General features: G+C 45.9%; 5 protein-coding genes across 13 annotated transcripts in view; 4 read left to right on the forward strand and 1 right to left on the reverse strand.

The window, feature by feature from the left end:
* Positions 1-1,007, reverse strand: part of FAM43A (family with sequence similarity 43 member A) — a 4,941-nt gene extending 3,934 nt beyond the window's left edge. The window contains exon 1 of the mRNA XM_036349076.1: positions 1-1,007. This exon is cut by the window's left edge and continues 3,934 nt beyond it. Within this exon, the coding sequence (XP_036204969.1) occupies positions 1-53 (53 nt within the window). The 5' untranslated portion in view covers positions 54-1,007.
* Positions 366-5,671, forward strand: LOC118675975 (zinc finger CCCH domain-containing protein 18-like). Of its 2 annotated transcripts, XM_036349078.1 has the most exons (3): positions 366-1,367; positions 2,126-2,835; positions 5,036-5,671. In XM_036349078.1, the coding sequence occupies exon 1, from the start codon at positions 390-392 to the stop codon at positions 1,293-1,295; it is 906 nt and encodes a 301-aa protein (XP_036204971.1). In that variant the 5' UTR covers positions 366-389; the 3' UTR covers positions 1,296-1,367; positions 2,126-2,835; positions 5,036-5,671. The 2 variants fall into 2 exon arrangements, with proteins under 2 accessions (XP_036204971.1, XP_036204970.1); XM_036349077.1 differs by having other exon boundaries at positions 2,126-5,671.
* A 13,893-nt stretch (positions 5,672-19,564) lies between these two features.
* On the forward strand, positions 19,565-48,203 carry LSG1 (large 60S subunit nuclear export GTPase 1). 5 transcript variants are annotated; one of them, XM_036349598.1, is made up of 15 exons: positions 19,592-19,733; positions 21,233-21,300; positions 21,467-21,593; positions 23,761-23,881; positions 24,059-24,145; positions 24,773-24,859; positions 29,098-29,158; positions 30,278-30,454; positions 34,301-34,714; positions 37,087-37,188; positions 37,341-37,484; positions 39,371-39,494; positions 42,499-42,578; positions 43,870-44,043; positions 47,694-48,203. In XM_036349598.1, exons 2-15 carry the CDS (start codon positions 21,280-21,282, stop codon positions 47,871-47,873), a joined length of 1,899 nt encoding a protein of 632 aa, XP_036205491.1. In that variant the 5' UTR covers positions 19,592-19,733; positions 21,233-21,279; the 3' UTR covers positions 47,874-48,203. The 5 variants fall into 5 exon arrangements, with proteins under 5 accessions (XP_036205493.1, XP_036205494.1, XP_036205492.1 ...); XM_036349597.1 differs by lacking the exon at positions 21,233-21,300 and having other exon boundaries at positions 19,567-19,733; XM_036349600.1 differs by lacking the exons at positions 21,233-21,300; positions 30,278-30,454 and having other exon boundaries at positions 19,565-19,733.
* A 5,023-nt stretch (positions 48,204-53,226) lies between these two features.
* LOC118677419 (ADP-ribosylation factor 3-like) lies at positions 53,227-54,248 on the forward strand. Its single transcript, XM_036352548.1, has one exon. The coding sequence runs from the start codon at positions 53,456-53,458 to the stop codon at positions 53,999-54,001; it is 546 nt and encodes a 181-aa protein (XP_036208441.1). The 5' UTR covers positions 53,227-53,455; the 3' UTR covers positions 54,002-54,248.
* Positions 54,249-59,249: 5,001 nt separating this feature from the next.
* On the forward strand, positions 59,250-89,452 carry TMEM44 (transmembrane protein 44). 4 transcript variants are annotated; one of them, XM_036352049.1, is made up of 11 exons: positions 59,250-59,696; positions 62,100-62,226; positions 64,194-64,287; positions 66,360-66,526; positions 66,702-66,788; positions 68,894-69,064; positions 70,582-70,773; positions 72,331-72,435; positions 77,934-78,092; positions 79,365-79,379; positions 89,092-89,452. In XM_036352049.1, exons 1-11 carry the CDS (start codon positions 59,530-59,532, stop codon positions 89,185-89,187), a joined length of 1,380 nt encoding a protein of 459 aa, XP_036207942.1. In that variant the 5' UTR covers positions 59,250-59,529; the 3' UTR covers positions 89,188-89,452. The 4 variants fall into 4 exon arrangements, with proteins under 4 accessions (XP_036207942.1, XP_036207941.1, XP_036207940.1 ...); XM_036352047.1 differs by lacking the exon at positions 79,365-79,379 and having other exon boundaries at positions 59,251-59,696; positions 89,079-89,452; XM_036352048.1 differs by lacking the exons at positions 77,934-78,092; positions 79,365-79,379 and having other exon boundaries at positions 89,079-89,452.
* Positions 89,453-142,576: the final 53,124 nt, after the last annotated feature.

A 142,576-nucleotide genomic window follows, 5' to 3' on the forward strand; every position in this document is an offset into this window, starting at 1 on the left:
CTTGGCGGCGCCTCGGCTAGCAGCTCGAACTTGTGTTTCTTCCACGGCAGCATCTCCGGAGGGCGCCCCCGCGCAGCTGGGCGGCGGCGGCCGAGCGCTGAGTGCGAGCCCAGCTGAGCCACCCGCCTAGGCCAGGCTCGGCCCCGGGCAAGACCGAAAATTAAAACTCTGCTGGGAGTGGTCCAGTGGTAGGGGTTGGGGGCGGGATAAGGGTGTAGTGCTAGAGAACCCTGCAGGGATCAGGGGCAGAATTTTTTTTTAAAGGAAGAAAATATTCAGTTGCGAGTGTGGAAAAACGCACACAGGATTTACCCTAGCTTGGGCAAAGACGGAGGCAGTCTTAGGCAAGCAAAGTGCGAAAAAGACCGAAAGAGAGTAAAACGGAAAATATGAGAGAGAGAGAGAGAGAGAGAGAGAGAGAGAGAGAGAGAGAGAGAGAGAGAGAGAGAGAGAGATGCGCGCCTGCAAATAGAGGGACCCCAAGCAAAAGCAGCCGAGATGGTGCGAGAATAAAGCAGGAACTCCTCGGCGAAGGTGGAAAGGGCCCCCTCTCACACACAGTTCCCAAGGCTGGGGCCAGACACCTCGGAAACTCAGCAGCGAGTAAGGCCAGGGGCCAGTGCTCCCCACCCCCACGGGGTGCTGGAGGCAGGCTGCCGCTCCGCGGGGCTGGTCCCAGAATCAGTTCCGTGCCCCAACGGCGGTCAGATGGAGGGTCCGGCTGGCCGCGGCGGGCCCGGCGCAGCAGTCCGGTCTTGGCTCACTGCATCTTGGCTCCAACCGGGCGCCGGGGGTTCAGGCTCGGCCGGCTCACCGTCCGGGCTGGCTCGGCCGGGGCAGCGCGGGGCTCCACAGGCGGGGCGCGCGCATGGTCGGCTCCGGGGACGGTCGCTACCTCATTTCTTCCCTCCGGGGGTGTCCAACTCCGCTCCCGGTGTCCCCTCTCGATCTGCTACCCGCCTCTGCAGCGCGACCCCTCGGGTTCTGGGAGCGCTGGCCGGCTCGCCAGCCTCACATCCTTGCCGTCCGAGAGGAAGACCTCGGGTAAATATAGGCCGGCGCAAACCATTTGCAGAGCGGGGACAGGGGAGGCGCAGGGAAGACTATCCGTTTCGGTCTCCGACGCCCTGCGGGTTCCCAGTCTCTTAAAGGGACCTGGTTGCAGTCACTGGTCGATGGAGTGGGGAGACCAGTCTAATCCAGCAATTACACCCCAAATTTACCATCATCTCTTTTATCGACAGGTAGCGCCAAGACCGGGGTTACCCCTCAGGAAAAAAACTCCGGATTTCTGACGCTCCACCCCCAGGATGAATTGCAACTCACTGAATAAATGTCTCCATCGAAACTTGAGGAGGTGGTAGAAGGTGGGATTTTATACTATAACCTACTATGCAGAAAGATTGGGGGAAATAGTGGTTCTTTCATTACATGGCAGCTGAGAATGACTGGGTGCTGTTTAATATTTTTTAAATATATTTTATTGATTTTTTTTTACAGAGAGGAAGGGAGAGGGATAGAGAGCTAAAAACATAAATGAGAGAGAAACATCGATCAGCTGCCTCCTGCACTCCCCCCACTGGGGATGTGCCGGCAACCAAGGTACATGCCCTTGACTGGAATCAGTCCGCAGGCTGACACTCTACCCACTGAGCAAAACCAGTCAGGGCTGTTTAATTTTTTTTTTTTTTTCAGAATTTTATTCTACTAAAGAAAATAGAGAGGGGCAAAGAAAACACCAAGACTCATTTTTCACTATCTTGGAGCCTTTCTCCACAGGTAATAGTGAGATGATTGGAGTGAACAATATACTATGTAAATATATAGTCTATAAATAAGGTGCTACCTGCTCCTAATCCCCAGCAGCGCCCCCTGCTGCTGTCCTGTTTCAGAGTATCTGTTTTCTGAGATATACACAGTTTCCAAGAAATGCTTACCTGTGATCAGAACTCAGTTTACTTTGACAAGCCAGTCATTCTATTTTATTACATCATTGACACAGTTTGGATGAGAATTCCCAGTAAAAATTCAAATGACGTTTTTATTTGAGTGTCGAATAATGCCAGGCCACCCTCCACTGGGAATGATAATCACATGAATCATGCTTTTCTTCTGTGCCAACTAGACAATGCAACTTTAATCTTCTGACCAGCTTGACCTTTGGCTAGTAACTCATTTCTGGGCCTTTGAAACAACCTGCTTGCCTCTATGGTCTTCTCAAGACAAAACAAAAAAAACTTCTGGCTGGAATGTGTGCTATATGCCCAGATGATCCTGCATCAAACTTCCAAATTCGTCCTAGAGGAGGACAGTGCGATCTCCACTCCATAGGCCCAGTCCACCAGGGGATTGTGGATGTCTCTGGCTTCTGTGCCAGATTTCAGAACCACATAGCCCTCCTGGAGAGTCCTGGCCTTCTACCTTTGCTAACGTCTAACCTTTTTTTAAACTCTAATTCAGTTTTCTCAGAGTCACTGGTGTTGAGTTTCAATTTAACTAACTGCTGAGTACCTTTTGGTGCCAGTCCCTGACCTAGTCCCTTGCAGACTCAATTCCTGTCTCCAAGAAGCTCCCAGTCCAATGAAGGATGTGAAGTCCACTCAACTCTGGGTTTGTAGGTTCTATGAGAGCACCCGGTATCCCCAGTGCCTGGTACCAATAGGCACTGCTTAATTGTTGAATTAATAAATGGGACATGCATGGAAATAAGAAGACAGAGTTGGGCCCTGAGAAAGACCCAAAACTGGAAGAAAAGGTTCATTACGACTAGGAGAGTCAGAGAAGGCTCCACAGAGGTGGTAACGTACGAAGGATGAAGAGCATTTCTTCATGCAGGTAAGAATTAAAGGGCTTTCGGGGTATAAATGACAGCAAAATTATAGAACATGAAAATGTATGTACATGTGCAGATCAGGATGGAGTTTAACTATTGTAACAATGAAAGAAGATGATTTCCTGATCAAAGAAGAAAGTTTCTTGATCATGCTTTTTGGGCCCTCCTTGTCTCTTCAGGAAGGAATGGCTGACTGGCCCCAGGCTATCATTAAACCAAAACTGTGACTTCTTACTGCTCAGTAGCACCGATGGGTTAATTGGAGGGGTACCAGGCATGATGTGGGCATGAGATAGTTAGGATTATAATAAGCCATTTAAGCCAAAATTAATTCATTCTTTGGCTCAAATTTCCAGAATATCTTGCAGTGGCAATGACATAGGCACTCCAAACAAAAACTTCCATTTAAAACACACCAAATTAACCTTTAACTGGTCCGTAATCTTGAAGTCTAACCCCTACACAAGTAGATGTCACATTCAAGCAGTTACCATTTCCAAACTGCTTAGAGGTCCAAGGGTCAGAAGGGTTTGGGGAGGAGGGTGTGGGGCAGGTGGTGGGAGCTAAGGTTGGCCTCGGCACCTGCGAGGGGTACCACCATGGGCTTCATGCAGTGGCAGGGAAGTTTCCACTGGAAGTCCAGGCTTTCCAGCAGCAGCCAGAGTGTCAGTCCCAGGCACCACAGAACTGCTCCTGTGGACTGGTCTCTGCCACACCTGGACTACCTTCCTTTTTTAATGTTTTTTTTAATGGGCCATAAATGACTCTCTTGACAAGAGTCATTTAATATTTTTATTGATTTAGAGAGAGAGAGAGGAAGAAGAGGGAGAGAGAGAAACATCAATCAGCTGCCTCCTACACCACCACCTCCCCACCAGGGGCTGAGCCCGCAACATGGGCTTGTGCCCTGACCAGGAATCGAACTGGCAACCTTTCGGTGCATGGGACAACGCCCAAGCAATGAGCCACACCAGTCAGGGCTGGACTACCTTCTTAATAAGCTTGTTTTCAACCTTGGGAGGACAGAAAGGCTCTAGAAGACAAATGGGAACACTCCTGTGTGTGAGTCATGCTCTGTGCCTGTGCTCAAAGACCCAGGAGGAGGACCAAGCTGTCTCCTCGGGGCCGGGGCCAGCCTCTGGGGCCCACCTCACCTTTTGGAGAAGCTGGCCGCCCTTCAGAAAGCACAAGTCACAACTGCGGCTGTATTTTGTTGGGAAAGCTAGTGGCGTCCCCTATGAGCCCACACCACAGATCTGAGACATAGGGCATTTCCAGAACAGAACTTCAGCAAAGTCAGTTGGGGAAGTGGTCGGACCCCACTGGAAGGCAGACTGCAGGTTTTTTTTGTTATGACACTGCCCCATCTACTGGTGCCAGGCAGAAGTACCACTTGGTGAGATGGTTTCTCATAGAACCGGATAAGCCAGTGGTTGAATCAACACACAGCCAAGTCACAGCTGGAAAGCCGCCCGGCTTCTACTTTGACATCTGAGAGTCAGCCTTTTAGCTTTCAGGCTGGCTTTCTCCCACCTCATATCTTGCATAATGCTCTTCCCTTCGGCCCCCTTGCCTAACATCCTACTGAATGAACATTGGCTTCAGAGACAACAAATGATGAATCTGGAATCTTCAAAGTCATTCAACAAATATTTGTTGAGAGTCTATTGAGGGTGTGACATAGTTGCTGGGGATATTGCATTAAAGAAGACAGACAGGGATTTGCCCTAATGAGATTTATAGCCTATGGGGAGGCAGATAATAAGCAAACAAATAACTAATAAGACATCAGATAGCAATAAGTCTCTGAAGAAAAGAAAGCAGTGTTAGGAATGGAAGGTGGCTGGTTTAGACAGCATGGCCAGGAAAGACATCTCTGGGTAGAGACCTGAATGAGATGGAGCCAGCCATGCAAAGATGGGGGAGGGGATGATGACATTCCACCCTGCACTGGCCAGTATGATAGCCACGTGAGGGTAATGAGCACTTGGAATGCAGTTGGTCCAAACTGAGATGTGAAGCAAGTATGAAATACACACTGAATTTTGAAGAATTAGTAAGACAAAAAATGATGTAAAAATAGCTCAACAATTTCATAGTAATTGTATATTGAATAATATTTTGGCTGTGTCAAGTTAAAGAGAATATGTTCTTAAAATTAATTTTGTCTGTTTCCTTGTACCTCTTTAATGTGGGAACTAGAAGATTGACAACTATATATGGGCAGCATTGTGCTAGGCAAAGGGCATAGCTAATATGAAGGCCTCAAGGTGGGAATAAGGTTAGCCAGTTCAAAACTGAGCTCCAGCTTCAAAAACCCCACTGTGTAATCCCAGCCTTTTACGCTGCCAGCCCTCTTAATTCCTGACTCCTATCACATGAGTTCTTCAACCTCAAGACCTCCGAGATCTACATCAACATTCCACAGAGTGGACTCACCCCCACCAGCTGCATCAGAATTTGCTGGCCCAATTCCTGGATCACACCCATAAATCAAAATCTCTGCTTAAACTCCTCCGGTGACTGAACATATACTATAGTTTGGGGAGACCTACCCTAACCCACTTTATTTCTCCTAGTATCAGTTCCTTTCCTACCTCTTTCCTTCTGCTCCTCCCCATCCGAGACCTTCCAGATGAGCACCGGGTCCACAGTTTCTGTACATCATTTCCACCCAGCAGAGCCCCAACCCTGGACCAATACCACAGTCCATATGCTCTGCTTCTGGAGCTGGACTGCTGAGTAGAATCTCTAAGATAGTCTACCCTTGACACATTGTGACCTCTCCTATAGTAAACAGAATAATCCCCGCCCCCTCCAAAAAAAAAAAAAAAAAAAGATGTATCTGTCCTAATCCCCAGAACCAGATGTATCTGTCCTAATCCCCAGAACCTGTGAGTATGGGGGAAGGGAAAGGAAGATTGTAGATGAAGTTAAGGTTGCTAACTAGCTGACCTTAAAATAGTGAGAGGACCCCCAATTATCCAGATGGGCCAATGAAATTACCAGTCTCCTTCAAAGTGGAAGTGCGAACCTCCAAAACATCAAGTGAAATGAAAGAAGCCAGACACAAAGGTCATGTATTGTGGTAGGCTATCTGTGTGAACTATCCACAGTAGGTGAATCCATAATGACAGAACCAAGATTGGTGGTTGCCAGGGGCTGGAGGGAGGGAAGAATGGGGGAAAACTACTTAATGAATGTGGTTTTCCTTTCAGAGTGATGAAAATGTTTTGGAGCTAGATGTAGTAATTGCACAACATTGTGAATATACTAAATATCAATTAATTGTTCACTTGAAATGATTAATATTATTTATGCATCTCATCGTGATTTTTTTATTGAAAGGAGGCAGGAGAGTGTCAGAGTGATGCAATATGAGAAGGTCTCCACCCTTCCTTCCTTGAAGATGGAGGGAGGGGGCAACAAGCCAAAGAATGCAGGCAGCCTCTAGATGCTGGGAAAGGCGAGGACTGATTCTCCCCTAGAACTTCCAGAAAGGATACCCTATGACACCTTGATGCTAGCCCAGCAAGACCCATGTTGGACTCCTAACCTGCAGAATTGTAGCTCTGTGTTGATTTAAGCCAAGTTTATGTTAATTTGTTACAGCAGCCACTTTCCTCTTATCCTGACTCCATTTCCTCTTCCACTCCCCTCAGTGAGTGCCCTGAATCCTCACCACTTTTCCAAAGCTTCCCACTCCCCATCAGAGCCAAGCAAGGGGCTTGGTGCTTCCTTAAGAAAACTGAGGCAGTAGAGTAATGTTAACTGTGTGCCAACCCCCTCAACCACATCCTCACCCATTCTCACCTCTCTGCCCCAGGCTCAAAAGCCTCTCTTCCTTTATATCCATTCCCTCAAATCTACGCTTCAAACCACAGATTTGACAGTATGCCTCTTTCTATTATGACAATTCAGTGGCTTCCCACCAATCACAGGTTATGGGCTCAACTTCTCATTATAACACATGAGAATTGTCAGGTCTGGCACCTGCCTACCTCTCCAGCCTCATTCACACTTCTCCCGGCCTTGGGATTTCTGCTCCAGTGAGGAAAAATGGCCCGTGCTTCTGATCATGCTCATGAGACTGTTTCTTGTCTTCTGGCCATTCTTATGTGGTTCTGTCTAACTGGAATGACCTTCTTCTGCCACTTCTCCAGGCTGAACCCTACTCATCTTTAAAGAGCCACCTCAGGTGCCAACTTCTCCAGAAAAGTGCCTGGCCTCCCTAACTTCTTCTCCACCCTCTCCTATGGGTATCTATACTTCTGCTCTTGTCTCACTGATATTATCCTTAACTGCCTGCCTCCCTCACTAAACTGTGAGCTCCTTTAGGAAAGTGACGGTATGTAATTCACCCTTCTGCCCCAGCTACTAGCACCAATGCCTCCCTAGTTAGTATGCCATAAATGTTTGTGGAATGAACAGTAGCCATGTGTTTATTTTCACAGCAATCAGACTATCATAAACACAGATTGTCAGAACTGAAGAAGGCCTTCCAGACAGCCGATCTCTTCAAACATCCCCTCCCCACAGGTTTTACGGATGAGGGACATGTCAAAACAAGAGTAGGACCCATGTAGCCTGAATCTAAATTCAGGGCATTTTTCTTCAGCAAAACATAAAGCCAGAGGCTTTTAAACACATAAATATGAAGAACAAACATTCTACACTCTCTCACCTTCTATGAAGGGCTATGTTTTGGGGGCTTCTGAGTTCATTGGGTGGACTGGACCAGAACAGCCCTCCTCAACCAAACATCCTTCTCCCTGTGATCTGACTGAGCTGTCGCTCTCTGGGACCTTAATCAAAAGTCCCCTTGTTGCTGGCTCTCACTGCCACCGAAGAGTTAGAGCAAGCATGTCAAACTTGCAGGCCGCATGCAGCCCACAACGAATATTTTTGCGGCCCAGCCAATATAATGTGAAGAAACGTTTTAATAAATGTTTTGTAACTTAATTTTTACAATATCCCGTTATACATAATTATTAATAACGAACTACAACGTTCACTAATGACTGATTACTATAATCGTGTTGCATTCATTTCCCTCACACGCCTTATGTGCAGGCGCACCATTTCTCTCCCTAATACTAGCAGCGAATATTCTCGCAGCCGATTGCCACGTCATTAGTTTTGTACTGACTTGTTTGGTGAAGCTTTTGGTTTTTTGCAGCCCACATGAACTTAAACCTTGTTTATTTGGCCTGTGTTAGCCTTTGAGTTTGACATGCTTGGGTGAGTCTAGCATGGCTGTCATGGTCATGCTCAGACTTTGGTTCCCCCTAGTGGTCAAGATATGCTCAGGTTCATGAGAGTCTGGTGGCCCATTGGGTTCCTCTGCTCTGCCCAGTGACCCTTGACCTCTCTGGGGTTTGCACTTCAAAAACAGTAAGAGTTGTAGCAGTTCTCATTTTTCAGGAAATAGTATAAAGAAGTACCAATGAAATTACATGTGCATGGTAAATACTTGGAGATTTTCAAATTGAGAGTAGAGAGGATGTTATGTAACCTATGTTTTAGTTTGTCTTTTTTTTTTTTTTAATTCTCCTGGGCATGTGGGCCTGGCACATCATTTAGGCAGGCTATGAAAATGAGCTGTTTTCAATCACAAATATTTACTATACTGGCCTCTCCCCACTGGGCACTGGGGTTATGCATATGGTCTCACCCTTAAGGAGGTTATAATCCAACTTGGGGCCCAGTGCACAAATTCGTGCACCTTGAAAGGAACTGTGGGCCGTGAGGCTGTGGTACAGGGGTGGGTCTCAGCCCATCCTCCATGCCCCCACCTGGCTGCTTCTGCCACAGCACCCCCCGCCCCATCCCCTGTCTGCTGGCAGCCCTGCTCCCACCGCCCCTGCTCCCACACATTGACGGCGCTGGCCCCGCTCCCCACCGCTGACAGCACAGAGTGATTGGGGCCAGCGCCATCAGCAGATGCAAGCAGCGGCTGCTGCCCCGATCACCCCTCAGGAGCAGGGGGAGGTAGAGAAACCCTCAGGGACGATCGGGGCCAGCAGCTGCAGCTTGCACCCACTGATGGTGCTGAGTGATTGGGCACTGGCAGCAGGTGTGAGCAGCGGCTCCAGCACACAGGAGCAAAGAATTTTCAGTAACCACCAGAGGCTCACCCTGATGACAACAACCGGTGCCCCACCTTGGTCTGGTGCCCCCGCTCACCTGCTCCACCATCCCACCATTGCCAACGTCTGCCATGTTCTGCGCATGACCCCTGGTGGCCAGCGCACATTATAGTGACTGGTTGTTCGGTTGTTTGGTTGTTCTGCAATTCGGTCTATTTGCATATTAGCCTTTTATTATATAGGATACTCACTGATTCAGAATGGACTCAAGGAGGTATGTTGGGTATGCTGCAGGGGATGAAACATAGGTGCAAAAAAGTTTGATGTGTGATAATGAAGTCTGAGTTATCACAGGTCACTCTGGGGGTTTAAAGGGAAAATAACTTCTAGTCAAACAGTGAAGAGATGAGGTTCTCATCAAGGAGGGAATGGGCTTCATGCATCATTGAGGGAGGAGCAGGTTGCTATGAACAGCGACAGAAGCAAGAAGACCAGCGGGAGAAAACAGCTCACAAAGGCAATGGCTAGTGCTGAACGTTTATGGTTATGGCAAAAGCAGGGAACTCAAGCATGCTGAGCACCTACTACGTGTCTGACACTGTGCTAAGTGCTTTGGACACAGCTGGATGTTTCATCCTCATAAGAGTCTTGTGAGGTCCATGATATTCTCTTCATTTTACAGAGGCAACAGACTGAGTTTGGGAGAGTTACAAAACTTGCCCAAGATCTCCAAAACCTAAGTTCTTTGTGTTGGACTCAGGTTGGGGCCTGACTCCCAAGGGCCTTGAATAGCAGGCGGAGGTGTCTCTTGAACTGTGATTAGTCACTGTAGGCATCTGAGCAGGGATGTGCCATGATCAGAACTAGAGCCCAGACACCCACATCCCAGCCTGACTCACTGAGAGTCTGAAAGCAAGATGCTGCCCCTCTCTGGGCCCTCACCTTCCGGTTTGTGGGCTGAGCAATTCCCTTTCAGTTCTAAGATCGTAGGAGGCTGTTTTGGTTTCCTAACAAATTACCATAAACAGGGTGGCTTAAAACAACAGAATTATTTTCTCTCACAATTCTGGAAGCTGGAAGAAAGAAGCATACTTCCTTGTCTCTTAGCTTCTGGTGGTTGCCTGCAATCCTTGACTTATAGGTGTATCACTCTAATCTCTGCCTCCATCCTCACATGGTGTTCCCCTCGTGCCTTCTTTGCATGTGTCCAAAATTGTATCTTCTTATAAGGATACCTATCATTGCATTTTGGCCCACTGCAATTCCGTCTGACCTCACCTTTACTTGGTTACATCGGCAAAGACTCAATTTCCAAATAAAGTTTCATCCGTGGGTACCTGAGGTTAGGACTGAAACCTATCTTTTTGAGAGACATGATACAACTCAAAACAGAGGCCATGACAAAAAACTGCATGAGTGAGAGAGGAACAATAGACAAGTCAAATGTCTACAAACTCCAGAGGTTACCATGTGGTACACGCCTTCAGAGATTTTCTCACTAGGACCCTTGCTTGCCATGAAGCCATGCGGTCCCTCCTTTCATGGGCTGCTTACTAGGAATGTTTACCACCTAAATAAGGCCCGGGCAGAAATGCAAAGGCATGAGTAGGAAGTCAAGAGTAGTGAAATCATGAGCTTTGCAAGTGAGCCTTTCTCATCAGTGCCACCAGAAGCAATGGCCAGTAAAGAAGGACCAGAGTGGCATGTCCCCTCTGAAGGTGGAAGGAGGAGAAATCACTGTCCCTGCATGGTTAGCTTTGATATAGAAACCTTGGATCATAACATTTCCATTTGTAATGACAGTATTGTAACTAATGATGATTCAATTTGCTAGATAGTAGTTCACAGTGCCCTCAACCCTCACATGACAAAGAGGGCAGGATGGGGTCTTCTCCCCAAGTTACATGATGAAGATATCGCCCTACTATTGCCAGTCCAGGCACCCTTTCTGAAACCATCATTGTTCCTGTTGTTTCAGATTTAGGGGAAGGAGTCTGATAACCACCTTAATGGTCCTCTAATCCAATACCCACTTTGAAGCATGAACTTGCTTTAGAACACACTGACACTTGGTTAACTAGCCATTGCTTTGAACACCTCTGGTGACAGGGAGCTCACTACCATACAAAGCTGTCTATTACATCTTTGAACCACTCTGACTACAAGTTGACATAGTAACACTTATTAATAAATTTGCTACAACCAATGACATATTTCACAGACCTAGAACGAACTCTCCAAAAATTCATCTGGAATAAAAAAGACCCCGAATAGCTGCAGCGATCTGGAGAAAGAAGAACAAAGTAGGAGGGATCTCAATACCAGATATCAAGCTGTATTACAAAGCCACTGTTCTCAAAACTGCCTGGTACTGGCACAAGAACAGACATATAGATCAATGGAATAGAATAGAGAACCCAGAAATCGACCCAAACCAATATGCTCAATTAATATTTGACAAAGGAGGCAAGAACATACAATGGAGTCAAGACAGTCTCTTCAATAAATGGTGCTAGGAAAATTGGACAGATACATGCAAAAAAATGAAACTAGACCAGCCGTGGGCAAACTACAGCCCGCGGGCCGGATCCGGCCCGTTTGAAATGAATAAAACTAAAAAAAAAAAAAAAAAGACCGTACCCTTTTATGTAATGATGTTTACTTTGAATTTATATTAGTTCACACAAACATTCCATCCATGCTTTTGTTCCGGCCCTCCGGTCCAGTTTAAGAACCCATTGTGGCCCTCGAGTCAAAAAGTTTGCCCACCCCTGAACTAGACCACCAACATACACCATATACAAAAATAAACTCAAAATGGATAAAGGACTTCAATGTAAGACGGGAAACCATAAAAATATTAGAGGAATCCAAAGGTAACAAAATCTCAGCCATATGCCAAAGCACATTTCTTCACCGATACATCTCCTAGGGCATTGGAAACTAAAGAGAAAATAAACAAATGGGACTACATCAAAATAAAAAGCTTCTGCACAGCAAAAGAAACCATCAACAAAACAACAAGAAAGCCCACTGCATGGGAGAATATATTTGCCAATGTTATCACCGATAAGGGTTTAATCTACAACATTTATAGGGAACTCATACAACTTAACAAAAGGAAGATAAACAATCCAATCAAAAAAATGGACAAAGCACCTAAATAGACACTTTTCAAAAGAGGACATTCAGAAAGCCAAGAGACATATGAAACCATGCTCCAAGTCACTAATCAGCCTAGAGATGCAAATCAAAACAACAATGAGGTACCATCTCATACCTGTCAGAATGGCTATCATCAACAAATCAACAAACAACAAGTGCTGGAGAGGATGCAGAGAAAAAGGAACACTCGTGCACTGCTGGTGGGAATGCAGACTGGTGCAGCCACTATGGAAGACAGTATGGAGTTTCCTCAAAAAGTTAAAAATGGAACTCCCATTTGACCCATTGATCCCACTTCTAGGACTATATCCCAAGAAACCAGAAACACCAATCAGAAAGGATATATGTACCCCTATGTTCATAGCAGCACAATTTATAATAGCTAAGATTTGGAAACAACCTAAGTGCCCATCAGCAGATGAGTGGATTAGAAAACCGTGGTACATCTACACGATGGAATACTATGCTGCTGTTTAAAAGAAGGAATTCTTACCGTTTGCAACAGCATGGATGGAACTGGAGAGCATTATGCTAAGTGAAATAAGCCAGTCAGTGAAAGAAAAATACCACATGATCTTACTCATTTATGGATAATAAAGACCATTATAAACTGATGAACAAAAATAGATACAGAGGCCGAGCAGCATCGAACAGACTGTCAAACTACAGCAGGAAGGCTGGGAAGGGTTGCGGGGGTAAGAGATCAACCAAAGGACTTGTATGCATGCATATAAGCATAACCAATGGACACAAGACACTGGGGGGTGGGTGAGGCTGGGGGAAGGTCAAGGGGGGGAAAAAAGGAGACAAATGTACTACTTGTTGTAATATTTTAAGCAATAAAAAATAAATAAATTTGCTACAGTAATTTAAGTGGAGGGGTCACATTTAGAGACAAAAATATAAAATCCCAGTGGTCAGAAGGCCTTTCTGGTGGAGTAGGGGCTAATTGGTGTATAGTTCATGGATCCATCACTGACCTGAGTACTTAACCTTGGAGGAGTCCCTCTGTTGGCAAATGACTGCTAAACTGTGAGCTCTTAGTGGGTAGGTGGGTGGGGGAAGCAGAGAGATTGCCCGATACTGACCCCTAGAACTTAGTGATAAATCAGTAAAAGAATGAATGAATGAAAGAAACCTGGTGTTTTCTATTTGCAGATTTTAGAGTTGGTGATTATTAATTCTACTTCTAGCCTTCTTTATTTTGTTTTACTTTGCTTAACTTTATTGGGTCTCAAAATTTACAACTAAAAGTTTAGAACAATAATAGTGCCCTCTCCTACTTGACTGCTGTGAGGGGGAAAATAATTGCAAAATCATCTCTGAATAAAAGACCCTAGATATTCCACATATAACTACACGAATTGGGGGGTGGGGGGGGTCATAGGTTCAAATATAGTGTGCACAGGATCTTGTAGCCAGCATCACCAAAGCAAGAGGTCCTTTACACTTTACATTGCACACACAATGACGGCACAAGCAGGCAATCAATGTTTGATTGAAGTGACTCAATGATTCATAATAACCATAAATAAAGGGCTGCTGAATGATTGAAACTCACTCATGTGTGAGAATCCACTCATTTCCACAAGGGATAAATGGAGAATGACAGATAACCAAAGGGACTTTCCTTACTGATTCAGTGGCTCTGCAGAGACTGCCAGACTTCTATTTTCACAACTCTCAGCCTTATGCAAACTGCTTTAACGTCCTTTGGAAGAGAGTGGGCGAAGGGAGGGGTAGGGCTGCAACCTTGCCTTGGAACGATTTGTCTGCCACTGACACATTTTTGGCTAAGGGGTGAAAAGAAAAAAACAAAAACCCCACCCATTGTATAGAGCCCAGAGGCACAACAGTGTGGAGTTGGAGCAGAATGTTACTTCCAGGTGTGTTCTCGTGTGGGTTTCAGGGCTTGTAACTATGTTTGTTTAGCCACAGTAGATCAAGCATTATGCAACATCACAAATGAGGAACCCTCTCTGTGCTGCTGTTTGGAAGCTGGTAGGAGGCTTCCAGTCCTGAGACCAATGCAACCGCCGTCAGGGGTCAGCTGGTTAGAGAATTCTGGCTTCAGCAAGAGGGCTCAGCTCTGTGGGGATGGGGAGGATCTTCCAGACACAAGCCAGGTGGATGAGCATTCCCATTGTCATGACAGAGTGAGGAGGGGAGCTTAGCTCGGTTGTGTTGTTTTTTGAGTGCGTAGGTGGAATGACTTCTACAGCTGGAAGGCAGGGACCTAGGCTGACTCATCTTTGCGACTCCCTCCCTTGGGCAGCAGCCAGCACCTTGCTCCACCCTTCACCATCACCATTATCACTCCCCCCTCATTCTCACTTGGTTCTGTTGAACATGGATCCCATGATCTTATCTCATCAGCACCTCAATTATCTTCCTCCTTGCTCTTCTCAATGAACTGGCATCATAATCCCTCAACATGGGTCAATTATACATCTGGATTCTCACCTGCATCATCTGGTTGTTGGGGAAAATTTTGCTCAGCTGTGAAAATTTGGTACCCCCACAAGCTACTAACCAATGACCTGGCAGCATTATCTCATCGGCTTCCCCTGCAGGACAGGAACTGTTTCCCCCATTAACCAGGTAAGGTAACAGGCTCAGTTTGTTTTTTTTTTCAATGGCAGACTTGGGGAACATCTTGGGGAAAATATTAAAATTATTTATGCCTTACTTATTTGTCAGTTAAGCATAGTTGCAGCTACCCTAGCCAGTTTTGCTCAGTGGTTATAGTGTTGGCCCACAAACTGAAGGGTCCGGGGTTCGATTCCAGTCAGGGGCACACACATACCTCGGTTGCTAGCTCTATCCCTGGGCCCCAGGGAGCATGCAGGAGGCAACCAATTGATGTGTCTCTCTCACATTGATGCATGTGTCTCTTTTCCCCTCTCCCTTCCATACTCTCTACAACAGGGGTCCTCAAACTTTTTAAACAGGGGGCCAGTTCACTGTCCCTCAGACCGTTGGAGGGCCGGACTATAGTTTAAAAAAAAAAACTATGAACAAATTCCTATGCACACTGCACATATCTTATTTTGAAGTAAAAAAACAAAATGGGAACAAATACAATATTTGTATTTGCATGTAGCCGGTGGGCCGTAGTTTGAGGACCCCTGCTCTACAATCAATGGAAAAAATAATCTCAGGTGAGGGTGGAAAAAAAAATAGTTGCTGCTATCTTTTTAAAATATGTTTTTACTGATTTCGGAGAGAGGAAGGGAGAGGGAGAAAGATAGAAACATCAATAATGAAATGCCTCCTTCACGCCCCAAACTGGGGATCAAGCCTGCAACTGAGAATCAAACCATGACCTCCAGATTCAAAGACTGATGGTCAACCACTGAGCCATGCTACCAGCAGGACAATTGTTGCTATTTTAATCTTACAATGTCAGTGTCGGAGAAACCAAGATGGCGGCATAGGTTAACGCTGGAGATTGCTGCCTCGAACAACCACTTCAAAAACAACTAAAATACGGAACGGACATCATCCAGAACCACAGGAAGGCTGGCTGAGTGGAAATTCTACAACTAGGAGGAAAGAGAATATCAAACCCAGACTCAGAGGAGGCGCAGAGCTGAAGTGAAATACAAAGGTGCGGAGTGCACGCGGAGCGGGCTGGCGGCGGAGGGCGCGGTTGTTGTTTTCAATCGGGAGGGAGTTTCAGATTCTGAGCTCCAGATCCGGGCGAGTCTCTAGGGACCCAGACTCAAATGGGAGAAGCGGGACTGTCTGGCTTCGGTCGGAACTCGGAACTCGAAGGCAGCTTTCTCTCCGAGGTTTGCAGCGGTTGCTGGGACTCTGTGAGGCAGAGCCCCTAGGGACAGAACTGAGAGCAGCCATAACTGCTTGCTCCGCCCACCCTGTAGATCCCCAGGGACCCGCCCCGCCCAAGCCCTGGGCAGAGCCATTTGCCAGATAGCCTCAGGCAAACGCTAGATTAGCACCGCCCTAGAGATCCAGCACAGAAGCTCTCCCACTGCAGACACAGCAGGCTCTCATAGCCAGTTAGCCTGGAGGTCAAATCACCCCCGGAATTGCCGACAACAATCAAGGCTTAACTACAACAAGACTGCGCACAAAAACCACTAGGGGGTGCACCAAGAAAAGATAAAAAAATGTGGAGACAAAGAAACAGGGTGCAAATGTCAGAAATGGAAGATATAGAGCTCAAAACCACACTTTTAAGGTCTCTCAAGAACTGTTTAGAAGCCGCCGATAAATGTAGTGAGATCCTCAAGAAATCTAATGAGACCCTCGATGTTGTGATAAAGAACCAACTAGAAATTAAGCATACACTGACTGAAATAAAGAATATTATACAGACACCCAACAGCAGACCAGAGGAGCGCAAGAATCAAGTCAAAGATTTGAAATGCGAAGAAGCAAAAAGCACCCAACTGGAAAAGCAAAATGAAAAAAGAATCCGAAAATACGAAGATAGTGTAAGGAGCCTCTGGGACAGCTTCAAGCGTACCAACATCAGAATAATAGGGGTGCCAGAAGATGAGAGAGAGCAAGATATTGAAAACCTATTTAAAGAAATAATGACAGAAAACTTCCCCCACCTGGTGAAAGAAATAGACTTACAGGTCCAGGAAGCGCAGAGAACCCCAAACAAGAGGAACCCAAAGAGGACCACACCAAGACACATCATAATTAAAATGCCAAGAGCAAAAGACAAAGAGAAAATCCTAAAAGCAGCAAGAGAAAGAAACTCAGTTACCTACCAGGGAATACCCATACGACTGTCAGCTGATTTCTCAACAGAAACTTTGCAGGCTAGAAGGGAATGGCAAGAAATATTCAAAGTGATGAATACAAAACAAACAAACAAACAAACAAACAAACACAAAGTGATGAATACCAAGAACCTACAACCAAGATTACTTTATCCAGCAAAGCTATCATTCAGAACTGAAGGTCAGATAAAGAGCTTCACAGATAAGGAAAAGTTAAAGGAGTTCATCACCACCAAACCAGTATTATATGAAATGCTGAAAGGTATCCTTTAAGAAGAGGAAGAAGAAGAAAAAGGTAAAGATACAAATTATGAACAACAAACATGCATCTATCAACAAGTGAATCTAAGAATCAAGTGAATAAATAATCTGGTGATCATAATAGAATCAGGGACATAGAAAGGGAATGGACTGACTATTCGTGGGGGGGGGGGGGGAAGGGGTGTGGGAGATGCGGGAAGAGACTGGACAAAAATCGTGCACCTATGGATGAGGACAGTGGGTGGGGAGTGAGGGCGGAGGGTGGGGCGGGAACTGGGAGGAGGGGAGTTATGGGGGGAAAAAAGAGGAACAAATGTAATAATCTGAACAATAAAGATTTAATTTAAAAAAAAACAAAAAACAATGTCAGTGTCTTTTTGACTCCCCACTGGCCTTGATTAACTTATCACTGTATTTGGTCAAAAATTTTTGGAGCCCATGAGAAGAATGAGCATAGAAACCCAAAATGTTTGCTTTTTCTCAGTCTCTCAAGGTGACAAAATCTGGAAACGAAGAGGGTGAAGTCCCAAGTTCCTGACTGAGTTCTAGGCATGAGATGGCAGGTTGCTTTATATCATCTCACTGTTAGTATTGCCATTAGAATGTGAAACTCATTGAAACTTACTTTATGAATTAGCTTTATCTTTAACTGCTGTGCTCCAAGAGAATGCCAATAACTGTCTGCTTATTCTCTTCTGTGGATCTTTTCCATATTTTACTTCTGGAGATTAAGTTCACCTTCTTGTTCGTTTGCTTGTTTTTTAAGAGACACTGTTTCTGAGTTGAGAAATAGGAGACACCATGTCCTGATGCATGCCTTCGTGGGTCTGAACACCGCCTTCCCAGAGCCTGTGGACTATACAGTGGCCTTGGCGGGAAATGCAGAGATGGGCGGATGACACGGTCCCAGGCCTGCAGGCCCCTAACTTTCTGTGACTGGCCTGTCGCCAGTCCACGTCAGCGTCTTCATCTGCAGCAGAAGGGAGTGGACTTACCTTGCTGTGGCCCGTGGACCAGACCAGCAGCATTAGCACGACCTGGGAGGTGGTTGGAAGTGCAGTGGGGCCTTGACTTACGAGCGTCCCGACTAACGAGTTTTTCGAGATACGAGCCGTCTCTGGGCCGATATTTTGCTTTGAGTTGCGAGCTAAAATTCGGGTTACGAGCCAGCTTCAGATACCCCACCGCTAGTTGGCCCAGTGAACGTCACAGTGAACACCACAACATCAGCCCAGCATCACGTGTCTCACTCGTTCACTTTTTTATTTGACATACGAGTAATTTGAGTGACGAGCTCCGTCACAGAACGAATTAAACTCGTAAGTCAAGGCCCCACTGTATGGAGTCCCTGGCCCCATCCCAGACCTTATTAATCAGAAGCTGCACCTTACCGAGATTTCCAGGAGAATTCAGACGCACATTAAAGTTTGAAAAGCACTAAGTCCTGAAAAACACGTTAACAACCCTCACTCTGCCCCTTTCCCTGGGACATGGAAGGTAGTTGATGGGACTGGGGCTTGACTCCCACCGGACCTGAGCAAGCGGCTCCTCCCTGAGCACAGCCACAGGAGATGATCCTCCCGGTGAATGAAATGCAGGCAAAATGCCCACGCGATTCTATCCCGACTTTTTATATTCCGAATACAGACCATTAACGGTAAAGTGAGGAACAAAAGCCCAGGCCGCAGAGCAGAGCCGCCTCATTTTTTTACTTTAATTATAGGGAGGTTTTGATACAATTCTAAGTGGAACGTTTAAGGTTGTTTGTTTAATGATAGTTGACCCTTGAGCAAGGCGGGGGAGAGGGGATGTTAAGGCCGGCGACCTCCCGCGGCGTCGAAACTTCTCCTAGAACTACTTCATTTCAAATGAAGCTGTTAAGCCAGAGCCTGTTGGCTTTCCCTGCAGTTTGGCCAAGCTCTGGAAACATGACTGCAAGCATCGTTCCGTTCCCAACTCCCAGCCAGGGAGGGTGTTCTCCTCCCCAATTCGCAGCTCGGGAAGACTAAGGGGAAAAGGCGCTTTAATTGCTCGGCCTCACAGCGGCGAGGACACACCTTCGGGCTCCCGCTGGAAACCAGAGCCAGGAGGCAACGCCGCCGCGCGCGGGGCTCGGAAATACCCTTCCCTCGCGTCTCCGCCTTCTCCCGACGGAACAGCGGAGGCGGGGCTAGCACCACGAATACAAGCGGCCCTGTTTTCTAGCTCTCTTCGTTCCTCGCGGACGCTAAAGAGCGACGCACAAATCCGGACGGTACCATTCTTTGATTCTACCACTCTATCAAAATTCGAGATATTATTAGAGGTATCTATAGAAAATTAAGTGATCAAAAAAGCTTCATATTTTTGTTCTATAATAACAACCAACTCGAGAAAGGAGATGGCAGTTTTGAGCAAGTTCTTTCTTTTCTTTGTTCAACGCGGACCTTGACTACTTGGGCTCACGACGTCACTTCCGGGGACCAAGTGCTTGAACACCGGAAAACGTGCGCGCTGGGCGGAGGAAGCTCGTTCGGCGGCTGTGTTGCCATGGGCCGGAGGAAGGCATCAGGTTCTGGGTCCCTCGGCCGGGCGCTTATCCGGCAGCAGACCCAGCGGAGCCGTGGGCACCGTCACACCGACGCCTGGGTAAGCCAGGGCTTGTCCTCTTCCTCAGCCTCTGTGTCTGGTTACGCGAGTGTGAACGCTGCGAGTCCTTGGGCCAGAGATCACGAAACTTTCCTAGAAGTGACGTCTAAGTAGGGTTTTCAAGGATGAGTGTGAATTTCTGCCACGCTGATACGCAGGTCCTCCTCCTAGGAGGGACAGAGCACACAAAAAAGTAGGACTAGTCTAATGAGGCTGGAGTAAGATTTTTGAAGGGTCTTAATGTCAGAATAATAGTCTTTGCCTTATAAGCCATGGGAACTTTGGAAGTTATGAGCAGGAAAAACACAAGCACTACGTCTTTTAAGTATTAATTTGTTCAAAGAATGGACCCTCTAAAAGTGGCTGGTTGCTACTAGAAATACAGCATATCTCTCATTCCTGCTTTATCATCATTTCCGAGTAACGTCGCTCAGAGATGAACAGTTCATCTCCAGAATGTGGCCGGCCTCGTAGTTCCTTAGGCCTAGGAACCATCACAGTTTTAGGACCTTTGAAAAGTGGACGGAGTAGTTTGACTTGTGCTTGTCCTTTTGACTATTCATAACCCCAGGTATTTGAGACTCACCAAGTTCACAGTAAGAATTTGTGCTAACGTCAGAGATGTCCCTGTAGTCCATGTGCCGCTCTCACACCATCTGATTTCTGTCTGTATAGTTTGCAGAGTAAGCAGCTTTATGGCTCATTAGTATTCATCAGGACAGAGTTACTCTGGACATTAGATACTGATCATTTCCATTGGGTTTGAAGCAGCTGATGGGAAGATTGAATATAAATTCTAAAGAACTGGATAGTAATCCTTACTCTGATTTTTACTGATTCTGTGACCGTGGGCAGACTTTTTAATCATCAGTGTTTTCATTTATTCGTACCTGTACTGAGCATGTAGCTAGGATGGTGTTTATATGAAACTCTGGGTTGTGTCTGGAAATCAGTTATGTAGGTGGCAACCAGAGGTGTTTTTGTTTTTGTTTTAAACCAACAAAAAAGAATTCAAAATATAGAGTGTATTACATGTAGGAAGGTAACTTTGTTTTAGGATTCTCTTGTTTCCATTTTACTCTAATGGCATATAATTGTATCACTGTGTGTATCACAGCATTTGGGTCACTGTAAAACTTACTGTAGGTCTCCCATCAAAAAATTTTGACTGTGGTTGCCAGGACCAGAGAGTCTGTGTTCAAATTCTTTATCACTTATTAGTTGCAACTATAGGCGATTATTTTTGAGATTTTTTTTTATTATTATTATTGATTTCAGAGAGGGAAAGAGAGAAACATCAGTGATGAGAGAGAATCATTGATCTGCTGCCTCCTCCACACCCCGACTGGGGATCGAGCTGCAATGCAACCCAGGCATATGCCCCCACCAGGAATCAAACCAGGACCTCCTGGGTTCATAGGTTTGACTCAACCACTGAGCCAAACTGGCCAGGCTAGGCAATTTATTTTTATCTATTGAAGCCTGTTTCCTCATCACAGAAAATAAAGCTACGTTAAAAGATTTTGAAAATGAAATGAAATTGTGAATGGAAAGTGCCTATCATGAGGTAAGAAAATGCTTATTTGAATGTTTAGCTGTTATCAGTGTTGATGCTAAAGGTGCTGATATTATGCTCAAGACCACAGAATATTAGTTCCTTGGGGGGGGTTAGAGTTTGTTTGGATGTCAAGAGCAGAAGAGAGTAACTGCATTTTACCCTGTTTTATTCATAGTTGCACACAAGTGAACTCAATGATGGCTATGACTGGGGTCGTCTTAATCTTCAGTCGGTGACTGAACAGAGCTCCCTTGATGACTTCCTTGCAACTGCAGAACTTGCAGGAACAGAGTTCGTAGCTGGTAAGTTGTTTATTGCTGAGTGCATATGACGCTGGTCACGTTTCTGCCTTGCTGACTAGATACAAACAAATCTACGTGCAACCGTTTTTTCAGACCCTACTAAATTCATAAATGAGCTGTCTTTAATCCAAAGGCAGATGTCCCAGTAGCATTGTGGGGTCCAGTTATACTCAAGTTGTGAGCTACAGAATGTGCCACAGTTTGCTGTTGTTGTTTTGTGGGGTTTTTTATACCACAGTTTTAAAATTCAGCTCTGAAAAAACACTTCAAATTATACAGTATCATATTAAATTCAAGAAACTCAATGTTTCCTAGGGAAAAAAAAACCAGTCAACATTATGGTGGACAGTACTAGTGTTTTCCAGAATGTTTTCTGATATCATTGTTAGAAGCACAATTCTAGGCCTGCTCTTGTTAACTTAGGCAACTTGTATAGTATTTGAAAGTACTTGTCAACACATTATAGTGAATTTTTCTGTGCATATCATTTGTTTTAGTCATTTCTCTCCCTGGTTTTCTAATATGTGTTTCTGAGCACTTGGAAAAGTACATGTCACAGAGATAGAATTATAAACTACTATTCCTGTTGCTCTTTTATTATTGTAAATGTTATTAAGTTGTTTAGCAAATTCATTCATTTGTTCAGAATGCTTTGTTTAGTCTCAGCCTCTCTCAGGCATTGTACTGGCAACAGTGTTGAATAAGGCAAGTTTTGGTTCTGTATATTTTATTTTAGGTGCTATGAAAGAAGTCTGTAGCAGATATGTGGGGTCATAAAAGATGGAGGTGCTGACAATTGAGTTAATCACCAGTGGCCAATAATCAATCATGCCTATGTGATGAAGCCTCCATTAAAACCATTTAGAGATGTGGCACCTCAAGTGAAGTTGTGGGACAGAACCCTCCTATCTCTGGAGTCTGACAGAATATAATGGAATTGTAGGAAACCAGTTGGTGTTTGGAGAATTGGTTGTTGGTGTGCGAAAAACCCACATATTTGGATTCAAAAGTGTTCAGAGACAGGTGCTGCATTGTTGTGTGATTACTTGCAGCAGCACTCATAGCAACACTGCTGAAATGAGAAGGAGAAAGAATAGTTGGCTTTACATAAGGGTGGAGATTTGGGAGTGGGTGCAGTGAAATAATGAATTTTGATGTTCAGTCAGAGTGGTCGAATGTATGTACCACGTGGCTTTAGCCAACTAGGGAAAGAAGTTGGATGATGGACTGGAGAAAGAGGAAAGCCTCGGGGGGCTAGAGGTATTTACAGTGGTTGGATATTGGGTGGGAGATCACCATTGGAAGGAGAAATTAAAAGAATTATTAAATATGTAGCTCGAGGGGTGTGTGTTTCGACTGCTTGCGAATGGTGCTTGGATTTGACTGTACTTGGTTACTAGACTGTGCAGCCCAAGGTATTGGTGGTCTGAGGAGGGTAGCAGACTGCAGCCTTTGCTTAGAGGTCAATAGGAATGTTGCTGAAGATGTCTCGTTATCTTTGAATAGGATCTTCCCTTGACATTTTGGTAAGAAGCTTAGCTGACTTCTGAGGAGACTAGGTGGCTGTGTGTGGTGAATTCGAGAGGCCTGGAGCAACTCTGGGGTGGCTGGAGGGAAATAGAGCCCTAGAACAGAGGTCTCTCTAATTCACACATGGACATGATATTTATTTGAATTTATATGTGGCACTAATCCTGGGTGTTCATCATACATACCTTATGTACATCATAGTGTAATAGTTCACCCTTTCAACTGGAGTGAGACTGCTGAATCTTTGCTTCCCCATCCATTCCCATTGGCTTACAATTATTCTCCCTGTATCAGTGGTCAGCAACTGGTGGTCGGCGGACCACTGGTGGTCCGTGAGGTCCGAAAGGTTGGCGACCACTGCCTATATAAAATGAAGGGATTGGTTGTAGTAAATCTTCACAGTTTCTTCCCACTCTTAATGCATTTATAATATGGAGTTTTATAAATAATAAACACATTTTCCTTTTTTGTAGAAAACTTCATTTGGAAATTATGATTTATCCAAGGCTAGAGGAATCTCAATTTTAAAAGCTTAAATTCTGTTTCAGATGCTCATATTTTTAGTTTTGAAGTAATGACCAATATTCACTATTCGTATTGCCTCTTGAGTAACAGTCCTTTTCTGTTCTATAAACAGAGAAGCTTAATATTAAGTTTGTGCTTCCTGAGGCTAAAACTGGACTGCTGTCTTTTGAGGAGAGCCAGAGAATTAAAAAGCTCCATGAAGAAAACAAACAGTTCTTGTGTATACCAAGGAGGTGAGTTGAACAAGAATGTAGGACATTATGAGGCACAGCATGGCCACTGAGTATAAAATTTTTATATGTTCACTCTTTTTCTGCTCTCTATTCTCAGTCAGTTGCCATTATTAAATCCAAATCCCCTATTTTATTTTGGTAACTCATATGGAGTTTTCCCCTCTGTGATTGTTTCAGACCAAAGTGGAACAAGAAAACTAGCTCCGAAGAACTCAAACAGGCAGAGAAAGATAACTTCCTAGAATGGAGACGTCAGCTTGTCCGGTGAGTGTTAAGGTTATCTGAAGATTTGCCATGGATTCCACGTCAGGCATTTTGATGTGCTAGCATTGCTGTTTGCATTTAAAAACTTTTTTAAAAAGAAAACTGGTAGATTTCTTTTAAGTGCAAATCGCTGGCCACACATGAATCCTTGCACAAAGATGGCAAGTTGGTTAATGGTGAGTTGCTTACTCTGCTCCATTCCTGGCTGTTTCTCTCGTTTATACCCTTCTCCACCAGTAGTCACCCTGGAGTTGGTCACTGCTCTCGGGCATTCCTCCAGGAAGAAATGCCGTGGAGAACTGTCACTTTGTGTAATAGATAAACTTCCAGGGTTTAAATAGATTAAACATAAAACTTGAATTTGATTTTCTTATTGGTTCAGCAGAAAGTATCTATAATAATAAAAGCATAATATGCTAACTAGACTGAACAGCCCAACGACCCCCTGGATGAAGTCGGGGCTGCGAGGGCCAAGCCCCTTGCACGAATTTCGTGCATCAGGTCTCTAGTATAAAAACAATTTATATTTGCGTACTTATTTTTTAATGCAATGAATTTCAGTGTTTATGTTACTCAAAACTTTCTATATAATCTGGCAAAGGTATAAACTTATCATTTTAAAGCCAGGCTAGAAGAGGAACAAAAGCTGATATTGACTCCATTTGAAAGAAATTTGGACTTTTGGCGCCAACTCTGGAGGGTGATTGAGCGAAGGTAAATGAGCATTTTGGGGAGAGGGGTATTGGCGTTGTTTTTGTGGTGTTATATTAGATTTAGGTGTTAATACATGTTTATAGGCCCAGGGATGTGGGAGGGGGGCAGGATTAAGCTATACAAAGGGCTGTTGTTGAGAATTATTATAAAAACTGAAAGTATGATACTGTTTTTTAAAATATATAATGTTTTTTGTTATTAGATGAACACAATAAGCTTGTGAGAATGGTGAGCATTTTCTGTAAGATGAGTTCTGAAGCATCTGTAGTTATTTCAGCCACTGTATATTGAATTTCTACTGGTAATACGGAAAATATGGGTGTGAAAAGGAATAGGTATCTGCCTGAAAGAGCCGGTATATTATGGGGGGAGGCCAAGCAAAGCACCAGGCAACAGAGCACACAACAGATGAATGAAATGCACTAGTCAGTGATGGCGAACCTATGACACGCGTGTCAGAGGTGACACGCAAACTCATTTTTTTGGTTGATTTTTCTTTGTTAAATGGCATTTAAATATATAAAATAAATATCAAAAATGTAAATCTTCATTTTACTATGGTTGCAAATATCAAAAAATTTCTATATGTGACACGGCACCAGAGTTAAGTTAGGGTTTTTCAAAATGCTGACATGCTGAGCTCAAAATGTTCGCCATCACAGCACTAGGTCTAGGACGATGCAGTTCTGGTAAACTACAAAGCAGTGTGATTCCTACTATGTTGCAGATAGAAAGGTAGTGGGCCAAGTCATAGGCCAGGAAGGAGCAGTTGATAAGGAAGGATTGGGTGGGGGGAATGATTGTTTTAATTGGAATTTGAAAAAAGAAAAATTTTAATAAATTAAGAATGGGATATTTTCAGTCTTTTTCATGTCTTGATTGTTAGAAATGAATGAATCAACTTTCTCCATTCTCACCTCTTTGATATAGTGCAGCTTTTTCAACCAGTGAGCTGCAAGAATTTTAAAACACGCAGTACCTGACTCTTTGGTCAGGGATACTGACCTCTTTTTGCTTAGATAGTCAAATAAAAAAATGACAGCATCCAACACAATAGCTGTCCTGTGTGAATGAATCAAAATTATACCCTTTTTTTTGTTAGATTGTCAAAAAAAATTATTTTTGGTGTGCCGCGGAATTTTAGTGATTAGTTTATATGTGCCATAAGATGAAAAAGATTGTTGGTATAGTTAAAAGGTTTTTGTTTTCCTCAAGGTGTCTGAATTACTTAAAAGGACTCCATAAATGAAATTTATATTTGAAATGATGTTCTTTAACAAAAGGAACTTTCAGGTTGTATTTTTTTTTTTAAACACATAAAATGTACCCAGTAAGAACATTAGGAAACAGGATGCCTGGTTCTCGGAAAAGAATATTAGTGCATTTGCATTGTTATGTTAAAAAAAACACACAACAGGAATTGGATTAAACTTGTAAGCCAGGTGGGGCGTAATTGCCTGGTTGAAGGGAACAGGGAATAACCTAAGAGCTCCCTGTTCAGATTGGCTTCGGTGCCTCGCCTCTCCCTGGCCTTGAGAGCCAGATCCAATGCTTCTATCCCCAGCTCGCTCGGGGCTCGGGGGCAGGCACAGGCTTGCCTCTTATAGGTTTGACATGTCTTAGTTGCTGTTCTTTCTATCTCTTCGTCCTAATGAGTTCCGGCCTTTCCTTTTTGTAGGTTTTGACAGGGAACAAAAGTAACCATACGTGTTCTCCCATGTTTAACAGGATGGCCCTTTACTCGCTTTATATGCCCTAAATAAGCAGTTGGTTTCCCTAGCATGAGTCTGTGCTTGTTGAAACTCTTAGTTAGCTTCAGTTGGATTACAGTGTTACTTGTGTTATTGTTTTTATTATGTGATATTTCTCTCTTTATAAGAACATATTTCTACCTCCATGAATATAATGTGTTTTACATGGAGGTGTGGATCTGAGTTACATAGAAATATTACCAATAAAGTGACTACCGCCACATCTTTTAACAGGAAATATTTGCTAGCGTGTTCTGTACAACCAGTGTCTCCTTCCATTAGGTAACAGGCAGGTAAGCCGTCTGCCTTTAATTTCAAAAGTAGTTATCAGAAAAGATTTGATGTATGACATGTCATTGAAATGCAGGAAACTGCGAGGGCAGAACACTGCATTCCCGTAACATAGGCACCTTCGTTGTATTGCGCAGACCCTTCCTGGTACATAGTTGGCACTTTTCTCTGCATCCTCATTCAGCACACGAAGCAAGCTGTCTTAAATGTGTTCTCTTACTGGTGTTTCTAAGCAGATGACTTGTTCTTATTCTTTCTACATGTTTGGTAGATAGACATAAAGTTTGTGGACTTTGTAATTTTAGTTCATTAGGCTTTTTTGCAGTCATTCTTGCATTTACTCTTAAATACTCCCAGTTTTTAAAGTGGTAGATACTACCTTAAAGAAGAAAATATTAGGGCCTGCTTAATTTGAGAATTTATAAACAATCTATCATAAATTAGCAAGTCTGTGAGTTCCTTTGAATCACAATTATGCTGGAAATTTAACTGTTCTGAAGGAATTGTACATTGATTGTCAAAAACCCTGCCCTCAATGGTAACTGGGTTCCATGCATTTCCTTGGTGTTCGGCGTAGTTGCGTAAGAGTTACCTCAGAAAAGGCTAACCAGATACGGATTTGGAGACTGCTGTAAGGGGGTAGGTGGTACATCTGCAACTTACTCCTTTCCAGTGGCAGTCACAACTGGCCCTTAAAAAACATCTTTTCTAGTCCTAACCGGTTGGCCTCAGTGGATAGAGCGTCGGCCTATGGACTGAAGGGTCCCAGGTTCGATTCCGGTCAAGGGCATGTACCTTGGTTGCGGGCACATCCCCAGTAGGGGGCGTGCAGGAGGCAGCTGATCGATGTTTCTCTCTCATTGATGTTTCTAGCTCCCTATCCTTCACCCTCCTTTCTGTAAAAAATCAATAAAATATATATATATTTTTAAAATATATTTTATTGATTTTTTACAGAGAAGAAGGGAGAGGGATAGAGAGTTAGAAACATCGATGAGAGAGATCGATCAGCTGCCTCCTGCACGCCCCCTACTGGGGATGTGCCCGCAACCAAGGTACATGCCCTTGCCGGAATCGAACCCGGGACCCCTCAGTCCGCAGGCCGACGCTCTATCCACTGAGCCAAACCGGTTCGCCTAAAATATATATTTAAAAAGAAAATCTTTTCTAAACACAGAAGCTGAAGGAAGGGAGGATACTCCCAGTAAAGTGAAATACTTGTGCTGCTTGCAATGCTGGGCTGCTATAGTCCCTACCACATTTTGAGGCGCTTGCTATCAACTGCAGTTTTCTTTTCTTAATCCTCACCTGAAGATTTTTTTATTATTATTATTATTATTATTATTATTATTATTGATTTTGGAGAGAGAAGAAGAGGAAGGAGGTGGAGAGACTTGATCAGTTGCCTCCCATATTCACTCCGACTAGGGATCAAACTCGCAACCTAGATATATTCCCTGACCAGGAATCGAACCCCAACCTTCCAGTGCGATCAAACTCGCAACCTAGGTATATTCCCTGACCAGGAATCGAACCCCAACCTTCCAGTGCACTGGATGATGCTTCAACCAACTGAGCCAACGGGCCAGGGCAGAAAATTTTTTATACATCATCTACGTGGTTGAAGAAATTGGACTCATCATTCCTGCTTCAGGATGGCAACTTAAGTTGATATTTTGCTGTTTTGGATTCTTGCCATCTAAACCCATTCTTGGAGTGGGTGGATGATTAAGTGCTAGATGTAGGCTTTGATAGAGCAGCTGTCAGCAGGTGATAAATATATTAGGGTTTTTTTGAGGCCTTAACACGGTTTAGATTAAGTACTGAATATGTGGTGGACCTCGCTTTATCTCTCCAGAAGAAGTTACTAGAAGATCCAGTTAAAATTTTAGCAATGAAATATCATCAGAGCTGTTAGTATAAGAGCAGGACAATATTATGATTATGAGCATGGCCCCTGGTCCATACTACCTTAGTTCCCATTCTGGTTCCATCAGTTGGTAGCTGGCAACCTTGGACAAGTTACTTAATTGTTCTAAGCTTTAGTTTCCTCATATATAAGCGGGGAATAATTGTACCTTAAAAAGTTAAACATGTCAAATGCTTACTATATGGAAAATGTTAGCTTCTCTTACTGTATGGTCAGCATTTCCTTTCACTTCACAATGATTGGAATATCTCACATTTGTTTTGCAGCGATATCGTGGTCCAGATAGTAGATGCTCGAAACCCACTCCTGTTTAGATGTGAGGATTTGGTAAGTAAAGTGTCCTAAGATTCAAATCTAACAACCTTGGAGGAGCAGTGGGAGGACAGCATCACTGATAGAAATACTCTAGACAAGCGTTCTGTACTCTCCTCCAGCTTTGTTTAGTTAGGTAGGCCTTTCCTCCGAGGGTTAAAAGCTTTCGTAACGCGACTGGTTGTGACAGACGTTTTCTCTTCTCAATCAGTTGTTTCTGTCTGCAGGAAGACACAAACACTGATGTGAACTTTCCAGCTTTTCGTTTAGAAGCCACTTTGTTAATAGACATTTGCCAGTGTTTCTCATTTTTTTGAGACACCAGTCAAAATAGCATTTTACTTACTTTGATATATTCCTGGTTATTTTACTTCTTATCCATTCCATTAAGTTTTCTCTTCTCACACTTTAGGTATTACCCCCTGTGGCGGTTTACAAATAAACTAAGTGTGTAAGCCACCACAGGGGCTAATAAGGTATGAGAATCGCATGAAATAATGCAGTATAGGCTTTGAATTAATAAAACACACGTGAAGTTTTCCTACTGAGGACCATAGTAGTAATAGTACAGATTATTTTAAAATCCACTGGTAAATAGCATGAATCTTAATGGTGAAATTCCTAGGAAATCAGCTTTTATACTTCTGGTATATTTCCTAATGCAGAACCAAACTTGGGAATTTATTTCAGTGACTTAGTCTTGGTTTTCTTTTAGAATTCAAAAATAATTTTTACAGTAAATATTGTTGGCTGTCATCACGAGGCTGCAAAATAGTCCCTGCTGGCCAACAAATCTAGTTACGCAGTTGTTGTTGTTTTTAACTTGTTTAAACGGAACAGTTCAGCACTATTAAAGACAAAAGGACCTGTTTTACAACAGGGCAGGAAAGCATTTTTACCTCTTCCAATTTCTTACGTTGAGAGTATTTCTTTATGTGACCTCACTTCTTTTCAAAGTTTACTGAGAGGGTCAGTAGAATGTGCCATGATTAAAAATATTTAAATTAGGAATGATATAAAAAAGGGCAGTGAAAACTTTTAGTTGTAGGTGGGGGGCGGGGGGGTGCTTCAGTATAATTAGCCTAATTTTTACTTGTTGGAAGAAGCCTTTCTAATTATATTTGTCTTGCCTAGGAATGTTATGTGAAAGAAATAGATGACGACAAGGAGAATGTGATTCTGATAAATAAGGCAGACTTGTTGACTTCTGAGCAGCGGAGCGCCTGGGCCACATACTTTGAAAAAGAAAATGTGAAGGTGGTTTTCTGGTCAGCTTTGGCTGAAGCCATCCCACTAATTGATGACTCTAAGGTAACCTGCGGGACTTTTCCAGGTTGGGTTTCAGGGAGATTAATGGAAATTTGGGGGGTTGGTTTGTTTATTTTTTCCCTAAGTGCTATGATAGTAGGAGGACCTATAGCAGTGATGGCGAACCTTTTGAGCTCGGCGTGTCAGCATTTTGAAAAACCCTAACTTAACTCTGGTGCTGTGTCACATATAGAAATTTTTTGATATTTGCAACCATAGTAAAACAAAGACTTATATTTTTGATATTTATTTTATATATTTAAATGCCATTTAACAAAGAAAAATCAACCAAAAAATGAGTTCGCGTGTCAGAGGTGACATTGGTTCGCCATCACTGACCTATAGAAAAATGGGTGACAAGGTGACGTCTCTGCCATCCCCTTGCAGTTTCTTCAGCCCAGGAACACGACTTGCTTTATAGCCAGGTACAAACATTTTACACGGTAACCAAATGTCTGTGAAGCGTTTTCTGTGCCTCAACTCATTTGAAGTCCTGGAGTAGGTAGATAGGTGACTCAGTGGAATCCTATTTTCTTTTCATTAGCCGGAAAACAGAGATTTAGAAAGCTTAGATACTGGACCCAATTGAAAAGAAGTAAGAAATGGTGGGCCTTGAAAATGACTTCAGGTTTTCTCACTGCGCAGAATATAGTCAAACACTGCTGCAGTTAAATATTTTACCCTTTGTTCTTCCTGCATGATCCTACAATAATAATCTGCTTTGTGTTGGTATTTACTGCTGTGTTGCTGGCAATTACCTGAAAGAAGTTGGGGTGCTTCACTGGGCTGGAAAAAATTTAGCTAAATCAGAAAGCAGGTCTAAAGAAGCAAGTTTATTCTACATATACGTGTGTGTGTGTGTGTGTGTGTGTGTGTGTGTGTGTGTATGGCTTAGTTGACTTGTGCATGCGCAATACATATAAAACTCTTGCTGGTGCCATTCGTACATATGTTTTGCTCTGTCATTTGTCAACCTGAATTTGGTTGACACTTCTATTATAAAGGGTGAATAGCAATATTAAAATATTTCCTTTCAATGTGCACGAATCCGTGCACAGGGCCACTAGTATTTAAAGAATAGCCTTAGTAGACATCATACTACCTTTACATGTGGAAAAAGTTTTCATTTTGTTTTTACCTTAACTTAGGATATTACTATTCCTTTCAAATATTAGTGATTTGGGGTGAAGGTAGAGTTCATTTTGGTTGTGCAGTTTGCTTTTCTCTTCTTCCAGCTTTGAATCTTGTGCATATTTCGTGTGTTTGTCCTTTTATATATTCTTTCCACTCACTGGTAACATTGTTAAATAGATTAGGACCAATAGGGACCAAGCATAGAGCTCTGTAACTTTTGGTGGACTTATGAGCACTCAATGCAAATGTCGCTGCAACAGCGTTGTTGTTAATAAAAACTAACCCTTAGAAAATTTATTCTCTGCCAGGTACCACTGTTCTAAGCACTATGTATTTTATTCTTTTCAACAATAAGTGTAAGTGCCTGTTGGCCTCGGGCAGTCTGGCTTCATAGTTTGTCCTCTTAACCATCATTTCTGTTGTTTCAATAATTGTCTGGCTGGTGGCTCAGAGGATGAGTGTTGACCTATGAACTAGGGAGGTCATAGTTTGATTTCGGATCAGCGCTCATGCCCGGGTTGGGGCAACCAATCAATGATTCTCTCTCAACATTGATGTTTCTATCTTTCGCTCCCTCTCCCTTCTTCTCTGAAACCAATAAAAATATACAGTGGGGCCTTGACTTACGAGTTTAATTCGTTCCGTGACGGAGCTCGTAACTCAAATTACTCGTATGTCAAGTCAATTTGACAAATCAATTTGCTGGGCTGATGTTGTGGCGTTCACTGTGACGTACGCTGCGCCAACTAGCGGTGGGGTATCTGAAGCTGGCTCGTAACCTGAATTTTAGCTCGCAACTCAAAGCAAAATATCGGCCGAGAGACGGCTCGTATCTCGAAAAACTCGTTAGTCGGGACGCTCGTAAGCCAAGGCCCCACTGTATTTTAAATATTTATATCACTGTATTGGATAGCCCTGATGCACCAACCCAATAACCCTGTCAAAAATGGAAAAAGGATTAATTTCTACACCTGTGATATTCCCTAAACAGTCAACCAAGTAGAAGATTTCAAAGGGAAATGGAGTTTGTAGGCATGGTCTTTTCTCAGGGATCCCCTGTTGCTGAATGTCTCTTTAGGGCTCACCAGCTAACTGTGGAATTGTTTCCATATCAGATTTTGGGTTAATAGTGTGTGTTTTGTGGAAGATACTTGTTTTTCCTTTTTAAAAGTTAGGCTCCATTTACTACTTCTAAGTCTTCTGAAATCTGTTTTTCATGATTTCCTAAAACAAAATGCCAGCTACCGTGTCATTATATATGGAATCACATCTGTCAATTGACTGTCAAACATGGAATCATTAAAAGTAGTTTGATATTCACTGTTTTCTCATCTATTTGAAGTTTGGTTGTTCTTCAATAGTTATTTGACCCCTTCTTATTTAAAAAAATATATATATAACATTTTTTTTTGAGTTGAGCACCTCGGTTTACTCTTGGTCATCTGTTAAATTGCACTGCATTCCCCCAAAGATTGACTTTTCCCTTCTTTTTATTTTTCTGACCTCCCTGAGCTCACCTTAGAACACTTCTTTTTATTTTATTTATTTTTTAAGAGAGAGAGAGAGGAAGGGAGAGGGATAGAGAAATAGAAATATTGATGAGAGAAAAACATCATCAATCGGATGCCTCCTGCACACCCCCCATTGGGAATTGCACCCACAACCCCGGGCGTGTGCCCAGACCGGGAATTGAACCGCAACCTCCTGGTTCCTAGGTCAATACAACCACTGAGCCACACCAGCTGGGCTGCCTCTTTCATGTTTTAAAATTATTCAGAAAAGCACACAATGACTTCTTTACATTGATCATTTATCATAGAAATTGCTTCCAATTCCATGTTTCTGTTTGAGTTGCCAGGCATTATCATGAAATCATACCTATTTTCCCTCACATTTTGTTTACATCGCTTTCCTAAAATCTGAGATACGTTTTTAACTGAGTTCATAATGTCCCCACCTGTGATAGCTACTCATGCTAACACTATAGATCATTTGAAAATGATGCAAGGTTTATTTACATCACTTCTAAATTCAAACCACTTCAATGTTGTTACAAATTAGTAATACTGTAAATTGCCTGTTTCTGCTTTGTTATCAGTAGGAATTCAGAAGAATTAATACACCCATGAATAGTACATGATTTTATTTTTCTCCAAAGGAAATCTTTAATTGGTGAATAATTTCCATGTACAGAGTTGAGTTTTGTTGCTCCTACATTTTCCACAGGGAACTATCTCCAAGGGGTTTTGATTTACTAATGGCAATTACAAAAGAATAGCAGTTTCCTTAAACATTCAAACCACTGTCTTTAAAAATGTAAAATGAAACTCAAATTACAAACTTAACCCTTCTTCCTTTGTGTAGAGAAGAAAATGTTTTATTGTTAATGAAAAATGCTTTGTTTTCTTCTGCAGTCCATTGCAAAATAATGTATGGCCAAAGAATTCAGCTTGACGCAGGCTTTCCTAAACCCGTGCTTTCTTTAAAGATTTATCTGTTACAAAAGTAATACATATTACTGTACAAAGTTCAAATCATACAGGAAGGTATAAAGGGAAGGCCCACTGCTCCTCCCCTCCGCCAAGGGCACCTTTTCTGGACTCCTTCATAACTTGTCCTGTGTTCATCGTAGATAACCAACTCGAGTATTTTCACTGGAGCGAAAAAGTGCAGTTATACAGTTTTGAACTTTGGTGTTTTCTGTTATTTCATCAGGAACAAGCAGATGCAGATGCTGAAGAAGCCAACAGAACTGACTCTGAAAACTCCAGCTGTGATGAGGCTGAAATTCCACAAGGTGAGACTCGACATCTAGAGAGGGATCCTCTCTCACTTAGTGAAGTTGTCGCTAGTGATGAAGACGACAGTGAGTATGAGGACTGTCAGGAGGAGGAGGAGGAGGATTGGCAGACATGTTCGGAAGAGGACAGCAACCCTGACGAAGAAGCCTGTGGCCAGGACTGGCAGGAAAGCTGTACTGTGGAAGCCAAGGCTCAGGGCAGGAAAACCCCGCAGAAGAGGCAAACGCGCAATTTCAGCCACCTGGTATCAAAGCAGGAGCTACTAGAAATCTTTAAGCAGCTGCACACTGGGAAGAAGGTGAAAGATCAGCACCTTACTGTTGGACTGGTAAGATGAAATGTGTCATAAATTTGTTACCACCTGAAGGTCTTTAATTCTCCATTCTTGGTAGCTGCACCGGAACCCCAGAGACCCATCAGGCATCATAGGGAATGCCCCACTGCGATCGTGGGAGTGGGCAGTGTGACAGACAAAGCCCAACTCAAAACAGTGAATTTTCTCAAGGCTTATATTGGTTATGGCCCTGTTCATATTAGTCTTCACTTTTTCCAGTTCAGCACTGCCTGTCGAGACTTACCAAGTGGTACTAGAATGAGGTTGTCTTTGGACTTCTGGTCTGATGTTCTTAGGTTTAGGTAAGATGGGCTTTTTAGGTAAGGAAGGCTTTTGGCAACTTTCTGTGATCCTTGACAACTTATACTCTAAGTGTTTCAGAAGTGTGTTTGGGAGAATCCCAGCATCTTGGGGACAGGGAAAATAGGATAAATGTTTTAGTTGCATAAACACTGCAAATAAAGGAAAGGGGATTGCATTGCTAACTCCATATACCCTAAATCCCAGATAGCTGTGAAAAGTGCCCACACCTGAAGAGGGTACAGCCTGGTTCCAGTTGGCTGCATCTTTTAGCTAAGGAAATGTACAATGTTAGAGAGGGCATTTATTTTAAAGATCTTCCATCCAGGAGAACAAAATAGTGGAGGAAAGTAAATTTTCCACATGTACCAGAAAACCAACTTCCCTCATGTTTATGGAAATGTGAAGCAGCCTCCCTCCTGTAGAAATCCTAAAATAGGTTAATTTACTCATTCTGCAAACATTTATTAATCACCTACTACATGCCACGCATCCTGCTAGGCCCTAGCCATGTACAGATAGTGTAGACAAGGCAGACACAGTCCCACCCTCCTAGATTTTGTAATCCAAGTAGAGAAGGGGACTTTTAATGCCCTATAGGAGTATATATCATGAAGGAACCTAATTGGGCGGGGGGAAGATGACAGCAACAAAAGTCCTCTCCCCTCACCCCAACAAATAGCACTTAAGCATATAATAATATATCAGGTGATCAAGATATAAATACAAAACAGAAGAATATTGAAATTAATAAGCCGTTACCTGAAATATTTTAAGAGGTTTATCTTAAAGTATGATGTAAGGTTTTGACAAGTGACCGTGGAAGGGCATCCAGACAGGCAAAAGGGAAATGTTCAAGCAGAGCAGGAGGAATGGGAAAGTGTGTTCATTGCATGGCATGTGATCGAGTGTGGTTGAAGTTTGAAGAGTGGTGAGAGTTAAGACTGGAATGGTGGAAGTGTGTCCATTTTAAGTCTTGTAATAGAGGTGAAAGTTTGGGATTTTATATTCAATGAGATTGGTATTTTCTAACCTTCCAGGCATGTTAATGGATTTTTGGAACCATGTAAAAGAGTGGATTGGATTTGGAGGCCTGGGAGAAAGCCTGAGAAAAGGCATAGAACAAGGGTGGCATAATTTGAGCAAAAAGTTTGCTTATCATTTTGAGAACAACTTTTGTTCCTTTGTATGATCCTGCTTGATCTGAGGCAACATGACATTTCTAATTTATTGATAGTTGGGGAGAGACAGAGGTGAAAGAATGGATAGTGTTCCACCCAGAACCCAAGAGCAATTGACGAGTTTTAGTAGCTTGATAACCCACCTCAGCTCATTGTGTCATTTGACATTTTTGGCCAGCAAGACAGAAACTTGTTAATGTTATTAAAAATAATCGGCTGGTGTGGCTCAGTGGTTGAGTGTCAACCTATGAACCAGGAGGTTGAGGTTCGATTGCAGGCTCAATAATTGTATGTTGTGATAATGAAAATATCTGTGATGCTCAGCTTCACCCAATGGGAGATCCAATGGGAACTGAAATGCCTGTAGATGGGAAGAGGGGAAGAGCTGGGAACAAGGTGGTAAGTTTTACTGGAGCATCTGCTGTGATAGCAAAACTTAAAAAAATAAAATGTACTGCTCTGGCTGGTTTGGCTCAGTGAATAGAGTGTCGGCCTGCAGACTGAAGGGTTCCATGTTCAATTCCGGCCAAGGGCACATGCTTGGGTTGCGGGCTCAATTCTCAATGGGGGTCGTTCAGGAGGCAGCCAATCAATGATTCTCTTTCATCATTGATGTTTCTATCTCTCTGTCCCTCTCCCTTCCTCTCTGAAATCAATAAAAGTATATTTTAAAAAGAAATAAAATGTACTATTCATCACTGGAGATGAATGTGAACAAATACCCATACCACAGGTGGGAAAATGTCTGACAACAAACAACATATATTTCAAATAACCTTTGGAAGCAACCAGACTCATGCTAGTGTTGCCACTATTTATATCATATCTTTGGATCTTTGATAGGTGTGCTGTTTGACTATTCAGTAACTTCTGAGTCTCTTCTAGGTGGGCTACCCCAATGTTGGTAAGAGTTCAACAATCAACACTATCATGGGCAACAAGAAAGTATCTGTGTCTGCCACACCTGGTCACACCAAGCATTTTCAGGTATTTATTGCTACAGCGTTGGCCTCTGTATTTCCTACTCAGCCAATTCCTCCATCTGGGTATTTTCTGAAGTTCTGTGTCACTCGTGTGCTGCTCTTCCTCCCCTTCCTCCTCTGTATGCCCAGCATACAATCCTCTTACTTGTCTTTCAGACTCTCTTTGTGGAGCCTGGCCTCTGCTTATGTGACTGCCCAGGCCTGGTGATGCCATCCTTTGTCTCTACCAAGGCTGAGATGACTTGCAATGGAATCCTCCCAATTGACCAGATGAGAGATCACGTTCCACCTATATCACTCATATCCTTTCTGCTTGATAAAGACCCTGGTTGTTACGTGTGAATTGGGGCTTCACGTTTATCGTGGACATTGTCTTGCATTGATGTATTCAGGACTGATAATCTGAGAATGAAAAATCTAAAATATTTACTAATGCTCTGCCCAAGTTTATATAGTGAGAGAGCATCAGGACTTCAGAATTGGAACCCCATGGCCTGGTTGCAGCTGGGTAGCCTGGTATAAGTGGAGGATCCCAACCTGGGACCTCAGCCTCCAATTGCAAAGCTGCTGGAATCCTGACACTGCCATTTAACTACTTGAGTGACCTTGGAAAACTTGCCCAACCTTCCAGAGTCTTTTCTTTTACGGGTAATATTAGCTGCCTCCCAATCAGTTATGAGAATTTAATCATTACAGTTAACATTTACCGAATGCTATGTACTTTCCTAAACACTTGCCAAGTCATACCTCATTTAATTTTCAAGACAACCCTTGAGGTGGATACTGCACGATTTCTTTTTTTATTTTTTTTCCAGAGAGGAAGGGAGAGCGAGAGAGAGAAAAACCTCAATGATGAGAGAGAATCATTGATCGGCTGCCTCCTGCACACCTCCCACTGGGGATCCAGCCCACAACCGGGCATATATCCTGACCAGGAATCGAACTGTGACCTCCTGGTACGTAGGCCGATGCTCAACCACTGAGCCATGCTGGCTAGGCCCTGCATGGTTCTTGACAAGACTTTTAATGACTGCACTTAAGACCACAGCTTTTTGTTTACCCCAACTTATTTTCTCTTTCTATAAGAAAGAAGTAAAAATGTATTTACCATGATAAATAAAATATAATACATTTCTAAAATGAGTGCAGTTGTTCAAAAGAACACATAAAGTACAGCATAGGGCAGTGATGGCGAACCTATGACACGCGTGTCAGAGGTGACGCGTGTCAGAGGTGATGCGTGTCAGGTGACACGCGAACTCATTTTTTTGGTTGATTTTTCTTTGTTAAATGGCATTTAAATATATAAAATAAATATCAAAAATATAAGTCTTTGCTTTACTATGGTTGCAAATATCAAAAAATTTCTATATGTGACACGGCACCAGAGTTAAGTTAGGGTTTTTCAAAATGCTGACACGCCGAGCTCAAAAGGTTCACCATCACTGGCATAGGGAATATAGTCAATAATATTGCAATAACTAGGTATGGTGCCAGGTGGGTACTGTAATTATTGAGGGGAGCACTTTGCACAGTATATGATTATCTAACCACTATGCTGTACACCTGAAACTCATACGAAATAATATTGAAAGTAAACTGTAATTGAAAAATAAGGGAAAAAAGAGAGAATGTATTAAATCTTTTATAGCAAACTGGATGAATCTCAAAAAATGTATTGCAAGCCAGATTAGGTTGGGTTCTGTGGAGGATGCTGGCATGAGTCTGATGTGGATCCTGCCCTTTCAGGATTCATTCTGTCAGGGCTATGGGTCATGTACATAAGTAACCGTGGTACAAGATAGAAAGTCGTAGGTGGGTTAAGAAAAAATCTATGGGAGAAAAAAAAATTCTCCTACATGGTCATAAGAATTAGAAACAGACTCTCTCTGCTTTATGTTCGAATTAGGATTATCTCACAAATTGATTGTTGGTTTAGGTAAAAATTTGTCAACTTTAAGATGTATTTCAGAGATTTTAATAATTATTTAAAAGGATTCATTGGTGCATAAGGCTTTTTTTAAAAGGGAAAAAATATTTTAATTAATGAATAACTACTTCTCTTTTGAAGAGGTGAAAAGGTTTTTGCCATAGAAGTGCTGACATACCATGTTCTTACAAGCATGTGCCAGACACTAGGGGAAGAAGGGGATAGTTCAAGGGAATGGTTTCCTTGACAAGCTTACGTTTGCCAGAATATTCCAAGACATGTTTTAGAAGCTACCTATGGCATTAACATCATAAAGCCTAGAGAGGATGAAGATCCCCATCGGCCTCCAACATCAGAAGAACTGCTGACAGCTTATGGATGTGAGTTGTGGTTTGTATTAAAACATGAACAAAAAATAAAGTTAATGAGAGAAATAGTCTTCTGCAAAGATACAAATTCAGAATTTTTCCTTAGCATTTGTCATGTCCTCTTCCAGAGTTGATGTTTTTGTTTTCTCTGTTGGCCTTGCCTGTGAAGTGGCCTCCAGGTATCTGGTTCGATGGTGGCTTCAGGGTCCACAGGTAGCTTAGCGAGGAGAGCAGACCCACCTGAGTGCTGTTTTACTTCAGTGTGTGAAGTGCTTTCTAAAGGTTAGAGGAGGAGAAGCTTTGTATTCTTTGTCTCTTTCCCTTCACCTCAGAAACCACTCCCTGGGGAGATGCATCCTTTATACTCGCCTGGTCTCGGGCCCTTTCCATGTAGAGGCCGCGATGTGGCAGTGTTCAGAGCCCCCACAGGGAGCACAGGGCCTGTCAGCAGTTGCCACTCGCTTCTAAAGGAAAGGCCCATGGGACATGCACCGCTTTGATGATACCCAAGTGTAGGCACTAGTTCTGATCTGAGGCTAGGTTGGCTTTTTCTGGAGACTTCTCCCAAAACGGAAGAAAATGAATGTGCTTATCAGAGCAGGATAAGAGAGTAATGAGGGGACGTCAGAAGGGAAAGCCCTTAGAGTGGGACAGAGCAGCTAGGATAGGGAATAGGGACACAAAGCCTCTTCCTTCCCCTTCCATCAACCCCTGTAAGCCTCATTCAACATTAAAATGAGTCCACACTCTCCCACCTCCATGTTTTACCTCAATTTCACGTGGGAGTTACTTTAGCCTATCATTTCTCCAGTTGGTTGTAATTTATTTACCTTAAATACAAACTTTAAAGGTTGTCTGGGGGAACCTGTGTCTACTTAAAGGGGTAGCAATGTTAGAAGCATTCCTGTGCATGTGTGACCTGCCTTTAAAAGAATTGTCACCAGCCTGGGAAGGAGGAGTTCAGTTCATTTTATTATTTCCTGGCAGACAAAGGTGATTTGATAGGGACAATGCTTAACACAGACCTTGAACCTACCAAAGTTGAGAGACTTTTTTTTCTTTAATATATTTTTTATTGATTTCAGAGAGGAAGGAAGAAGGAGAGAGAGATAGAAACATCAATAATGAGAGAGAATCATTGATCGGCTGCCTCCTGCATGTCCCACAGTGGGGATCCAGCCTACAACCTGGGTGTGTGCCCTTGACGAATTGAACCCAGGACCCTTCAGTCTGCAGGCCGACGTTCTATCCATTGAGCCAAACCAGCTAGGGCTAAGATGAAAGACTTTAACAAGGATGGATACTAAGCACTTGTGTTAAGACTGGTATAGTCACAAATCACAGAACTAGAAGAGACCCTAAAGATCGCCCCACCTCTTGCTCCCCTTTTTTAACAAGTAATCTGAAATCAAAGCATGAACTAACTTGCCCAAGGTGGTGTCTGGTCAGTGGCACAGCCTGGATGAGAACCCGTTTTTCCTAATCTTTCCAGGACACTGAGCAAGTTAGAGAAAGGAAAATGCCTTTTTGTAGGCAGGGATGACCACACATGAACAGTTTCTAAGGTCACCATCTGCAGGTCCATAAAGAATAGTCTCCGGCAGTTACTTTTAAAAGATGTTGTTAGCCGAAACCGGTTTGGCTCAGTGGATAGAGCGTCGGCTTGTGGACTGAAGGGTCCCAGGTTCGATTCCGGTCAAGGGCATGTACCTGGGTTGCGGGCACATCCCCAGTAGGAGATGTGCAGGAGGCAGCTGATCGATGTTTCTCTCTCATCGATGTTTCTGACTCTCTATCTCTCTCCCTTCCTCTCTGTAAAAAATCAATAAAATATATTAAAAAAAAAAAAGATGTTGTTAAATAATTCTTGATTTAATTTATTTCCTTAAATAAAAGTGAAATTGAGCATCCGTCCATATGTTTGTTAACCATTTATGTTTCTTTTGGAAATCACCTTGTTTCTATGCATTATTTGTTTTTATCTTGATTTGTAGGAGTTCCTTGTTATATGTGCCACAAATGTTTCCCCAGTGTTTATGGTTTCTTTAACATAGAAATATTTTTAATAGACTGGATTGTTGTTGTTGTTGTTTTCTTTTTGGCATTTTACTTGGGGAAGACCATTTCTATCCCAAAAGGATAAAACTATTTTCCTCTAATATCTTTTCTTATTTAAAACCTTTAGATTTTTAGCCGAAACTTTTTTGGCTCAGTGGATAGAGCGTTGGCCTGCGGACTCAAGGGTCTCAGGTTCGATTCCGGTCAAGGGCATGTACGTGGGTTGCGAGCACATCCCCAGTGGGGGATATGCAGGAGGCAGCTGGTCAATGTTTCTCTCTCATCGATGTTTCTAGCTCTCTATCTCTCTCCCTTCCTCTCAAAAAATCAATAAAATATAAAAAAAAAAAAAAAAAACCCTTTAGATTTTTAATCTGCCTGAATCTGCTTTTTTGTGTGAGGTGAACTCTAGGATTCTGACTATTCTAAACGAAAAGAGCCAGCACACAGCTAGTATGTGAGGGAGCTGAGTTTTGAACCCAACCTGGCTGCCAACGCCTATATTCTTATCCGCTGTGCTCTGCTCCTCCCTTCTAATTGAGTTAGTAGTAAAAGGATCTTCGCTGTCTCTCTGGGGAAGTGGGAAAAGTGTGGGCATATACATAAGAAAACTTGCTCTATTGCTTTGGTTTTGCTAATAATAACAACATAGCATTCTACAAGTAGCCTCCTTGAATGTTTAAAATCAAGAAATGAAAGAAGTGGAGTAGAAAGAAGTTGCATTGTTTCACAGTGTGGTGCTAGGATATCAGATAAAACCATATGGTCTATTCTCCTGGGTTATCAGATGTTTTTATCATGTGAACCAAAATATTTTCTACAATGATTATTGACTTTTCAAAGTAGAAAGTATGGATGCTAGTGCATTAAGGGAAAGGTCTAAGTTATCACCACACTTGTTTTATTGTGATGTTCTGTCTTCTAACTTAGGTTTTGCAAAATTCCTTTCTCCTCACAGATATGCGAGGATTCATGACAGCGCACGGGCAGCCAGACCAGCCTCGGTCTGCACGCTACATCCTGAAGGATTATGTCAATGTAAGGGAACCCTGCTTCTTGTTGCTCTTGAATAAACAGGTCTTCTTTCTCCACGGTATGACTTTAGAAAATGGCTACCTGTTAAGTTATAAAGGAGATATTTTCTCATTGAGATTGTTTTATAAGTAGATTTATAGTTTTGATCTGGGAGAGCTAGCATCATATAAAGCAATAAAGTAGACTGACAACCTAATAGGAAGGAGACAAAGGTCTCTGAACACCTGGTTTTTCCACTCCTATAGCATAGTCTTCCCTGTAATACAGTGTTTATATGTCTTTCTCCTTACATTTATCTAGTAACAACAATAATAATAGCTAACATTTATTCAAAGCTAAACCCTGCTGGGAATACTTTCAAATGTTTTACGTTTATTATCTCACTAAAAATACATAACAAGTCTGTGAGGTTATTATTTCCGTATTATAAATGAGGGCATGCTAAGTTTTGGATTTTCTTCATCAATAGAGGAGGAACTAATAGTACCTATCTCATGAGATTAAAATAAAAGTGAGCAGGCATATTCTCTTGCCTTCAATTCAGGGAGAAAGTAGTTAATGGAATATTTATATGGATAAATTATTTGTTTACAATTTATAAAACTGGAGGATGGGAAGGTGCATTAAAAATAATAGGTTTTCGAGTGTTTATGATGGAAGAGGGAAATCTGCACCCAGTGAACAACTGCAATCAGCCCAGGATCCCATTAGTACAGTCACTGTCCAGTTGTGTCCTAGTTTTCGCTTTGGAAAATATTCATCATAAGTCATACAAGTGTACTGAAAAGTGCATACTTTAATAGATATGCAAGTGAAGTAAAAAGGAGCACAGAGTCCTAGCTGGTTTTGCTCAGTGGATAGAACTGGCCCGTGGACTGAAGTGCCCTGGGTTCTATTCTATTCAAGGGCACATACCTTGATTACAGGCTCAATCCCAGACCCTGGTTGGAGCACATGCGGGAGGCAATGTTTCTTTCCCTCCCTCCCTCGTTTTTTCTCCCTCCCTCCCTAAAAAACAATAATAAATGAAAAAATATCCTCTGGTGAGGATTTTTTTTTAAAAAGGAGCAGAGAAGATTTTATTCTTGTCTGGGGGCTATGGCAGGAGGCTAGGCCTCTAGAACACCAAGGATCATCATCAGTTTATTAGGACTCTTCCGTTGCAGTTAACCAAAACTCAACTTAGCTAATTTAATCAAAAGCGGAAAGCTCCATCAGAGTGTGCCTGGTTGAGATGCCTTGTCTGACAGATGGCATTTGTGATGCGCTGATACCATTCATACTGTCTTTATAGGGTAAACTCCTATACTGTCATCCTCCTCCGGGGAGAGATCCCCTGACCTTTCAGTATCAACACCAGCGACTACTGGAGAACAAATGGAATGGTGGTGAAATGAAAATGCAGCCAGGTCGGAATAAAAAAGCAAAACAGATTGAAAATGTTGTTGACAAAACTTTTTTCCATCAAGTAAGTTTTAAAGCTTTTCTTAATTTCTCATCCAACACGTTTTGTATAACAGCTTTGTTGGCATACAATTTACACATCATAAAATTCACCCTTTTAAAATATACAATTCAGTAGTTTATATTATATTCACAGTTGCACAACCTTAACCACTATCTAATTTTAGAACGTTTTTATCACTCCAAAAAGAAACTCCATACCCATTAATAGTCACTCCGAATTCCCCTTTCCCATTAGGCCCTGCCCACCACTAATTTACTTTCTCTATAGATTTGCCTATTCTGGACATTTTGTGTAAATGGATTCATGCACTATGCAGTCTTTGTGATGGGTATCTTTAATTTAGCATAGTGACTTCAAGGTTCATCCATGAATCAGTACTTTATTCCTTTTTATTGCCAAATAATATTTCATTGAAAGGATAGACCACATTTTGTTTGTTCATTTATCAGTTGATGGACATCTGGGTTGTTTCCATTTTTTTGTCTATTATGAATAATGCTGCTGTGAACATTCATGGGCACGTTTTGTGTGGACATATATTTACTGTTCTCTTGGGTATGTTTTTAGGAGTGGGATTGCTGGGTCATATGGTAACTCCACATTAACTTCCCAAAGTGGCTGCACCATATTACATTCTCACCAGCATGTATGAGAGTTCCAATTTCTCCACATCCTTGCCAGTATTTATTTTCTTTTTTATATTAGCCATCCTGCTGTGTGTGAATTGGTACCTCATGATTTTGATTTGTACTTCCCTAATGACTAGTTGTATGAGCATCTTTTCATGTGCTCATTGGCATACATATATATCTCTTCTCTGGAGGATTCTCTATTGTTGAGTTGTAAGAGTTCTTTGTATAGTCTGGATATGAACCTTTATCCTACTTACTAGGGGCCCAGTGCACAAATTCGTGCACCTTGAAAGGAACTGTGTGCCACGAGGCTGCAGTGAGCACAGCGGTGGGTCTCGGCCCATCCTCCACGCCCGTACCCAGCCCCTCCTGCCACGGCCCCCTGCCCCTGTCTGCTGGCAGCCCCGCTGCTGCTCCCACAAGCTGACAGCACTGGCCCTGCTTGCACCTGCTGATGGCACAGAGTGATTGGGGCCGGCGCCAGCAGTGCCCCTCAGGGGCAATCGGGGCTGGCAGCTGCTGCTTGCACCTGCTGACGGCGGGACCTCAGCACACAGGAGCAAAACATTTTCTGAAATCACCAGAGGCTTGTCTCGACAGCGACCAGCACCCCGCCTTGGTCTGGTGGCCCCACTCCCCTGCTCCACATCCCGCCATGGCCGACACCCACCATGTTCCATGCTCTGCCGCCTGCTGCCAACACCTGGCATGTTCTTTGCACACCCCCTGGTAGTCAGCGCACATCATATCGACTGGTTGTTCAGTTGTTCCGTCATTCGGTCTATTTGCATATTAGGGTTTTATACATATAGAATATATATAGATCTGAAAATTTTTCTCCCATTTAGTAGATTGTCTTTTCTCTAAACCAACATATTTTGATCATAAGTTTATATCACAGGTACAGTTTTTAAAATTTAAAAAAGTTTTTCAGTTATAGTTGACATACATAATACGTTAATTTTAGGTATGCAGCATAGTGATTAGACATTTATATAACTTACAAGTGGCCACCCGATAAGTCTAGTATCATTCACAAGTACAATTGTATATTACATTTTAAAGAGCAAATTTATGTGCAGAACATTTAAATCATATAATTGTACCTAATATATATTAATGTTTTTGTATCTACTATTCCCCCCCCCAAAAAAATGGGGTGCAGGGGTCAGGTGTATGCAGAGAATGATTTTTTCTGTATTTGTGTGGTGCCTTATTTGTGCCCCACACGGTGGTCATGGTGAGGCACACCAAGCAGGTATATTATTCCCATTTTACTATTAAAGACATTGAGGCTTAAGGAGGCTAAGTGAGCTACCTAAGGACACTTGTTTGAAATGGCAAAGCTGGACTAGAACTTGGTTGTTGTGGCTCCTAGTTTGAATTATTTCCAAGTCTACCAGTGTTTAGAAGAAAAGTTACCAATATGCAGGAAGATTAGAAGTTCTTTCCTGAGCCTATTACTGTTATACAGGACATTTAAGTTAAAGTTTTAAGTTTTACAAGAAGTTTTAAAGGTCATGAATAAGAAAGCTGAAAACTTACAGTTTAGTTATATAATTAGGTATCTAAGTTTTAGTTTCTAGAGTAATGTACTATTCTAAGATCATGAAATCCTGCTTTATACTTGCAAATCATATTGGATTGAATTTTTTTCTACTAAGTAAACCTACATTTTTTTTGTTTGTTTATTTTACTTAAATCATAAGTTTACAAAAAACTTTTTTGAGCACTACTATGTGCCAGCTATTACACCAGGGCCTGGGATATCAAAATAAGACACAATTATTGCTTTCAGGGGGGGTCACATTCTAGCAAAGGGGAGACAGGCAAGTTAACAATTAACATGACATGTTAGGTCTAGCACAGGGGTATAAGTCAAGACTCTGTGAACCCAGACTGGAGAATAGTTATCTTGGCGCTGAGAGCAAAGTGGGAAAATGGGAACTGCAGAGAGGAAATGATATTTAAGCTGGACTTTGAGAGAGAAATAAAAATGTGCCAGTTGGAAGGAGTGGTGAGGACCAGATTTCCAGGCAGAAGGAGTAGCATGCGCAAAGGCATAATGACACAGGAGTGTGGGGCTTATCATTAAAAGACCCCACGTTGTAGGTGGCCTTGTGTGCCCTGTGCGAGAATCTGAATGTGATTCGCCAGGCTACAAGGAGCCATCAGAGATTTGTGAGGACAGGAAAAGAGAGACATGATCAGAGAACTTGTAGAAATGTGGATGCTGTCAAACAGCCCATCAGTCTTCAGAGGGAAGGCAGGGGAGGGTGAGGGCGGGTGGTAAGAGATCAACCAAAGGACTTGTAAGCATGCGTATAAGCATAACCAATGGACACAGACACTAGGGGGTGTGAGGGCATGTGCTGGGGGGTGGGGGTGGCCAATGGGGAAGAAAGGAGATATGTAATACTATATGTAATACTTTAAACAATAAAGAATTTTTTTTTAAAAAAGAAAGAAATATGGATGCTGGATTATAAGAGTCTTATAGTAAGTGGCCCGGAGAAAGCTAATCAGCACCTCGGTTAGAGCAGTGGGGGATAGATGGAGAGGAGGGGATAGACGAACAAAATTCTAAAGATGGGAGCAACAGAACTTAGTGGCCAGCTGACTGCATATGGTAGATGAGGAAGACAAAGAGAGTGTCCTGTCTTGGCAGCCTGGCGGATTCTTTATACCACTCACTAAAATAAAGAATGGAGAATCCACTTCTAACTCAATTTAGATTGAGGCAGGTTGAATTTCGATATCAGGATAGAGATTTCCAGGAAGAAGCTAGTATGATTCTAGTTATAGATGATATTTGAAGTGATGGAACTAAGGAAAGTTGAGGGGTGGGTGGGAATGAACTGAAGACAGAATGCTGAAAGCTTATCATTTAAGTAACAGGGAGCAAGTACCAGTGAGAGATGGAAGTCCCACTATCTTTGAGTTTCCATAAATAACACTATACATATCCTCTAAAGGAGACTGCTGATATCCTAAATAAGATTTCCTCTTATTTGCTAGGAAAATGTGAGAGCTTTGACCAAAGGAGTCCAGGCTGTGATGGGCTACAAGCCTGGGAGTGGCCTGGTGACTGCAGCTACTGTGAGCTCTGAGAGTGGGGCTGGGAAGCCATGGAAAAAACATGGCAACAGAAATAAAAAAGAGAAAAGTCGTCGACTCTACAAGCACCTGGATACATGAGCACAACCGAAGTGGCATCTGCATTGTGCATCTGGAAAAGAACAGAAGCTGCTCCTGGCCTGTGGTGCTACAGAATGGACCTGCTCTGTGGCACACAGCCACACCCAGCGCCACTAGCAAGACCCAGGGCTCCTTGGAGCACCAGCTCTAAGGTAGTCATCTCGGAGCCCCGCAACCTCCTATGGGAGGCTGAATTAAGATGGGGGAAAGAACGATGTATATTTGTTTGTGTAAATATACACAATGTATACTAATTTGTAAGTTGGGAAATTTTTGAAAAGATATTAAAATTAAATTGCCACTAACATTTTATTGGTTTATGTAGATACACTGCTATTTGGACATTGCACATTCTTTAGAAACAATTTTAATTTGTACAAACCTGACTGGGATTTTAGATGGATGCTTTTGAGTGAATTATTTAGATTAATTATTCTCAACTTCACATGCCCCTGATATGGCAGAAGGCATATCAGATCTTGGAATTGGGTGTGGGAGGGTCTGGCGTATAGTTTTTAAAGGCCCGTGGAAAGCAGAACCGACTATTGAAAATCACCATCACATAAGCCACGACTACAGAGGGGAGCATTGAGAAAACAGGTAATTGGCTGGTTTTTATTTTAGGCATAGGAATCCCTGTGTCCTCAATACTTGTGACCATCAAGGGCAATTTACCTTATTTAAAGTCACAATCGTTCTAATACATTTATAATACACTGGCTGTTACAGCCTCTGACTTTTTTACTTTTGTCTCCCTTTTTTCTTTCTTTCTCTGAGCCTCATTCCCTTAACTCAGATCATTACCGTAAAATGGACGTTCCCATGTACACAATTTTGTAAAATATATCAAAAGACCTACAGATACCACCCACCCCACCCCCCCAAATTCACCCATGAATTCACAGCTAAGTCTTTCCTTGAAAGGGGGGTGTAGGTAGGTGGGGGTGGGAAACGGGATAAATGGGTACAGAAAGAGACTTGCTTTGGGGCATGGGCACATGATGCAGTGTGCAGATGTTTTTTTGAGCTATATACTTGAAACCTGTATGGTTTTGTAAATCAGTGTCATCCCAATAAATTCAATTTAAAATATATATATATTTGAAAATGTGTTGTATCTAGGGAATGAAAAATTTACATTTATTTATTTAGTCAGTATTTATTAACCACCTACCATGTGACAGGAAGGACAGTCCAGAAAATGACCACAGTGGGGTAGGACCCAAAGCAGGAAGGAGCACTGCAGGATGGAAGGTAACAAGTCCAGGCCACGGGTGGCCTTAGAGCCTGTGAAGGGATTCTCAATGTTTCCTCAAAAGTGGTGGTAAGTCAAGGAGGGTTTATACAGGTGAGGAATGAGATGTGTTCTAATTCTTCATTAAAAGATCAGTGAAACGTTATTCCAGATCAACCAGACTTAGAAAAGGCAAGCTAAAGGTGTTCTAAAATTGTGTTTATTATTGTTTTTTTAATCCTCATCTGAGAATATGTTTTCATTGATTCTAAAGAGAGAGGAGGGAGGGAGAGAAATATCCCGTACTCGCCTGGACTGGGGATCGTACACACTGTCTGGGTATGTGCCCTGGCCAGGAATCAAACCTTCAACCCTTCAGTGCACAGGGAAGATGCTCCAACCAACTGAGCCACATGGGCCAGGGCTCATTCCCTTTTATCTGAGAGAAGTGAGACCGTCCAAAAAGCTCATGATGAAGAGGAGCAGGCATTGGCATGTGAAAGCATACTTGGTTCCGTTTATTGAAGAACAGTCACAGGCAGATGGCAGAAACTCATACTGAATGGACAAAGCATGTGCTTACTGAAAGTATTCTAATGATAGTGCAATAGCTAAAACATGAGACTTTTTAGAAAGGAATATTAATATGCTTCCATGCTCCTGATTACTTTTGTAACAAGTTTATTGAGTGGGTATGGAGGGCAGCTGATCCATTTTCTCTCATATGCCATGCAAAGTCACCAATTTAAAGTGTACAACTTAATGGTCTTTAGTGTATCCAGAGTTGTTTCAACCATCCCACAGTCAATTTTACACGATCACCCAAAAACGAAGCCAAATCCCTTTAGTCATCAGTCTCCAATACTCCTCCCCCAGTCCTAAGCAACCATTCATCTAATTTACATGTAGGTTTGTCTATTCTACACATTTTATAAATGGAGTCACACTATGTGACTAGCTTTCACTTAACCCAATATCTTTAAGGTTTAGCCCTGTTAAAGCATCTATCAGTACTTCATTCCTTTTTTTTCTCTATTTTTTCCCCCATCACCATTTATCCCCCTTATACCTTCCTCCACCTCCACCTACTCCCCTAACCCTGCAATCACCACACTGTTGCCCACAATGCTTCATTCCTTTTTATTGCTGAATAATATTCCACTGAATGGATATACCATATTTGCATATCCACTTATCAGTTAATAGACATTTGGTTTCCACTTTTTAGTTATCTATACTAATAAAAGGGTAATATGTTAATTAGACCGGTAGACCGGACATCTTCCAGTTGTCCAGTCCTCCTTCTGGACAAAGCCACATTGGCAGGGGCCAAGACAGAGGCGGTTAGGGGCGATCAGGCTGGCAGAGGAGGTCGGTTAGGGGCAATCAGGCAGGCAGGTGAGCAGTTAGGAGCCAGTGGTCCCAGATTGTGAGAGGAATCCCATATTGGAGAGGGTGCAGGCCAGGCTGAGGGACATCCCCCTGCCCCCCACACCCCCATGCATGAATTTCGTGCACCAGGCCTCTAGTTATAAATAATGCTGCTGTAAGCATTTGTGTACAAGTTTTTGTGTAGACATGGGTTTTTCATTCTCTTGGGTATACATCTAGGAGTAAAATTGCTGGGTCATTGGAATTGCTGTATATTTAACCTTTTGAGCAGCTGCCAGGCTGTTTTCCAAAGTGGCTGCACCATTTTACATTTCCACCAATAATGTATAAGGGTTCTAATTTCTTCACATCCTTATCAACACTCATTACTGCCTTTTGTTTTAGCCATCCTAGTTGATAGGAAGTGGTACCTCATTATGACTTTGATTTGCATTCCCTTCATGATGAATGATGCTGAGCATCTTTTTGTGTGCTTATTGGCCACTTGTACATTTATCTTCTTTGGAGACATGTCTACTCAGATCCTTTGCCCACTTTTTCAATTGGGTTATTTGTCTTTTTATTATTAAGTTACAAAACTTATTTACCAATATACATTCTATCAGATATATAATTTGCAAATATTTCCTGCTATTCAATGGGTTGCCTTTCATTTTCTTGATAATGTCCTTTGAAGCACATTTTTAATGTTGATGAAATCCAAATTTATCTGTTTTTAATTTGCTTGTTTGTGCTTTTGTTATATTTTAAAAACTATTGCCACATCCAAGATTACGAAGATCTACTCTACATTTTCTTCTAAGGGTTTTATAGTTTTAGGTATTACATTTAGGTTTTTGGTCCGTTTTGAGTTAATTTTTTTTTTATGGTGTAAGCTAGGGAATGGACCAACTTCAATCTTTTACTGTGAATATCCAGTAGTACAACACTTTGTTGAAAAGAGTACTCTTTTCCGCCAGAATGGTTCAATTGGTTGAGCATCGTCCAATATAACGAAGGGTGGTTGGTTCAGTTCAGTTCCCCATACAGAGCACAGACCTGGTTTGCAGTTTCAGTGCCTGGTTGGAGCAGCTGATCCAGTTTCTCATGTTGATTTCTCTCTCTCTCTCTCTCTCTCTCTCTCTCTCTCTCTCTCTCTCTCTCTCTCTCTCTCTCCTTCCCCCCTCCCTGTCTCCTTCCCTTCCTCTTTTTAAGCATGTCCTTGGGTGGAGGATTAAAAAAACAAAAGAAGGTTAGTCTTTCCCCATTGAATTGTTTTTGGTGTCCTTGTTGGCAATCGACTGTAAATGTAAGGGCTTATTTCTGCACGCCTACCTTTGATATTTAACATCCATGAATGTGGAACAATTGTGAAGAGTATCTTCCTAACAACTATTATTGGTAAGAGATGTCTGTGTAGATGTCCCACCCAACGACATATCCCTTAGCCTACTTCCAGTTCGCCTGCAACCCTGTGGACAGTTCCTGTGCAAACTGACAGCTTTCCAACACAAGCCCTGTTTCTGCTTTCCTGCACCACAGAAACTTGCTCAGCCTATGCATAGGACTGTCTACGAGGGCTGGGGATTTTATGCCCCCAGAGCAACCCCCAAATGGTGAGGAATGGGGGGCTGGTTAGTAAGTACCCTAGCTTCCCCGTCACTCAGTGCATACGTCCTAGATATTCCTTGCTAGATCCTAAGTGGAATTGAGCCCCACTTGGCCTCAGTTAAAATCACTTCATTAACTCATCCTTCGTTGCTTTTCTCCCTTCCCTGTCTCACTTTTTTCACTCCCTCACTTCTGCTTCATGGAATTGTCACCCAAATAAACTGAACCAAAGTCCTTTGCTTAGAGTCTGAGTAACCCAGACTAGGACACCCTGAGAGGAAAATTTCTATTTTCACCTTTGCTTCTGCCCAGATGATGTCTTTTAAGTATATCTTGCAATGTTTTTTAAGTATTCCCACCCTTGCTGTAGAGCTTAGTACTTTTAGACTAGCAAAATGCAATCATTATCACTTTATTGTTTTGGCATTTTTCACCAGCATTTTATTACAAGGAAAGTACCTACCACCCATTTGAAGTATATTCTGCTATACATACATCTGTCATCTGTTTACATTTCAGGAAATTAGAAGGAAGTTGAGGTTTTTGTCAAGCCAATAGCAACATGTTTTTTGGTGGGGAAAGTGGAAAATTTGGCAGCAAGCCAGAAACCTACTTCGTGCCACCTTGTTTTCATAGCCCTTCCCCTCTTCATCTTTGTGGAGAAGTAAGGAAATTATTCAAAACTTCCACCATTAATCAAAAAAAAATTCCACCCTTAATAATTTCCACCATTGCCCAGCCACTGTGGCTCAGTGGTTGAGCATCAACCTATGAACCAGGAGGTCACAGTTCACTTCCTGGTCAGGGCACATGCCCAGGTTGCAGGCTTGATCTCCAATCATGCAGGAGGCAGCTGATCAATGATTCTCTTTCATCATTGATGTTTCTGTCTTTCTCTCTCTCTGAAATCAACAAAAATATATTTAAAAAATAATTTCAAGAAGAAAAAAATAATTATTTACACCATTTGTTGTCAGTTGTGCTCAATTGGTTAATTCCGATTTCACCTTTTCTATGGTTTTGAAATTTTTCAAAATAAAAAATTTGGGGAAGTATCCCGGTCTGGGGGTGGGGTGCGCTGCACATGTCGCTGTCGCGGCTTCCGGCTTCCGGTGCTAGGTAGAGGGGAGGAAGGAGGGAGTCGGGGAGCGGGGCCAGGGGAGCAGCAGCGTTGAAATCGGCTGGGGGAGCCGGAGGGAGCTGAGCGGGAGCTGAGCGGAACCTGCGGGGGCGGAGGCGGCGGCCGCAGCGGCAGAGCTGGGAGCAGAAACAGGATCAAGTCCTCCATACCAGGGACCAGGTCAGAACCAGACTGCCACTGCTGCCACTTGGGCCCTACTGTCTTCAGAAAGCAGCTGCTGTGATCATGGGTAATATCTTTGGAAACCTTCTCAAGAGCCTGATTGGGAAGAAGGAGATGCGCATCCTGATGGTGGGCCTGGATGCTGCAGGAAAGACCACAATCCTGTATAAGCTGAAACTGGGGGAGATCGTCACAACCATCCCCACCATTGGGTTCAATGTGGAGACAGTGGAGTACAAGAACATCAGCTTCACAGTTTGGGATGTGGGTGGCCAGGACAAGATTCGGCCTCTCTGGAGACACTACTTCCAGAACACCCAAGGGTTGATATTTGTGGTCGACAGCAATGATCGAGAGCAAGTAAATGAGGCCCGGGAGGAGCTGATGAGGATGCTGGCAGAAGATGAGCTTCAGGATGCTGTGCTCCTTGTCTTTGCAAACAAACAGGATTTGCCTAATGCTATGAATGCTGCTGAGATCACAGACAAGTTGGGCCTGCATTCCCTGTGTCATCGCAACTGGTATATTCAGGCCACCTGTGCCACCAGTGGGGACGGGCTGTATGAAGGCCTGGACTGGCTGGCCAATCAGCTCAAAAACAAGAAGTGAGAGCCAGGCAGCTCTATCTGACCACCCCCACCACTCCTAATATATCTACTGTCTCCCTGCCCAGCTCTACCCCTTCCTTCCCGTTGCCAGTGTGGCCAGGGCCCTGGGTATCATGTCCGCATGCCCAATTAGAGCCTTATCTCTCCTGCCTCCCTTTCTTTCCCCTGTCCATGACCAGTCCCCAATTGCTGTCCTTATGATGAATCATTCCAATTTATCAGATTTAAAACAAAACAAACAAAAAAAATTGGGAGTGTGAAGTCTTAAGAGAAGAGAGAGAAATACCACAAGGGCTCAGTGCCATTCAGAACAGAGTTGTACCGGAATCAAATGGTGACCACATGAGCAGACACGTGGCTTCGCTTCACTCTGCCCTGGCTGGCTGGGAAGTGGGGCTGTCCAGCTCCCATGCTGGCAGGTAGGAATTTGGTGGGATGTTGGTTTCTTTCTAAATTGGAAACTGCAGTGAGAACTTACATTTCTTTCAATAATTATTTTACTGCAAATATTCAATATTCTATTTAGTTAACTCCTTAAAAGGTGAGTTGCCTTGCATTCATTCAGATTTACCTCTTTTAAAATGTAGTGCTTTTGCCTGGCCAGCATGGCTCAGTGGTTGAGCATCGACCTATGAATCAGGAAGTCACAGTTTGATTCCGGGGCACATGCCCAGGTTGCAGGCTCAATCCCCAGTGTGGGGCGTGCAGGAGGCAGCTGATCAATGATTCTCTTCATTGATGTTTCTATCTCTCTCTCCCTCTCCCTCTCTAAAATCAATAAAAATATATTTTAAAAAATAAAAAGGGAGGGAGAAACCAAGATGGTGGCATAGGTAAATACCAGAGATTGCTGCCTCTCACAACCACTTCAAAAATACAACTAAAAGACAGAATGGACATTACCCAGAACCACAGGAAAGCTGGCTGAGGGGAAATTCTACAACTAGAAGGAAAGAGAAAAGCATACCGAGACTCAGAGGAGGTGCAGTGCGGAAAATACAAAGGTGCGGAGGTGCGTGCGGAGCGGGCTGGCGGCTGAGGGCACGGTTGTCTGTTTCAATTGGGAGGGAGTCTCAGGCTCTGGGCTCCAGTTCCAGGCGAGTCTCTGGGGACCCAGACTCAAATGGAAGAAGCGGGACTGTCTGGCATCGGTCGGAACTCGAGGGCAGCTTTCTCTCCAAGGTTTGCAGCGGTTGCTGGGACTCTGAGAGGCAGAGCCTCTGGGGATGGGACTGAGAACAGCCATAACTGCTCACTCCGCCCTGTTGATCCCCTGGGACCCGCCCTGCCCAAGCCTTGCATAGAGGCATTTTCGGGATAGCCTTAGGCAAAGGCTAGATTAGCACCTCCCTAGAGGACAGAAGTTCTCCCACTGCAGACACAGCTGATTCTCACAACCAGTTGTCCTGGAGGTCAAATCCCCTCCAGTATTACCTACAACAATCAAGGCTTAACTACAATAAGACTGCACACAAAGACCACAAGGGGGTACACCAAGAAAGCATAAAAACTGCGGAGACAAAGAAACAGGACACAACTGACAGAAATGGAGGATATAGAATTCAAAACCACACTTTTAAGGTATCTCAAGAATTGTCTAGAAGCCACCGATAAACTTAGTAAGGCCCTCGAAAAGACTGGTGAGACCGCCAATAAATATTGTGAGATCCTCAAGAAATCTAATGAGACCCTCAATGTTGTGATAAAGAACCAACTAGAAATTAAGCATACACTGACTGAAATAAAGAATATTATACAGACACCCAACAGCAGACCAGAGGAGTGCAAGAATCAAGTCAAAGATTTGAAATGCGAAGAAGCAAAAAACACTCAACCAGAAAAGCAAAATGAAAAAAGAATCCGAAAATACGAAGATAGTGTAAGGAGCCTCTGGGACAGCTTCAAGCGTACCAACATCAGAATTATAGGGGTGCCAGAAGATGAGAGAGAGCAAGATATTGAAAACCTATTTGAAGAAATAATGACAGAAAACTTCCCCTACCTGGTGAAAGAAATAGACTTACAAGTCCAGGAAGTGCAGAGAACCCCAAACAAGAGGAATCCAAAGAGGACCACACCAAGACACATCATAATTAAAATGCCAAGAGCAAAAGACAAAGAGAGAATCTTAAAAGCAGCAAGAGAAAGAAACTTAGTTACCTACAAGGGAATACTCATATGACTGTCAGCTGATTTCTCAACAGAAACTTTGCAGGCCAGAAGGGAGTGGCAAGAAATATTCAAAGTGATGAATACCAAGAACCTACAACCAAGATTACTTTACCCAGCAAAGCTATCATTCAGAATTGAAGGTCAGATAAAGAACTTCACAGATAAGGAAAAGCTAAAGGAGTTCATCACCACCAACCCAGGATTATATGAAATGCTGAAAGGGATCCTTTAAGAAGAGGAAGAAGAAGAAAAAGGTAAAGATACAAATTAGGAACAACAACTACGCATCTATCAACAAGTGAATCTAAGAATCAAGTGAATAATCTGATGAACAGAATGAACTGGTGATTATAACAGAATCAGGGACATAGAAAGGAAATGGACTGACTATACTTGGGGGTGGGGAGAAGGGGTGTGGGAGATGCGGGAAGAGACTGGACAAAAATCGTGCACCTATGGATGAGGACAGTGGGTGGGGAGTGAGGGCAGAGGGTGGGGTGGGAACTGGGAGGAGGGGAGTTATGGGGGGAAAAAAGAGGAACAAATGTAATAATCTGCACCCACTCCCAAATCTCCACCCTTATGTAAAGCCAAGTATTCTTTCTCCTCCTTTCAGCAGTGTTGCTATGAGTGCTGCTGCAAGTAATCATACAACAATGAAGCACCTGTCTCTGAACTGTGTTTACTACCAACACCTTTGAATCCAAATATGGGGGGGGGGAGGAACAAATGTAATAATCTGAACAATAAAGATTTAATTAAAAAATAAAAAAAATAAAAAGGGTTAAAATGTAGGGCTTTTCTTGATGTAATATCTATTAGTTCCGTTAGCCCTTGCCTGGCTCTGAGCATCGTGAAGTAAGTGACTTTCAGCAACCAGATGTTATTAATGAGGACCTTGGGGGGAGAGAAAAAGCCTTCACAAGGTCATGCTGTGTGTTGATGACAGAGTTTTAACTAGAACCCGGGACCTGCTTTAATCACGACACTGGCATATCCACGATGGGATTGATTAAGATTTGGAAATGCCGTTATTTCAAAATGTTTTCTCTTATAATTGATTTCTCTACATGTATAGCAGGCAAATCAAACTGACAGGAGGTTTTTAATGTCATTGTTCGAGGAGTAGCCATGAGCCCTTCCTCTAAATCAGCGGTTCTCAACCTGTGGGTTGAGACCCCTTTGGCGGTCGAACAACCCTTTCACAGGGGTCGCCTAAGACCATCCTGCATATCAGATATTTGCATTACAATTCATAACAGTAGCAACATTACAGTTATGAAGTAGCAACGAAAATAATTTTATGGTTGGGTCACAACATGAGAAACTGTATTTAAAGGGCCAGAAGGTTGAGAACCACTGCTCTAAATAATGCATTATCCAAGAACATTGGCAGGAGGCAACGTATCCTCAAAGGAGAAATATGTTGAGCTCTGGCCTCTGTCCCCCCAGGAGGCTGGGATTCATGGCCACGACTGGCTTCGAGCTCCTTGCAGGACGGCCCAGGCTGTGCAGCCCGCCTTTCTTCAGGACAATGCCTGTGGGTGTAGCGCCTCCGCCAGCAGGAAATGCCTCTTTGGAGGGAGGACATGTGTTATAATCTGCTTATTAGTTTTTCTTTTCGGGGAAACTCAGGACCTTGGCCAAAAAAACATTGACGTCTGGGCTGGGCGGGGCAGCTGCCTGGTAAAGGAACTGATTCACTTCCTGAGGCCCAGCCCAGTGAAGAGCCCTCTGGACGGTGCTGGGAGAATTTGAGAGGGTCCGAATGGCAGGGAGGGAGTCGGTTAGACTAACCCTAAGTGTTCCCTGCAGGGTGAAGTCCTGGTGTCCTTGTGCCCGGTCTGCAGCCTGCCTCTCCTCATCTCCTGCCCTTGCTGCAGTACCTCCGCAGTTTGCTGGTGTGCAGAGGCCATGCTCTTCCTGCCTCCAGGAGGGCCTCTGCAGGACTGGTGCCATGGCCTCACTGCCAAAAGCAAACATTCTCCAAGCCCCGGCTCATGTATTTCTCGAAAGCCTTCCCCCCACACACAATGCTAGGCGTCACCAAAGCTGTGTAAACATGTTCCTCATAGAGTTCATAACAGATGTGTATGGACTGTTTACAAATCAACTTAGTCAGTAAATAGCATCTTATTATGTGCCAGGCACTGAGCTAGGAGCTGGGGTACAGGTATAAACTAAACAACTGGCTGCAAGAGCTCACAGCCTGGTAGAAAGACAGCGCTCATCAGGCTGGAGAGGGGCCCTCATAGAGGAGTGTGGGCACAGGGCCTCGTGCCCACAGGGCCAGGACACCCAGTCAGCCTGCAGAGGGAAGGCTGCAGGTGGAATAGCTTTGGGACAGAAAAATCACAAGTGTGGTTTTTGGAACAAGATGTGTTCAATCAGACGTGCAAGGGGAAATGCCGAGTAGGCAGCTGCGCATGTGAGTCTAAAGTCTGGGGGCTCTGACCTGGAGATACTCATTTAGGAGGCAGAGGGACAGGGGTAGTATTTAAAGCCAGGAGACCAGATGCTGATAGAGTGAACCAAGAACTGAACTTTGTGTCTCCCACCATTAGCTGACCTTACTCTTCACAATTCTTTGACCCATTTTTTTTTTTAAGTGGCTCTTAGGCTCTTCCTGGGAAAGACAATAACAATGATGATTTCCCCTGCTGATGTACCAGGTGCTCTGTGTGAGGGTTTCTAATCACAGTAACTGAGGTCGGGACTCTCATCCTCCCCTTACAGGCATGAATGCCCCGTGGGAGAAAATAACGGGATTTGCCCTCCAGGCGCTTGTCTCCTCCTTCCTGGCTCTCATCACACCTTTGTATTGTACCCTTTTAACCATCAGGACCAGGCCCCACTCACCTCGGCATCCCCGGCACCCAAAACCTTCGCCAGCGCGAAGGAATGTATTGTTTGGTCCAGAAAATGTGGTGGACTGACGAACGGACAAAGTGCATTCCGCTCAGGCCGCGCGTTTGCGGGGTGGGTGACAGCGAAGGGATCGGCACCACTGCGGCTGTCAGGGGGCGGCGGCCGCAGCCTTTGTGCGGAGGCTGCTCCCGGCTCCCGCCGCTGGGGGGCGGCCTCCCGCCCGTGGACCCCCGACAATAGCGCGAGGGGTGGGGAGCCGCGCGGTCCGGAAACTTTAACCTGGAGTCCGGGTCGCCGCTGCCGCCACCGCCGCCGCCAGCGCCCGGGAGCGCAGAGCTGAGCGCGCCCATCTCGCCCGCGGTCGGGGCGCTCGGAGGGCTGCCGCGGGGGAACCTCACCCGGAGAAGGGGCGAGGGGCGGCCGGGGAGGCTGCGCACGGGTCCCTGCCACGCGGAAGACTCCGGCCCTGGCCGGCGGGCCGAGCCTGCCATGGGGGAGGCGCCCAGCCCCGCGCCCGAACCAGCGCCCGAACCCACGCCCGCGCCGGCCCTTTGGGACTGGGGCTACTTGGACCGCTGCTTCGCCCGCCACCGCGTCTGCATCTCCTTCAGCCTGTGGCTCTGCGCCTCCTCCTGCTGGATCGCCGCCCACACACTGTAATGGGGCAGGGCCGGCGGCGCCAGGGTGGGGGCGGTCGGGCTGCGGGGGGAATAGGGTGCTACCTCCCCACCCCGCTGCTAACTCCCTCTTGCAAACCTAGAGGGAAGGGGGCAGACAGGGAGAAGGCAGGAGGCAGCCCCGTTCCAGGATCGAAACTAACATTTCTATGTAGACTGAAGTCGGATAGTCTTTTCCGGCTTCCACGCACTGGGAGGCTGGGTGGTGCAGTGGGCAGGGCCCTGGACTGGAAGCCGCCAGTCCTGGGTTCTGTTGTCAGCCTTTCCCCTTTGACTAGCGGTGTGAGCTGGGCAAGCTCTAAAACCTCTGGGCATTTTCCTTAGGTAAAGGGGATGCTAACTCCTGAGACTGAAGGGAGGATGAAATGAGTTAGCACGGGCAAAGTGCTTAGTAAGTGCTCATGAAACATTGCTATTGCTCCAGTTCTGCCACCAACCCTTGGCAGAGGGCAAGGACCTTGGGCAAGTCTCATGTGTCTGGCCTCAATTTCCCTCTCAGCTGGGAAATGGGGAAGGGATGGTCTGACTCTGGCCACAGAGTTTGCCCTGGTCTGCCCAGTACCCGGAGTGGCTGGGCCAGGGGGTCACTGTAACCTGGGTGAAGTCTGGGTAAAGATAGCCTCTAGGTCTTCAGCCACCCTCTCCCAAGCTCCGACGGCTGGTGTCATCCACACAGTCCCTGGCGAAAGAGAAAGGGCTGGCGCCCCTAGAAGGCTGGCACCGGCTCACCTTAGGCACTATGGATGTCCCCCTCCGGCGTTTGGTAGTGCTACAGATTCTCAGCCTCGCTACCCAGTCACTGGAGTAGGAATAAAAAGACACTAGAACATTCACTGTGGGCCTAGCGTTGCATTCATTAACCCGTTTAATCCTGCCACCTTCCCAGGAGGTAGGGACTGTAATTACCCACTTAGATCAGGAAGCCTGAGGTTCTGAGAGGTTAACCAACTTGCCAAGCCAGACCAGAGGATGGAACTTAGGAGGTGCCGGCGTGCACTATCTTCCTTGTTCCTCACAGCCACCCTCCGAGGTCCGCGTGGTGGGCATTTTACCGACGTGGGCACCAAGGTTTGGAGAGAAGCCCAGCCAGGCAGCCTCTGCGTTCTCACCCTGCTTAGGTCTGGACACACTGTTTTTAGGGCTTCACCGTCCCTTCACCTTCTTTTGTCTTTATTTTATTTTTTATTTTTTCTCTTTTTTTTTCTTTTTTTTTAATTTTTTTTATTTATTTTTATTTTTTTCTCTTTTGTCTTTAGAGATGGTTTCTCTTCTGAGCTGTTTGTCAGCCTGGCATCCCCAACCCCTGGGAGCTGGGAAAGGGCTGGGCAGCAGCAGGGTTCAGAGCGAAGCCTCCTGAGGCTAGAGGCCCGCCGCTGACTCCCCTTTGACCATAAGCCTCCGTTTTCTTCTCTTTCAAATGGGAGGGTTGAGATAAACTATTTCTAATCTTGGTCTAACTCAGACTTTCTAATTGAGAGCCTTCGTTCCTAAAACTCGAATCAGTTTCAGGAGCCCAGGGCCCAAGTTAAAGGCTGCTCTTCCTTCTCTGAGCTTCAGGCCTCCCCGAATAGTCTTCCACCCTCGTCCATTCTTCCCAGGGGCTGATGCTCAGAACCAAACGGTCCCAAGGAAGTACCACCCTGTGAGTCCCAAGGATGAGGAAACGAAACGACTGTGGAGCTTTGGTTTCCCCAACAGAAAAGTAGCTGGGAAACATCTAGCACCCATTGCTTCTGAGATCTAGTCAGTGATGCTGACAGAGAGACCTCTGGCACCTTCCAGCATGTTCTGAGCTTGTATAGGGGGTAGCAGGTAGAGGCGGTAAGGGAGATAACCCAGCAAGTCGTGGAGGGCCTCAGGGAGAGGTTAGCCCTAAGTTCCATGGCTTCTTCGGGAGTGCTGCTCTCCCTCTGTGTGAGGAACGTGTGCCCAAAACAAAGTCAGCCTGGACATGGGCCGGCAGAAGGCTGGCCACTCCATTACATGGATAGATTAGAGGGATTTCTCTTTCATTTCAAAGAAAAAAGCTGCCTTTTTAAAATGTAGGCAATGAATTCTGCTCTGCAGTTAAACATAAAACCCCCCAGCTAGTTTGTCAGCACTGAAGGAAAGGTGGTCATGACCCTGAGTTGGCCACATCTGTAGGAGGGAAGAAATTCTTCTTCATTCGAGAGGCAGGTCTGGCTCCCACCCCACGCTGGGAGCCTTTTGAGCCTTTCCTCTCTGATCTGTAAACTAAGTTCAAAAGCACCCGCTGAATACCTGGGGGAGAAAGTGTTTATGTGGACACACAAGTCCACAACTATCTTTTCCAGACACCTGCTGTGGGAGCCCAAACTTCCGGCTTCCATGTTCTGTCCACACCCCTGTCTGTCTCCGCAGGCTTCTCTATCTGAGATGTGTGAAGAAATGCAGACAGGACCAGTCAGCGCTGTGTGCTGCGTGCTGCCTCCTGGCCAGCCTGTGTGACACGGTCGGGGCGATTCTGGCCAGACAGCTCACGATCCAGGTGCGTCAGGCCCATGGGTGACCGTGGCTTCTGTCTCTTTCCCTCACCTTGCAAGGCACAGTTTGCCTCAGGGCCTGTGTTCTTTCTGGTCTTTCTGCTCCCCTCCAATGCTTTGTCCAGACAGCCACATGGCTCACTGCTCACCCCCTTTAAGTCTTTGCTCAGAAGCTATCTTCTCAACAAGGCCTCCCCTGACCACCCATGTTCCTCTACAGACCCCTCATCCTACTCTATTTTTTTTCATGGCTTGCCCCCAATACACCATCTACTTTACTTAGTATGTTTATTGCTTATTTTATTTAATTCCTACTAGAATGTTAGCTCCACAGGGGCAAGAATTTGTATTCACTACTGTAATCCCATCACTTAAAACAGCAGCTGGCACATAGTAGATGCTCAATAAATAGTGATTGTTGGTGCTATTGTTTTTTATTTTTATTTTTTTTAAACATACATATTTTATTGATTTCAGAGAGGAAGGGAGAGAGAGAAACATCAATGATGAGAGAGAATCATTGATCAGCTGCCTCCTGCACACCCCCTAACTGGGGATCGAGCACGCAACCTGGGCATGTGCCCTTAACTGGAATCGAACCCGGGACCCTTCAGTCCACAGGAGGGCGCTCTATCCACTGAACCAAACTGGCTAGGGTGGTACTATTGTTTTTAGAGCCCAGGACCCAGCCCTAGCTCATGCGGGGGGGCGGGAGGGGGGGTCTGAATCCCTTCCCAGGTGGTTATGAGGGCTTTGGAGAAAGTGAGAAGCAGTTATAAGTTTTTGCAATTCTAGGCCCTCAAACAAACCTGTATAGGAGGAGCCTGTTCCAAAACATGTATCACAAGGAAACGCTGCGGGCCCCCCTGCAGGGCCACCTCATAGGGCTGATCCAGGCCTTGTGCCCACCGAGCTGGGCGTGAAGGAGGACGGCCTAGAGACAGGTTGGGAGACACGGATGGGGAGAGTTCTGGAGCCTGCTTTGAGCAGGACTGTCAGAAACAGATCACTTTTTATTCTGGGTGCCCCTTCTCATTAGGTGGTGGAAAATAATGAGGTCTAGCTCAAGTCCAATAATCACAGTTGACAATTATTAAACACTTAACACTGTACTCAGCACTTAGGGCTTTTCATATATTAACTCATTTCATTCCCAAATCATCCTCTGACATGAGTGCTCTTATCTTGTTTTACACACGTGGAAACTGAGGCATAGCGAGGTTCATAACTTCTCTAAGGTAACCCTCTAGTAAGTAGCAGTGCCAGGATTCAAACCCAGAAATGCATGCTCTTAGTGCTAACCATCCTGTCCTGGTAGCTAGTGCATTTACAGATGAGTGCATTTTACTTTCCTCTAGGCCAGTGGTTCTCAACCTTCTGGCCCTTTAAATACAGTTCCTCGTGTTGTGACCCAACCATAAAATTATTTTCGTTGCTACTTCATAACTGTAATGTTGCTACTGTTATGAATCATAATGTAAGTATCTGATATGCAGGATGGTCTTAGGCGGCCCCTGTGAAAGGGTCGTTCGACCGCCAAAAGGGTCATGACCCACAGGTTGAGAACCGCTGCTCTAGGCGCTGGCCTAAGCGCTGTCCGTGTATGGACTCGTGTAATCTGCTTAAATAGTGAGGAAGGCACTATCATTAACTCTGTTTTAGAGCTGAGGAAACTGAGGCCCAGGGGTTAGTGGCTGGGCCAGAGTTACACAGCAGAGGTCACCCCGTGCGATCACACCGTGGAGAGCGTGTGGAATAGGAAGCGGAGGGCTGGGTTTGGGCTCCTGGCCCATCATTTAAGCACCCACCCCACCTCCTCATCAAGCAAAGGGAGGTGATCGCGACCTTTCTTGGGTTGGGAGGCGTCCCTGGAAGCACTCCTCAGTGGAGCACGTGGACGTGGAGGGAGACCCAGGGTGAGAAGCGCTGTTGAATGTGTTTGAACATCCAGACTGTTTCCATCCCCTCCCAGGTTTTCACTGGTGCCTACCTAGCAGCTGTTGACCTGATGAACTTTGTGTTCATTCTCTTCCCAGTCTGCGGCTCCAAGTTCAAGTCTAATTCGGGTGAGTGTGTGGCCATCTGTTCCTGCCTTCATTCATGCTCTCATTCATCATCACCCTGGACCCCTGCCGAGCACAGACGAATGAACGAGCCAGAGGAGGGAGACGGGGCCCTAAGCATCCTTTGAGCTGCTAGTGGGGAGATGCCTGCACACCTGGGGCACCAGAGGGGGAGGAGGGGCTGCAGGTGTCAGAGCAGGAGTGACGCTGGAACTGGGACTGCAGGGAAGGGCATTCCCGATGAAGAGAACAGTGGGCAAAGGCCAGGAAGAGGATGGTGCATGGCTTTGGGGGTGAGCAGTGATCTCAGTGTGCAAGTCCGGGATGGCCAGTGAAGCTCCACGGCTTCCAGAAATGGATGCCAGGAACAGGCATGCGCCACCTCCGGCAGAGCAGGGGCTGTAAGTGACTGAGATGGGATGGGTAGTCGAGTGTGGAGATCGGGCATTCCTGAGAAGAGAATGCTTACATCAGTGGGGTCATAGAAGATGCCCTCAGCCCAGTCAGCATGGCTCAGTGGTTGAGTACAGAATTATGAACCCGGAGGTCACAGTTCGATTCCCGGTCAGGGCACATGCCTGAGTTGTGGACTCAATCCCCAGTGTGGGGCGTGCAGGAGGCAGCCAATCAATGGTTCTCTCTCATCATTGATGTTTCTATCTCTCTCTGCCCCTCTCCGTTCTTCTCTGAAACCAATAAAAATATATTTTTTGAAAAGATGCCCTCAGCTGCACCGTGCTGCCCAGAGATCTGTTCTTGCTAGGATGGTTCAGAGGAGCATCTGTCTTATATGAAAAGGGGATTTTCAGAGACGATGCTCCTTGTCCCACTCAGTTTCGATGTCCTGGCACCATGCGTTCACTTGGTGCATTCACCAGGCTTGTGCCAGTTCTGCTCTGTGCCAGGCTCTCCGGAGATTGTAGAAACTGCCAGGGCACGGTGCCTGCCCTCAGGGGGTTCCAGTCTAGGAGAGGCGACCCTGTGCACTCAGATACATATACATGATACCGGAAATGTCACCTTGCCTTGAACATAAAAGTTACAGGAGGGCTGAGGAAGGAGAGAGTACCAGCCGTGTGTGTGTGTGTGTGTGTGTGTGTGTGTGTGTGTGTGGTGTGTATGTGTGTGTGTGTGTGTGTGGTGTGTGTGTGTGTGTGTGTGTCTGTTGTGTGTGTATGTGTGTGTATGTGTGTTTGTGGTGTGTGTGTGGTGTGTGTGTTTGTGGTGTGTGTGTGTGTATGTGTGTGTGGTGTGTGTGTGTGTGTGTCTGTGGTGTGTGTGGTGTATGTGTGTGTGTGTGGTGTGTATGTGTGTGTGTGGTGTGTATGTGGTGTGTGTGTGGTGTGTGGTGTGTGTGTGGTGTGTGTGTGTGGTTGTGTATGTGTGTGTTGTGTGGTGTGTGTGTGGTGTGTGTCTGTTGTGTGTGTATGTGTGTGTATGTGTGTGTGTGTGGTGTGTGTGTATGTGTGTGTATGGTGTGTGTGTGGTGTGTGGTGTGTGTGTGGTGTGTGTGTGTGGTTGTGTATGTGTGTGTTGTGTGGTGTGTGTGTGGTGTGTGTCTGTTGTGTGTGTATGTGTGTGTATGTGTGTGTGTGGTGTGTGTGTATGTGTGTGTGTGGTGTGTGTGTGGTGTGTGTCTGTTGTGTGTGTATGTGTGTGTGTGGTGTGTGTGTGGTGTGTGTCTGTTGTGTGTGTATGTGTGTGTGTGTGGTGTGTGTGGTGTGTGTGTGGTGTGTGTCTGTTGTGTGTGTATGTGTGTGTGTGTGGTGTGTGTGTGTGGTGTGTGTGTGTGTGTGGTGTGTGTGTGTGGTGTGTGTCTGTTGTGTGTGTATGTGTGTGTGTGTGGTGTATGTATGTGTGTGGTGTGTGTATGTGTGTGTGTGTGTGTGTGTGTGGTGTGTGTGGGGGGGGGGTGGGTGGTGGGGGCACCACCATAGGACCTTGAAGGGTTGAGAGATCTGGCCAGAACTACATGGGAATAGGAGCCGGCCCTGGCATCAGGGCTGGGTCAACACCAGTTCTTCCCAGACTCCCAAGCTCCCAGGAACCATATGGGATTTTGGGGTCTGTTGCAGGTCACGGCTCCCAGGAGAGGAAGGGGAGGCGGCGGCTCAGGGCCAGTGTATTTGCCTTGACTCTGCCCCTGAGCCTGGGCCCGTGCTGGGCTCTCTGGGCTGCTGTCCCGAAGGCTTCAGGCCTTGTCCAAGGGCCACAGCGGAGGCTGCTGGGAAGCCAGCTGCAGGTGAGGCTGAGCCAGCTGGGGGCGCGTGGGGGAGGGATGGTCCCTTCAAAAATGCCTGGGGGTGGTGGTGGGCAGTGTTAGCCTTTATTGGGAGGAACCCGCTAAAAGCAGAAAGGCGGGTCTGGGGTGCACGGTGGTCTCCTTGGGGTGCTGACTCTACCCCCTGTTCCCACAGGACAACACCGAAATGTTTGGCTACCTGCTGGGTGGCGTCGCCGCCTGCGGCTCCTGGGCTTCCCGGGTCCCCCCACTCTCCAGAATCGTGAGGCTGGGGTTGGGGCTGGGGTGGGGGCCACCGTGACAGGTGTTAGGGCATCTGGGAGCACTGTCAAAGCTCGGGGTCACCGGGGCAGAGGGGTGGCGCCGCCCCATGTGTGTGTGGAGCTGGGGGTGGGAGGGTGGGCGGCTGGCCCAGGAGAAGTCCTGAGGCCTCTCGCTGGAAAGCCCACAGCGTTCTCTCCGTTTCTGACAGCAGATGAAAAGTGGGCTCTCAGGGAAAAGCCACCAGGGTTGGGCCAGCAAGCATCGCGTTAGGGAATGAGAAGGTTGTAGAGGGTAGAATCATGTAGCTACTGGGGTTCTGTGTATTCGAGAGCAACTTATTGGCAAGTATCTTCCAGGCACCTGGGTGAGGGGAGACCTGTGTTGGCCAGTCCCGGGGGACGTAGATGTGACTTGAGACACTGCTTGCCCCCAGGAAGCTCTCCATCTCATGGGAGACACAGAAACGCAAAGCAGGGCAATAATGCTCTAAGACATACAGCTTAGAGGTTCGGGGGAGAGAGAGAAGGCTCCACCACCATCCAGAGGAGTGAGGCTAAAATCTCACACAGCCAGGCCGGTGGCTGCTGGGGAGGCCTCAGGTTTCTCCGAAGGGAAGTGGGATTAAGGAGACAGAGGCGAGGGAAGGAGGAGCGCGCATGGGTAAAGCCACCGGAGTAAGACACTGTGGACGTGTGCAAACCGCTCCTCCTGGGGGCCTTGCTGAGCGAATAATGGGCTGAACACCGGAAACATAACAGGCCTATCCCTGTGTCTAAAAAAGAATCACTTGTCCAGGAGCATCATTTAATAGCAACTCCAGGAGGATAGGATTCGGGGATGGCAGGTGCTCAGTTGGTTATTTGTGGGAAGCTATCGCTTATGCTGTGACTGCCAGAAACCTCACCAGACATGGGGTCTCATCAGCAAAGGTAGTATCTCCAGATCAAGGGAGGGGAGGGTAGGCAGCACTGCTCTCCCTTCAGCGACCCCTGGGACAGGTCTCCAGGTGGCATGGGGGCTGGGAAACTATGTCACATGATGATCTTAGAAGAAACGGGTGCGGTGCCCGACCAGTTATTAGTTCCTAGCGCGGCCATAACAAAGTATCACAAACTTTGAACCACAGAAATGTATTGTCTCAAAGTCCTGGAGGCCAAAAGGTGCTGGGGGTGTCCTCAGGGCCACCCTCCCTGTGAAGGTGCTGGGGAAGGGTCTGTCCTGGGCCCCTCTCCTAGCTTCCAGTGGCAGCATGCCGTGACCTCCCCTCTATATCTGTCTGTGTCCATGTTCCCCTTTTTATGAGGACAGACTCATATTAGATTAGGGCTCACCCTGATGACCTCATCGGAACTTGATCATCTGCAAAGACCTTATCTCTAAATAAGGTCATATTCACAGGCTCTGGGGTTGGGACTCACATCTTTTGGGGACACACAATCCAACCCATAACACCACCCCATCTAAAACAGCCCAGGCCACTCCACCACTGTGTCCATCGCTCTGCTTAGTTTTCTTCATAGCATTTGTCACATCCTGAAATTAGCTCCTGCAGTTACCTACCAAGTTGTTATCTTGGTTACAAGACAGAAGAACATCAGCACCGTGAGAGCAGCGGGCTTGCCTGTCTTATGCTCTACTGTATTCCAGGTGCTTGGGGCCTGCAGGTGCCAGCAAACATGTGTTCATGAGTGGCCTAATGTGGCCTGGAAAAGGGAAGCTCCTGGTTGTAGGAATCAGGAGGGCTGTCTTAAGGCAGGAAGAGCAGCCTTGTTCTCTGCAGTTTCGGAAAACAACACTGGGAAGAGGTTATGGGAGGGCCACCTCCCATTCACGGGTTAGACACTTTGCACAGTGCCTGGTAGGTTGAGAGCAATCATTATACTGTTATTTTGACCTTAGGAGGTAGTGGGCTTCCCATCACTAAAGGCATTCAAGCCTGATGGCCCCTTGGCAGAAAGATCAGTGCACCCTGGGGGACTTGTCATGGGCAGAGGGTTTGCCTTCCAACCTGCTATGCCACCAGGGCCCTGGGTCTCAGCTCTAAGGCAGCCGGGGGCAGTGGCAGTGTTCCTTCCTGCCCAGCTCTCTCCTCTCTCTGCCTAGTGCCGGGGTAAGACGTTTCCCTGCATCCACCTGTGGACCCGGCTCCTGTCGGCCCTGGCTGGCCTCCTCTATGCCTCAGCCATTGTGGCCCATGACCGGAGGCCTGAGTACCTGCTGCGGGCCACACCCTGGTTCCTGACCTCCCTGAGCCGCGCTGCGCTGGACCTCGCTGTATCTACTCCAGGCCCAGAGGCATCTTCCTGTCTCTCCTCCCTGCCTCTGCCACACCCTCTTGCTGGATTAGAACTCTCTCCCAGTGGCCAGGGAGGTGGTTTGAAGCCTGGGACAGGCAGACACAATGACAATGTGCAATTCTGTGTTTTGTTTCCTTTTTTTTAAAATAAGAATAATTATCTCTTGCTGGAGCTCTGTTAAACTGCAGAGGGGCTGTGCCAGTTCCTGGCCCTGGGATCGGAAGAGCAGGTTGCAGTCTCAGTTCTGCTCCCAACCTAGTCTGTCCCTGCCCTCAGGGAACCAGTTTTCCTGGTCTTTGCCTTGCCTTCCTCCCGGGCCGGGGGGATGGCTGTGCAAGCTGGCCAGCTGTGCAGTGGTGACCCTGCCCTGTGTGTTCTTGGGCTGGGGCAGCAGAGATAAAAGTTGACAAGGGGCTGCCCTTTGTCAGTGATTGTGAGCACCTACCTGGTTCCCCAGGGGTGTTGCCTGATGTGCTGACACACCGGTGACCTTGGCATGAGGGCCTCAAGGGCAAGCTAAATGCAGACAGTGGTGGTTGATAGAGTGTGTGTGTGTGTGTGTGTGTGTGTGAGAGAGAGAGAGAGAGAGAGAGAGAGAGAGAGAGAGAGAGAGAGAGAGAGAAACCTGTGGATTTAGCATAAATAGTTCAGAAACTGACTTTCTCATGTACTGTGTTAATTTGCTAGGGGAGGTAGAAGAGGGTAAAAGGGGGATAAATGGTGATGGGAGGAGACTTGACATGGGGTGGTGAGCACAATAGAATACACAGATGATGTATTATAGAGTTCCCTGAGACCTATATAATTTTATTAACCAATGTCACCCCAATAAATTCCACTTAAAAAAACTTTCCTAGGGCTGCCATCACAAATGGCCACAAACCTGAAGCTTACACAACAGAAATGTATTCTTTCGGCTCTGGAGGCTGGAAGTCCCAAATCCAGGCAGGGCCGCACTCTGTCCGAAGGCGCTGGGGGAGAACCTGTCCGTTCGTCTTCCGCTCCTGCTGGCTCTGGTGCTCCTTGGCTTGTGGCAGCATAACTTACCTCCGCCTCCCTTTGTGTGCCTCTGAGTCCTCTCCTCTTATAGGGACTCCTGCCATGGGATTTAGGACCCACCCTAACCCACGGTGACCGCATCTTAACTAATTATATCAGCAAAGATCCTGGTTCCAAATAAGGTCACATTCTGGGATATGAATTTGGCGGAGACTATTCATGCCTCTGTGTGTATGGTCCCTGTAAAGCAAATCCTTCAAGGACGATGCTTTCCAAAATGCTTTTGTTTAACAGGTATTTCCCAAGTGCTTGGTAGAGGCAGGGTCTTACTAGGAGATGGGCCCTTTAAGGAGGAAAGTAGAGAGTCAGGCCTGGACTGTGCTCAAATGAGCTCCCCAACCTGGGGACAGAGAGTGCAGGGTGGGGCCCAGGGCGGAGAGGTGAAGGCAGTGGCCGCAACTCTCCGCTTCCTTGGACCTTAACTCCACTTCCCAGATCATTTTCCTTTCCTGGGTGATGAAAAGCAAGATGAGGCGGGCCTTGGGGTTTGCCTCTGAAGCCAGAGAGAGCCCCGACACCCAAGCCCTTCTGACCTGCACGGAGAAAGAGGAAGACAACGAGGAGGCGAGGAATCAGGGGCTGGAAAACCGCTGGTCCCACCAGTGTTTGCATGTGGAGGCGACCGAGGTGAGCCTGGGATTCTGGGTCCCTCTGAGCCTGGCCGCTTGGTCACTTTAGAAAACCACGGTGGATGCCCAATGCTGAGGGGCCCTGAATGAATAGGACTTTCCATTTCCCCAATTACAACACTTTTAAAAGTTTCTGAACACTCAATAAACTTCAATATATGTTTCGCAACGTAGATGAAAAATAGTCAAGGGTCCACTTCTGCTATTTAGTAATTTACTTATTCATATATATTTAAGTTTACATGCTACAAAAATTAACATGTAATCTGACTGAGTTAATGAAATAGAAGATGGGGGGAGGGTATGGCCAAGGTGAAAGGGGTTTATATAGGTGCGTGGACCAAAGACCCAGGCTCCCATAAAGGCTCTAAGGCAGGGGTGGGGAACGTTCGGCCCAAAGGCCCAGGTAAGGCCCGTGAAATCATTTGGTCTGGCCCTGCCAAGGCATTAGGGGTGAGTTAATTAAGTGTTTGACCAAATATAGGAGGCTAAATTTTTTAAAAAATATATTTTATTGATTTTTTAGAGAGAGGAAGGGAGAGGGATAGAGAGCTAGAAACATTGATGATAGAGAAACATCAATCAACTACCTCCTGCACACCCCCTACTGGGGATGCGCCCACAACTGAGGTACATGCCCTTGACTGGAATCGAACCTGGGACCCTTCAGTCCACAGGCTGACACTCTATCCCCTGAGCCAAACCAGTCAGGGCAGGAGGCTAAATTTTAAGTTGATGATTTTGTATGGCCTGCAACTGATGTTATAAATACCCAACTGACCCTTGGCAGAAAATGGGTTCCCCACCCCTGCTCTAATGGGAGGTTATTTTCATTCCACTCTAGCAACTGTTATGAAATTATATCCCAAAATGGAGCTACAATGTGTAAAGAGCGCCCTGTGTGTCTGGTTGTTCCAAGGGGAGGAAGAAGAGACTTGGCAATCTTCTCAGCATTCCTCAACCACAGTGGTTCTCATAGTGTGGTCCCTGGACCAGCATTACCTGGGAACTAACTTATTAGAAATGCAAATTCTTGGCTTCCACCCGGCTCTACCCAATGCTAAGCTGAGAGTGTGTTGATCAGCCCACCGGGCGCTTCTGGTGCACACTGCAGCGTGAGAACCACTGCTTTACAAAAGCATTTCTGTAGCACCTACTGCAGCGGTTCCCAGACTTTGCCATATTTTAGAATCACCTGCAAGGCTTTTAAACTTTCCAGGTCACATCCCGACCAATTAAACCAGAATATCTGGGAGAAGGGGTTGAGAGCTAAACATCAGTAGTTTTGTTTTTTAAGATGCCCAGGTGATTCCACTGTGCAGCAAAGTTTGGGAACCACTGACATACTGTGACCTCAGAGAGATAAGATGCATTTCATAGGAAGCAAAAAGTGAGATGTGCCATAAAAGAACAGGGGGCAAAAAACACTTTAGGGGGTGGGGCTTTTGGGGGCTTTTTTTTTTTTTTTTTTTTTAAAGAAAATGGGACCTTGTTTTTAGAAAATGTCTCCCAACTTAAGAATTCCCATGTCTGTCTCCTTGTTCCTACTTGAAAGAACTCAGATTGGGTGCCTCTCACTGCACTACCGCACTGCCAGCCACTCAGGACAATGACAGCCATCAGTCACTACATGGAGCTGACCATCGAGCCGGTGCAACAGGTGAGTGGCCATGGGCCACAGCCAGGTGTCCAGAGGGTGGGAAGTAGTCATGGAAGGCTTCCTGCAAGAGGCAACACTTTAGCTGCAGGATGGGCAGGATGAGGCAGGAGAGCATAAAACAGAGGAAGGGGAAAATAAGAGAAAGAGAAAAAAGGGGGTGGGGTGGGGGGAGGAGAGGAAGGAGCTCTCCAAGGCCTAGTGTGGGGCAAATTGCGGGAATTCAGGAGATGACAGGGTGGGGATACCGTCACACTACAGAAGCTGAATGTCATCCTGAGGTGATGGGAGTCTGTGAGGCTTCAGGACTAGAGACTTAGGGTCAGATGTGAACCTTAGAGCCTTTGCTTAGGCCATGTTGGAGGGCAGACTAGGGGAGAGGAGGCTGGAATCAAGGTGGTGTGGCTTGAAGCACGGCTGGAGCAGAAGAGGCAGAGGTGGAGTGGAGAGAGTTGGCAGGTAGAGCACTGGGGGGAGTGAAGATATGGGGTGAGGGAGACTGAGCGTTCCAGATGTCTCCCAGGGCTCTGGCCTGGATGGGCGGGTCCTCAAGGGGAAGACGGTTAGAGAAAAGGGGGACAAGTCCACTGCATGTCCCACTACCCCACAAAGACAGTTTTTGTCCAAATTACCGGTGACCTCAAGTTGCTAAATCCCGGGGTCATTTCTGTCCGAACTGAGATTGGCCACGAGCTCCTTGCAGCTTCTGGGCTCCTCACTGTCCTGCCTTGCTGCCACCATCACAGATGTTATTTCCTTGTCACTTCTGCTGGCTCCTCCTGGTGAGCTTGACTTTACGGCTGCAGACCCTCCTCTCTCTCCGTCCTCTTCCAGTCCCGTAGTCCCGCAGCTCACACTCCGGCTCTTGCTGATTTCCCTGTGCATGTCTCCGTCCTTTTTCTCTCCCTCCGTTCCAGTTTTGGCTGCCGGCCATCCATTCAGAAACACCACATGGCATCTCACGCTTCCCGTGTCCAACTTCTTCCATGCCCAGACCTCTCCCCATCTTCCTGATCTCAGGCAAGGACACCACTGTCCGTGCATTTGGTCCAACTGAAAATTCCCCTCCTCCCCTCCCTACATGCCCATGCCTGTCCAATCCATTTGCAAATCTATAAATACTACTTTTTAAATAGATCCACAGCCGTTTCCCCTCCACTGCTATTTCTGTCCCGTCTTCTCCATCTGCAAGGGTCTCTTACAAATGTAAATTACATCTTTCCCTCCTTTGTCTAAAATGCTCCTCTTCGTTCCCATTTCACAAAGAGTGAAATCGAATCCCCTTGCACAGACTTCCAAGACCCTGCCGGCCCAGCTCCCTCCCTCACCGCCTCCTATTCTCTTCTCCTCTTCGCTGTTTTCTTGAGGCACAGCTTTCTCTTCTTTCCTCCCTGGATGCTCTTCCTTCTGACTTTTATGTTGTTCACGTGGCTGTCTTTTCTTGTTTTTGATCTTCAGTTAAAATGTCATTTTCTCCACAGGTCTCCCCCAATAGCCACTGAAAAGTAGCCTCCGTCTCTGGCGTGTCCCTTTAGTACCTTTTTAAAAGTATATATTTTATTGATTTTTACAGAGAGGAAGGGAGAGGGATAGAGAGTTAGAAACATCGATCAGCTGCCTCCTGCACACCCGCTGCTGGGGATGTGCCCGCAACCAAGGTACATGCCCTTGACCGGAATCGAACCTGGGACCCTTCAGTCCGTAGGCCGACGCTCTATCCACTGAGCCAAACCGGTCAGGGATTTATTACCTTTTCTAATGTTCTGCAAAACACCTCCATGACCTTTCCGTCTTGTGTGTTGTCTGTTTCCTTCGGGGATATGAATGTTGTGTCTCCTTCTGTCTTGTTCGCTTGCCAGTGGTTCTCAACCTTCTGGCCCTTTAAATACAGTTCCTCATGTTGTGACCCAACCATAAAATTATTTTCGTTGCTACTTCATAACTGTAATGTTGCTACTGTTATGAATCGTAAAGATCTGATATGCAGGATGGTCTTAGGCGACCCCTGTGAAAGGGTCGTTCGACCGCCAAAGGGGTTGCGACCCACAGGTTGAGAACCGCTGGCTTAGACCCTGGTGTGTCGGTCAGGGGCTCTCTCTGTAAAGGTGCACTTGGAACACAGAGTTCAGAGGTAGCTACCCCACTGAGCTGCCCACGGGACACGCTGACAATCGGAGGGTGTGGGCCCGAGACAGGTTTAACCCCTGTTGTTGTTCCTTGGAAAGTGGGTGCAGATAACCTGTGTTTGCTGTAAGTGAAGTGCAGGGGTATTTGGAGCATGCTTTCACAATTAAGAACCCACTTCCGTTGTTAAATCCTTCCTCCGGTGGGAGCGTGGGTGGGTGATGGAAGGCCCTCGGGAAAGCACAGGGAACCCTAGGCATGTGGCCTAAGCTTTGCACAAGACATTTTTAAATCATGGAACTGCTGAAAAATAATAGTGCAAAAATGCATTTATTTTAACGCTTCCAGTACCTGGATCTTGGGTAGATTCTTGCTGGGGAACAGACTATGAAAGAGGAATGTGTTCCTCCTTGGTTCTCTTCCCAAAGCACATTTTTTGAGCAACTTGCGCCTGGCCTCTTCCTTCTGTGTCCACCAGAGGGCGAGAGGTGTCTTTGTAATAGCTCCTGGCAAGGAGTGGGGAGCCCCAAGCCCATCTGGGCAGGAAGCCCCCTCACTGGGCTCTAGGGCCTCCACTCCCAAGATGGTCTGTTTATTGAGGGCTAACTACATAGATTAATTACATAGATTAACCCTTTAAGTCCTCACAGCCAACCCCTGAGGTATTATCTTCCTTTTACAGATAAGGAAAAGGGGGCACAGAGAGGTTAAGGAACTTGCTCAAGGTCACACAGTTGGTCAGTGGTAGAACCAAGATTCAGATTTGTCTCTACCCAAGTCTGTGCCCTTGACAACACTACATACCACCCTTTGGCATAATGGCTGATGCCGGGGTTCTTGTTCCAGCATCTAGAAGGGTTCAGCGATCTGGAGAAGGGCTGTGTCTTACTTAATAAAGAGTCCAGAGATGAAGCATAATTTTGAAAGGCATTATAGGGAGTCAGAGGAGCCTAGCTAAAGAAACTAAGATCTCCTTGTCTCAGGACCCCTTGCTATTTATTAACACAAATTATCCTAAGGCAAGGTGAAGATATACACTTCAAAGGGAAGGGTTTCATACAGAACCATTGTCAGATTGGGGGAATTTGCCTGCGGCTGTTCAGGTGTTTGGCCAGTAGGAGGCAATAACATGTAGATTAAGATGCCCTTCGCTGTCTGGCAGCAAGCAATCATCCCTTTTCAGGTTTGGGGAAATGCCTTTAGCCATCCCCAACAGGTGATAACATATGTGACTCAGCCCTTGTTGAGTCCCCAAGTTCCATCAACCTTTTGATGAAACTCTTGCAGTTATGACATGCTGGAATTGGCTTCTGGCAGGCTGACACCAAGTAACCACTTGATAAGTGGTTGTTTTTAAAAATTATCATTAACACAAATTTTCATAATAACCTATGAGATAGAACTATTATTTCTATTGTTGTTATTTAATAATTTTATTATTATTTTAAATGGAGGCACAGAGAGGTTTAAGTCACTTGCCCAAATCCATAGTTAGACAATCAGAGAGGTTTTAAACTAAGCCTGTCTGATTCTGGGACCTGTGCTTTTATAAAGAGGACGTACTCTCAGTGCTGCCATATCATGCCAGCTGGGTTAGCAAATGCTCCTTCTTCACGAGAAGGTCCCAGTGGGAAGGTTGGAGCTAGGCGCCCTGAGGCCATGTGTGCTGATGTGTGTCCTGTTTGGACAGCCACCTGGCAGTGGGCAGCAAGAGCCACTGGCTGCTTAGTTGTCGTCCCAGGTCCCTCCCGAGCACTGGACCTAACGAGAGATTTTCCAAGAGAAGCAGCTGGTTCAGGCTGAACTGAGGGGCCGAGGGCCATGGGTCATGGGGATCTAAGGACTGGAATATTTGAAACTGCATTGTTGACTCAGGTGTGGTCAGGCCTGGAGGTTTTTCTAGAATCTATGGTTGTTGCCTGGGAGGCTTCTGTTTCTCCCACTTCCCCCACCCCACCCAGGGGCTGCCCAGAACACTGACTCTGCCTCCTTTATGGGCTTTCTCTGCCTGCCCAGGGACTCTCACGTGAAGCCACATTTATGCTGGAGCCATGCTCCAATCACGCTGGAGCCCTGTGTGATTTGGGATCCAGGCCAGTAGACCTTCTTCTTATGTGTCCATGACATTTACTTCTGAGCCTGTGACACCACTTCAAGGGAGGCAAGGCAGGGACTACCACTCCCTTTTATAGATTAGGAAACTGAGGCTAGGGGAAGACTAATTTCTTGCCAAGGTCACATGGTTGGTGAAAGATACGGCTCCAGAAAGCAGGTTGTTCCCCTTGCAGAATGACTGCCCAGCTCTGAAACCCCAGCCCTCAGAGCTTCAAGCATGTCTGAGACCCCTTCCCCAGACCCCTGTCCCCACCCTGTGAGCCCTGTGGGGAGAAGTTCCTTTCTGAAAGATAGATAGATAGATAGATAGATAGATAGATAGATAGATAGATAGATGATAGATAGATAGATAGATAGATAGATACAGGCAAATGACCGATAGATAGAATATAGGTAGGAAGATGGACGATAGATGATTGATAGGATATAGATAGAAAGATGATAGAGAAAATAGAAAGTGATAAATGATAGAAAGATAGATGGTAGATTGATAGGAATTGACATAGATAATAGATATAAGATTGATAGATAGATAGATAGATAGATAGATAGATAGAAAGAAAGAAGATAGGGAATCTCCCTTAAACCTTTCTGCTGGTGGTGAGTGTGAGTCGGTAAGGCCTCTATGGGGTGCATTTTTGGCAACAGATGTCCAAATTACAAAGGCACATACCCTCCGAGCCAGCAATTCCACTTCTAGGAATTTGTCCTTTAAAAATAGCCTGAAAAAATGTGTAATTCTTTATTGTTGAAAGCATCAGATATGTCCCCCTTTCCCCGCATTGTCCTCTCCCAGCCGCCCCCGCCCCCCAGCCCTGTACAATGTAACTCACTGCAGTCAGTGTTGATTGTAAAAGCAAGAGACTGGAAATACCGTCAACATCCATCAGTAGGGGACTGGTTAAATAGGCGGTGAACACCTATACAATGTACCGAAAACATTTCTGATACAGTACGTTCTGAGACATCAAGTGAAAAAAACCAAGATGCGTAAGAGAGTGCAGAGCATGCTGCGTTTGCGGCAGTAAGGAGCGCAGGGTGCGTGAATGCATTTGACTGTGTGTGAGACTATCTGAAGGGTGAGCCGCCCCGAGTGCCGGCCGCCTCTGGGGAGAACGGACAGCTGGGGCGTGAGGGTGGAGGTAGGCTTGCACGCTACACCCCTTCCTACCTCTGGAACACTAGAGCACGCGAGTGCTTTGACAATTAAAATACAAAGGGAACTAAGTGTCTCCGCCCGCCCTTCCCCACACGCCTTGCAGGCAGGCTGCAGCGCCGCCAGGCTGCCGGGCGACGGACAGATGAGCACGGGAGACGCGCCCCTGCAGGAGCCCCCCTCGTACCCTCCCATTCGGGTCATCCGGGCCCGCGTGTCTTCCAGCAGCTCCTCCGAGGTCCCCTCCATCAACTCCGACCTTGAGGTACCCGCTGCTGCCTGCCTGCCGGTGCATGGGCGCCCTCCTCCAGGACCCTGCGGTGCCGCAGGTGCTGGCGCTGCAGCTTGCCAGTCCGCCCACGCTCGCCTCCGCCTGCTGAATAATGAATGAGTCCGCTGGCTGCTGCCCGCCAGCTCCCACCGCCGGCGCCGACAAGGGGTTTCCATGGTCACGTTCCCCAGCGAAACACTGCATGGTGCAGCGCGGCCTCGGAGAATCACTTGCACATGCAGTTACGCAAATAAATGCGTGAATAATATATAAATTTTGAAAGCGTCTCAGTGTTTCCCAAACCCATGTGACCATGGAAGCGTCCCTCCCCCCTATACCCCGCTTCCCCCAACACCGGCTGCCCCATAGTGCCCTCAGGGTCGTACTTGGGATCGCATAAGCTTGGCATTTTCATAAACTTTACCTCCTTTTGATTTGGGGATCTGTGAACAAAACATCCCATTTCGGATACCACAGACGGGTGTAGCCCTCGGGTCTGGGCTGTCCTGTCCCTCGGGCCCACAGCTCCGGGCCTGGGTCTGGAAAATGAGAACAAGGACGGTGTAGTTGCCATGTGCTGTCAGCAAGGGGAGGACTGCCCTTCATTCTGGGTTTGTGTTCTGTTTTGGTGTTAAAATGCCCTTTTAGGAAATGATGATCAACTATGTGGTAGTCGGTGTTGAGTTTTTTGTTTTGGTTTTAATGGTCTTATTTGGTAAAATAACCCATTAGCCATCCTAAGTAGGCCCCTTTGTTGAACGCATAGTGGACCCTAAAATCCGAAAGACTCAGAGCCATAGGCCCGCGGACTCTCCCAGGACTCTTCCCACTTACCTGTGCTCTACCTGGGCCCTCCAGGAGTGCCCTATCTAATCGACAGGACAAAACATTGGGATTTGCAAGTAATTCCTATGATGGCAGCACCGGAGAAGGGCTGAGACAGAGACAGATCAGGGGGGGGGGGGGGGGGGCTCACCTGGAGTGAGAACTTGAGTATTTTCACCTTTCTCCAGTGTCCACTGGCTGGGCTGGTCGAGGCATCAGACCAATGGCATTGGAGCCTCAGGCCATTTGCTTGGGGCTGTGTGCTTCCAGACATCTCCACAGGGGGTGGTACACTCCACAGAGACTGTGGATCCACTCCTTCATTTGCTCACTCACTCACTCACTCACTCACTCACAAGGCAGCCCTGCTCCTGGCACAGCCATCCCGAGAGCGTGCTGAGCAGGTGCCAAGAAAGGGTGACTGCACCCGGCAGGTGGGAGCGGGGCCCAGAGGGAGCCGGGCTTGCAGGAGTAGCCACCTCACTTTCCAGTGTAGCCCACACCTGTTTTATGAGAGCAGGGTTGGCTTTCTTCCGGCATTGAAATGGTTCCTCTGCCTTTAAAGGCTTCCTTTTCTTTTTTTAGTCTCTGGGATGCAAGAAAAGATTAAGTCCAACGTTGTGACAAAAGTGCATTTAGTCCCTTTGTTCCTTCTCTGCTTCCTAGTAATGTCATAGGCCCACATGGGGAGCTTTGTAGGAATTCTGCAAGGACGTTGTTTCTGTCATTGGAACAAAGTCCGCCTGTTGGAGAATGACCTCCTGGAGCTTTTGCAGTTGTGTGGTGTGTGTGTGTGGGGGGGGGGGGGGAGGGTTGGGAAACAGGGGGATGAAGCCACCCACCTGATTGCTCTGTCTGAAAGGGGTCAAGTCCCAGGCCTGTGTGTCTTGCTATCTGTGCCTTAAGCTCTTGACAACTGGGACTGCTTGTTCCCTCTCCAAACTGCTTCCAGCACCAGAGGCCAGGTCAGATTCCTGTGGACATTTGTCATTCTTTTTTAAATGTGTTTTTTAAAAAAATTATTTTAGAGAGAGAGGAAGGGAGAAACAGAAAGAGAGAGAGAGAGACATTTCTGTGAGCAAGAACATAGATCGGTTGCCTCCTGCACATACCCCGACAGGGGATCAAACCCGCAACCCAGGCCTGTGCCGTAACCAGGAATTGAGCCAGTGACCTTTTGATTACGAACCAACTGAGCCACACTGGCCAAGGCTGGGCATTGGTCATTCTTAAAGTCAAATCATTCCTTTAAAAATAAATAAACACAGAAACATACACACACACACGTACTATAAAAGTGCTCATGTTAGAGAAAACACATATCAGTAAGAAGAGGCCAGGACATTCCAACAGGTACCAAAAGCAAAAAGTGACGCTGAGGATGTGGTTTCTCCCCGGGAAGGTGGCATTACCACAGAGTGAAAGTCAGTACATCCTGAAATGTGTGGGGCCACCAGCTGGCTCCCCTGGGGGTGAGGAAAGATGCTCCACTGCCCCCCACCCACCCCCTCAAGGAAAGGACTGTGCCGGAGAAAGAGGAGTGATCAGAAGTTGTGGGTGTGGGGCGGGGGGGGGGGGGCGGGGCGGGGCGGGGGGGTCCTCTCGCTGCCCTTCCAGGCAGCCTTGCCCTGGACGTTTTGAGTCTTCACTTCTCCCTCTGTACATGGGAACCGCGAGACCTTCCCTGCCTGTATTACAGAGTGACTGTGAGGGTCAAATGGGGGTGCTGGCGGGGCTTTGCAAGACTCCCAAAGGTGCTATATGTCGTGCAGTGGAAACTGGGCTGGAAGTGGGCTTTGCTACTCCACCCCTTTTAGCCGTGGAATGGGCAGCACCCGCTCATTTAGCTGGACCTGTTCTGAGAGTGGAGACAATGAGTTCAGGGCGATGGTGAGGCTCCACTAGGTCCGAACATAAAGGAGCTTTGACACAGGAGACCAGCGGCCCCATAAATGCTCATCGGGAAATGCCAGCTTTGCACTGGGTGATCTTTAAGGTCCCACTTAGCAACGTGGTCCTAAGTGTCAAAGTGTGTGGTTGAGAGGTGGGAGGAGGTTAGCTACACTGAGTCAATTCTTAGCTGTAGAAAGACTTCCATCAAGCAAACAAAAGCATCACGGACCTACCAAGCTTGTTACTGTCCTTGCTGGTGCAGCGGCTCAGGCTGCTGGGTCTGCCGGAGCGCCGCCTGGAATACCTCTGCCGCCTCGGCCTCCTTCCACTTGAACCAATGCAGGTGCTCCACCTCCATCTCTCCTTTCACTGCTGTCCTACCCAGGAGCTTCCCAACACTCAGCCCCACGGGCTCCCTGCTCTAAGGCTTCTGTGGCTCCTGACTGCTTATGTTTAAGTCTGACCCTTCAGCCTGATCTCCAGGACACTTAGTCCTCTGGCCCTGGGCCAGCTCTCTGGGTTTTACCTTCACATCTGACCAGCTTTCTTTTCTCTGGGGTTCTTTGCTTATTTCAGTCCTCTCCTCCTGCCCTTCAAAGCACTGGCTAAATCCGCCTCCTCCAGGAAGCCTTCCCTGCACTCCAGAGTAGGGTTGCTAATTTAACTGGCGAAAAACACAGGACAGCCAATAAAATTTGAGTCTTAGATGAACTGGCCTACACTAAAGCACTATTTGTTATCTGAAATTCAGATTTCACTGAGCATTCTGCGTTTCCTCTGGCAGTCCTGCTCCTGAATCAAACGTGATTGTTCGCATTTCTGGCCCCTCCCTAGACCTCTTCTCCAGTTCTTCTGAGCAGCATTTGAGCAGCAAAATTTCTTCCAAGAATTTAGGAACATGCAATGTGATAGATCAACTATATCTTAATAAAACCGGAAAAAATTCGTTTTAAGAAATCAGGAACAGGGGCCAAGGTTGCCCAGGCCTTTCCCACGGGAGGTCCTGGGATTCGGCCGGACCCGGTCTTTGCATCTCCTTGTGACTGAGGTTGGAGGTGCTGCTCCTGACCCCTGCTGCCCACCATTTTAATTCGCGTGGCTTCTCCGTCTTGGCCCTTTTGTTCCCACCTTCATACGTCCCTGAAGTGAAACTGTGCGTCATCCTTATAAAGGAAACCACCCGCGGTGGGTCAGAACTTCCCTCTCGCTGATCCAGGTCACGATGGCCTTTCACACAGCACCTCCCGGCGTGTGAGGCATTTTCTCGTCTCACATCCCGTTTTCCCCACAGCAGCCTGGAAGGAAGAGCAGTGTGGGATGTCTGTGCCATTAGAGGAGGAAAGACAGTGTGTGGGGTGAACACGGTGCTTGATTCAGAGTGTCAAAGAACTCCTTAATTAACGAGCTGTAAATATTGTGCAGGTTTTTTAAAAATAGAAAGGATGAGATTTTGAGACATACGGTAGAATGTTTAAAAGTTTATAAGGGCCCTGGCTGGTTTGGCTCAGTGGATAGAGCGTCGGCCTGTGGACTGAAGGGTCCCAGGTTCAATTCCCGTCAAGGGCACATGCCCAGGTTGTGGGCTTGATCCCCAGGAGGGGGCGTGCAGGAGGCGGCCAATCAATGATTCTCATCATTGATGTTTCTATCTCTCCCTTCTCTGAAAGGCAATAAAAATATACATTTAAAAGTCTGTAAGATACCAGATCAAAAGGAAATCTGCTTAAAAAGATTGAGAGAAAAAGATTGAGAGAACTGTAGTTGGTGCATCTTTGGCCAGTCTGAAAACTTTATAATCAGAAGAAACAAAAAACCTTTATAATCTATCCTGAGTGCAGCAACATCTCACCTCTCCCATGTTGGGAAGTCACTGCTCCACCTGACCAATCCAGCTCTCATAGTCTAAAATGTAAGCCTGGAAAATGATCATTTTCCAACGACTAAGACATACCTCAGGTCTTCAGGAACAAAGGAAAAGTTGCCACATGTCCTGTGGGCAGGGCTACAGCATGCCTCTTGGTTTCAGAAGCATGACAAAGAGTGTTTTTTAGAAACGAGGTGAATTGAAGTACTATATAAGCTGTGGTTCACAAACGTGATGGTCCTCTTCAAGGATTTGTGGAAATATTAATTACATTTTAAGGTAGAACAGCCATTTGCACAATTTGGAGTGTGTGTATATCTAAGGGCTATTAAACACCTTCATAGAGACTCTTAAAAATAGAAGTATGAGTGATCTTTCGTTTGTTTTTTTGAAAAAAATCTTATACAAAAATCAACATATTTTGCTCTTGAAACGTGGAAACGACAATAAAATGTTATTTATTTTTATTTGGGGGGCTCGGGGAGAGACCTCAGTTGCAAAGATTTGGGTTAATTGTACTCAGGCACATTATCATTGATTTAAATTTTAAAAGAAATCCTGCTAACTATTTCCACTAGAGGGCGCTGTTCTTAAATTTTAGGTTGCCTGTGATGCTGAAGATTTGGAAAGTTTAAAGGTTTCATTTCAACCCAGCTGGGGGCACTCTTAAGCTCCTTTATTTGTTTGCTTGTTTGTTTGCTCGGCTTTAAATAAACTTTTATTTTGGAATAATTTTGCATTTACAGAAAAGTTGCAGAGGTAGTACAGAGAGTCCCTGTATATTTTGACCAGTTTCCTCTAATGTTAACATCTTACAAAAACCATGCTACATTTACCAAAACTAAGAAATTGACATCAATACATTACTATTAACTATACTACAGATTTTATTTAGATTTCACTAGTCTTCATCCATATTCTTATTCTGTTCAAGCATACAATCCAGCATATCACATTGCATTTAATAATTTTTTAAACAAACAAAACACACACTCACTACGGTAACCATAGATTATCATTTATATTTTGCATGAACATTTGTATTTATTTGTAAGTTATTTAACTTTTTGAACCCCTATGTTGTCATCAACATTTCTGTTTTTCTGCAGTGTGTGTGTAACCATCATTCTAGTAGTTTCGTGTCTTCTCCAATTAATTTTTTTTCTGTTTATATCCCCCATCAGGCTGTCATTAAAATATGAATGCTATGGAATTATTACTAATTTTGTTAGGTATAATAATGACATTGTGCTTAGAATTTTTTAAAATGTCCTTATCAATGAGATACATATCGAAGTATTTACAGATGAAATTAGTTACTTTAAAATACTTCAGCCAATAAAAAAAATGAGGAGCTAGAGCAAATAAAACAGGATGTGTCCATAGGTGTTTATGGGGTTATTTTTTAGTGTAAGACTAAAAAGTCTTATAATTAAGAAGTTGTTTAAAATGGAAATGTAAAATAATTGAGCGGTAGAAACTTGGTTTTAATGTGACAATAATGCCCAATCCTGTGGACTGCTCAGATGGGCAGCTGTTCCACTTAATGGACATTCCTGGATCAATATAACTGACATTTGTAGATTCATAGCCCTGTCAGAACACGTCTCCCAGGCACTGCATGCCGTGCCGGAGGACAAGAGCAGGCCGAGAAGCCGCCCTTCAACTGACTCAGACATATTTGAGGCTTGGGGTGGAACCAACGTGCAGTAAAGGCTGATGAAAAATGAATCTTGGCTGGTAGCAAATATCCCTTATTTTCAAGGTGGGGATTTTATTTGCATCTCTCTTTCTTAGTTTTGTGGTTTTGAGTTGACTCATCTCCACCATGTGGTTAATAAATGGATGATTTATTATCATTATTGCACCTGGTAGTAATAACTTCTAATAATAGTAATTTAAAAACCTGTATGGGTTATAATTTTTCCAAGGACCTGCAGCCCTTCATAATTATCACAATTATCCTATTGATCATTTCACTCAATTGTAGCTGCTGGTAGCTGCTGCCTCCCTGCTTGCTGAAGTCAGCTCTCCCTTTGCCCTCAGAGCATCAGAGGGTCTGCCTCCTGGCTCGCTGAGCAGTCGGGGCAGGTGCCGAGGTCTGCTTTGCTCTGTAACAGGGCAGAATCTATCAAAGACTTTTCTGTGTCATTTTTATTCTGCAGCACAAGTATTGGGAGGCCCTAAGCTCGAAGCAGGTATGGACAGTTATGTTCTCTCTCTATTCCAGGAGGGACTTCCTGTGGCTTGACCTCAGTTCCTGTTTTTGTTAGCCCCCCACCCCTTGGGTGGCTGGGACCATGCCAGATTCCTTTAGGCCCTGCAGTGGTTCTCAACCTTCCTAATGCCGCGACCCTTTAATACAGTTCCTCATGTTGTGGTGACCCCCAATTTCATTGTTACAAATTGAACATAATTAAAGCATAGTGATTAATCACAAAAACAATATGTAATTATATATGTGTTTTCCGATGGTCTTAGGCGACCCCTGTGAAAGGGTCGTTTGACCCCCAAAGGGGTTGCGACCCACAGGTTGAGAACCGCTGCTTTAGGGGGGGGCGGGGAATAATGTGAAAATGACAGGCGAGTCTTACAGGATCAGGGATTTTCTGGGTTCTCTCAGCTCAGAGTTCTTTCTGCTTTGTCCAAACTGTCTAGTAGGGACTCAGAGAAGATGTGTGACCTGAAAAAGAAACGTGGTTTGGAAAAGAGGTGTATGAACAAGCAGGATAACTGCAGGTTGCTAATGGTAGTGGTGCTGGGAGTGGCTGCGGCAGTTGAGATAAACATTGCCATCCGGAGACCTTGATCAGCTGGCTGCTGTCTCCATGCCACCTTGCCTCCAAGGGATGAAGGAGCATGTTTTTTGACAACTACCTGTGCCTGCTGTCTCCCAGGATTGTTTCTGATAAGACCGTGGGCCATCTTTTGCTCAAATTCTCTTTATGCCTGGATTCCAGCAATGTTTTTATTCCTTTAAATGAAGTTTTAAAATACATTGTTCTGGGGAATCAGAAGAAAGAGATTTAAAATGCTTTTGACAGCCTAACCCACTTCAAAGAGTTCACTTGATCAAAGTGGCAGGCTGTCTCTGTTTGCCGGAAGCTGGATTGGTCAGGTGTAGCAAGAATTGGAGCAGTGGTTCTGAAACATCAGGGCCAAACCTTAGCTCTCAAGCCAGAGACAGGGTACAGGTGGGCTACCAGCGACTGAGCACCCTGGGCCCTTCGGGTGGGTACACTCAGAACTGTCTTCTAGAACGTGAGCCTCAGCTGGAAAATAGAATTCATCAAAAGGCACACTCTCCATCCTCGGGAAACAGGCTCTGACTTCCACCAAGGGGCAACTGGACCCCAGAGGCTGAAGGGCTGGGAAGCTCTTTTATGTGGGATCTTTTTTTTTTTTTAATATATTTTATTGATTTTTTACAGAGAGGAAGGGAGAGGGATAGAGAGTTAGAAACATTGATGAGAGAGAAACATCAATCAGCTGCCTCCTGCACACTCCCTACTGGGTATGTGCCTGCAACCAAGGTACATGCCCTTGACCAGAATCGAACCTGGGACCCTTGAGTCCGCAGGCCGACGCTCTATCCACTGAGCCAAACCGGTTAGGGCTATGTGGGATCTTTGATAAAGTCAGAGAGGAATTTGCTTAGACATGTCCCCTCAAATCTGCAGCCACAAGTGAATGAAAAGTAAGTGCTGGGAGCGGCTGGCACAGCCCCAAACAGGTACAGGGGGCTGATCTGTACCAACCAACTCAGCGTAGTCTCTGGCCTGCACGGTTAGTGGGGATGAGGTGGTCTTTTTAACATGATGCTGTTTTTAATCATCAAGTGGTAGCAGTCATAAGTCACTCATTGAATCAGGCTCTTTTTTCTTTCTTTCTAAAACAAAGCCATAATTTGTGTTTTATACCTGGCGTAGTGTGGACACCATCTGGCTCAGGGAACCTTGAAAACCTTATCCCGGACTTCCAGGAACTACACTGATTGATTCAACTCAAATTTGGCTGTCTGGTGGAGCATTTTACGTGGAGTGCATGTCCATGCCTGACTGTATTTTCTTGCTCAAATAGATAATCTGGCTCGGGCTGATACAGCCTACTTGGCCTTCGCTTGTTATTTTCTGGGTGTTTTGATGATGATATCAAATATGACCTATGACTCAGAATCATCAGTCATAGAAACTCAGGAGAAAAGAGCTCATATTACCTAGTTACTGATCCAATATCCCAACTCTCATATGGAGAAACCAAGGCCCAGAGAAGAGGAAGCAAGTGAGTGGCAAAAGGAAGACTTGGGCCCAGCCCCCAACTTGCCTTCATGGCTGCAAACACTAAGGGTTCCCTTCTCTTGGTCCACATGCAAAGTTCCCTCTCTCATCCTTCATAACAGAGCAATAGGAAGACAGCAAATAGCTTCACCAGTTCTGTGTGCCCACCTCTTTTTTTAACCTTCCCTCCCCCTGCAAATTGCAATTTTCCATAATGGCCTGACAGCAATGAAATATTCACGGGCTTGTGACTATGAATTAGGTTTTAAGTGTTTGTTTTTGACAAGTCTACTGATCTCAAGTTTAGAGGAAATACCATGGATGGTAAGGACAGCCAGTGCCCTGCTCTTAAGGAACTCATCATCTACCTGAGAGGACAAGGGAGGTGCCCAGAGAGAGGGCAGGGCTGTCCATGCTCAGCTGCAAATGAGTGGCACAGGCAGTACTAACAGAGAAGGGGTGAGAGCTCAATGGGCATAAGCAGTTGGGGTAGGCTTCCTGGAATAGGAAGTACTCACCTGGACCATAAAGAATGGGTTGTGTTTGCTTGGTATTGTCCAGGAATGAATTAGGCGTGGAGATGGGCATTCTTAGAATAAAGAGAGTATGACTCAGCCCTAACCAGTTTGGCTCAGTACATAGCATCAGCCCTCAGACTGAAGGGTCCTGGTTTCAATTCCGGTCAAGGGCACATACTTCAGTTGTAGGCTCAATTCTCAGTCCAGGTCGGGGCAAATTCGGGACAACCAATTGATATGTCTCCCTCACATCAAGGTTTCTCTCTTTCTGTCTTTCCCCCTACCTTCCACTCTCTCAATGGAAAAATACTCTTGGGTGAGGATTAACAACAAGAAAAAAAGAGAATATTACTCAGTCTCATTAGAGAAGGACTTGGTGACAACAGAGAAAAAGAGGGTGGGGCTGGTCTGTTCAGGGTGGCTGTCCTTTAATTCCTTTATTTAAAACTAGAGGCCCGGTGAGGTCGAATCGGCCCCGGTGAGGCTGAAACAGCCCCGATGAGGTTGAAACGGCCCCGGTGAGGTTGCAACTGCCCCGGCGAGGTTGAAACAGCCCCAGTGAGTTCAAAACGGCCCCAGTGAGGTCGAGACGGCCCCTGTGAGGTCGAGATGGCCCCTGTGAGGTCGAGACGGCCCTGGTGAGGCTGAGACGGCCCAGGTGAGGCTGAGACGGCCCTGGTGAGGTTGAATCAGCCCTGGTGAGGTTGTGACGGCACCGGTGAGGTTGAGACGGCCCTGGTGAGGCTTAGATGGTCCCAGTGTGGTTGAAACGGCCCCAGTGAGGTCGAGACGGCCCCTGTGAGGTTGAGACGGCCCCTGTGAGGCTGAGATGGCCCCTGTGAGGCTGAGATGGCTCCTGGGAAGCTGAGAAAAATACCACATGAACTCACTCATTTATGGATAATAAGAAACATTATAGACTGAAGAACAAAAATGAATACAGAGGCAGAGCAGCATTGAGCAGAATGTCAAACTACAGTGGGAACCCTGGGGAGGGTTGGGGGGAGTAGGAGATCAACCAAAGGATTTATATGCATGCATAGGAGAATAACTAATGGACACAAGATACAAGGGGGTGGGGGAAGCTGGGGGAATGTCAAGGGGGAGAAAAAAGGAGATATGTGTAATACTCTTTGTAATACTTTAAGGGAAAAAAAAAGATAGCAAGTATGAAAAAAACACACAAAAATACTAGAGGCCCGGTGCACAGGATTCGTGCACTGGTGGGGGCATGGCCTGTGGGGATCTGCCCGCTGTGGGAGGTCCATTCATCCCAGTCAGCCGAGCGGCGCTCTCACCGTGGGAGCGCACTGACCACCAGGGAGCAGCTCCTGCGCTGAGTGTCTGCCCCCTGGTGGTCAGTGCGCATCATAGCAACTGGTCGACTGGTCATTCTGCCATTTGGTTGCTGGGCTTTTATTATATAGGATTATGCTTGTCCTGGTAGAGCCTGGAAACACAGGTCTGGTTACTGACCCTACTACCTGTTTGTCCTTATGTATACCTGGGCCATAAGAACCAGGATTGGAGCTGTTGTTGGGGGACTGTAGGAACTAAGAAGGGTCTGTTCCACCAAGGAACCTTTTGTGTCTTTTCTCCACAGTGCAACCCTGAAGATAAACCTTGAAGGGAATAAAGACAACGTGAAGATGCTTAGATCCCAGATGCAAAGTTGTCCTATGAGGCCAGTGGACTTGACTTCTGATGAGTAATACTTCTTGGAGCCATATCAACAGCTCAGACCCCAAAGTCAGCTGTCAGGAACTGAGCAGAGGTCAACTAGCAGTGACACCCATGGCAGGAGTTTAAGCTTCTGCTGAGCCTGCCCAAGAAAGTGTGGAACCAGGAGCTGTCACTGCCATTGGCCGTTCTCTGCCATGGCTTGGAATGGAGCTAAGACTTTGGGTCCTATGCACAGACTTGACATGCCCACAGAATACTCTTGTGAAATATAAATCTTCATCCTCTTTTCCTTTTCCCTTTCTTATATGTTTTTATTGATTTTTTAGAGAAGGGAGAAGGATGAAAACATCGATGAGAAACATCAGTTGGCTGCCTCCTGTATGCCCCCACCAGGGATTGAGCCCGAAACCGGGGCATGTGCCCTGACCGAGATTCGAACCAGTGACCTTTTGGCACAAGGGTCGATGCTCAACCACTGAGCAACACCAGCCAGGTTCCCTTTGAATCAACCAGACTCTGAATATCTGCTAGGTGCCAGGAATGAGTTCATCTAACTAATAGCTAACGTGTTTGGATCTCAGTAGAGCCCATTCTGCAAGACTTGACTAAGCCTAGATGAGAGGGGTGGGCCCACATGCTGGATTCCACCACAGGTACTGATGGGACCTGGCTCCTGCTTTCCGGTTACCCACTTGAGTTTTCTGCTGGAGGTTAAAGATACAATTGCTTGGCCAACCAAGTGTTTGTGAGAGCAAGCAAATAAATTGCTCCAGGTACCAGGGCTTGCTGCAGCCTGACAAGGTGTGTGCTAGGGCAGCGTTTGCAGGTGAGGGGGACTGCTTCAGGAGGTAACTGAAAGCATGCAGAGGGCAAGAGGCATGACAGGAGGTGTTAAATTCAAACGCAGCAGTCCCATTTTAGGATTGTTTTGATACTGTGATCATGGGTGAGGGAAAGAATCGAGGGAATGGAGCCAAGGTGAGAGGAACACTGGAGTGAATAAATCACGAATGAATTGAAGTATCTCACTGTGGAACACAGAGATAAGTCTGAATCCCAGCATAGCCGCAGAAGTCTGCCACAAGGGGAAGTGGGGGAAATGCTGAGAAACCCAGCTCTGCTTTTAGCTGGCCCTGGGCTGCCTGTGTGACTCAGCTATTGTTGCCCAGTTTCTCCTAAGGGTAGTGCAAGTACTGGCAGCAGCAAGCTGCACCTCAGAAAAGCAGGTTGATTCCACAGATCTCTGCAGAGATCCTAACCCCCCCCCCCCCCGCCCCCACCTCTGAGCTAGAAGTGAACGTAAATCCACCTAATTTACCCCCACTATCCAACTGCTTTGGTCCCTGGTTGTCTCGTAGTGGAGTTTGCAAGAGTCAGTTTTGCATTGTCATCTTACACCACTGAAGCTGTACTTTGAGGGTGAAGATGAAGATTCAAATTGGTGATGTGCGGGGGGAGGCAGGGGGGGAGATATCTGAAAGATGAAACCTAACAGAGGATTGGAAGCAGGGAAGGGTGGAATCTAGCCAAGGAAGGAAGAATCTGATGTGGCCAGAATGGGTGATGCAGTGTGGGCTGTAGGGAATGGGTAAAGAGGCCGGCAAGAAACCAGACTGTGAAGGCTGGGGAATTCTGTGGCTAACTGGTAGCCATGGGAGATACCAGAGTAGGAAGATACACAGTCAATGCTCAACCACTGAGCCACACTGGCCAGGCTCCCTTAGGTAGGCCACAGCTGATGGGTGAGTTTTTCATCCCCACGGCCACAACTTTTCAGACATGTACAGTTATGGATACAGTATGAACATGGGGAATGCTTTTAATCTGAGTAGAACAACAGGACAGGAGCAGTGTTCATCTTTAGAAAGACGGAGACATGGGGATAGGATGACATCTCTGAAGTTTGCCTTCAGCACACAGCCCCTCTCTCAAGGGGATGCTGGCTCATGCCCCCTGAGGCACCAGAAATTGGTTGGATCCTGATGGAAATGTCCTTTCACCCAAGAACATCAAATAATCGTGCTATGTAGCGCAACATCTCACTATACTTTTCATTCAATTTTGCTAGGAATTTAAAACTGCTTTAAAAAAAAATTAAGTTTTCAAAAATGATATTGCTGACTTTCAGCAGCACAAACCACTTGAGATTCAGATCTGTTGACTCCCTAGATCCCTTTGTCCCAGCCTCTTCTTTCATAAACCAGTTCCTATCGTCATGGTCCAAGCTTGCCTCAAAGCTGAATCCTATGTCTCTTCTTCCAGGGTGAACTATTAAACTGGGAATGTGGGGAGTGGTTGGCCTCGTTGTTCAATGGGAATCTGCCTGTTATGCAAAGCTCTGCAACTCTGGAGCCTTTGCAAAAAGGTGCCAAACAAAATGCCTTTCTCCTAGTAGGAATGTCCCTGCCTCCACTGCAGCTGCACCCCTAGCTGTTAGGCCAGGAGGATAATGGGGGTTACTTGCTCTGAAGACTCACTGAGCAGTGCAAGGGGTTCCCTACACTGGGGAGAGCATGGGGAAGAAACGTGTTATCCTCTTCTGCCCACTCATCTGGAGGTGAGATGATGTAATACAGTGTTAGTTGTGCCACTCCTATTATCTGCATGGCTTGGAGCCTGTTACCTAACCTTTGTGAACTCCTGAGGCAGACTAAGTATACACCTGTACAGAAAGCTTGGGGTGAAGACTGAGTGAATTAACAGCTATGAAACGCATAACAATACCTGACTCGAAGTAGGTACTGAAGCAGGACGCTTCCTTCCTCCCTATACTTCCTGGCCACATATGCCCTGAAAGGCAGTTAGTAGCCAATCAGGTTGGAAAGGACTTCAGTGATTTGAACCCCCTTGACAATAACCCCAATAAGTGACTACCCATACCCTGAATAAAGATTTCACCCATTTTATCTCCCAAAGAAATCTGTAGCATAGGGGAGAGCTTGGATCACTAAGATTTTCTTCATATCCTTTCTAGATCCCGAAGAACCAATTCCCTTGTCTCCTGCCAGGACTTCATTATGACGACTAGATTCATGAACATCATCTGATGCCCCACTCACATCTTGTCTCTTACAATCAGAGTAAGGAGAGGCGCGGTGCCAAGGAGGACGGCTGGGCTCCAGCTCCCAAGTCCGATTCAGTGTGATCCTTGACCAGTCCTTTCCCTTTCTGGGTCACCGTTCCCTTGACTGTAAAAGGGAAGGCCAGATTTCTTTCCTCTCCCCCTTTTATGAATACGCTAGTGAATTTTTGTTTCCCACAAAAGACTGACATCTTCATAAACTCTCAAGAGCCCAGTCTTTGCTACAGCAGGAAGAAACCTCAGCATTTGACATTTACAAATTCTGTAGGTTCCTTTCAGTACTGAAAACCAAAAACTCTAACACCTTGTTTCTAAACTTGGGGGCTCTGGTCACTTCATGCACTTTCCTAATATAATTTCTCTTATATTGAAAATATTTTCCACAGTTCGAGGAAAAGAATCCGTGTAATCATTAAGGGGGGAAAAAAATCAACAGATGTTTTGGCAGGGTCTCAAGACTAATTTCACAACACTTCTACGAAAATAGTCTCCCCCCGCCCCTGCTCAGGTCCAGGCTTTGGCAAAGGAGGCTGCGCCTTGACGAAACCCAAGGTTTGGTGTCATGTTGAAGAAGTTTACACGTCTATCCTGTATTATTCCAAGGGTGACGTCCGATGAAAGGGACATTCGCAGGGATGATGTTCCATGCAATGGCGCTAAATCAAATGACCTATAGCACATCGGGTTGGCTTTTTCTTTACTAACTCTGAAAGCCAAACAAGGCGCCAGGCACCCAAGGCGGCGTCTTTGGGGCCCGGGCACTTCACTCAACAGCGCGTTAACTTAAACGCCTTCAGTTTAACTGCAAGTTAACCTATCGCTTGGAGAACTCGGCATACCCGCCCGTGTCCGCTGGAAGTTTTCCACCAGCCGCCACTGGGCCCAGCACGTCCCTCCCAGGTCCTCAGGGCCTGCAGCGGTGGTTGCAGCGGGGTGCGCCTGCCCCCCTCTTCGGCCTCCATCGGGCTCACCCACGACTGTGAGGCGGGGCAGTACGTGATCTCCTCAAGCTGCGAGGGGGTGGCCCCCACTCTAGGCACCTTCAGAACTGAATCCTGGCTCCTGCTGCCTACCGCTTCTTTCTCAGAGAAGAGGCCAAACCCCAGCGTCCTGCGGTCCATTCAAACCTCCCTCGCGGACTTCCGGGAAAGGCGCGGCTCCGCGCGTGCGCACTCCGCCGCCGAGTCGCGCGAGTCCCGCAGGCCGCCGCTGGGGGCGCTGCCGAGCGCAGATTCCGGCCTGGGCGGGGCCTCGGGAGAACTGCAATACCATAGCATTGCCCCAGTAACCCTATATGTTAATTTGAGCACTTAATGTACAACAGTGTTTTGGGCTGTTTTTCAAATTCACATATTGCTCTCGCTCTTAACTTTTAAAATGCAATAAGCAAAAACATTTGAACTTGGAACAAATATTTACGTTATACAAAACAAAAACACTAAGACAACCAGTGAACAGCACGACCCACGCTATTTTCCTTTCTGAGTAAACAACTATTTCTTTGGAGATCTTTTCCCGTTTAAACTTTGTGGAACCAAGGGTAAACTACGTAAAGTCTTTCAGCAATGACTTGTTCAAATATGTCCACTAGGGCAAGGGTAGCAAATAAAAACTTACATCTACACACAAAGTCCACCTTCCACTTGCTAAATTAAGCAGTTATTCATAATCCAAAGTCCCCTTCCATCTTCACCTCGAATATTTTCTCACAATAGCTAACCTTAATTTGAGCTGCTTGCATTTGAATTTCTAATCCCTTAGAATGCTACCTGGTGGAAGGCACAGGACGCTAGGGCACAAATAATCTAATTGGAGGATCCAGCCCGAGATGGTCTAATGCTTGCAGGAGGAATCAAGTTTAAGTTTACTCAAGAAACAGATCCGTGGCCAGATACCCAGTTGGTTAGAGCATCATGCCAATATGCCAAGGTTATGGTTTTAATACCCACTCAGGACACATAAAAGAATCAACCAATGAATGCATAAATAAGTGGAACAACAAATTGATGTTTCTCTTGCTCTTCCTCTCTCTAAAAAAAAAAAAAGTCGTCAATTAAAAAAAATAAAACAAAAGAAAGAAACAGGCTGATAAATACCCTTTCTGGTCCCAGGCACCACCAGGGGAAATGGGTGGAGTCTGAGAGCCATGGTTTCATTTCTTGGTTGTATAGGAGGATCTTCTATTCCTAGGATATAAAGTCAAACTATTGAGGAGAGAAACATCATGATTTGGCAACTTATTTTTAAACTAGGGGCCCAGGGCACGAATTCGTGCACCTTGAAAGGAACTGTGGGCCACAAGGCTGTGATGGGCACAGGGGCAGGTCTTGGCACATCCTTCTCCCCCCTGCCTGGCCCCTCCCACCACAGCCCTCAGTCCCCTGTCTGCCAGCAGCCCCACTCCTGCCCGCTCCCATGCACTGGCAGCGTCAGTCCCACTCACATCCGCTGACAGCGTAGAGTGATTGGGGCCGGTGCCAGCAGCAGCTGTGAGCAGCAGCTGCAGGGCCCAATCGCCACTCAGGAGCAGGGGGAGGTGGAGAAGCCCTGAGGGGCCATTGGGGCCTGCAGCCGCTGCTCACACTTGCTGATGGCGCCAAACGATCCGGGTCAGCCCTGGGCGCTGGCAGCAGGTGCTGTGGCATGTGGGAGCGAAGAATTTTCAGTAATCACCAGAGGCTCACCCATTGACAGTGACCGCCCCGCCTTGGCCTGGCACCCCTGCTCACCTGCTTCACAATCCCGCTGCAGCTGATGCCTGCCATGTTCCACACTCTGCCGCCTGCTGCCAACGCCAGCCATGTTCCGCCTGCACCCCCTGGTGATCAGCACACATCATGGCGACTGGTTGTTCGGTTGTTACGCTGTTCCGTCTATTTGCATATTATATATATATATATATATATATATATATATATATATATATATATATATATATATATGGTCCAGAGGGGCAGAACGGGGAGGGGATATATGTTTGTGGGAAAAGAACAAACTTCCTCTACCCTCAAGGTTCTTCTGGCTGGTCTAATAATCAAATAGACATGAGACAGATTAGCAAGAGAAAATAAGCAAATTTAATACATACATACATATGTATGGGAACCCACATACATGAGAGTCAGACCCTGCATGAGGAGAGGTTCAGAGATAAAAAGGAAACATAGGTATAAGACATCTTGAGCTGGGGATGAGGTAAGGTGCCTCAAGGGACCACTGCAGGGTGGTAAGAATAGACACTTAGTAAATAGATATTTTCCCAGCCCATAGATGGGTCAAAAAAAGTTATCTCTGATAATCTCATGGACAAGGTCTCTAATTCAAATTCTTCTAGGTAGGTTGGGGGGTAGGGGTAAGGGTGGGGGTAGAAGTTCCTCTTGAACCTATGACTAAAGTTGCTGTTAGCTCAAAAACAATTGGTATAACACAGAGGCATATCTTGGGGTGACTTGTTCTGTTCCCCCCCCCACACCCCACACACACACATTTTTCAGGAATATATGTATATGGAAAGAAAGAGATAAAAGCAAATGTGACAATATGGGAACGAGTGGTAAATCCAGGTGAATAGTATAGGCATGCTCATTGTATTATTCTTTCAACTTTTCTGTAGGTTTGAAGTTTTTCAGAGAAAAATGTTGGGGGAGAAAGCACAGGAGTAAAGACTCTCGCTGTCAGCTCCACCATGAGATGGCTCCCCATCGCACTTGCCAGCGAGGACCTGGAATCCCAGGGCTTTGCGAAGGAAACAGCTGGGTTACGAGGGACTGCTGTTTAAACAGCTTCCCAGTGGAGCCGGATTCCGCTAATTGTGGGATTATGTCAGGCCACAAAGGGTGGACAGATTCCAGTTTGTCTGGTACTGAGAAAAAAATAGGACCTATATCTCAGACAACCCTGATAAGGTACCTCCATGGATATGAGTAATGGTCAGACCCAGGGGATGAACCCAGGCTAAGAAAGCTAGACAATAGAAAGCCTGGAGCACCATGACAAGGAAATTCTTCCCCTGAATTGCCTTTTCCTATTGAGATAAGATAGTACACAATAAAACGCCAGGCTCAGATGTGCTGCCACCAATCCCAGCGGAGCCTCGTGCCTGGCGCTGCCAGCATCTGGGTGGTCTCCAGAGGGCTTGCTCTCGTCTGCTTTGACCCACAAATGGGTCAAAGTCATTGCCCTCAGACCCAGAAGGCCTGGCGGCAAGTCTTGATCCTACCACTCCCCAGCTGTGAGACTGATCCGGTTATTCTTGTTCACTAAATAAAGTGTACTCCTCTCCTCCCTGCCTTATTGATGGGCTGCAAACACTGAAAACAAACTATGAAAGGGCCCTTTCACCTCCTCAAGGCCATTGAGATATCAATTATTGCCGTTACTTCCTAGACACGAAGCAATTCATTTTGTAGCGACCCCATTTTGGGCTCTGTGTACATTTCTATTGGGCAGATGTATGAGTAAGCCCTCTGAACTTCTGAGGAGGCAAGCTTGAGATGACTTTGAACTGATGCTTCACTTCCTCACAAGCAGAGAGGCGGGGATGTTCCCCCTTTGTTGGACCTTACATGGGAAATAGGTCCCCACTGGCACATGGTGACTTACCCAGCTGTTCAGAGTGAGTCAGTACCCTAGCTGAGTGAGCACCGAAGGCCTCTGTGGGGTGCAGCAAGGGAGGGGGAGTGAACCTCCAGGCAGCCCAGGATGGTGGCCTTGGCCTTGCAGGGCAGTAGGGCAGAGCAGAGTGGACAGGGAACAACACCTCTGATCGGTCTTCAGGAGGAGAGGACTGAGCTAGTGGGTATGTATTCCAGAGACAAGGGAGAACTTTCCTTTTGCCCATCCAAGCCTCAGTGGCTGCTGGGAGCTCTCTAATACCAGAGCTACTCCATCACCTCTCCTCTAAGATGTTTTAGGGAAGACGCCTCGTTGCCCAGAGAAGTGGATCAGAAATATGCCAGGGCTCCTCCAACCTTAAGAATCTGAGCTACTTTTGTCTAGCAAGGAGTTTGGATTAACTCATTCTCTGCTTACTAGCCACCTAACCTTGGACATATTTATGTCCAAGCCTGTGCGAGCCTTAGTCTTCCTGAGCTCTAAAATGAGATTATTAACACCCACCCTACTTATTTCATAGGATTGTTCGGAGCATCAACAGAGATAAGAAATGATTCTTGGCAAAAACATAAATGTTCTCGCCTCTCTCTCACTCCTCTGCCCGCAGCTCCAGGTGACCAGGTGAATGCCTGGACTGGCTGTCCCCGAGGTCAGAGCAAAGGTCACATGTGCTCAGGGTTAGCACTAAGTCAGGTTTCATGAGCCATCTCTGTCCATGGGTACCCCCTTTGCCCTTTTTGTCTTCCCTTTCTCTCCACCTCTACTCCTCTCTTTTTCTTTTTCCTGATGCTCATTCTTCTAGCACTTTCTGAGCAGTTACTATGTCCCAGACACCCTGCTGGGCCAGGGGTGTGTGTAAATAACACCCAGTCCTTTCAGTTTGCCTTGCCTGATGTCGGAGGGGGGCGGGGGGGGGACACAGAGAAGGGATGAGGTGAGCAGTGCTCTCAGGGAGGTTTGTGCTGTGGGCTCTCAAGGGGGCAGCTCTTCGGCTGGGGCCAACCTGTAGGAGGGGAGGTCAGACAGCAGAAGTGCTCACGGACGAGGAGATGTTTCAGCCTGTCTGTGAAGAGCAGATCATGGTTTTCCAAGTAGAGAAGGCAAGGAGAGGCTAAGAACAACGGGCATAGAGTGAGCCCTGGGCCCGCGGGCTTTGCTTCTCTGCCCTAGTCCTCACCCAGGACCTCCCTCTGGTCCGCTCCCACGTGCAGCTTCTTTTTAAGCACGAGGATCTGAAAACTAGAGACAGTTTCTGGAAAGACTGCTGCCTGCTCACTGGGGCTGTAAACGATCACTGTGAAGTAAAGGCAGCAATTCACAACCCTGGCTGCGTGCCAGAATCGCGTGGTTTATTTTTGGTTTTGTTCTCATTCAGGTTTCCTGGCCTCACCCTTCATGTATTCTGACTCAGACCTGGCTCCTGAAATTGGTACGATCTGCTTTCACCCATTTGGGGGTAGAAGTAGTGTCACACCATTGTTGGCTTTTCAGTTCCTCACTAAAGACTGCACACGTTTTATGAAGGAAACCCAGCACCCTCTGGTGAAGATTCCCATCTAGCTTTAGTTTTCTGAGAACCCTAGAGGCTTTGAAGTTCCAAAAACTGAAGAAGCTGTGAGGGATTAAGTGGGATGAGTCTAGCCTCCATTCCCAGAGGAAGAGAAGGGACGATGAGCAGTCCACTGTGCAACCTCCCTGTGCCTCACTCTCCTCATCTGTGACATGGGAACAAAAACAGTTCTCACTGATAAGCTAGTGAAGACTAAGAGAGCACAGAGAACATAATAGCACGCAAGTGCTCAGAGGATAATAGCTATTGTTACGGAGGCAGCAAGGCCTGCCTTATGGTTAGAAGTGTAGGCTCTGGACCAGACTGCCTCCATCACAGCCTGGCAGCTACTCTACAACCTCTATGCCTCATTTTCCTTCCCTGTGCAATAGGGGTGGTAATAAATCCCTCACAAAACTGTTATTAGCCCTGGCCAGTGTGGCTCAGTTGGTTAAGCATTGTCCCATACACTCAAAAGATCACCAGTTCAATTTTCAGTCAGGGCACATACCCAGGTTGCAGTTCCATACCTAGTCGGGGTGTGTATGGGGGGTAACTGATTGATGTTTCTCTCTCTCTCTCCCCCTCTTCCTCCCTCTCTCTCTAAAATCAATAAAAACATATATTTTTTAAAAGGCCTTGGCCCCTATGCTCAGTGGTTAGAGCATCAGCCTGAACACCAAAGAGTGGCTAATTTGATTCCTGGTCAAGGGCACATACCTGGGTTGTAGGCTTAATCCCCGCCCCAGTTAGGGCACCTGTGAGAGGCAACCAATCGATATGTCTCTTACATCAATGTCTCTCTCTCTCTCTCTCTCTCTCTCTCCCCTCTTCCTTTCCACTCTCTCTAAAAATCAATGCAAAAAATATCCTCATCCAAGTATTAGAGAGCTCCCAGCAGCCACTGCAGCTTAGGTGGACAAGCAGAGAGAGCTCACCAACTACTGAGTCACGGAATGGGATCCAGGGGAGGGTGTGAACAAAGTGGGCGGGGGGTGCCCACACAGTCATGCCCAAGCAGGGAGTTATGAAAGGCAAGGGTGGCACCTCAGGTGAGATCAGACGTGAGGGAGTTGTCATCAGAAGCTGGAAACAAAATACAGTTCTCAAAGTTAAATCTCAAATCTCTTACCAAATAGTATGTCTCCTATCTGGCTATTGGGGCATATTTTCCGATGGAATAAAATGTATGTCCAAAGCAGGAATTCCAATATGAGGATTAATTTAAAAAATTAAAAAGAGCCCTAACCGGTTTGACTCAGTGGATAGAGCGTCAGCCTGCGGACTCAAGGGTCCCAGGTTCGATTCCGGTCAAGGGCATGTACCTTGGTTGCGGGCACATCCCCAGTAGGGGGTGTGCAGGAGGCAGCTGATCGATGTTTCTCTCTCATCGGTGTTTCTAACTCTCTATCCCTCTCCCCTCCTCTCTGCAAAAAATCAATAAAATATATTTTAAAAAATTAAAAAGAAAAACTGTTATTAAATGAATAAGTACAAGACGCTACCTCAATGCTGCGCAAATAGCACCGAAGAAGTATTGGCAGTTATCACTTCTGCTATGACCTCTCACTGCCTCATGGTGTCACTGTGGGACACTGGTCCTACCCTGTCCTCAGCTAGTGGGCACCAGCTGTTTCTAGCAACGTTTCAGGCCCAGCTGTGGCTCTTAAGAGAAGGAACGGAACCGCTGCTACCCCTTTGCTAACTGCGGCCAAGTATACCCCGACTTAGTTTCCTCAGCACTTCACCTATGCAGCCTCCACCCAGGACACCAACTGGGCCTGCAACACTGAGTCAGCCCCAGTTCCAGCTCTACTAGTGGGTGGAGCCAGAATCTCCATTCTCCCACCTTCTTTCCCATAGAGACGCACTGGAAGGTCCACAGCTTCTCTTAGACCATCTTGGAGCCTAAAGGGCCTGAGTACGTCTCTTTCCCAGTGAGGTTACTCTTTTACTTTATTTTTTATTTTATTTTATTTTATTTTTTATTTTTTATTTTTTTAAAATATATTTTATTGATTTTTTACAGAGAGGAAAGGAGAGAGATAGAGAGCCAGAAACATTGATGAGAGAGAAACATCGATCAGCTGCCTCCTGCACATCTCCTACTGGGGATGTGCCCGCAACCCAGGTACATGCCCTTGACCAGAATCAAACCCGGGACCCTTCAGTCCGCAGGCCGACACTCTATCCACTGAGCCAAACCGGTTTTGGCGAGTTTACTCTTTTAAAGGAAGTTCACAGGGCAAGTCCTGAGGGCCCCATCCCCCACTTTTATTGATTTTTTACAGAGAGGAAAGGAGAGAGATAGAGAGCCAGAAACATTGATGAGAGAGAAACATCGATCAGCTGCCTCTAGCACATTCCCTACTGGGGATGTACCCGCAACCAAGATACATGCCCTTGACCAGACTCGAACCTGGGACCCTTGACTCCGCAGGCTGACGCTCTACCCACTGAGCCAAACAGGTTAGGGCCCCATACCCCACTTTGTTCAGAAGGCTGTCTGTCCTCTGTGGCCCCAAGTGATTGTCCCTCCTCAGGGAGAGTTCCCAAGAGGCGACCAGGTGCCAACACACACCCATTTGGTGGAACCATTATAGGCAATTCTAAGGCACTTTTTTGCTTCCTAGAGAAGAAGGGGGAAACCCACACACCTCATCTCTGCTTGGAAACCACATTAGGCATAATTTTTAAAAACACATGTATGATTCTCATATGCAGCCACGGTAGAGAATCACTGAAGTAAGAAGACTGAGACGTACTGGTTACTTAAATTCACCTGGGAGGTGGGAGGCTATGCGCTTTCCCTGGAGGCTGCCATTCTGCAGAACATTGTGATTCTAGAAAGTTGGAGTTAAATTTGTCTTTAGAGGTTAGCTGACTCAGTGATTCCCAAATTCAGTGTGCGAGAGAACCCTGGGTGGCAGGCTTATTACACACATTCTCAGTCCTGCCGGTGCTGGTGGACAAGCAGAGAGAGCTCACCACTACTGAGTCACGGAATGGGATCCAGGGGAGGGTGTGAACAAAGTGGGCGGGGGGTGCCCACACAGTCATGCCCAAGCAGGGAGTTATGAAAGGCAAGGGTGGCACCTCAGGTGAGATCAGACGTGAGGGAGTTGTCATCAGAAGCTGGAAACAAAATACAGTTCTCAAAGTTAAACCTCAAATCTCTTACCAAATAGTATGTCCCCTAGCTGGCTATTGGGGCATATTTTTCCGATGGAATAAAATGTATGTGTCCAAAGCAGGAATTCCAATATGAGAGCTCTCCGTGGGAGCGGAGGTGAACCCCCGGGAATACAAGCCAGGAAGACAATTGCTGCCAATGGTCCGCAAGGAAAGCCTTGGGCTCCGATGACCTCATGGCTCTTTTCTGTCGCCAGTGACTGGACACTCCCTTCCCCTTTGCCCACCTCCACCCACAGGCATATCAGAGAGATGACCACATGAGCAGAGGGGAAAAGTGTTCCCCATCGATAACACAAATTCTGACGTGCTGCCGCCACCACCAGCCTCCTCTCCCCAAAGTCAGGTGATGTCAGGCTGAGCAAGCCTGAGGTCAGCGGGAGCTCTCTCTCCCAGGGATGCAGGGATTTTTGAAAGTTGCATAAGGGCAAACGCTTGATCATGCCTTGAATTCTTTGTGAAAAAAGAAACCTTCAGCTCTGGCAGCTCAAGTCACAATCACCCGTGGCTTGCGCATGTGGTTTCTTTGAGCAGTGTTCATTGTGAGAGGTAAAAGAATATTTCCAGCCCTAGCCAGTTTGGCTTAGTGGATAGAGTGACAGCCTGCAGACTGAAGGGTCCTGGGTTCGATTCCGGTCAAGGGCACATGCCAGGGCGGCTGGCTCGATCCCCAGTGGGAGGCATGCAGGAGGCAGCCAATCAATGATTCTCATCATTGTTGTTTCTATCTTCCCCTCTCCTTCTCCCTTCCTCTCTGAAATCAATAAAAATAAAATTTAAGAAAAGAATATTTTCATCTCTCCCCAGAGGAGTCAGCTCATCAGCCTGCTCAGCCATAAAGAAGGCAATTGCTGAATCAAACTAGGCTTAAATGCTCTCCACCAGAGCCCACACCTCAGAAGGACTCCCTCCCACCCCCTGCATTCCATCAGTGAGTGACCTTCAGGTGTCTCCTTAGTCCCAAAGAGCTCGGTGATAAAGAACTCAGGTCATGGAGCCAGACCTCCTGGATGTCACGAGTCCCAACATGCAAACAGATCGCCTTTACCCAGATTGTCATGCTCTCAACCCTCTGACCGCTCCCCAACCTTCCCAGCCTCCCACTTGGCTAAATATTTGGGAACTGAAACAATAGCCTTACTGAGGCAGTGGTGGGCAATTACTGGAAAGTCATGTGATTGTCCAAATTGAACCAATTTGTCAAAGACCATTTTCCTTTCACTCATCACCTCCCCCACACCCCACGATAAGATAGGGTCCCCAGAGCACAATAATCCTTTCCTGAGATACAATGAGAGACTCCTGAGAAAAGAAACAAATGTGAGGCTAATTTTGGCTTTTCTGGGACTGAAGAAAAGCAGGCAGGCCTGGTCCAGCTCGAGGAAGCCAGGGTGGGCCTCGTTTCTTTGCTCCAGGGTATCTGCTTAGATCACCAGGGATTTGGAGAACAATGCAAGAGGGAAAGGGGTGCTGGGAACAGTCTTGGCCCTGGCTGCATTGGTGTGAGCCTTGTCCAGGCTCTGAGAATCTCTAAAATGACAGCCCATGGCTTGAGACTTGAACTTTTTTTTAAAACTGTGAACTCTTCACCATTCCTCCCCAACTAAATGATTATTTTATTTTTAAAAATATTTTAAAATTACAATTGACATACAATTTTAATTCTAGTTTCAGCTGTACAACCCATTGATTAGATATTTGTATAACTTACAAAATGATCACATCAATAAATCTAGTACCCAGCTGACACCATACATAGTTATTACAATATTATTGACTGTATTCCCTATGCCATACTTTACACCTACCAATTTGTACTTCCGTATCCCTTCAAATCTTTCACCCAGTCCCCTAAGCCACCTTCTATCTGGCAACCATCAAAATGTTCTCTGTATCTATGAGTCTATTTCTGGGTTTTTTTTCCCTTATTTAGTCTGTCTTTTAGATTCCACATATAAGTGAAATCATATGGCTTTTGTCTTTCTCTCACTTATTTTGCTCAGCACAATACCCTCTAGGTCTCCCATGTTGTTACAGTGGGTAAGATTTCATTCTTCGTTATAGCTGAGTCATATTTCATTGTATATATGCAGCACTCCTTTTTTAAAAAATATATTTTATTGATTTTTTTACAGAGAGGAAGGGAGAGGGATAGAGAGTTAGAAACATCCATGAGAAACATCGATCAGCCGTCTCCTGCACGCCCCCTACTGGGGATGTGCCTGCAACCAAGGTACATGCCCTTGACTGGAATCGAACCGGGGACCCTTCAGTCCAAAGGCCGAGGCTCTATCCACTGAACCAAACCGGTTAGGGCAGCACTCCTTTTTTAAAAAAATATTTTTTTTAAATTAATTTCAGAGAGTAAGGAAGAGGGAGAGAGAGAGAAACATCAATGATGAGAGGGAAACATTGATCAGCTGCCTCCTGCACTCCCACACTGGGGATCAAGCCTGCAACCCAGGCATGTGCCCTGACCGGGAATTGAACTGTGACCTCCTGGTTCATTGGTCAATGCTCAACCACTGAGCCAAACCAGGCCAGCACCGCTTCTTTACCCATTCATCTATTGATGGACACTAAGGTTGCTTCCATATCTTGACTATTGTGTAAATAATACTGCAATGAACATATAGATGTTACATGTCTTTTCAACTTAGTGTTTTGGATATATATATATATTATTGATTTTACAGAGAGGAAGGGAGAGAGATAGAGAGTTAGAAACATTGATGAGAGAGAAACATCGATCAGCTGCCTCCTGCACACCTCCTACTGGGGATGTGCCCACAACCAAGGTACATGCCCTTGACTGGAATCGAACCTGGGACCTTTCAGTCCGCAGGCCGACACTCTATCCACTGAGCCAAACCGGTTACGCCAGTGTTTTGGATTTCTTCAGGTAAATACCCAGAAGTGGAATTGCTGGGTTCTTCTTTGTCTCTTGTTATACTTGTTATAGCTTTTGTTTTAAAGTCTATTTTGTTTGGTATAAGTATCTCAGCTTCTTCTCTCTCTCTCATTTTTTTTTTTCATTTTTGTTGTTGCTATTTTTGTTGTTGTTGTTGTTAATCCTCACCCTAGGATTATCTTCAGAAGAGGTAGAGAAGAGAAGGGGGAAAGAGAGAGAGAGAAACATCAATATGAAAGAGACACATCAATTGGTTGCCTCTCACATGTGCCCCAATCAAACCTGCAGTCCAGGTACATGCCTTTGACTGGAAATCAAACCTGTGACTGATCACAGGCCAACACTCTAATCACTGAGCCACACCAGCCAGAGCTTGCTGTTGCTGGTTTTATTCTTGTTTTCCCCCGGCTTTTTTTTTTTCCAAGAAATATCTTTTCCATCCCTTTATTTTCAGTTCGTGTGTGTCTTTCTATCTGAAGTGAATCTCTTGTAGTCAGCATATGTAAGGATCTTATGTTGTTATCCATTTAGTCACTACGTGTCTTTTGATTGGACTATTTGCATTTAAGTAGTTGTTGATAGAACTGTATTTATTGCCATTTTATTATTCATATTTTTTATCTTTTCCTCCCTCCTTTTTCTTAAAGAAGACCCTTTTACATTTCTTATAATACTGGTTTGGTGGTGATAAACTCCTTTAGCTTTTTCTTGTCTGAGATGTTCTTTATTTGTCTTTATATTAAAAACTAGAGGCCCAGTGCACAAAAATTTGTGCACCTGGGGGGGGGGGAAGGGGGGGTCCCTCAGCCCAGCCTGTGCCCTCTTACAGTCTGGGACCCCTTGGGAGATAACGCCCTGCTGGCTTAGGCCTGCTCCCGGGTGGCAGAGGGCAGGCCCAATCCCTAGGTGCAGCCCCTGGTTGGGCTCAGAGCAGGGCCAATTGGGGAGTTGGGGCACCGCCCCCTGTCATGCACAGAGCAGGGTGGATTGGGAGGTTGCGATGCCACTCTCAGTCACACTCAGGGTAGGGCCAATTTGGGGGTTGGGGCACCACCCCCTGTCACACTCAAGGCAGGGTCGATAGGGAGGTTGCGGTGCCACCCCTTGTCATGCACAGAGCAGGGCCAATCAGGGGCGTTGGGGCTCCGTACCCTGTCACGCACAGAGCAGGGCCCATCAGGGGGTTGGGGAGCTCCCCCCTGTAACGCACAGAGCAGGGCCCATCAGGGGGTTGAGGAGCTCCCCCTGTCACTCACAGAGTAGGGCCGATAGGGGAGTTGGGGCACCGCCCCCTGTCACACACAGAGCAGGGCGGATCAGGGGGTTGGGGCGCCACCCTCTATCACCCACAGAGAAGGGCCAATCAGGGGGTTGGGGTGCCACCACTCTCACACTCAGGGCAGGGCTGATGGGGAGGTTATGGCTCTACCCTGTCACACACAGAGCGGGGCCCGTGGGGGGGGGGGGTTGGGGCGCCACACCCTGTCACACACAGAGCAGGGCTGATCAGGGGGTTGGGGAGTTTCCCCATATCAGGCACAGAGCAGGGCTGATCAGGAGGTTGGGTCGCCTTCCCCTGTCACGAACAGAGCAGGGCCGATAGGGAGGTTGTGGCCCCGCCCCCTGTCACACACAGAGCAGCAGGGCGATCAGGGGGTTTGGGCGCTGCCCCCTGTCATGCTGATCCCGAGCCGGGAGGCCTCTCGGCTCTGCTGATCCTGGTGCTGGGAGGCATATTACCCTTTTACTATATAGGATAGAGGCCTGGTGCATGAGTGGGGCTGGCTGGATTGCCCTGAAGGGTGTCCTGGATCAGGGTGGGGGTCCCCACTGGGGTGCCTGGCCAGCCTGGATGAGGGGATGATGGCTGTTTGCAGCTGGTCACACACCCTTCAGGGTGGGGGTCCCCACTAAGGTGCCTGGCCAGTCTGGGTGAGGGGCTGAGGGCTGTTTTCAGGCTGGCAGGTGACTGAAGCTCCCAACTGCTCCTTTTTTCCTTGATTCTGGGCATGCTTTAGCTCTGGCTCCAGCTCTGAGGCCTCTGCTGCTGAAAGCAGGTATCTGGTTTGTTTGGGTTCTATAATCGAAACAATATATAACTCCAGCTCTGAGATCCTGGCGGGCTGAAAGCAGGTTTCTGGGGTTTTGTTTAGCTTCTATATTTGTTACAATGTTTCAAACTGCAAGCTCAGAGGCCGGCAAGGCAGGCAGGGAACGTTGGAGTCCTCCGTCACTGAAGCAAGCAAGCCTCATGTTAGCTGCCAGCTGCCTGGCTGCCGTCCGCCATCTTGTCTGGCAGTTAATTTGCATATCGCCCTGATTAGCCAATGGGAAGGGTAGCAGTCGTACGCTAATTACCATGTTTCTCTTTTATTAGATAGGATGATAGCTTTGCTGGGTAGAATAATATTGGTTATAGGTCCTTGCTTATAATCACTTTGAATATTTCATGCACTGCCTTCTGGCCTGCAAAGTTTCTGTTGAGAAATCAGCTGACATTCTTATGGGAGATCCCTTGCAGGTAACTAACTGCTTTTCTCTGGCTGCTTTTAAGATTCTTTATCTTTAACCTTTGACACTTTAATTATGATGTGTTTTGGTGTGGACCTCTTTGGGACTCTCTGTTTCCTGGACTTGTTTGTCTATTCACTAGCTAGGGAAGTTTTCAGTCATTATTTTTTCAAATAGGTTTTCAATTCCTAGCTCTCTTTCTTCTTGTTCTGGCACTCCTATGATGTGAATGTTGGTATGTCTCAGAGACTCCTTGAACTAGTCCTCATTTTTTAGATTCTTTTTTTCTTTTTGCTGTTCTGATTGGGTGTTTTCTGCTTCTTTATCTCCCAAATCACTGATTTGATCCTTTACTTCATATACTCTCCTGTTGATTCCCTGTAATGTATTCTTTTTTAAAAAATATATTTTATTGATTTTTTACAAAGAGGAAGGGAGAGGGATAGAGAGTTAGAAACATTGATGAGAGAGAAACATTGATCAGTTGCCTCCTGCACACTCCCTACTGGGGATGTGCCTGCAACCAAGGTACATGCCCTTGACCGGAATCAAACCTGGGCCTCCTTAGTCCACAGGCTGATGCTCTATCCACTGAGCCAAACTGGTCAGGGCTGTAATGTATTCTTTATCACAGTTTTGTATTCTTCATTACTGACTGACTCATTATATTTTTTATCTCAAATTTTATGTTTCCCATCTCTTTGTTGAAGTTCTCACTAAGTTAATCTACTCTTCCTCTAAAGTCATTGAGCATCCTTATTACCAGTGTTTTCAACTCTGCATCTGGTAGATTTTTGTCTTCATTTTGTTTAGTTCCTTTTCTGAGTTTTGTTCTGTTATTTCACTTGGGACATGTTTCTTTGTCTCCTCATTTTGACCACCTCCCTGTATTTGTTTCTATGTATCATGTAGAGTTGCTATGTCTCCCAGGCTTGGTAGAGTGGTCTTATGTAGTAGGTGCCCTGTAGGGTTCAGTGGCACAGTCTCCCTGGTGTGCCTTCCAGGTAGGCTGTGTGCACCCTCCTGTTGTAGTAGAGTCTCAAGTGCTTTTGGCACATCAATGAGAGGGATTGATCCCTAGATCAGCTGTGGGAACTGGCTGTGACCACAGCAAAGGATCTGCTGTGCAGGGGCCAACCCTATAGAGCAAGACTTGCTTCATCCAGGCTCTGGTGCCTGCTGAGTCTACCCCTTGAGTGTGTCACTCATCCAGTTGGTTGGGTGGCACATCAGCATGGTCTGAAGCTGTACACAAGCTGGTCACTGGCTTTGGAGCCTCCTGTAGGTGCAGGCCAAGTCCAGCCACCATCTGTGCCCTGCCCAGGGGCTCCCAATATCAGCTACAAAGTGATCTGCAGATGGCTGCTACCTGTGCTGGCTTGGAGGTGCGTGGGAGAGGCCAAGCTGTGAACCAAGACTCGCCACTGCTAGTCCCAGGCCTGAGGCCACTTAGAAAGAGGTACAGGGCATGCCAAGGCGAGATGCTTCTTGTTTGTGATTTGTGAACCTTTGAGAGATTTTAGAAAAGTTCGCAAAAAAAAAAAAAACCCCAAAAAACTTCGCAGCATATGCCAAGACAGGTCATTTTACAGAAAAGCCCCTGGAAACACCTTGGGTGGGGCAGGTCTTGGGGAATCTTCAGGGTATGGGCAAACCATGTCAGTCAGATTGATAGAGACTCAGATATAGTGCCTGCTTGCTGGCTCTGTGGCAGGGGTGAGGGCTCAGCAAAGGAACCATGGCCTCTGGGAGAAAGCTGCCCCTCCAGCCCTCACCCCATGTACATGGCCTTTTGAGCTGCTGCCCCAGTGCTGGAGCTCAGAGCAAGTGAGTCTGAGTAAGTTTGTGCACAGGCCCTTTTAAGAGGAATGCCTGGGACTCCAGCCACCCTTTGTCTCCCTCAGCCTCAATCCCCACTGTTTTTCACAGCCAAAAGTTATGGGGACTCCTCTTTGTGGCACTAGAACCCTGGCCTGGGGACTATGGCTTTGGGCTGTTCCCCTGGCTCCTCCTGGGGGACCTTCACAGCCAAGATATCTCTCCGTTTTTAACCGCTACACATGGGTGTGGGACCAGCCCATTCTGTGTCTCCACTCCCCACCCACTACCAGTCTTGACATTGCTTCTTCTTTACATCCTTAGTTATTGAACTTCTGTTCAGCTAAACTTCTTGTGGTTCTGAATGATGGTTATTCTTTAGTTTAGTTGTAATTTTGATGTGGTTGTGGAAGGATGTGAGTACTGCACTTACCTACTCCGCCATCTTGACCAGAAGTCACCCAACTAAATTATTAATGAATTAAGATTCAGAGGACTCCTTACAGATCCATCAGTGTTCTTCTTTGGGGCTCTGTGAAGACCCTAAATTCTTAGGCTTATATTGGTACTAGAGGCCCAGTGCACGAAAATTCATGCACTGGAGAGGGGGGGGGCCCTCAGCCTGGCCTGCCCCCTCTCACAATCTGGGAGCCCTCAGGGGCGGGAGGCAACCCAGTGATCAGGGGAAGGTGATGCCCCCATCACACCTCTGCTGCTGCTACTGCCAGCATGCAAGCCTCGGCTAGCCCTGGTTACCTGCACCTCGGGCAGCCCTGGGTGGCTTGGCAGCCAACATCCGAGGCTTGCCTGCACCTCAGGCTGGCCCTGGGTGGCTGGGGGGCTGAGTGTGGGTCCAGCTGCACCGCATGCCTGCCTCCCCCCGCCTTCCCCTCACATGGGGCTGAAAGGACTGGGAGACTCTGGCGGGGCTGAGGGGACTGGGCACTGCCATCTTGTGGCTATGGGCACCGCCATCTTTGTGACAGTGTGATGGTTAATTTGCATATTCCTTCTTTATTAGATAGGATGCTTCTGTAATTTTTTTTTCTGGGGCAAGTGTCCTTGGCTTTCCTCTGATTTGCAAAGGGATCTGCCTTCCAAAAAAGATGTGCTCCTCTAAGAAGTATTTTTCAAGGATTAGGGTTCACAAGCTTTGAAGTCCAGTCCTAGTTCTGATGCCAATTAACAGGGAGTTTGGGCCGGTGCCTGGCCCTGAGCCTCTTTCTGCTGAGAGCTGTAAATCATAAAGGGTTAAGTGATTTTAGCCTTGAACGCACATTTGAATCACCTGGGGAGCTTTTAAAAAAATATCTAAACGGATTCTTACTCAATTGGTCTGGGTAAGGCAGGGAAATGGTATTTTTACAAGCTCCCTCGGGGGACATATTGTATAGTCAAGGGGAAGAGTGAGGATGGGGTAATCTCTGCGCTCTCCTGAAGAGCTGGGCTGGAGCTCAGGTGTCCATCAGCTCCACATTCCACAGTGCACCATGTGGCCGCTCCAACTTCTAGACCCAAGGCCAGGAAAGACCAGAGCAGACAGCACTACAGAGAAACCACTGGTTAAGTCCCTTATTTTAAAGTGTCAGGCCCACTGGGGAGCGATGTGTTCCAGGCACACAGCAAGGCAGAGCAAACAGGTGTCCAAGCCTCCAGCCCCTGACCCTGTGTTAATGCCACACAGCGCCGGAAGAAACCCAGGGTAGTTACTGGAGAGCAAGATAACACTTTTGCTCAAAGTTTCCCTCACAAGCCAGTGGTGCTTCGGAGTTCAGTAAATATCTACTCATTCCTTCTGCACTTAATAACTGTGTGTTTGAGCCCCAGAGAAGCAGGTTCTTGTTATCCACAGATGAAGAAAGTACAGGTGGAAAGGTTGCGACTTGCCCTGGTCACACAGCACAATAACAGCAGACGCTGTGTCATGGAAACAGAAGCCCTTGTTTTCCTGGAGGAAAATTCCTTCCTTTTCATCATGACTTAGCTGCTTAGAAGCAACAGGTTTCAGCTGCAGTGAGCTCCACTGAAACAGAGGCACACCTCTCTGACGTGCTCCAGTCCTCTCAACATCCCAGGAAGAAGAGACAGCCCACTCTAGGCAACACTTCTCTAGTGCAGGAGCTCTGCGGCTGTGCTTTCGACACCTCAATATCTCTCCGATGTTTACCTAGTCCGTTTGAGATAGGCTGGTAAGCCAGGACAAGTAGGATAAGGAAACTGAGACAGATAGCTGGACAAATTGGCTGAGCAATTTATAGCCAGGTGACCTTACAGAAGGTCAGCTCCCTAGAGATAACATTTAGGCCTCAGCTCCAGGCCCAGGAAAGCAGCAAAACCAGGTGGGCAACACCAGGACCAGCTGCAATGATTAACGGCCTCCTGCCCTAGCACTAACCAATCTGTAGAGACCAGGACCCTGAAAGAACACACCTGGAAAACTGATGAATATTCTGCTGAAATCCTCCTCGGAAACCTCCCTTAAGATTCCTGCCTGCAAGAGAGAGATAAGAGCCTCAAGACAAAGGACCCAGGCTGCCCGCTCCCTCTGGGGAGCAGCCTATGCATTCTCTTTCCCTCTTCTCTCTCTACTTCACCCACAGGCATGCGTCTCCTAAACTCTGAGTCCCCACAAGACTTGTAACCAGGGGAGCCTGGGCAGTGGCAGCTCGTCCAAGGCTAATCCCCTGAACCTGTCCCCAGGGCCCCCTCTTCCTTGACTTCCCAGAGAGCTAAGGCAGCCTTTCTTGTTTTACTGTCCCCAGCTTTAATAAATGTTCTCTCAAAATCACCTCGTCGTAGTGTGAAAGCTTTTCTACACAAAGAACCCACACACTACTGGCTGGTTCTAGGCAGACCCACTTAGACCCTGTCCAGTAAAACTTTCTCCTCTCGTCCCACTGGTTTTCCCTGCTCTTTTGTTCAGGCGTGAGCTATCTCAGCTGTCCCTCGCTGTACCATTCCATCCGGAAAGGCAAAATAGCAGGAAGGCTCCCACCGGGGGTGGAGGAGGTGATGAGAAGGAAAAATGTTAGGCTTGCAGTTGTCCTGTGGGTCAGTGGAACAGCTGCAGACGTGCATGAAACCATAAGGTGCCAAAGTGGAAAGTCCTGCTGGCTCCTCCCGTGCGTTGCACATCACCACACATACATATTTATGGCTTTCTGTTTACAAAGAGCGAGAAGACTGTTTTCATCCAAATCCACTATGTCACGCCAGTTTCACTTTGCTCAGCAGAGAATCCTTTCTGAAACCCTGCTATTGTTTCCCTACCCCTGCCCACTCAACTCTAAAGTCATTAGCACCACAGGCATTGTGTACCCAGAAACTGTGCAACCCGTAGACGTGTAGCAAGCAAAGAGTTTGTCCAGCCCAGCAAAGGGGCTTTGTGTGGCTTTGCCTTGAAGGTCTCTGCTGATATTTCCCTTTCAGGAAGCTATAAACTCCCCACCCAGGAAGGTTATTTGGGCTGATGAAAAATCTGATAGACTAAGAACACCATGTGTAGACAGACCCCTTGGTTGGAATAGCCAAGACAGTGAGCCACCTCTGTCAGGCTCAGGCCTCTGCCAGTTGCCTGAACTTTAGCATTCTGTCAGTCCTGCTCCAATCTGGCTTCAACTGACCTCTGTCACACCAGGTATGGCAGCCAGCCTCCAAGGGGGCTTCCTCATCTAATTCCAGGGCCCTAAGTTGTAATTTCCCTATACCTTCTTGATCTACCCTTCCTTTGACTTTCCTAATACCAACCTCCCTTAGTTCCTCTTTGGTCTGCCTACTTCTTTCTATATTTTGCTGGCAAATCTTCCTCCTTAACTCCTTTTTACCCTGAACGTCTCTCAAGAATCAGCTTTTTTATTTATTTTTTTTTTCTGACCAAGGAGAAATGGGCTGTCTTTGGAGGGAGTGAACTTCCTGTCCCTGTAGGTGTTAGCAGACAGCAGGACTGGTGTGGGAGCAATTCCAGCAGTGGTCTCTGAGGCAGTGCTCAACAATATAAATCTGCAATAATTGAATGACTTAGACACCAAAGTAAGTTTAAGAATATTTGGAACAAGGACTACTATATTCCCACAATTCAAACTCATCATAGTCAAAGCTGGACAGGGTCTCTGAAATCATCTACAAATATTACCACTCAAAAATTTCAACCCTCCCTACAGAGATGACTCCCATTCTTTTCTCATGATGAGATCAATCTTCTAAGAACTAGTCCCAAGTTCCCTCCAGGAACCTATACATCCGCCCCTGGATGCCTCTCAAACTCAAACTGGCTAAATCAGATGCCCTCTTTTCTCCTCCAAATGTACTCATTCTCTGACTTCCTTATTTCAATTAAGCACACTATCCTCTGTTTGGGTCTCTGAGAAAAAAACCTTGGAATCATTCTTGTCTCTTTCCCCTGTTCCAAATCTATATTTTATTAAATGCCAAGACTTGTCTATTCTTTCTTCTGAATGTCCCTCTCATTCTTCCCCTCTGTATTAGTCAGGATTCTCCAGAGAAACAGAACCAAGTGGGAATGGTGGCAGGGATGGAGGCTATGCATGGGCTAAGCAACATGGATTTCCACTCTACAGTGCTGATCTGGCTGTGGCCACTGCTGAGTGCTCAATCTGCCAGCAGCAGAGACCAACACTGAGCTCCCTATGTGATGCTGGGGTGATCCGCTGGTCACCTGTGGCAAATAGATTACCTTGGACCATTTCCATCATGGAAGGGTGAGAACTTTGCTCTTGCTGGAATAGCCACTTAGTCAGAATATGGTTTTGCCTTCCTGGCACACAATGATTCTGCCAAAACTACCAAATGTGGATGTACAGAATACTTTATACACCATCACAGCATCCCATGAAGCACTGCCTCTGATCAAGGAACTCACTTTATAGCCAATGGAGTGCAGCAATGACCATATGTTGATGGAGTTCACTGGTCTTACCATGTTTCTCATCATCCTGAGTCAGCTGGCTTGACAGAATGGTGGAATGGCCTTTTGAAGACTCAGTGATAGCACCAGCTACTTGGCAATATCTCATAACTGCCCCAGCCCAGTGTCCTCTAAGATGCTGTGTATTCTCAAAATCAGAATCCAATATGTGGCACTGTTTCTCCCATAGCCAGGATTCATGGGTTCAGGAACTAATGGGTAGAAATGATTCAATAGCAAAAGCTCTGCTTTCGTTTCTTGTGACCCTAGGCTCTGCTGGTCTAAAGGTCTTAGTTCCAAAGAGAGGAATGCTTCCATCAAAAACACAATGATCCTATTGAGCTGGACGTTAAGACTGCCACCCAGATACTTTGGAGTCCACAGGCCTCTTTATTAACAGACAAAGAAGGGGCACTGTCTTGGGTAAAGGATGTGAACATTTCTAAAGAAAGTTGATACATTAAGGCACACTTTCTATTAGTTTTTCTAAAAGGCACACTTTCTAGTTGTTTTTCTAAAAAGAAATAGAAAAAAAAGAAACAAGCATAAATGTATATATTATATTTAAATGAGTCATTCCCAAAGTTCTAAGATAGGTATTTGAGGGATGTGATGTTTTTTTTTTTTTGTTTGTTTGTTTTTGTTTTTGTTTTTTTTTATGTGTCAAATTGTCTAGACTACAAATTAAACACTGTGAAAGTATTTATAGATATGATGAAAGTCCTTAATGGGTTGACTTTAAGCAAGGGAGATTATCCTAGTAATCAGTGGTCTCAATCAGCCGAAAGGTCTAAGAGCAGAGTTGCGGCTTCCCTGGAGAAGAAGAAATCTACCGAGAGTTCCAGCCTACCTCTCCTGAAGGTCTGCCCTGTGGCTCTCAGACTTTCCTAGCCAGCCCCCACAATCGCATAAGCCAATTCCTTGCAATGACTCTCTTAATATATTAATACATTAATATATTAATATATATCTCCTACTTTCTCTTCTGTAGTTGAATCCTGACTAATTAGAAACTCCTCTCTACAAAGACCCTCCAATTTCTCACCTTTCCATCCAATAGAGGAACCCAGGAATTAGGCAGGAGTATGTAGGCATAATTTTTTTCAAGATAAGGGAAGAGAACATTGTAACAAAAACTTAGGGCTGAGAAGGCAGAGGGATTTATGTTTCTCTACAAAAGGAAAGATTAAAATTATTTTGACAAAAGGAGTATGAAGTACTTATGTAGACCCATTACAGGTTAACTAGTCCCTTTTTCTGTCTGTTTTTAAAATTGAGACATATATATATAAAGCCTAAGTGACCTTTACAACCGAACAACCAGAATGACCGGAAGTGACCGGAAGGATCTGTCGCTATGATGCGCACTAACCAACACGATGCAGACGCTCAATGCAGGAGCTGCTCCCAGCCCGCAGGCTTTGATCACTGGTGGGGCCTGCCAGCCAAGCTACTGGTCTCTCCCCTAGGCTGGCAGGCCCTGATCAGGCTATTGGGCCCAGGCTCCCAGGCTGGGATGGGGAACTGGAAGTGGGTGGCAGCGGACACGGCCCCTTTCCCAGGGGGGCCGAAGGCTGGCTCCCTCCTCAGGGCCAGCAGCCAACCTCCCGGGTTCCTCCCCTGAATAGCAGGCCCCAATCTGCCTACCGTCCACCCTCCGTATTGGCAGTTGGCTCCTCCCTCCAGCCCGTAGGCCCCGATTGCCCAATCAGGGCTGGGCCCCAGGGTTGGGATGGGGAACTGGGAGTGGGTGGTGGTGGACGTGGGTGGTGAGGGAAGGAGAAGGGGGGGAATTGGAGAGTAGGGGAGATGAAGAACCGTGCAGTGGCGGTGCGTGGGCGGCAAGGGAAGGAGGAGGTGACCAGTTGGGGAACTGCACGGTGGAGGCACGCAGGCAGCGAGGGAAGGAAGAGGTGGGGAGGCAGGGAACCTGATCAGCCCTGATTGCTGGCCAGGTCTAGGAACCCACCTGTGCTCAAATTTCATGCACAGGGCCTCTAGTCCTATCTAATAAAAGAGAAACATGGTAATTAGCGTACGACCGCTACCCTTCCCATTGGCTAATCAGGGCGATATGCAAATTAACTGCCAGACAAGATGGCGGCCGGTAGCCAGGCAGCTGGAAGCTAACATGAGGCTTGCTTGCTTCAGTGACGGAGGACTCCAACGTTCCCTGCCTGCCTTGCCGGCCTCTGAGCCTGCAGTTTGAAACATTGTAACAAATATAGAAGCTAAACAAAACCCCAGAAACCTGTTTTCAGCGAGCCGGGATCTCAGAGCTGAAGTATACATTATTTCGATTATAGAACTGAAACAAACCAGATACCTGCTTTCAGCAGCGGAGGCCTCAGAGCTGGAGCCTCAGAACTAAAGCTGGCCCAGAATAAAAAAAAGAAGAAAAAAAGGAGCAGTTGGGAGCTTCCGTCACCTGCCAGCCTGAAAACAGCCCTCAGCCCCTCACCCAGACTGGCCAGGCACCCCAGTGGGGACCCCCACCCTGAAGGGTGTGTGACCAGCTGCAAACAGCCACCATCCCCTCACCCAGGCTGGCCAGGCACCCCAGTGGGGATCCCCACCCTGATCCAGGACACCCTTCAGGGCAAACCAGCCGGCCCCCACCTGTGCACCAGGCCTCTATCCTATATAGTAAAAGAGTAATATGCCTCCCAGCACTGGGATCAGCAGAGCCGCGAGGCCTCCCAGCACCGGGAGCAGCTGGGACAGGGGGCAGCGCCCAAACCCCCTGATCGCCCTGCGGCTCTGTGTGTGATAGGGGGTGGGGCCACAACCTCCCTATCGGCCCTGCTCTGTTCGAGACAGGGGATTGCGCCCCAACCCCCTGATCAGCCCTGCTCTGTGCCTGATAGGGGGGAGCTCCCCAACCCCCTGATCGCCCTGCGGCTCTGTGTGTGACAGGGTGCGGCGCCCCCTCCCCCCCCACGGGTCCTGCTCTGTGTGTGACGGGGTAGAGCCATAACCTCCCCATCGGCCATGCCCTGAGTGTGACAGGGTGCGGCACCCCAACCCCCTGATCCGCCCTGCTCTGTGTGTGACAGGGGGTGGTGTCCCAACTCCCCTATCGTCCCTACTCTGTGAGTGACAGGGGGAGCTCCCCAACCCCCTGATCGTCCCTGCTCTATGTGTGACAGGGGGAGCTCCCTAACCCCCTGATGGGCCCTGCTCTGTGCGTGACAGGGGGGAGCTCCCCAACCCCCGATCGACCCTGCTCTGTGCGTGACAGGGTACGGAGCCCCAACCCCCCTGATGGGCCCTGCTCTGTGCGTGACAGGGGGCAGCGCCTCAACCCCCTGATTGGCCCTGCTCTGTGCATGACAGGGGGTGGCGCTGCAACCTCCCCATCGACCCTGCCTTGAGTGTGACAGGGGGCGATGCCCCGACCCCCCTATCGGCCCTACCCTGAGCGTGACTGAGGGTGGCATCGCAACCTCCCAATCCACCCTGCTCTGTGCATGACAGGGGGCTGCGCCCCAACTCCCCAGTCAGCCCTGCTCTGAGCCCGACCAGGGGCTGCACCTAGGGATTGGGCCTGCCCTCTGCCACCCGGGAGCAGGCCTAAGCCAGCAGGTCGTTATCTCCCGAGGGGTCCCAGACTTCGAGAGGGTATAGGCTGGGCTGAGGGAGCCCCTCTTCCCCCCGAGTGCACAAATTTTTGTGCACCGGGCCTCTAGTATATATATAAACCCCTAATATGCAAATTGTCCCCTTGGGAGTTCGACAGGGAGACTGGGAGTTCGATTGCTCGCTATGACGTGCGCTGACCACCAGGGGGTGGCGTGGAATGAAAGAAGACCCCAGCTGGCAGCTGGCAACTGGCAGCTGGGGAAGGGAGGCCCTGGCCAGCAGCCGGAAGTCCCCAGTTGGCCCTAATAGCCGGCCAGGCCTAGGGACCCTACCCGTGCATGAATTCGTGCACCAGGCCTACACGGTAGGTATACAAGGTGCTAATTCGATACATTTCTATATTGCAGTATGATTACCACCATACTGTTAATTAACACCTCTACCACATCACATAATTATTTTTTGTGTGGACATCATAATTTTTTTTTTTCGTGGTGAGGACAATGAAGATCTGGTTTCTTAGCATCCCTAGAGGTTATAATACAGTATTGTTGACTATAATCACTATGCCTTGCATTACATCTCCATGACGTATTTAACTGCTAGTTGCAAGACTGTGATCCTTGAAGTGCAAGCTGGGTCTAATTTTTTCTGTCATATTTGGGGGAAGGCACACTGCACTCTGAAAGGGGAGTCCCCTTTATCCTGGATGCCCTCTCTTTCCATTGTATTTCAGAACCACCCCTTCTTTGTAGTGAGTGGCAGAAAGTGGAGTGAGAAGAGAGAGGTGCTAGACTAGAGGCTGCACAGTTTACAGACACAAGAGGGGACTTGGACCTGAAGATTTCTGATAAGAGTGTTAGTAAAGTCAGGAAAATGGGGTGGAGAGATGCAGGGACTCCAGGGGGATTAAAAAAGAAAGAAGTGATATGAGGAGAGAGAGAAGAGCTATGTTAGGAAAGGAAGGGACATCCACATGGTTATAAGTCAGGGCATGAGGCTTCAGACTTTTGGTCAGGCAAAAGGACAAAGTCTGAGAAAAGGGACCCAACACTTGACTTTCCACACTCCTACTGTATATGGTTCATGTTCATCACTGGAGTTTTGAGTGAAGAACTGCTTACCCATGTTTGGGCTCTGAGATCTAAATTGAAAAGGGGAGACCCCCTGCTCCAAGATCAGTGTCAGGAAACACCTTCATTGGGGCTGCTCAGTGGGCAGTGATTGGGGACAAAAGAAAAGTGTCTTCTGCCTGCCCTTCGCAAAGTGACCCAGAGCGCAGAACACTGGGTAGGAGCTACAGGACGGCATATTTCAGTTCTGCCAAGAATCACCTTTTAAATGCTCTTTCTGACTAAAGGGACATGGGCTGCTTTGGGGGAAGTGGGTGTCTTGTCCCTGTAAGTGTAGTAGATACAGGGTGACCACCTAGTACCAGTGGTGTTGGAGGGATTCAAGCAGGATTTGAATCAGAGATGATGTCACCATTCGAGAATATAATTCTGTAATTATTGAAATACTTAGATACTGAAATAACATTAAGAATATTTGGGAGCAGGACTATAAGAAACTGTATTAGAATCTCAGAGTTAAAACTCATAGAGTCAGAGCTGGACAAGATCTTTAAAATCATCTTGTCTAACTTGCCTTCTCTCCCCACTTTATATAAATTTTTGAAAAGTAGGGCCCTCGCCCTGGTCAGTGTGGCTTAGTTGTTAGGGCATGGACCCCCTGCACCAAGGGGTCTCAGGTTTGGTTCCTGGTCAAGGGCACATACTGGGGTTGCAGGTTCGATCCTTGGCTCTAGTCCAGGTGTGTGTGGATGCAACCAATTGATGATGTTTCTCTCTCTCTTTCTCTCACTCTCTCTTCCACCTCCTTCCCTTGCACTCTCTAAAAAGCAATAGAAAATATATCCTCAGGTGAAAATTAACAACAATAAGAAAAAAGCAGGGCCCAGAGAGATGTGATTAACTCAAGGTCACACAGCTAAAAAGTGAAAGATCTGGGCTAAAACCTGGAACTTATAGACATGTTCCATGTCTCAATATCTTTTTTAAAAAATATATATTTTATCGATTTTTTACAGCGAGGAAGGGAGAGGGATAGAGAGCTAGAAACATCGATGAGAGAGGAACATCGATCAGCTGCCTCCTGCACACCCCCCACCGGGGATATGCCGTAACCAAGGTACATGCCCTTGACTAGAATCGAACCCGGGACCCCCCAGTCCGCAGGCCGACACTCTATCCACTGAGCCAAACCAGTCAGGGGTTTCTCTCAATATCTTTGCTGGGCTCATGATCAAATCTGCCCAGCAATATCTGGAACCTTACCAGGAAAAAAATAATGGAAACAATTAAACCTAGACAAATGACAGCTTCTTCAGATATCATTTAAACACAAAGAAACATAAGGAACTCAACTGCTGAAACTCCTTGATAAGATCAAGGAAAAGGAGTCATGTCACATAAATCTCAGAGATGATGTCATCTAAACACACAAGCAGTTAATGGAAGTTCCAACTCATTATGAAGGAAATGATTCTTATAAATAGTTTTGATCTAGAGATACTGTTTGGCGTCTTTGAATCACAGCTTCTTGAAATAAGAAGACCTACCATAGAGGTCATCTAATCCAGGGCATGTTGATCCTGCAAATGGTAGGCAGGGTTAAGACCACTCTCAACCCTGTGTTTCCATGGTACCTTGTGCCAGCCACTACTCCAGCATTTTGTATGATAAATATATCAAATTGAATGAAATTTTTTTCTTCCAAACTGAAAGTTTTTCATAATTATAAAATAAACATGCTTATTATAAAATCTCTCTATATAAAAGACTAATATGCTAAGTGTTCAACCATCTGACTGGTCGCTATGATGCACACTGACCACCAGGGGGCAGACACTTAACACAGGAGTTGCTGAGCTGCAGTGACTTGTCAGTGGCGGTTCTCGGGTGACACACCCTGAAACCAGAGAAGAGGGAGCCCAATTCTTCGCGGGGTCACTGGATTCCACCTTTGGTTGTGGGTTATGTTGATGCTGGGGCACTGTCGGCCCAAATCTGGTTTGCTTCACACTTGCATTTGCATTCAACACCCTGTACATCAGCAACTTTGCAGAGTGTCCTCTTGCATTCCGGGACCCCTTGGGGGATGTCAGAAAGCCCGTTTCCGCCCTATCTCTGCAGGCCAGGCTGAGGGACCTCACCTGCTGGAGGGACCCCGCTCACTCCACAGACACTGGGCAGGGACCACAGGAGGTTGGCTCCAGGACATGTCCAGCCCATCTAGCCCAGTCCTGCCCCACCGGGCCACCTTCTAATTAATTTCCTTTCAATGTGCATGAGTCTGTGCACTGGGTCACTCGTTTCAAATAATACAGAGGAGTATAAAAAAGATCAGAAATAGCACCATCCAGATATAGTCATTGTTAGTATTTGATAAGTATCGTTCATTTATTTCTCCATGCACTCATATTTACACTTGCACATCCAGAGTATAAAGTGCAGGTTTCATCACATTCCTCTTCTCACTTAACTATTCATATAGAGCTACAGTTTTATTTTAATGGCTACGTGATAAACCTTAATATGCTTCATGATAAGCCTTGATATGCTGTATGAATAAGCCTTAATATAGTGAGTCAGATCCTGGCTGATGGATTAGTGTTCCCAGTTTTTTGCTAAATTGGGAGGTTATTTCCTGCTTCAGAGAGAGAGGTCATCTTGGTCACCCTTGGAAGGTTGAATCATCGCTGGAAACTAAAAGTAATTTGCTTCTTCTAAAATGGTGAGAAGGGTGACTATAGGGCGAAGGCTCCTTGCAAAGTGAGTGGGAGGGGCTACTCTCTCCTCTGGGAAAGTGAATATAAAGGGACCTTTGACCCAGCTGGTGTGGCTCAGTGGTTGAGCATCGACCCATCAACTAGGAGGTCACGGTTTGATTCCCAATCAGGGCAAATATCCGTTTGGGCGTTCTGTCCCCAGTGGGGGGCATGCAGGAGGCAACCAATCAATGATTCTCATTAATGTTTCTGTCTCTCCCTCCCTCTCCCTTCCTCTCTCTGAAACCAATAAAAACATATTTAAAAATTAAAAGAGATATTTGTTTGCTGGAAAAGCTGCCATACTCCAGGGGGAGGCCTCAAGGAGAGGTGAGTGACAGGACCCCATCTGACCTTGGATGACTTCCAGTCAGCTTGTAAACCTGCCCCAGCAGTGCCCTCAGCAATAACAAGAACTGAGGACCAGATCAGCCTCTGGTCTACAGCTCAGCTCACCAACACCAGCTGCTGCTCTGTGGCCAGGATTCTACTCCTGGCCCCAGCAAGAGTCATGGCTGCCTAATTCCTTGGTCACTAAATGAGGTCAAATGTTCATTTACTTCTGGGTTCAGGGTACAGATTACTTAACCGACTGCTACTCTGTCGCTAGCACTCCTTCATAATTATCGTAAGAGACAGCACCATCAATTAATTCCCATGGTGCTATATGAGGTGGGGCCTGGGGGGCTCTAGCGGCTACCCACACTCGGGCGACAGCATTGGGTACGAAAGTACCACCACCACCACATCCAGCTGAGGAAGAGGGGAGATGACGATGCAATAACGAGTACTTTTCTACATACATCTTTACATACTTATCCAATTATCTCCTTAATATAAACTCCTCTGAGTGGGATTGCTGGGTCTGGGGAAAACGCTCAGCAAATCTTACAGTAAAGCTGGGTGGTGCCGGGAAGGACCAGCTGGCCAGCTGCTGAGAACCTTCACAGGCAGCAACGTATTACAGAAGTAGCTGCTGTCCAGGGTCTGGTCTTAAAGGTTCAGAAACTGGATCCCATCAGGGACCCAGAGTTACTGGGACTCTGCAAGCTGACTCACTCAGAGGAGACTGGAGGGGATAAATCAGAATGCCAAATGATGGATTTATAATGAGACGCTAAGTGCCAGGTGTAGCAGGCATTTGGGTCAGCCTGACCCAGCCTGTCCTTTGCCACTGTGGGAAGCCAAATCACGATGAGGATGCTAGTGGTAGGCCTAGAATAGAATAAAGAGAGTTAGTTAGGCGATCTGAATGGTGGTCTGATGACCCACTACCCCACCAGGGTGATATATTCTCTCAGGTGACAATGGCTTCAAAGGGAAGTCAGGTGAGTTCTAAGTACAGAAACGGCTCTGTGGGTAAGGGGAGCCCCAAACCATTCTCCTTACAGACTTCCTTCTTCTATCCAGCTGCCTCAGGGATTTGGGAACTCACAGCTTTTCTTAAAGATAGAGAGGGTGCAGATGGTTCAAGTGACACCATTGACCCTATTATTTAATAGCCTGTTCTTATCTCATTTTTCTATTAACCTGTTCACTTATTTATGTATTCAAAAAATAATGTTTGACCGTCATTCAGGCCCTGGGGAGATAGTAGTGAGCAAAATAGACAAAATCCTGCTCTAGTGGGGCTCACATTCTAGTAGGGGAGAGAGTCAATATACATATAATCAGATAAATATGCAAAGTAAATACATCATTAAATATATAAGAAGATTGCTAACGATGAAAACCTATACATAATGGCAATATTTGTTATGAATGAAAATGCAGCAGGATAAGGGGTTAAAGAGTAATAGAGTATAAGTGGGGAACAATTTTTAAATGGTGATCTGGGAAGGTCTTTCTGATAAGATGATATTTGAACAAAGACCAAACTAAACAGATATCTGCAGGTATTCCAGGTAGAGGAAATAGCATATGCAATGGCTCGGAGACTAACACCTGGAAAAGCAGAGATCAATGTGGCTGAAGTATGTCAATAAGGGGAGAAGTGGTAGGAAATGGGGTCAGAGAAAGTAAAGGAGTTGGGGGAATCAGGTCATGGAGGGCTTTGCAGGACTACACTGTAAAAATTAAATTTTATTTTGAGTATGGGAAGCCATCAAGGAGTCAGAGTTACGTTTTATAAAGAGTCTGGCTGTTGAGTGGTGAATAAACTGATTATTCTAATCTGTCAAAAATAGAGCCATTAAAGATTAGGAAAGGCCATAACTGGTTTGGCTCAGTGTATAGAGATCAGCCTGCGGACTCAAGGGTCTCAGGTTCGATTCTGGTCAGGGGCATGTACCTTGGTTGTGGGCACATCCCCAGAGGTGGGTGTGCAGGAGGCAGCTGATCGATGTTACTCTCTCATCGAGGTTTCTAACTCTCTATCCCTCTTCCTTCCTCTCTGAAAAAAATCAATAAAATATATTAAAAAAAAAAAAAAAGATTAGGAAAGGAACGGACCATGGAGATCTAGCAAAATTCTTACTACTTAAAATGTAGCCGATGCACCAGAAGTACTGGCATCACCTGGACCTTGTTAGACATGAAGAATCTTGGAACTCACCCCAACCTCCTGATTCAGAATCTGCATTTAACAAGACCCCCCAGGTGATCTATATCCACATGGAAGTGTGAGAAGCACTGGTCTAGTCCAACCCCTTCATTTTACATGTGGTGAAAACAAGTGTCAATCTGCAGAAGTGACTTGCTTATGATCACATGGCTGAGTTCACAACAGGGCCAAGGCTAGGGCCCAGGTCTCCTGACTCTGGTGAGCCTACTTTCCATGGACTCATGTGGTCATGAGGCTAATAGATTATAATAGCCATTCATTCAGTCAATTAGTCAATAATTCACTCACTCACTAAGACACCATCCCATAATCATATACAATTATTTCACTAAAGATTTTTACTGGTGAAGAACTCAAGGGCAAGTCAAGAGAAACTGATAAAAGACTAGGCAAATCTAACTTAATGGATCACCTACACGGATTTCAAAATGAAACAAAATAAAACAAAACAGCCCTAGTTGGTCTGGCTCAGTGGATAGAGTGTTGGCCTGCAGACTGAAGGGTCCCAGGTTCGATTCCGGCCAAGGGCACATGCCTGGGTTGCAGGCTCGATCCCCAGTAGGGGACCTGCTGGCAGCAGCCAATCAATGATTCTCATCATTGATGTTTCTCTCTCTTCCCCCCGCCACCCGCCCCACCTTTCTCTCTGAAATCAATAAAGAGGTGTACTTTTTAAAAAATAAAACAAACAAAAAAAAACTTACCATGAGCACTGTAGGTCTCAGCTGCAATAATTACCCCGACTCAACTCATCACCTGCTGAGATTTGCTGGAAATGCCCAGGATGTTTAGATGTGGTGCCCCCTGAAATCTTTCTTCCTTAAGAAGGGTGGGAAAAAGCACAGATTTCATTGTCTTCTCAGCAGAAAATCCCCTATGGCCTGAAGAAAAAAAAAAAATTTTAATCTCTATGTGGGTACCACCCCAGGATCTTGGAGATTAGACACTGAAACCCAGGTCATGTCCCAAAAGGGAAGAGTCACGATAGGAAGGACTCTATTTTAAGGGATTGATAGGGTGAATGGCTGGAAGTTTCTACAATGGAAAAAAAGGGCGGGGTTATCATCTCTGTCATTGCTATTATTGTTGTTGTTATCAAAAACTTGTAAATAGTGCTCTTAAATTATTGTCCCTTTAGAACAATAAAGGAGATAATGGAGACTCCGAGTGCCTTTGCAAACCCGAAGGGAATGTTGCTATTCTCCAGTGACTTTGCTTTAAGAAAAGTGGCCCAGCATTGAATGTTGGGATCCCGGCAACTCCAGGGGCAGGGCCAGGGGTGCTGTGTGCGGACTCTGAGGGTCAGAGGGCCCTTTATGGAAGTGGTTCCTGCAGAGTGAGAAGGGCACTTCTACGGGGAGGGCCCCTCCTCTCTAGGAGGCTAATTGAGCTGCCAGGAGATAGCTGGCACGGGAGAGGGTGAGGGAAGGAAAGGGGAGTGTGAGGTAGATGGGAGACACTGTGGAATTAGACTTCCAGGACAGGGCAGAAGGAGGGCTTGAAGATGCCCCTGAAAGATCAAGCCTGAGGGATTGGAAGAATTTGTGGGTTACCTGGAAATTTATTCAATTTCTATATTAATTGGGGTTGTTAGCTGCTGCTCGCCCTCTTCCCCCTTGTCTCAGTGTTCAGGCTACGACGGCTTATTTATTTCTCACCCTTTATGCTGTTTATAGTGAGATGTGGTGAGGCTGAGGGGCTGGGGGTAGGGGGGTAGTGCTCCCACATAGCTGTCTTCCAGACGTAGCATCCTGGCTGGGCCCCTGTGGTAACTTTGTTAGGGGCAAAAAATAGAATATTGGGGACTAGCTATGGTTATGGGAAATACGTATTAATGATGCCCTATTAACCATGGTTGCCTTGTGTTGGTTAAAGAAAGGACATTCTGATCTGGCTGGGAGTTGTATGCCCCCGGGACCTGGGAGTCAACCTTGGACCTGGTTGTCAACCTTGAACCTGGGAGTCAACCTTGGAATGTGGTCCATTCTCATGGAAAGATTAACAACCTTGTTGCCCAAACAATGGAGTCCCACCCAGCCCCTACTTCCCCATGCTTGTAATCCCTACTTCCCTATACCTATAATCCATATTTCTCTGTGTAATCTTTGTCTTACCCTATATAAGCAGCTGGTTTATGGGCGACTGCAGAACAGATCTTTGTGGATGACCTGCTGCTCTCCCATACTGCTGGCAGTATGGGAATAAACGCTCATATATCATTCAACCCTGTCTCTGCTTAATTGGCTCAAGTAGTGACAGGCAGCACAGACCCATTGATTGTCCAGTTACAACTTCACCATCTGGGAATCCTTTGCTTCCAGCCAGGTGGACAGAAAAGAAAACAGAGCCTTGTCTTTGCCACCAGGAACTGGAAGTGACGCATAACTCGCTTGCTTCTGTTGGTGAGGATTAGCCACGTGGCCCCATCGAGCCTCCAGGGACTCAGAAACCCAGGAAGCGACCCTGATTAGGGGACACAGCCAGCACTCAGCCACAGCGGCCCCTCACATGAACCTGGGAAGCCGTGCTGCTCACACCTATGTGGCTGGCTGCTCAGGAGGCTGGCCCACTGGCGGGGACTTTGCTTGTTACAAGTGGGGAGCTGTTGGTGACCCCCAGCAGAAGGGAGTTTCTTCTGTTCCAAATCCCATCCTGCTGTTCTGTATGGACCAGGGGTGGGCAAACTTTTTGACTCGAGGCCATAATGGGTTCTTAAACTGGACCGGAGGGCCGGAACAAAAGCATGGATGGAGTGTTTGTGTGAACTAATATAAATTCAAAGTAAACATCATTACATAAAAGGGTACGGTCTTTTTTTTCAATAGTTTTATTCATTTCAAACGGGCTGGATCCGGCCCGCCGGCCATAGTTTGCCCATGGCTGGACTATGGACTGTCGCTGGTTAGGGTTAGGTTTAGAGGTCATCAGGGACCACTGTGTCTCTGGCAGTCCTCCCCGCCCCCCTTTGTAAATGACAGAGCCTGTACTTTGCTACTTATTGTGGTCAGGCTGTACAACCTTCAACGCTCCTTCCAACACTGAGATGTGATGACAAATACTCAGGACCTTTGAATTCTCACCCTGTTTCTACCAATACCTGAGGGAGTCCCTTTTTCCTGGGCCTCAGTTTCTCTACTGCAAAGGGAGGGGTTGGCCCGGATGACCTTTAACGTTCTTTCCAGGCCTGAGAATCTATTTCCCCTTAGGGGACTAGCTTGGAGCAGCCCATTTCACCTCCTGAGCCCTTTCAAAGGAATGAAGCCTAAAAAACCTGGGGTGACTGCTGTGAGCTTTGACCCTACCTGATCCTGCTCAAAATTGCAAAACAAAGTCAGGGACTCGCAGCCGGCACTCAGTAGCTGGCAACTAGCCAAAACAAGCAGAACCTGAATAAGTGGAGGGAGTGACCCAAGAAGGGCCTGGCCAAGGCCAGAAGTCAGATTTCAAGGCAGCAAAAGTGTTCTGCCAGCTTGGACCTCTGGGAGACCCAGGTGTGAGCAAGACCTAGAGCACCCATAGATGTGAGACCAAGTACGTCCCTCCATCTGGGTCCCAGCAGGCAGCAGATGTGCCCACAAAAGTGTTTATCTGGGGGAAGCGGGCAGAATAAAAGCCTAATGAAGGGACTATTTACAAAGGTGTGGCCAGAGTTAAGGAACCAACACAGAATGGAGAGGCCCACAGGGACTAGGACCAGAACTAAAGGGCCAGGGGAGAAAACGGGGCGGAATCTGAGAGCTGGAGGAGTGGGAGAGGAGCCTCTCACAGAAGTCGACCGCTGCCAGAACACTGTAAAGCAGGAGCAAGGCAGCCCGGATGGGGTGGGATGGAGCTCGGAATAAATATGTCAACCTGGAATCTCCTGCCAGTGACTCCCATGGCTGAACCCAACAGGAAGTCAAAGGGACAGGGAGCCTGGTGATAGAGTTGTAGAGCACACAGAAGGTGCAGAACAGGGATGGATGGGGGGGGGGGGGCATGGAGAATAACCAGGACAATAGTCTTCAGTCTCACCTGGTCACCACTGTCCTTCTCCTGTCTGTGGAGAAGCGTTTGAATGACCTGAACTGGGGGGTATACTCCCAGTGAAATTGCCAACCACATGGGTGGACAGCAATAGGAATGAAGATGGTGACATTATCTGGTTTATGTAACTATATTCTCCGGCAATAATACCCAGTTACCTGGAGCACCTTTCAGAGCATCTGAAGGAGCCAGGTCAAATTCTCTGTATCTTTTATCTGAGATTTCTTTTTGATGCAGATTTGGACCCTGTTCTGCCTTTTTCCTGAGTTACACTAGCTGCTCTGTCAGTCCTGTGAGAGTTGGAAGACTGGGATAAATTTAGACCACAGAGTTATTGTGCTGGAGCCAATATTTTAAATATTTGATTTTTAGCATGACCTTGACCTCGATGCCTTGCATAACCACATATTCCCTGTCCTCAGCTTGATCAGCTTCTAAGTCTCCGCCCCCATGCTCATATGTATCTCCCCGCTCCAGAGGCTATGAATAGTTGGTGTGTACAACGAGGCTGGGTGTTGGACTATAATCACTTCCCACTCTATCAGATACCATCACTGTCAAAACAAAGTCAGCTATGTGAAAACCCTCACCATTCCTCCTGCCTCCCTTTGGAATGCACTGCTCTGACTGCAAGTACAAAGCAGCAATTTATAAGCATGAGTTGGTGCAGAAAATAAGACACAAAACCAAGAAAATGAATATGCCATGGCATATCATGACATTCAGAACTGTAAACAAGGAGACAAGGATGGAATCAGAAACAAGATGATGGTTTGAGATTACTATTCATGAGGGCCTAGAAACCAGACCTTGGGTATTTCTTTTATTTCTTTGCATAGCCAAGTTAACCATAGAATTAATGTCAGTAGATTATTTTCCTCTGTCACTTTTAAAAGTCTTTAAACAGATGTGTTTGTGCATTGGCCATGTTTTTTAGTACAATGAAAGCATGCCCCTTGGCTGGGCAGCCCAGTTCAGAATGTTGTTCCCATACGCCAAGGTTGCGGGTCCGACCCCAGGTCAGGGCACATACAAGAGGCAACCAATGAATGCAGACATAAGTGGGACTACAAATTAATGTTTCTCTCACACTGGCTGGGTGGCCCAGTTGGTTGGAGTGTCGTCCAGCACACCAAAAAAGTTTTCGTGTTCATTTCCTGGTCAGGGCACATATGGGAAGCAACAGATCAATATTTCTCTCTTACAGCGATGTTTTTCTCTCTCTCTCTCTCTCTCTCTCTCTCTCTCTCTCTCTCTCTCTCAAAATCTATAAAAACATATCCTTGGGTGGGAATTAAAAAGAAAAAGATATGGAATGTGTGTGGGTTTGTTTGTTTTTTAAACTCTGTAGTATAATGTATTGGTTTCAAACTGTGGCCCACAACCCATTAATAGGACATGAAAATAATTTAGTGGAATAAGGTCAACATTTTTCAAAAAATGAAATAGATGGGAGTGGAAATATTGGGAGGAACACTTTGTAATGTACTAGTATATGATTGTCTGACCGTTGTGGTGTATACCTGAAACCAATACAAAATAATAATGGAAATAAGTTGTAATTGAGAAATAAAAAATGAAGAAGTTAGAATTGAATAGAAGCATCAGAATATACTACACATAGTGAATTTAAATATGAGATAACATACAGAGACAAATGTGTGCTGGGTGTTGAGTAGAATGTACTTTTCACCTCGGCCTCAGGTACTAGAGTTGGCTGGGTGCCAGGACACTTAGGTCCTTGTTCCAGCATAGCTATTAATCTTTTAAGTCATTTCTAAACAGTTGTCCTGTCTGGTTGTGGTATTCTCATGTGTAGAGTGATACATTTGAACTGAATGAACCCTAAGGGCCTTTCTTTTTTTTTTTTCTAATCCTCACCCGAGGATATCCATTGATTTTTAGAGAGAGTGAAAGACAGAGAAACATCGATGTGTTTCTCACATCAATTGGTTGCCTCCTGCACATGCCCTGACCAGGGCCCAGGCCAAGGAGGAGCCTGCAACCAAGGTATGTACCCTTGACCAGATTCGAATCTGGGACCCTTTGGTCCGCAGGCTGACACTCTATCCCAGCCATGGGCAAACTACGGCCAGCGGGCCGGATCTGGCCCGTTTGAAATGAATAAAACTAAAAAAAAAAAGACTGTACCCTTTTATGTAATGATGTTTACTTTGAATTTATATTAGTTCACACAAACACTCCATCCATGCTTTTGTTCTGGCCCTCCGGTCCAGTTTAAGAACCCATTGTGGCCCTCGAGTCAAAAAGTTTGCCCACCCCTGCTCTACCCACTGAGCCAAACCAGTTAGAGCCCTACAAGACTTTCAATCCCCTATTTCACATGAATTTATTGAGCACCTACTGGGTGCCAAGGACTGAGGAGCAAACAAACAAAGACCTTGCCCTCACTGAGTTTATATTCTGGTGGGGAGATGATGACAATCCTATCTAATAATAGACAAACATGGTAATTGACCATACCTTCGCTACGCCTCCCATGGGCTAATCAGTGCGATATGCAAATTAACCACCAACAAAGATGACGGCTAATTTGCATACTGCAGGCAGGGCGGGTCAGTGCCATCCCGCCTGCCCTGCAGCCATCTGGGCCTGCTATTTGCCACCCGGGGCGGTGGGGTGGGACAGCACCATCCCGCTTGCCCTGCCACCATCCAGGCCTGCTATCTGCTACCTGGGGCGGCAGGCGTCCCATGTGCGACCTGACCCGGGCGGCCAGGCGGGACAGCGTGGCTCCTCTGTCACCCCAGCTTCCTCATCACAGCTCCCTTGGGGGCCTAAGCCTTTAGTCGGACATCCCCCAAGGGCTCCCTGGCTGCCAGAAGTATGCCTGACTCCAAGCTTAGGCCCTGATCCCCCGGGGAGTGGGCCTAAGTCGACAGGTGGACATCCCCAAGGGGTCCTGGACTGCAAATGGGCGCAGGCCGGGCTGAGGGACGCTCCCCCCCCACCCCCCAGTGCACACATTTTTGTGCACTGGGCCTCTAGTAAATAAATAAATGACTAGATAAAATGCTGAGTGGCGATAAGTGCAATGAAGAGAAAAAGCAGGACAAGAGAACACCAAAGGGTGGGGATGTCACTTTGGACGGTGTGATCAGGAGATATTTTAGTAGAGACATGATGGAAGAATGTGACAAGGTCAAACCATTCTTATCTGGGGGAAGAGGGAACTCCGCTGAGGCTGCAAAGTGCTCATTCAAAGAGGAGTCTGCAGTGGCCGAGAGGAGTGAGCCTGGGGAAAGGGCCTGAGAGCGGGTCAGAGGGCGGGGACAGGCCACTGGAAAAGAAGCCTGGAAGGGTTTTGACCTGATCTGACTCGTGTTGTAAAAAGATCCCTATCAACTGCAGAAAGTTAGTTAAGAGGCTTCTAGAATACTTCAGAATCAAGATAACGATGTTTTGCTCTAAGGTGATAAAGAGAAAGGGGGTGAGAGGGAGTCTGAAATTAATTTAATGGAGTATATTTTGAAGGTTTAACAACTAGGATTTGCTGATGTTTATCTATGAAGTGAGGGAGAAAGAGGAAGGCAAGAGGAACTCATGGTTGGAGGCCTGAGCAGCTGGACATAAAGAGTTTCAATTTATGGAAATAATAAAGAGGGTGAGAGAAAAGGTCTTTGGGGGAGGGTGGGGAGCAAAATGTGAGATGGGGGATGCTTATTGAACACACGTGTGGCACTTGGAAATCTGAAGAGAGGCATTGGGAGTAATCTGCACGCGATGATACAGAAAGCAATAGGACGGGATCCGGTGACCCAGGGAGTGCGTAGACATGGAGATTAGAAGAGGCCCCAGGACTGATGCCTGGGCCTGTCCAACATGGAGTGGCCTGAAGATGAGAAAGAACCAGCGAACATGACCTGACTCTGAGACTCCTTTCAGAAGAGGTTGCTGAATGAGAACACAAAAATCTGAAAAATGTGGGTTTTGTTTTGAAATAATTAGCATGGCTTTCCTACCAATCATTTATAGAACTACCATTCCTGCTGACAGCAGTCCCCCATGCTCTGTGGTTTCACTTTCCAGTTTTTGTTACTTACCCACATTCAACCACAGTCTGAAAATATTAAACAACAAATTCCAGAAAGAAACGATTCATAACATTTAAATTGTTTCCGAGTCTGAGTAGCATGAAGAAATCATGCATTTTATCATCGTATATCACAAGAAGAAGCAGAGTGAGTGCAGTATAATAAAATACTTTGAGAGAAACCACATTCACATTACCTTTATGACAGTATATTGTTATAACTGTTCTATTTTGTTATTTGTCATTAATTTTATACTGTGCCTGATTTGTAAATTAAACTTTATATCATAGATGTGTATGTATAGAAAAAACACAGTATATAGAGGGTTCAGCATTATCTGAGGTTTGAGGCATCCACTGGGGGGCTTGGAATGTATCCCCACAGATAAGGAGACTGTTGTACAACAATAATATCATCTTGTACCAAGCCAGGTAGAGGATTGCTGGTGGGTTAAATGGAAATGTATATTATTTAACTCAGGGTTTCTTCCAGGTTTTGGTGTTGTGAAAAAAAATGGGTAAATTACAGCTTTCAGCAACCAATTCAGACTGGTGCAAATGGATCCCCAAGACTTCCCCAACACGCCCCCCTCCTGCAAGTCCTGAGCACAGAGAAGGGGAGGGGGCGGGGAGGCTTCTTGTGAAAGCCAGAGAGACCAGCCTGTGGCGAAGCTCTCAGCACAAGCCTTTCCAGTGCTTTCTCAGGCTTCAGGACTCACTCTCCAGCTAGGGCCAGAAAAAATTTTAAGTTGAAGAGAATTGAATGCCAGCCTTGGCTTATTAAAACGTATCCTTTTGAAAAAAGATTCCAAACTACAATGTTCAGCAAAACACATGGTGTTGCAGGGTGTGTCTCTCAGCTCGTGCTGGGTTTCTGTGGCAATTTACATCCACCATCTGGATGCAGCAGCAGTTGGAAGAACGTAGTGGCCACAGTGAGATTAGAGGGGAGAACAGCAGACTGCTATATTAGGAGCAGCCGCAAAGGGAACTAGCAATTGTTGTACCCCAAGAAAACTTCCTAAACTGCTCCCACCCCCTTTTCCTCTGCCCATTGGGCTCCTTTACTCCCCGCTGGCAACAAATTCTCTTATTCTGTTGTGACTCTCCTGGCACTCAAGCCAGGGCCCCATGCATTCCAGGAACTGTCCCTGGATCTTCACACCCCTTCTTTCCACTGCGCCCAACCTCTCCCCCCCTCTTGCTCTTAGAGCACCCAGCTCCTAAAATCATGACCACTGGTGTGCAAGACAGGTTGACTAGATTTGGAGGCTTACCACCCAGTAGCCTCGGGATGGTGAAATATTGTCTGAAACATGTACTTGTCAGGCTAGGGAATGGGCAGGCTGCTCTTTGTCTCCCCAGCTAATCAGCAGGGTGGGAAGAGGGGAGGGGAACAGACCAGCACTGGGACCAATTGACAACCTAGTACAAAGTATGTTTTTGTTCCTGGATACCCTGCTCTGGCTATGTATTATTTTTAAAAGTTCTTCCCTAGTTTCCTGTTGCCTTAGTAGAGGACCTAACCTTGGTGGCCTCTCATTCAAAGCCTCACACAGTTTAGACTTTCCATAGTAAACCATATCCTCTTCACCACCCACTGTGTGAGTGTGTGTGTGTGTGTGTGTGTGTGCGCGCGCGTGTGAGTGAACTCACATGCACACACACATTCTGACATTCTATTCACTGTGGCTACAGGGACTCTACCCCCAAAAGTCTTCCCACATCTCTGGGCCATTGTCCAAGTCTTTCCCTTGTCCCTTGGCTCTCAAATCCGTTTTCCTAAACCCTAAATTACCCTGTTCTCTGAGCCATCAGAGCACTTTATAATCTGACTTGCCACCGTCTGCATGGCACTCTAGCTAGCTGTGTGGGCTCCTAAACCTGTGCCTCCTGTTGAATGCCCATGCATACAGGAAGCTGAGCTCTTTGAGGGCAAATAGCTCTGGTGACAGTCACATGGCAGGGGCTCGGGTACCTTCACAAAATCAAATGAAAGAAGACTTTGCTCATTCAAAATGTTACCAGGCTAGCAGCTCCCATTTTAATGTCTCCTAATTTCTCATAAGAGGACTCCAAAAAGATGAAATTTTATATCTTCAAAAACTAAGAAAAACTGGCACATAATCTGGGCATTGGTCATATCAAACACCCTCCAATTGTGGTTCCAGAAGGTGGTGGCCAGACACTGGGTCAAGGCAGCTACTTGAGCACAGGCTTATGAAGGTGTACCCCCACACCCTCTTGGACTATGCAATGCTCTTGCTAGAAATTGCTGGTAAAGATTTAACCACAGGGGATAAAAGCAAACTACATGCTTACCAGAAAGGATAGGCTGAAAAATCAGGGTAAACCTGTGTGAGGAGAGTATACTGTACATCAATAAAAATTATATTCTAAAGGTACATTTATTGACATGGAAAAATATTCATAATTTATTGTTAAATGAAAAAATTTAGGTTACAAAACAGAACATATTATCCTCCAATTTTTTAAACATATATACTTACTGATTTTTTTTAGAGAGAGAGAGAGTAAGGGGGAGAGAGCGAGAGAAACATGGATTTGTTCCACTTGTTTATGCATTTATTGGTTGATTTTTTATGTGCCCTGATCAGGGATCGAACCCACAGTCTTGGCATTTTGGGACAATGCTCTAACCTACTGAGCTACCCGGCCAGAGCCATCATCCGACTTTTATAATAAAAACCTACCATAGATAGATGCAGAGGCCAAAGGCTGAGAGGAGATCTATCAAAATGTCAACAGTGGTTATCTCTGGAGTAATTATGAATTATGGCTAATATTTACTTGCTTCTTTTAGACTGTTTATTTTTACAATGAGCATGTGTTTCTTCATTAATACAGAGAGGGGCATGAATTAGAGAAGCAGCAGAGAACTGTGGGTAAGAGCATAAGCTCATTGGCATACAAACTGAATTGGATTTCATCTGTCAATAACTTGCTGCATGATCCTGGAAAAAGTTAATTAACTTCTTCTATAAAATGTGTATAACAGTAGTGTCTAAGGCAATTCTAAAAAGAAAAGACAATCTCTTAAACACATGGTGCTGGAATGACTGGACATCCATATCCATATGCAAAAACATGAATCTAGATGCAGACCTTACATCCTTTACAAAAATTAACTCCAAATGGATCATGGACCTAAATGTAAAGCACAAAACTACTAAACCCTTAGAAGATAACATAGGAGAAAATCTAGATGACTTTGGGTATGGCCATGACTTTTTAGATACAATACCAAAGGTGACTTCATGAAAAAAAATAATTGATAAGCTGGATTTTATTAAAATGAAGAACTGTTCTGTGAAAGACACTGTCATCACAATGAGAAGACAAGCCACAGAGAGAAAATATTTGTAAAATACCAGTACACATCTGATAAAGGACTGTTATTCAAAATATACAAAGAACTCCTAAAACTCAACAATATGGAGACAAACAACTTGATTTAGAAACAAATCCTCACTGAATAAGATATACAGATGACAAATTGGTATATGAAAAGTTGCTCAACACTTTGTCACTAGGGAATTGGAAATTAAAGCAATCTATACTAATAAAAGCCTAGGTGACCATCACGCCCTCACATCATCACAAATGGCCACCACAAGATGGCTGGCAGGGGAGGGCAGTTGGGAACAATTGGGCCAGCAGGGGAGGGCAGTTGAGGGGGGGGACTGGACCTGCAGGGGAGGCAGTTGGGGGCCAGCAGGGGAGCAATTAGGCATCAATCAGGCAGGCAGGCGAGTGGTTAGGAGCCAGCAGTCCTGGATTGTGAGAGGGATGTCCGACTGCCAGTCAGGCCTAAACTGGCAGTCGGACATCCCCCGAGGGGTCCCAGATTGGAGAGGGTGCAGGCTGGGCTGAGGGATATCCACCCCCCCCCCCCGCCCCTCCAGTGCACGAATTTTTTGCACTGGACCTCTAGTAATGATATATCACTACACACCTATTAGAATGAGCAAAATCTAAAATATTAACAATACCAAATGCCACTGGTGGGAATATAAATTAGAAAAAACACGTTAGAGGACAGTTTGACATTTCTTAAAACTCAATGTATTTTAACCATTTGTTTTAGTTAGCGCAGGCTGCCATAACAAAATACCATTGACTGGGTGGCTTACACAACAGAAAATTATTTTCTCACAGCTCTGGAAGCTGGAAGGTCCAAGATTAAGGTTCCAGATGATTCGATTTCTTGTTGGGCTTTCTTCCTGGCTTGGAGAAAGCCATCTTCTCACTATGTTCTAACATGGCCTCTCCTGAGAGGGGGGAGAGAGAGAGAGAGAGAGAGAGAGAGAGAGAGAGAGAGAGAGAGAGAGAGAAAAGACCTTCTATTGTCTTTTTATAAAGACATTAATCCTATCTGATCAGGGCTCCCCACTTATGACCTCATTTGAAGTTAATTACTTCCTTAGAGGCCCATATCCAAAATAGTCATGCTTGGGGGAGAGAGGGGGCTTTAACATATGAATTTGGAGGAACACAAACATTCAGTCCATAACACTATACCATTCAGCAAATGTGGTCCTTGGTATTTACCCAAATGAATTAAAACTTATGCCCATACAAAAACCTGCACACAGATGTTTATAAAAGCTTTATCATAATTGCCAAAACTTTGAAGCAACCAAGATGTTATTCAGTAGGTGAATGGATAAAGAAACTGTGGTACATCCAGGCAATGGAACAATGGAATATCATTTGCCACTGAAAAGAAATGAACTATTGATCCATGAAAAGACCTGAGGCAAAACATAAATACATATGACTAAGTGAAGGAAGCCAATTTGAAAAGGCAACATATTGTATAAGTCCAACTATATGACTCTCCAGAAAAGCAAAACTGTGGAGACAGTAAAAAGATGAGTGGTTGCTAGGGGCTAGGGGGAGGGAAAAATGAATAGGCAGAGCACAGGGGACTGACTATTAGGACAGTGAAAACTACTCTGTATGATACTATAATGGTGGATCGATGTCGTTATATATTTATCAATACTCATAGAATGTTCACACTAAGAGTGAACTCTAATGTAAACTATGGACTTCGATGTGTCAATGTAAGATCATCAGTAATAGCAAATGAACCACTCTGGTGCCAAATATCTATAGTGAAGGAGGTTGTGAGCTTTGGGAACAGGGGTATATAGGAACTCTCTATTTTTTGCTCAATTTTGCTATAAACCTAAAACTGCTCTAAACAATAGTCTGTTTTTAAAAACATCCTTACATTGCTGTGAGAGTTAAATGACTTTTGTAGCTGTTAGAATAGCTCCTGGCACAGAGTAAACACTACAGCTTATCTGAAATTCAGTAAAATCAGCACATACACATATAGGAGAAGATTTTTTTTTTTTAAATGCCAATGAAAAAAAGGTTTCTTATCTGGTTAGGAAAGTCTGAACCCAAAAACTCACAGAACCTGGCATATTCTAGATCAGCGGTTCTCAACCTGTGGGTTGCGAACCCTTTGGGGGTTGAACGACCCTTTCATAGGGGTGGCCTAAGACCATCGGAAAACACATATAATTACATATTGTTTTTGTGATTAATCACTATGCTTTAATTATGTTCAATTTGTAACAATGAAAATACATCCTGCATATCAGATATTTACATTATGATTCATAACAGTAGCAAAATTACAGTTATGAAGTAGCAACAAAAATAATCTTATGGTTGGGGGTCACCACAACATGAGGAACTGTATTAAAGGGTCGCAGCATTAGGAAGGTTGAGAACCATTGTTCTAGATGCTCAATAAATACTTGTAAACATATAAATGAAGGACTTGATCCCTGAGTTAAGCCTGAGACTAAATGAGATAGCTTAAAGAGAAAACATAGAGTGAGAGGAGAATTGGCCTAGGACAAGGTCTTATCCCTCTAAACTTAAGAAGTGGCCAGATATGAATCAGGAGTGTTTGGTGTCTCAAGACTAAGAAAACAAACAAACAAAAAAAGACTAAGAAAACAGAGTGTTTCAAGAGGGAGGAAGTGGACAACTAGATGTGCTTGGAAAGGAGGTGTGTTTCTCAGGTAATAGAGGTCCCAGGCGACTCTAACAAATGCAACTGTTGTCGAGTGGGATGGGGATGGGAGGGTGGAAGAAGGGGCAACCAAATCAAGGCAGCTGAAGAATGACTGAAGGTGAGGAGGAAACAAGACAGGGAGTAAGGTCAACTTTCAAGGACTTTGGGGAGGGAGCAAAAAGATACAGTACTAACCAGAAGGAAATTTATATTTGTTTGTTTTGTTTTTATGATGATAATGACTGGAGCATATTTAATTTAAATACTGATGATAAAGGGTGCTTCCCCCATGTTCGTGAGGAACAGGGAAAAGCCTGGGTGCAGAGGCAGTGGTGGCAGGTCGAGGCAATCCCCAGCAGAGATGTCTATTATCTGGCAGGAGGGAGCCAGATCATTTGCTGAGTCAAGAGAATTAAAAGAGAGGAGGGGATCTGAGCAGAGTGGAGAAGGTTTGAATTGGTCTCTGTGGGAGCAGAACACCCATAGACTAAAAAGGGTTGCGGGGTCCTTTATACATGCTTTGTTTCTTCTGCAAGTTCTTCTCACCTCTCATTCCATAGCCAAGATTACCAAGGCCCAGAGAGGGGAAGCAATTCGCCCCAATTCATAGAAAGTTAGTAGCAAGTTAGTAGCAAATTCACAGCAAGTTAGTGGCAAAGCTTTGACTGGGTTCAGGGCTTTGGGCTTCCAGTGAAGGCACTTCCATCACACAGCAGCAGTCACCTTCTTAGGTGTCAGGCTCTTTTCAAAAGATGGGCTCCTGGGTTCCACTAGATATTCACCCCCTCATACAAAGCCTGGCACATATCGGGAAGTGAAGCATTTTTTTTTTCAGGTTAAAATGATTATAAACCAGGTTGCCCTTCTTCTGCCTCACTCTTTTTGAAAAGGAAGTCTTCCTTTTATATAATTCCCTTCTTGCCCGCCTCAGCCCTATTTCAGAATAAGCCAAGAATAGAGCAGAAAGGGTGCCTGGTCTCTTTTTCATTTAGGATAACAGATATCAATTCCTACAATACCTACTTTTCTACACTGGGACGTGGATAACATATTTATGTATACACACTCCACTTTATTCTGGAAAGGATTTAACGCTTCTAGGGTATAGCAGTTGCTAAAAAAAAAAAAAAAAAAAAAAAAAAAAAAAAAAAAATCCCTCTGTTTACTGTGGGTGTGCTAATCCTCCACATGACTGGATTTGGCTATTACAGATTCCACTAATTAAGTCATGGTATTTCCTCAGGGGCTTGGGAACTCATTTATGTAAATGAATGCAAAATAGATGGTAAATTAGAATTCTTACCCCTCAAACTTGTCACATTATAAAGATAGAATCAGGAATGAATAATCACTATTTATCCACTCAACAGGCTAGCTGTGCTAATAGGTTTTTGTGTTGTTGTTTTCAGTTACATAGCTGTAACCCTGTACAAATTCCAGGAGAAGATTCATAACCACTGTGATCAGTGGCAGGCCTTTGACCACACGCTACTCGGGTGATGGCATCAGAGATGCAGAGACTGTAATGAATAGAACAATAAACATGTGACTGTTAGGAGACCTCTGTTCTAGGCTTTAGTTCTGTCACTATCTTTCAGGACTACATCTTTTCTGGCTCCTAGTTTCTTGATGGTTAAGGAAAATGAAGTGTTCTTGCTGCTCTGATATGGCAAGAACTTTTGGAATCTAAACTATTTCTGGCTGTGGACTACTTCTTAAACAGCTTCGGTGTCCACTCTGGCACACCAACCAGCTGCTCATCCCCAGGGCAGTCAGCACATGCCAGGGAACATGAGGAATATGAACTTCCTGGTCAAATTGCTTCCCTGTGGCTTGCAGGAGCTTTGAGTCTGGTCCTTGCTATGTGTTCTGGTAACTGAGTGTCTGATTGGAGCTCTCCAATGCAGGGTAAACTGATAAGTGTATTTAGCTTAGCAGCATTAAATGTTACCCATCACTATTTAACTGCTGAGCAAGACTTACTCTGAAAGACAAGTCTAAGAAACTTCACATCTGAACCTATCAATGGGCCTTGCTAGAGGATTATAAAGGGGAGGCACGGCAAAGACTATACAGTAAACTGACTGGGGGCGGAAGTCTGCCTGTAGCCTGTGTTTCACAGTTTCTGCTTGCATTTCCTAAGCCCTCATTATGAGTGAGGGACCATTCCAGGGCTGGGTATCCCAGGCCGGGTTGAGTAAGAGCATGAGGAGCTGGCTGTACGGTAGGTGATTTCTATCCTCCGGCTGAGGGGACCCCAGCCTCTGGGTTAACTTGCAGTGTCAGGCCACCAGGTCCCAGGAAGGGAGCTAATCCTCCAGAGCAGTAATGGGTGTTCTGCCTGAAACACGAGTTTCCAGGTTGCCAGAAACGTATTTTTTAGAGGCAGATAAAACATGATCCCTGCCCTCGAGAAGTTCACAAATGGCTGGTCATTAAGAGGAGCTCCTTCCACACCTTGGAAGCACCAGGAGAGCATTCAAAATTGAGTTCCTGGAACTTAGGGGAAGAATCGATTAATTCATGAGAACTTCAACCAAGAGATAGTAAGCTTTAAAAAGGACATAGAGCCCTGACCAGTTTGGCTCAGTGGATAGAGTGTCCCAGGTTTGGTTCCAGTCAAGGGCATGTACCTTGGTTGCAGGCACATCCCCAGTAGGGGGTATGCAGGAGGCAGCTGATCTATGTTTCTCTCTCATCGGTGTTTCTAACTCTCTATCCCTCTCCCTTCCTCTCTGTAAAAAATCAATAAAATAATATATTAAAAAAAGATTAATACATTTTCAAAAAAAAAAAGGACATGGAAATGATAAAAAGAACCAGTCAGAAATGAACAATACAATAACTGATACAAAGAATACACTAGAAAGAATCAACATCAGATTAGATGAAGCAGAGGATCAAATCAGAGATTTGAAAGACAAGATAGCACAAAAACCCAATCAAAACAATAAAAAGAAAAAAGAATTTAAAAAAATGAGGATAGTTTAAGGGACCTCTGGGACAACATCAAGCATAATAATATTTGCATCATAGAACTGCCTGAAGGAGAAGAGAGCAAGAGATTGAAAACCTATTTTAAAAAAATAATGACAAAAAACTTCCCTAATCTGGTAAAGGAAAAAGACACACAAGTTCAGGAAGCATAAGGATCCCAAGCATGATAAACTCAAAGAGGCCCATACCAAGACACATCATAATTTAAATTGCAAATATTAAAAATAAAGAGAGAATCTTAAAAGCAATAAGAGCAAGATAACCTACAAGAGAGCTCTCATAAGGCTGTCAGTTGATTTCGAAATAGAAACTTTCCAGGCCAGAAGAGATTAGCACAAAATATTTAAAGTAATGGAAAACAAGAACCTACAACCAAATTACTCTACCCAGCAAGATTATCATTTGAAACTGAAGGACATACAAAGAACTTTCCAGAAGAGAAAAAGCTAAAGAAGTTCCTCACCACCAATCCAGTATTACAAGAAATGTTAAAGTGGCTTCTTTAAGAAGAAGAAACAAGAAAAGAAACATATAACTATGTACCTATCAATAATCACTTTAAATGAAATTGGATTAAATGCTCCAATCAAAAGACATAGGGTAGCTGCAATATGCACTCAAGTTTCCTCATTGGTATATCACTATATTTTTGCCCATTCTCCCCTCACTAGATTTCCTTTACCCACAAAATATTAATTACTGAAGCATTCTTGGTACAATAATAAAATATATTAAAGTTATTTAAAAGGGTATTTCCTTCTCTCAGGGTGTGTTTACTTGTGGAGAGCAGCTACAGTGTTTGGATAGGTTATGGTCCGAACCTGCGGTCCCACGTGGCTAAGTGATATAAGCTGCGGGAGGTGCAGCAAGTAAGCAAAGCTTGATTAACTGCATGTAATTGAGTAGATTCGAAACCCACAAGAATGTTGTAAACATCTTTACCACGCCCTTACTTTGCCTGGTGGAATCTATACTAATAATAGACAAATATGTAAATTGACGACCCCTCCACAACACCCACAGCCAATCCGGCGTGAGTATGCAAATTAACCCGACAAAGATGGTGGGCCTGTGGGCAGCGTGCATGCATGCAGGCTCCGAGCAGCCAGGGAAGAGGTGGGACACCCACCAGCCTGCCGCGTAGCCAGGGCAACACGGCGGACGTCCCCGCGATCCCCACCTGGTCCGCAGAGCCTGTGGCCAGTGGCGAGCACACCAGTGCCAAGTGGCCAGGATTCTGGAGACACCACTGGAGTGTCTGGTCCTGTCATCCCGGCCTGGGGGCGGCTGGAGTTCCCAGTCCTTCTTTTTGTTTAAATATGTTTTATTGATTTTTTACAGAGAGGAAAGGAGAGGGATAGAGAGTTAGAAACATTGATGAGACAGAAACATCGATCAGCTGCCTCCTACACACCTCCTACTGGGGATGTGCCCACAACCAAAGTACATGCCCTTGACCGGAATTGAACCTGGGACCCTTCAGTCCACAGGCCGATGCTCTCTCCATGAGCCAAACCAGTCAGGGCAGCCAAACAAGTTAGGGCCCCAGTCCTTTTGGTTTCTGTAGCCCCTGGACTGGAAGTGGAAACCAAGAGAGCAGGGAGCACCAGGAATGCTGGGAATCAGTTCTGGCGGCAGACACTTTGCGGGATCTCCTAGACACTAGAGCAAAGTGAGCCTGGAGCAAGTTACTGTTGCGGGTTGG

This window comes from Myotis myotis, unplaced genomic scaffold (assembly GCF_014108235.1).
Source record: "Myotis myotis isolate mMyoMyo1 unplaced genomic scaffold, mMyoMyo1.p scaffold_m19_p_2, whole genome shotgun sequence".
In the NCBI taxonomy this organism is placed as follows: Eukaryota; Metazoa; Chordata; class Mammalia; order Chiroptera; family Vespertilionidae; genus Myotis; species Myotis myotis.

Bases quoted from the DNA above. Each gene is read 5' to 3' on its own strand.
- LOC118675975 (XM_036349077.1), top strand. From the start codon at position 390: ATGAGAGAGAGAGAGAGAGAGAGAGAGAGAGAGAGAGAGAGAGAGAGA.
- LSG1 (XM_036349597.1), top strand. From the start codon at position 19,635: ATGGGCCGGAGGAAGGCATCAGGTTCTGGGTCCCTCGGCCGGGCGCTT. The intron at 24,860-29,097 runs GTAAATGAGCAT...TTTGTTTTGCAG, and splicing joins TGGAGGGTGATTGAGCGAAG to CGATATCGTGGTCCAGATAG. The intron at 42,579-43,869 runs GTAAGGGAACCC...CTGTCTTTATAG, and splicing joins TCCTGAAGGATTATGTCAAT to GGTAAACTCCTATACTGTCA.
- LOC118677419 (XM_036352548.1), top strand. From the start codon at position 53,456: ATGGGTAATATCTTTGGAAACCTTCTCAAGAGCCTGATTGGGAAGAAG.
- TMEM44 (XM_036352046.1), top strand. From the start codon at position 59,530: ATGGGGGAGGCGCCCAGCCCCGCGCCCGAACCAGCGCCCGAACCCACG. The intron at 66,527-66,701 runs GTGAGGCTGAGC...CTGTTCCCACAG, and splicing joins TGCTGGGAAGCCAGCTGCAG to GACAACACCGAAATGTTTGG. The intron at 69,065-70,581 runs GTATCTACTCCA...TCCACTTCCCAG, and splicing joins GCGCTGCGCTGGACCTCGCT to ATCATTTTCCTTTCCTGGGT.